Source organism: Eufriesea mexicana, unplaced genomic scaffold, assembly GCF_001483705.2.
Source record: "Eufriesea mexicana isolate 0111107269 unplaced genomic scaffold, ASM148370v2 scaffold798, whole genome shotgun sequence".
NCBI lineage: Eukaryota > Metazoa > Arthropoda > Insecta > Hymenoptera > Apidae > Eufriesea > Eufriesea mexicana.
In genome coordinates, this window is record NW_016908980.1 from 1,146,468 (window position 1) to 1,287,654 (window position 141,187).

General features: G+C 38.6%; 21 protein-coding genes across 22 annotated transcripts in view; 10 read left to right on the top strand and 11 right to left on the bottom strand.

The window, feature by feature from the left end:
- Positions 1–15,964, top strand: part of Ephrin (ephrin) — a 42,907-nt gene extending 26,943 nt beyond the window's left edge. Inside the window, exons 2-5 of the mRNA XM_017899247.1 lie at positions 9,640–9,781; positions 10,681–10,984; positions 13,214–13,513; positions 15,668–15,964. Of these exons, the coding sequence (XP_017754736.1) occupies positions 9,640–9,781; positions 10,681–10,984; positions 13,214–13,513; positions 15,668–15,825 (904 nt within the window). The 3' untranslated portion in view covers positions 15,826–15,964. The remainder of the gene's footprint in view (positions 1–9,639; positions 9,782–10,680; positions 10,985–13,213; positions 13,514–15,667) is intronic.
- Positions 15,965–26,089: 10,125 nt separating this feature from the next.
- Positions 26,090–28,157, bottom strand: LOC108546913 (U3 small nucleolar RNA-interacting protein 2). The gene is made up of 8 exons (XM_017899208.1): positions 28,066–28,157; positions 27,838–27,953; positions 27,685–27,779; positions 27,385–27,612; positions 27,204–27,313; positions 26,902–27,098; positions 26,503–26,840; positions 26,090–26,377 (listed from the first exon to the last, which is right to left on the bottom strand). The coding sequence occupies exons 1-8, from the start codon at positions 28,114–28,116 to the stop codon at positions 26,145–26,147; spliced, it is 1,368 nt and encodes a 455-aa protein (XP_017754697.1). The 5' UTR covers positions 28,117–28,157; the 3' UTR covers positions 26,090–26,144.
- Positions 28,158–28,213: 56 nt separating this feature from the next.
- On the bottom strand, positions 28,214–29,307 carry LOC108546900 (U3 small nucleolar RNA-interacting protein 2-like). The gene is made up of 6 exons (XM_017899196.1): positions 29,216–29,307; positions 28,988–29,103; positions 28,835–28,929; positions 28,535–28,762; positions 28,365–28,463; positions 28,214–28,275 (listed from the first exon to the last, which is right to left on the bottom strand). The coding sequence occupies exons 1-6, from the start codon at positions 29,264–29,266 to the stop codon at positions 28,214–28,216; spliced, it is 651 nt and encodes a 216-aa protein (XP_017754685.1). The 5' UTR covers positions 29,267–29,307.
- A 188-nt stretch (positions 29,308–29,495) lies between these two features.
- On the top strand, positions 29,496–30,360 carry LOC108546959 (low molecular weight phosphotyrosine protein phosphatase). 2 transcript variants are annotated; one of them, XM_017899269.1, is made up of 4 exons: positions 29,496–29,583; positions 29,673–29,863; positions 29,931–30,104; positions 30,208–30,360. In XM_017899269.1, exons 1-4 carry the CDS (start codon positions 29,547–29,549, stop codon positions 30,289–30,291), a joined length of 486 nt encoding a protein of 161 aa, XP_017754758.1. In that variant the 5' UTR covers positions 29,496–29,546; the 3' UTR covers positions 30,292–30,360. The 2 variants fall into 2 exon arrangements, with proteins under 2 accessions (XP_017754758.1, XP_017754759.1); XM_017899270.1 differs by having other exon boundaries at positions 29,931–30,092.
- Positions 30,361–30,611: 251 nt separating this feature from the next.
- Positions 30,612–31,404, top strand: LOC108546961 (low molecular weight phosphotyrosine protein phosphatase). Its single transcript, XM_017899271.1, has 4 exons — positions 30,612–30,692; positions 30,775–30,965; positions 31,021–31,182; positions 31,261–31,404. Exons 1-4 carry the CDS (start codon positions 30,656–30,658, stop codon positions 31,357–31,359), a joined length of 489 nt encoding a protein of 162 aa, XP_017754760.1. The 5' UTR covers positions 30,612–30,655; the 3' UTR covers positions 31,360–31,404.
- DhpD (guanine deaminase) lies at positions 31,260–33,412 on the bottom strand. The gene is made up of 9 exons (XM_017899268.1): positions 33,287–33,412; positions 32,930–33,172; positions 32,619–32,837; positions 32,423–32,530; positions 32,242–32,349; positions 32,017–32,182; positions 31,786–31,932; positions 31,508–31,709; positions 31,260–31,323 (listed from the first exon to the last, which is right to left on the bottom strand). The coding sequence occupies exons 1-8, from the start codon at positions 33,395–33,397 to the stop codon at positions 31,510–31,512; spliced, it is 1,302 nt and encodes a 433-aa protein (XP_017754757.1). The 5' UTR covers positions 33,398–33,412; the 3' UTR covers positions 31,260–31,323; positions 31,508–31,509.
- Positions 33,413–33,855: 443 nt separating this feature from the next.
- On the top strand, positions 33,856–37,230 carry LOC108546901 (dynein heavy chain 2, axonemal). The gene is made up of 10 exons (XM_017899197.1): positions 33,856–33,970; positions 34,211–34,287; positions 34,614–34,953; positions 35,131–35,463; positions 35,795–35,873; positions 35,941–36,106; positions 36,186–36,328; positions 36,410–36,737; positions 36,816–36,988; positions 37,140–37,230. Exons 1-10 carry the CDS (start codon positions 33,856–33,858, stop codon positions 37,228–37,230), a joined length of 1,845 nt encoding a protein of 614 aa, XP_017754686.1.
- A 2,219-nt stretch (positions 37,231–39,449) lies between these two features.
- Positions 39,450–42,944, bottom strand: LOC108546948 (transmembrane protein 8A). Its single transcript, XM_017899251.1, has 13 exons — positions 42,863–42,944; positions 42,480–42,651; positions 42,186–42,399; positions 41,984–42,111; positions 41,630–41,913; positions 41,279–41,556; positions 41,029–41,157; positions 40,764–40,969; positions 40,519–40,676; positions 40,214–40,446; positions 39,940–40,134; positions 39,740–39,880; positions 39,450–39,650 (listed from the first exon to the last, which is right to left on the bottom strand). Exons 1-13 carry the CDS (start codon positions 42,942–42,944, stop codon positions 39,450–39,452), a joined length of 2,421 nt encoding a protein of 806 aa, XP_017754740.1.
- Positions 42,945–43,741: 797 nt separating this feature from the next.
- Positions 43,742–54,671, bottom strand: LOC108546902 (protein dispatched). Its single transcript, XM_017899198.1, has 15 exons — positions 54,534–54,671; positions 54,316–54,453; positions 53,510–54,199; positions 53,038–53,425; positions 52,751–52,952; positions 52,274–52,661; positions 51,621–52,199; positions 51,217–51,517; positions 50,856–51,156; positions 45,719–45,893; positions 45,494–45,625; positions 45,046–45,341; positions 44,708–44,957; positions 44,465–44,644; positions 43,742–44,368 (listed from the first exon to the last, which is right to left on the bottom strand). The coding sequence occupies exons 1-15, from the start codon at positions 54,669–54,671 to the stop codon at positions 43,742–43,744; spliced, it is 4,785 nt and encodes a 1,594-aa protein (XP_017754687.1).
- A 1,143-nt stretch (positions 54,672–55,814) lies between these two features.
- Positions 55,815–56,633, top strand: sel (canopy family protein seele). The gene is made up of 4 exons (XM_017899252.1): positions 55,815–55,905; positions 55,997–56,112; positions 56,184–56,390; positions 56,454–56,633. Exons 1-4 carry the CDS (start codon positions 55,815–55,817, stop codon positions 56,631–56,633), a joined length of 594 nt encoding a protein of 197 aa, XP_017754741.1.
- A 435-nt stretch (positions 56,634–57,068) lies between these two features.
- Positions 57,069–59,112, top strand: Ref1 (RNA and export factor binding protein 1). The gene is made up of 5 exons (XM_017899242.1): positions 57,069–57,376; positions 57,927–58,064; positions 58,335–58,482; positions 58,763–58,903; positions 58,977–59,112. Exons 1-5 carry the CDS (start codon positions 57,167–57,169, stop codon positions 59,087–59,089), a joined length of 750 nt encoding a protein of 249 aa, XP_017754731.1. The 5' UTR covers positions 57,069–57,166; the 3' UTR covers positions 59,090–59,112.
- Positions 59,113–60,272: 1,160 nt separating this feature from the next.
- On the bottom strand, positions 60,273–61,973 carry LOC108546923 (ubiquitin-conjugating enzyme E2 S). The gene is made up of 5 exons (XM_017899222.1): positions 61,815–61,973; positions 61,522–61,669; positions 60,838–61,028; positions 60,609–60,737; positions 60,273–60,531 (listed from the first exon to the last, which is right to left on the bottom strand). The coding sequence occupies exons 1-5, from the start codon at positions 61,830–61,832 to the stop codon at positions 60,379–60,381; spliced, it is 639 nt and encodes a 212-aa protein (XP_017754711.1). The 5' UTR covers positions 61,833–61,973; the 3' UTR covers positions 60,273–60,378.
- An 87-nt stretch (positions 61,974–62,060) lies between these two features.
- Positions 62,061–63,965, top strand: Arl6IP1 (ADP-ribosylation factor-like 6 interacting protein 1). The gene is made up of 6 exons (XM_017899223.1): positions 62,061–62,277; positions 62,452–62,585; positions 62,930–63,167; positions 63,265–63,349; positions 63,437–63,547; positions 63,934–63,965. The coding sequence occupies exons 1-5, from the start codon at positions 62,251–62,253 to the stop codon at positions 63,535–63,537; spliced, it is 585 nt and encodes a 194-aa protein (XP_017754712.1). The 5' UTR covers positions 62,061–62,250; the 3' UTR covers positions 63,538–63,547; positions 63,934–63,965.
- A 347-nt stretch (positions 63,966–64,312) lies between these two features.
- LOC108546950 (peroxin 11) lies at positions 64,313–65,434 on the top strand. Its single transcript, XM_017899253.1, has 3 exons — positions 64,313–64,371; positions 64,720–64,835; positions 64,911–65,434. The coding sequence occupies exons 1-3, from the start codon at positions 64,316–64,318 to the stop codon at positions 65,432–65,434; spliced, it is 696 nt and encodes a 231-aa protein (XP_017754742.1). The 5' UTR covers positions 64,313–64,315.
- Positions 65,435–65,849: 415 nt separating this feature from the next.
- Positions 65,850–66,894, bottom strand: LOC108546947 (heme transporter hrg1-B-like; the record flags this gene model as incomplete). Its single annotated transcript, XM_017899250.1, has 3 exons — positions 65,850–66,043; positions 66,137–66,310; positions 66,798–66,894. Coding segments are annotated over 3 exons (423 nt in total), but the record flags the coding sequence as incomplete, so codon positions are not given.
- Positions 66,895–66,910: 16 nt separating this feature from the next.
- On the top strand, positions 66,911–67,624 carry LOC108546903 (peroxisomal membrane protein 11B; the record flags this gene model as incomplete). Its single annotated transcript, XM_017899199.1, has 2 exons — positions 66,911–67,025; positions 67,101–67,624. Coding segments are annotated over 2 exons (639 nt in total), but the record flags the coding sequence as incomplete, so codon positions are not given.
- Positions 67,625–68,039: 415 nt separating this feature from the next.
- On the bottom strand, positions 68,040–70,721 carry LOC108546905 (uncharacterized). The gene is made up of 5 exons (XM_017899200.1): positions 70,648–70,721; positions 70,402–70,565; positions 70,184–70,327; positions 68,327–68,500; positions 68,040–68,233 (listed from the first exon to the last, which is right to left on the bottom strand). Exons 1-5 carry the CDS (start codon positions 70,719–70,721, stop codon positions 68,082–68,084), a joined length of 708 nt encoding a protein of 235 aa, XP_017754689.1. The 3' UTR covers positions 68,040–68,081.
- A 304-nt stretch (positions 70,722–71,025) lies between these two features.
- On the bottom strand, positions 71,026–72,394 carry LOC108546951 (uncharacterized). The gene is made up of 4 exons (XM_017899254.1): positions 72,210–72,394; positions 71,669–71,826; positions 71,432–71,608; positions 71,026–71,183 (listed from the first exon to the last, which is right to left on the bottom strand). Exons 1-4 carry the CDS (start codon positions 72,392–72,394, stop codon positions 71,026–71,028), a joined length of 678 nt encoding a protein of 225 aa, XP_017754743.1.
- Positions 72,395–73,199: 805 nt separating this feature from the next.
- Positions 73,200–74,954, bottom strand: LOC108546906 (uncharacterized). The gene is given in 4 exon segments (XM_083287389.1): positions 73,200–73,619; positions 73,743–74,063; positions 74,316–74,552; positions 74,949–74,954. Coding segments are annotated over 4 exon segments (984 nt in total).
- A 152-nt stretch (positions 74,955–75,106) lies between these two features.
- Positions 75,107–75,938, bottom strand: LOC108546907 (uncharacterized). Its single transcript, XM_017899201.1, is given in 3 exon segments — positions 75,107–75,402; positions 75,483–75,621; positions 75,624–75,938. Coding segments are annotated over 3 exon segments (750 nt in total).
- Positions 75,939–120,573: 44,635 nt separating this feature from the next.
- Positions 120,574–141,187, top strand: part of RhoGAP102A (Rho GTPase activating protein at 102A) — a 37,703-nt gene continuing 17,089 nt past the window's right edge. The window contains exons 1-4 of the mRNA XM_017899264.1: positions 120,574–122,445; positions 128,813–128,969; positions 130,712–130,828; positions 136,976–137,157. Coding sequence (XP_017754753.1) covers positions 120,574–122,445; positions 128,813–128,969; positions 130,712–130,828; positions 136,976–137,157 — 2,328 coding nt within the window. The remainder of the gene's footprint in view (positions 122,446–128,812; positions 128,970–130,711; positions 130,829–136,975; positions 137,158–141,187) is intronic.

The following is a 141,187-nucleotide window of genomic DNA, read 5'->3' on the forward strand; positions in this document are numbered from 1 at the left end:
CAAACTCCAGTGCTAATATACCGAACGGTACTTCCCCGAAGAGTGGCTCCGTCTAATCGACGTTCGAGATCGCCATAAAGTTGCCGATCGTAAAATTAAATCGTCGTTAAATGTCACCGAGGGTCGCTCGATCTCTCGCGTTGCTTTCACGGCGACAACGAGACGAAACGGGAAACAAAAATTCGCTCGAAACGGTCCGGCTAGAGGTAACACGTTCGCGATCCACCGCCAAATTCTCGATCACGCGTGTACATACCAACTCGATTCGCCCTGCGATGTTCCCCCGTGTCCCGTGTGCTCGATCAACGGTTCGTGGACCATGGAATTCCACGGAAGAAAGAATTCGACTAAACGACGACGTTTACACAGGCTATACCGGAGGATCGTTTCCCGGGGGGAAAAAATATTCGAGAACTAATGGTAGCCAAAGGTGAAGCCGCCACGAACGCTAATTGGTAGTTAAAATTAATTAACGAGTCGACGATACGCACGACTCTATTACCTACGTCTCCACATCGACGTCGTGCGTACGTTCTCCGGCGCATTAACCGAGTTGGCTGCAAACTCGCTGGTTCAAAGGGTGAAAACTGCGGTCGCTTTCGACACATTCGAAACGCCGCGACTGATAAATCTCTGGCCAGCCAGCCAGCCAGCCAGCCAGCCAGCTAGCACGGAACTCCGAAAGCACGCGCGTCGTCGGGACGTCTGAACCACGTGGTTTCAGCCTCGGCTCGCCCGACGACTATTTTCTTTCAACGACGAGCATTTGATCTCCGATCGGGACAGACACTCCCCTACTTACGCCGTTAGTCCAATTACAAAGGAGTGGCATGCTGCTGCACATAAATTACGCGAGCTCTGGGACAATCTGAATTGTATCGAGTCCGGGCATGGTTTAACTCACGATGTTACTCCGTATTTGTACACGGGGCAGACTAATAGGCAAATCATAGCCTGTTTCGGCATTTTTCTACCCGAAGGTTACTTTGTTCGGCTCCTAAACGAGAATGGCGGAAGTGTTTCCACTTTAAAGTCCCTCGTTTTCTGCACTACCATTTAGCGTAATTAACGTTCGAAAAAGTTGCGTTTTATAATATTCTTAGATAAACGCGAGTCTCGTTTCCAAAGAACTCGCCTGTAGATCGGAGACTCTGAAACTTTGAACGTCTCGGCACGTTCCCGACGCTCGTTCCAACAAATTTTACATTCACTCGTAACAACGGTTACACGAGTTGAGCAATCGGAATCGAAAGTGGAACACGAAACTCTTCGAATCGCGGATCGGCACACGCGCGAATAAGACACGGTTACGCGAAATCCACTCCGACGAGCGGAATACCGCGTTACCCTAAGTCTCCTCTAGCAGCCATATTTTCGACTTCCAAGCGAACGACTCGATTATACCCTACCCCAAAACCCCTAACCTCTCTCTCCCGTCTATAAATCCTCGTGCAACACCGTCGTCCGATAAATTCATATTAAAGAAACACGATATAAAAGAAAAGAGCGTCAGGAGGGAGAGAGAGAGAGAAGATCGTGTCGCGGCTTTCGACGCGCTTGATAAATCGACGCTACGAGACGGAACCCCGAAAACACGTGCGCGGACGTGGCTGCGGTATAACGTCCCCGGCGGACTATTTCTTTCAACGGCGGCCCTCTGATCTCCGGCCGGCTCTGACACTCCGTCTAGCCACTTTAGTGCCTCCATTCCACGCCTCGCGAGGGAGGTGGAACGTCGAGAGCGTTTGTACGCTGTGCACGGCTTTTAATAGGACGCACAGTCGCGGTACGCGTGGATCGATGAACTTTCGGTAGAAGCCGCGTCGCGCCTCGGCGAGGATCGCGTTGTCTGTTTCGTCCACGGCCGATCGACTGTCGGCCCGCGAGTTCCGACCTCGAATAAACCTCGAATAGACTCTGCCAATTCCTCCCTTTTTTTCCCGCACCTCTGTCCGACAATACCCGATACCTAACGTGATCCGTGTCGTCCTCGAATCGTCTCGCGATTCCGATCGCACGTGGCAATTCCTCCGCAGCGGACCAAGGGGTCGAAGGATCGCGGTGTGCCCGACGCCATCCTCCTAACCGTGTCCCCGTTTCGTTCTTTCTCGAAGGAACAAGCGATATTCCAGCTATTTCGACAGAACTCTCGCGGAAGAACTCTTAAATATCGTGAGAATCTCTCGGGGGCGGAGAGTGGACGTGTTCGCGCCGGAGAGTGTCGTAAATTTCCTAAATGCTCTCGTCCACGATAATCACTTTGTCCCCTCTCTCGAATTCATACAGCTCGCGGTGTATTTTCTACCGAAGATTTATCTTCGCGAAACAGCGCCGATTTTTTAACGACCACACAGAGCATACGCTGTATTTCAAGCGAGCTTTTTCATTCTCCTACCCTTGCTCCTTTGAACTTCGTGACAAGCGTGATCGAGATATACCGGTCGATCGAATCTGCCGGTTGCAGACTTTTCTCGTATATCAGCTGGACGAAAAAGAAACGCGGAAACGCTCGTAATGCCCGTTGAAAATTCCACTCGATTTTCAGTTTCCAGTCGGACGAAATCGACCGCAAATTCGATCTACGCACGCGGTAGACCGCGCGCGTTTCGACCGCAGACCTCAACGTCCATTCGCGATTTCGAGAAAAGAATGGAGGAAGGAAAGAACGATTCGTCGTTTTCCGTTCGCAGGACATGTCTCGCTTAGCAAGCCTCCACTCGAAAGCGAGGCGATTCTTCGGCAATCGACCGACCGCGCGATTCGCAACTGCGAAACAGCTGGTCGATCGGAGCAGTCGCGATGGAATTACCGTGAAATTATTGGCGCTAGCAGGTTCCCTATCCGCGACTGTGTTCGAGCCCTTCACGGACGAGCCCGCTCTGGGACAAAATTTCGCCCCGAGGGAGGAATTACCAGGCGCCTCGTTAACTTTCGTTTCGTCTTCTTCTCCTGCTATTTCTCCCGTTTTCACGGGAACCGTTTCTTCTCCCGGCCTTTTCCCGCGCTCGTAAATCCGCCGGATTATCGGCACGACGAGTAAAAAGTCGCGGTGGATCAGCGTAATTAGAGTACGAAGCGTTCCGAAAGCGGAAGTCTTTTCGCCGCATCGTCGCTGGAAACGTTCGAATTTCCATCGCTCGTCGATCTTCGCTTTCCAGATAATTTCGTCGGCTTTGAACGTCGTACGCGGACAAGGCGTATACATTCGAAATATCGGATTCTTTTTCTGCTCAAGTTACGGTAACGAGGTAGGTGATTCTCGTTGTCAGAGTGGAATGAAAATTTGCGGGAAAGGGTTTTTCGAAACGGGTGGAAAAGGGTGGGTTTAAAGGGTGCGCGAAATGCAGGAACTGCAGGAAGCGATCTCGGTTATCCGGAATACGAGAATAGATCGAAGAGGATAAAAATTCGTGGGTGGGTGGTGGCGGATGCCGGGTAGGAAGAATACGATAAATATTTGAAGTTAACTAATAATAACGCCGGCACGTCCTAATGGCACGGAGAGACGAAAAGACGCCGCCGCCAGCGACGACGACGACGCAGACGACGAAGACGACCACGACGACCGGGCGCGTACCGTCGTCGACAAGAGAATCACCCGCACGCTTTTACATAACGCATTAATGTCGTGCATTAAATGGACCGACCGCGCCGCGTATACTGGACCATCTTGGCAGGAAGTTATTATAAATACGGCACGAGGCCGTGGAATTCGTTACGGTACGGAAAGCCGCGGCAATGCACACGGCATTCTTTTTATAAATAATTTAAAAGTTCAAGGGGCCCCGTTAAGAACCAACGCCGGACCACGTTTCGGCAAAAATGCTTCTGGCCCCTATGGGTTAGAAATAGATTGACGGAATCGAGTGCACGCGGCAGCAGCCGCTTTTATATTTCCACCGCTGACACGAGTTACGTTGCCGACGACCAAACGCACAAAACTCTTCAGTCCCCTTTGTGAGTTACCCAACAGACGACCCCCACTTTGTCTTCATCTCCGTCGTGTCTCTCAGTTTTTCCGAACCGCGGGTTCAAGGGAACTCCGCTCGTTTGAGACAATGATTAAATTCCAGCTGATTTATGACAACCTCTTGAAATCTTCGTGGAAATAGTTACGCTTTACAACGCACGAAACGATGATTTCGGAGTAGCGACCGGGCGAATTGGGGAAACGATCTCGACGAAGGACCGCTCGTGTCCATTCGGACTCGTTAAATCTACGCGCCGTAAAAAACCACGACGATAAAGTCGCTCTCGCGACTGTTTTACGCCGATTTCGAACGCGACGTCGGAGACTGGCTGCTGCGGTTGCCAGCAGCGAAAGAACAAAGGCCCAGTAGCGTGTGCGCGACGTAAAAATAAAATCACCCGAGGGAAAGCAATTATGGAGGGTATTCGGTGTCGCGGAGACGAGCAGGTGCAAACGGGCGAGTCGATACGCGAGTCGTGTGGCAACTTTGCGAAAAACGCGACCGGCGGTTTCCCTCTGCCACGATTCTTCGCGTGGCAGGAATTCGCGAAGAAATCCAGGTGCATCTCCATAATCTCGGACTATCGCGCGAGTTATCGCCAACGCGGAAACGCGATCAAACAGCTTTTGATATCTTTTCGAGGCCGACAGAGAGGGAAGACGGAGCGAAGAAGGAAGCCGATGAAAAAGATGGGGAATCGTTGAAACGAAGCATCGGCTCTTTTAAATAATTCATACGCGTCCCTTAGTCACGCCGTAAATTTTCAATACTAATTCCCGCGGACATTACAACCGCGAGCCTCGTCAGCGAGGAAATAGAAAGAAGGGGAAAAATATGCATTATACGGGCACAATGGTTGTCTAAGGAATGAACATGATGAATGAAAGAGTCAAACGATGGTCCCGAAGCCGGTAACGTCCAAGGATCCATCCGCGTGGTCGTTTTGCTTTCTCTCCGAGTCTCCTCTCTCTCTCTCTCTCCTTCTCCTTTCTCTCCCTGTCCCCTCTGGTCGCCCTCTTTGACGCAGTCGCAGCTTTGATATTCCTGCCAGAATATCCCACTTACAGTTAGCGTATAAGTCTCCGCTTCTCTAGTCCTCCTCTCTCACTCTGTCCCGCCATTTCTCTCCCCATTTTCTGTCCCGGTGTGTACCCCATCTCGCTCGCACCCTCTTTCGCCGAAGCTCGCGCTGTCCCTGTCACGCGTTTCCAGATTTTCCTTCCTCTTCTCCTCTTTACAGACATTCTACCACACGTGGGTACGGTTTCCTCCGCGTTTCTCACCGACCCTTTGTCCCGTCTTCTCCGCACGACGTTTGAGCGGTTTGAAACGTTTCTTCGTTGGCGTTCGCTTCGCGGGGTGAACGCCGTGCACGCGTGGATCTCCCATAACGCGGCGAAACGCCGGGTCAAGGATCGACGATTAAAGGATTCGTTCGCGAGAACAGCGTGTCGTTTACACGCTGACGCGAATCTACGCGGTTTCCGTTGCCGATCTGCCGCCACCCCGCGTCCCCGTTCCGGGATTCTTTGATGCCGCTTGTACCCCGAGGAACGGCCGGTAATTACGTCGATAAGAATCTCGCATAATTCACGTCGTTGCAATAACTTTTCAACATCGTGGCTAATTTTCTTTTTCTACGCGATCGATCGCGAGAGGCGGAGAGGAGATAGGTGACGACGGTGCTTAGATCCACGATCGGTGAAGGGCCCGAGGGGGTGGGGAAAGAAAAAGGGTTGGACACGCGATGTTCGTCGACCGATGAACCGTGCGTCGATCCGGACGACGATCCGGACACGGAGTAGGCAAAGGAAAGGGTGACGTATAAAATTGGTCTGGGCAAACGATCGACGGGAATTTCCAGGGGTCCCGAAACGATGGAGGTCCTCGATCGGAACACGCCCACTTTTTCGCTGTTCCAATTAGGCGGGACCCTTGTGCACGTTTTATTTGGTAGTTGATTGGTGTCGACCGGACAGTAGTGGGAATTAATGAAGACGGTTAGGGGTAGGATACGCCGAACAGTTATTGGCCCTTGGATAATTTCGCCGACGCTCGCGGATTTTACAGGCATTTAGTCGGCAGTGCAATTAGCACCGCCGACACGATCGACTAGACCGGCAATAACAGATCCGCGATACGCGTATTATACGATCGGCGCGGAAATTACGAGTGAACGGTGCGAATCGATGATCGGAGCAGAGCCTCGGGCTCTGACACAGAAACTTGGGTCGCGAGTAAGAGTGATACGCTACGTATGCACGCACGTGGGATTTTATTATCCATCATCGCGGGTAACGAGAGTATCAGGGTTGACATTCGAGAAAAGGAAAAAGAATTTGCGGGTACGAACATGGATGGCAACTCGATATCGATTAAACGATTAAACGATTAAACAGGCTTATCATCGGTATCGATACCTAGGCGTACAGAGAAGGCACGCGTGTTCGAGCGAGCGAGATATTCGCAGACATACAGGTTTTTAGGTTGGAAGGGGTCACTCCGAAGATGCTAGCCATACATATTCATGACGAATATTTACCTAAGGCCAGAAGAGAACTGTTAAGAACCAAAGCAACGTATCGCATTAATACGAGGGTCCTCGGTGATCCTACGAATACGTAGGTATATGCAAATGACACCATTCCCGCCGGGGAAACCTTTAAATCACACATCGAGGCTACCAATAACACGTCGGCGATCATAATACAAGACGGCCTTTATGCTCCATGTACCAGCAAGAGTAGCAAAACCTTCGTCCTCGAGTTTAAAAGGATCGCGTTCTAAGTACCGTAACATGCAATAACAGCCTTTCATCGGATATAATTCGTGCCGGGATTAAAATAACAAATAGACGAGAGTGCGACGCGTGTTGCGTCGCTCGTGGTAATCGACGTACATTGTCCGCAACGTGGCAACAAGTTTTTACGGGAACAAAGTTCGTTAATCGTTCCCATAGGACTTGGCCTGCTCGTAGGATCACTGAACGCGGACTATCGATATCTCGCAGTTTCGAACGAGCAACCGAATGGCGACCGCGTATGGAGTCGTTCGAATTTGCATCTGATTATCATGCCGAGGATGCAAAAAAGAAAAAAAACAAAATGGAAAAAGAGGAAACGGTGAAAAATTTGAAATCAACGTTGGCGCGGAGAAAAAGAAGAAAGAGGAAAATAATGTTTTACGGAATTACACAATCACCGGCGACGAAGGAGATACGCGAACAAATTACCGTCACGGGATTTCAGAGATCTCGCTTATTCAAATTTCTCTCCGACCGTCTTCCCACCGTGTTCCCCTTATCGCCGCCCGTTCACCGGAACAGAGGAACGCGAAAAAAAGAGGCCAGGTAGGCACAAAGCGAATCTCTTTTTTCCCTTCAAAACGAATGCTCCGGCAAATTTATACATCACAATTCACCGCGCATCGCGGCCATTAACGCGTCGACGACCGGGGAACATGACGGCCATGGTACATCAACCTCCGCGAGGAAACCGAGCTGCCCGGTCCAAAGTACCAAAAGGAGCCACGCCGTGCTTTTATCGCGAGTAATTCGGGCCACGATCGTACGTATACGGTGTCTAATAAATTCGTGAATGGCCAGCCAGCGACTGAAATGTCCTATACACCCACGCGTAACGCACACACCGGACGATCGTGCAACGGTCTCTCTTCTTCTTTCTATGGGCTTCGCCATGGTTGTGTGCGCGTGCCTCGGCCCCGGAGGTTGTTGGCGTTGCTTGCGCGCTTAGGGTGGGTACCGAGCCGACGAACCGACATGGGGGCACCGAGAGAGAGCGGATATTATCGCCAAACGTTAATTTGGTCGAGGCCCGGCCTACCTTCCAATTTTCGAGCCCTTACACGCCCACTTACGAGATTGTCCGTTAATGCTCCGAAACGTCGGGACGCGTTTTCGACGCCCGCGTTTTACCGCCACGGAGAGCTTCACGGGCTTCCCTTCCCTGGCTGACGGGTACATCGTGGACGAGCCTCGTTCCGGAGCCTCCAGCCGCTACGGACGGGACACGTGTGCGTTACGAGTGTACCGTGTGCATACTCGCCAGGGTAAATAGAGTCCATTAGAGAGCTAGGTCTTGCACCCAAAGGGTAGTAGGTCTGCAGGTGTCGCAAACTTCTAGATGTTCCAGACGGGGTAACCTACTACGTGTCTTCGAGTCGGATTCTTCCGATGCTAGAGTACCAAGTGTGTACACCACGATGCTCTAGAGGATAAGTTCGCGCGAAGGAGACTCGAAATCGAAGTTTTACACGTATTTCGAGAGTCGTGGAAAGGAGGGTGCATATATCGCGGACGAGGAAGAGATTGCACGCAAGTTTGGCATCGATAACGATAACGCGTATGCACATGCCTCTCGATAACGCAGCGGCGATCCGATATGAACGGAGCGAGGGCACTCGTATGACGAAGGGCATCGCGATAAAATTAAACGAAACGTTGCGAAAAGGAACGACGTGTCGCGATTGGCCGCTGAGAAAACAGGGAAACCGTATTTCAGCTGTGCCTTAACATTCCCGCGTGAACGCGCGCATCACACACGCCCGCGCCTAATTTATGTAACACAGAACAAATATACTCGTGGCCGCGTACGAGGCGTACGTACAGCGTGGCCGCAGCAAGGAAAATAAATACGGGACGGAACAAGTGGAGCGTCCGCGAGAAGCAAGAAAATAGTTCGCGCGACGATTCGTAGACCCGAAATAGGGCGGTGTGAACAGCGGCAAACTTTACTGTACGTCGTGCAGCGTGGAGTAGGAGAGACGTGTGTATCGGCGTGTGTGAGCGCTGTTGGAAAGAACCGGTTATATAGGAACCGTCCTCCACCTTCTTCGACTTCTACTTCTTCTTCTTCTCCTCCTTCGTCTACTTCTTCTTCTCGTCCTTCTACCTCGTCGTCTTCTTCTTCTTCTTCTTCTTCTTTACCTTCCTTTCTACTCATTCGCAGACCTTTCGTTCCATCCTCGCCAAGTATCCAGCAAGCTCCGCTACATAATACAAGCGAGCCTATATATACAACCCCGTTCGTGTGCGTACACTCGTGTGTACATACGTGTAGAGGCTGTATGTACACTTACGTGGGGTCCCGACACCATGGGCGCCTGCCTATCTGACATTGGGTGCCTACGAGGGCGAGTCCGCGTCGTTTCTTTTTCTCCCTTTCCTGACCTGGCTACCGACGGACCCGGAGGAACCGTGTACTCCTCCCGAGGACCCTCCAGGGGCGTTGGAATTTCGCGAACGCTTCACGGATAGCCCCGTTTCCGATACGCGGAAACTCTGGAACCTATTGTGCCCGGTTCGCAGACGATGGGATATCCCGCAGCGAAAGAAACACCGCTGAGTGAAACGTGACTGTTAATATATTTAATCGCGTTGATGATATCTGACGATTAATTTTTTACTCGATGAGTTTCGAACGCCGCGGAGACGGAGGCGTCGGAAATATAAATGATTCTCTTGACTATTGTTAAAACTTCGTTCAATCTTCCTCACCAGACTCCGCCACGAGTACCCCGTGAATGTCTGGGCCTATTTAGACTCGTATACGTTTTAGCTCTTAATACATGCCGAAGCTCGTGTTTCGTCCACGAGTTCCCAGTCGTACCCCGTATCGGCTGTACTGACGATTAATGTTTTCTGTTGCAGATTCCGAATAGACAACACAGACCACATAATAGACGTGAACAAGAACAACGCGGCGTTCGAGTACGACCAAGTGAACATAATATGTCCTGTGTACCAGCCAGGGACGTATGACGAGGACGCGGAGAAGTATATTATTTACAACGTAAGTGCACGCTTCGTGTCGAATCGTAATGCAAAGAATCCTACGACTCGACGTCGGTAAAAAGATCGTCACGAGCAGCCCGGGCGTATTCCCTGCCTCGCCATAGCGGGATCAACAGATAAATCGAGTTACACGACTGTCGACCCATTATGCGAAATAAAAAATTGTCAAAGGGTGTTCCGTGTTGTTTAGACAGCTGCTGCTACTCGAAACTCGTTCGTTAACTCGTTCGTATCGGACCCCCAAGAACGACTTCCGCTTCGTAGCCAACTTTTGACACCGCGTTGCACCCTCCAGGGGCTGTTCGAACGCTATTTCGCCCGCTCTTAAAAATATTCACCGCGAAGTATCGCCGGCATTCCGAAATTAGAGAAACCGGTACGGTACCGTAACGATATTTGTTCGTGGGACGAAAATCACCGCGTTTCATAAATCAGATTGTTGCTGGCATCGTGAAAACTTCTTTCGTCCCCTCTTCTCTCGCTGTTATCGAGGACTCCCAGCGTCGTTTACCAAAGCAGCCACGCAAGCACCACGAATCATCGCCGAGATCTAATCACCGTCTCGATATCCTTCCCTCCTCGCATTGTCTCGATAGCTTTCGGACCCAACAATAGATACTTTCTCCCTCTCAACCGTGTCTCGGGGGACGAACTAGTCGAGGAGAGGAAAAAAAAAAAAATATCAGCTCTTTTCGCGTCTATACGTCTATACGACGGACGGGAAATATCTCTCGGGGTAGTCAGCCGATCATTAGTATCTGTAAAGAATCGCTGTTTATGTAGACTCGACGAAACTACCGAAGAAATCGTGGAAGGAGAGAGAACTCGTACTTGACAGACAAGTAGCGTCGCCAATCGATTCGCGTCGGAAGCTTACAGCCATCGTACGTTTCACAGGTGTCCAAGGAGGAGTACGAAACATGTCGGATAACGAATCCGAACCCGCGGGTGATAGCGGTCTGCGACAAACCGTATAAGACCATGTACTTCACGATCACCTTCAGGCCGTTCACACCGCAACCTGGAGGGCTAGAGTTCCTGCCAGGTCACGATTACTATTTCATCAGCACCTCGTCCAAGGAGGACCTCCACAAACGCATCGGTGGCCGATGCCACGACAACAACATGAAGGTGGTCTTCAAGGTGTGCTGCGGCAACGAGGCAGACACCTCGTCGTCATCAGCAACATCGCGCAACAACTGTAAGTATTCGTCGTTTCGGTACGAACGCTGATTACGTTGGTTCAAGAGGCAAGAGTCGCGGTAGAGGCCGTGTTAACGTAAAATCTCCGGTTACGATGGCTACTCGATGCGCGTAACGAAGAAAGGAGGAAAGAAAGAACGGAAGAAAGAGAGTAGTCGGAGGGCGTTCGAGTCGCAGGAAGTGCTCTCGTACTCGAGACCCATTTACAACCGTTTTCAAACGTTTCGCGAAGGAGACCCATCCCTAAGTCGTGGCGACTGACAAAAACCTTCGTTCTACCGCGAGGAGTCATTTCGCGTGTACGGCCAGTATTCTAATGGGCCCGATTATCATAATCTGAAATTATAGTCGTTGTCTACGTCGTCTGCGCCGCCTTTTCATTTCGCGTGTAAATCACGTTTAAAATCTTCACGGTATCGCGTCAGTGCACGAGCTCCCTTCGTCCACGCACAATAGGGTGGGGATGAAACGAATCGAAGAAGGGCCGCGTCATAAATTCATTATCCCCTAATCAGTTACGAAAGGGAAAGACTCTCGTAACGACAGACGGTCTACGCCGATTCCTTCGTCTTCCGCTGCGAACACGTTCCCCACCCTCTTGGACCCCTCCGACCCCCAGAAACATCGGCTCTCGCACCGGCGGCGGCGGCCTCGCTCTCTGCTCCTCCCCTCTCGAATAATCCCTATCAATTATAATTCTTACTCGTGCACCATTTGTTGCGGTTAGAGGACCAACGCTGACCCAGAACACAATAAATTCCACTATTTCATTCTAGCCCGGTCTCTTCTCTCCCTAATTCGTTCCGACCGTCCTCCCGACACCTCCTCCACCTTCTTCTCTGCCCGCTGCCACCGGCCCAACACTCGTCGGAGACGATTCATGCGCCGTAATGACTAGCTATTTCGCCGGCCGAGAACTCTGAACTCCCTTTCTCTCTTTCCCACGAAATCCTTCCGCGGCTCCATCGTTGCGCTGCGCGGGATCAGAGCGTGAGCGGCACGCTCGTGTACGATGCTCTACGATTACTATCAACGGCCACGAACCGCGAGAAATGTTAATCTCGCGGAAAATTTCAAACGGGCTCCTTCTTTGCGCCGTGAGCGCTACCGCGGCGAAAGACGTTTTACGTTGGCAATTAGCCGGCGAAAATGCGAAATTAATCTTCGACTTTATTCCACCGTCGGAAAGTTCATTCCCCGCCAGTCGTTTTTCTCCCCGCGAGTTTCCACCGGGAACACGGAATGCTTGTCGTTTCTTATCCCTTTTTCTCCGCGCGGTGTCACGTATCGTCGAGATCGATCGATCGATCGCACCCCGATTCGAGGATACGAACTTCGACCTCCAGTGGCGCAAATTGGGCCGTCGGGGATCGATTTCGGTTGCGAACGTCGCGTCCAAAAACGGGATCCACTTTTTATAAACGCTTTAAATCGACGTCGCTGGCAGAAACAAGAATTCACGTTCCCACCGTTTTTCACGTCGCGAGCACCGCTCGTATGAAATTTTTACGACGCCGCATTTACGGTTATAACTGTAACGGTTTACGCGCGATTCTATTATTACGTACGATCGGCATCGCCGAATGATCGGCCAGGCGATTAAATAAAATTTAACGGACGCAATCATAACCGCGTCTGTATTTCGATTCGGGCCCCCTGCCCCTCCGCCTGCCGTCTCACCACCCTCCGGTCGCTTTAAAATATCGAGCCGAAGCACACGCGCTCGCGCTGTACATAGGTAATTGAAATCGATGGCGATTCACCGGACACACTCGTCCCGTTTACGACCAATCGACGGCGCGGTTGCGTCCTCCGTGATTCTCTCGCCGCTGAAAATTACGCAAAACCGGTGCCGCGATTTGGCCCGCGATGCCGGAGTTAAAATCGAAATGCTCGTCGATGCGACGTTATCCTAAATCAGCCGGCTGGAAACGCCGGTGAACGACGATGTTGCGCGGGCGCGCGTAACAACAGTAATCGAGACTGGCTGGAAATTGCACGCAACTCGTGGACCAGGAGAAAAAAATCGCCGCGAGATTACACGCTAAAATTCAATAGCCGCAACAAAGTATACCTCCGGCCACGATGCAACGAACGCGGCATGAAAAGCCCTCTTCGTCCTCGCCCTCGTTCTCGTCCTCGTCCTCGTCGACGTTCGCCAACATGACATTGTAATAAGAATGTACGATAGAGAGAAAATGCTAATGTCGATCTATGTCGTTTGCAGCCGTAGCCGTGACCAGCAGCACCGTGCCGAGCAGCAGCTCGACCAGCACCGCAGTTTTGAGCGGAGGAGCCCCTGGACTGCCACCCCTGCCACCACCAAGCGTCTTCAAGGGCGGAGATCGATTCTACCCAGGCATTCATCATCATCACGATCATCATCCACCGGGCACGGCGGCGCCGACCCTGCCCAACGCGCCCCCTCCGGCCATCTACCCCGTGCATCCGCATCAGCCTCCGATTCACAATGGACCGCCGTCCTCCTCGCCGCCCAAGACCTCGATCGGCCAGAAGAAGAACAACAGTACGTATAACACAGCTCCCCACCGCCTCTTGCCACCTGCTCTCTTTGCCGCGAAACGAGTTTCTCGATGCTCCTCGCGACCATTATCTCGGCCAATGATTCTTGCATTTTTTTTTCTCATACTCCTTCTCCCTCTTCCTTCACCCCTCCGTTCCTTCGCTTTGCCCTTCCTTTTGCTTTCTTACGCGAAATTTCTCTCGTCGTCGCGTCTTGTCGAAATTAATCGTGGTAGAGGAGGGTCCTTTTATTAATCGACGCGAATTAGATCGTCTATAATATATCTCCGAGCATCGTTGTCGAGTTGGTCGAGTTTAATTATCGAACCGAGCGATGAGAGATTCGGGTCAGTGTCGAGTGACCGATGTAAATAATAGATACCATCCTCGTCGGTATGTCCCGCGGGAATGTTGTGTTCCTCGCCGATCACGACGACGATCACGACCACGGGCTACTATTTCGCGTCACACTGGAAACGTGTCTTTAATCGTTAATTCCTCTCCGTCCAGTCGATAATTATCACTTTGTATCGGAATTACCGTTCAGCAAAATGAAGATGAACCATTCGTCCCCGATCGCTTTATTGCTCGTTTTCATTGCAGAAATCTTTTTTTACAGGATCACGGAATTACCGCGTTATATCGTGGTTCGTTATTAGCACGACGTAATTGATATTTCTCCGTTTCGAGGGAACGAAACGCGGGGCCATAGTCGTGCCGGAATCGCGCTTTCCCATCGTCCGTTCGCGATGGTTAGACGCGAATGCAAAGTCGAGAAGAAGCGTCGTCGACTCTCGGGTCATTAAATTACCGTTATGTAGCTGAACGTGACGGTCCATTGCGTGCCAAACAATCATTTTACGTAATTCATTCGGCTTATCGTTCGGTCGTATTAAGTCGGATAAAGTAAATAACGAGCAAATAAATTTTAATGAGGTTTAAAATTATATTGTCCCTCGTCGTGCCTTGTTCTACTTATTATGCCCGTTCTTTCGTTTAAATTATACAGGAAAGGGCGATCGTCGAACATCGTATTGACTGGCCGCGCGTGAAATTTTTTAAACGACGAACCCCGTGTGCGACCGCTAAAGTGCGTTCCTTTTTTCACGGTTAGGGCATACGCCCCATATTCACGCCCATTTTCGAACAAGGGAAAGGGGTTATTTAACGGATCGATTATCGCGACGAATGGCAGGCATTATTTAAAGAGTTTCAAATAGAAAACGCTTAATGGATCAAGGGACACCTTCGGACCCCGTAACGCGTGCCAGATGGAGAACAATCGAACGCGGTGGAGGATTCTATTCGACCGACTCTCTCGACGACCATCTGTCGTTCACGATGCTCGCTCTTCTTATGTTCTCACCTACGATAATTCGACTTCAAAATGCGTCGCGGGTGTGCACGCATTTGCATTTCATCGATAGCCAAGAACACGGTCATTAACGAGGCGACCTGCTTGCTCCGAAACGCAGCGGGGAATTCGTGTTCCCGACGTGTTCACGCCTTCTTTTGTAGCAACGATTCGAACTCCTCGATTGCATTAAAATGAACGAAATAAAAAAGAGGGAAAAGAAAGACCCCTGTCCAGTGAAATTTATAACGATATTCGTGACCCGCGATGCGCTCTGTTACAACGTGTATCGTTTTAAACAGAAACAAAAGTTCATGGTATAGTACTCACCTATAAGCCGGAACCTAGATGCAAGTTGAAGCTTCCGCTCCGATATCGCCGCTCTCGCTGACTCTCTCCTAATGAAGCAACTTTTTCCACCGATTCCCGGCACTTCCGTTCCGATTCCGAGAAATTTGAAGATGTTCTTGACCTCTTCCCTGGGGATTAAAAATAACTCGATTATTTATGGGAAAAATAACGCGAAACGAAGTTAATCGCTAAATCGAGCCATTCGTGGCAGCCTGAAGCATCGCTGATTGCGAATAGAAAATTAGTAGAATCCTGGAATCGTCGATTATGCGATACCATCTTCGAAATTATGCCAAAAGTACTCGCGCTTACGTTATTCGATGCAACGAAATTTCCATTTACCTGCTCACGCTAGTCAATTAAGGTACCGTTAAATTCTTCCTGCCGTAGCTTAACGTCTAACGAGTTTAATAATCATCGTCCGCAAATAACGATTACTTTTTGTGTCTACAGAGGAATATTCGAACCACCCGAACGAAGTAGTGAAGAACGAAGAATTAACCTACAACGGGGCGAGTTCTAGCCGTGTTCAAGATCGATTCAGCCAGCTGCTGGTGGTGCTGATGGGAAGCTTGTTGATCAGCGCGATCCTGCCGCAGTTATTGCGGTGAAGCGACAACACTACCGACGAGAACGTATATCCCATACGTCGAAACCCCTTTTTCTGTGATTATCCTACGTTTAATTAATTTCTTGAGGCACGCGTGTGCCCGCGCGTCCGCGCGGCCGCCCCTCGATCGTGAAAAATAAAACGCGCACGATTTATGGTCGGACTGCCTCGAGAGAGAAAGAGAACGAGAAAATTTAATCGGGATGGAAGAAAGACAAAAATGAAAAACAACAGTAAAAAAGAAAAAACTAAAAAAAGGAAAATTTAACGAAAATAAAAGAGAATGCGGTTAAGAAGATGGAAGAGTTGGCAGAAGAAAAAAAAGAAAAGAAAAAATAAACATAAATGTCAAGAGAAGAGACACGCACGACACACGAGCAGCAACGCCATATTTGAAACTATTCGAAAACGAAGAGCGAAGACGTAGGTAGTAAGATTAACAAAGACGGAGAAAGACGAAACGAGGAGAAACGCTACTACTAGACACTATTATAGTATGCCCACTATTATCACTACTATAAATGGTAGTCGTATTGGTTGTCCTTCTTATCATTACGCTAATTCTAGGTATTTATTCGAAATACGAAGAAAGAGTACGAAGTCGTGGACAGCGTGCTAACTATCCTCGAGCGAGATATATTGCCAACGTAATACATACCTTCGTCGGACGAGCGGGAAAATTCTTTCCTTGAGACACCATAACCTCGCACGCGAGAGCTTCGATTATATCGCGCGACTGGCGGGAACGTTAATCGGCGAATGGTCCTTTGTCACTCACTACCCGGTCACTTACACGAGATCGTAATCGAAAAGTCGACCAATCGCGTTGGCTTGGAAGCTCGTATGGAGTACCAATTACGTACTGAGTAGTATAATTTAAACGAACTTGCCATTTTAGTATACGTATTACTTATCACTCGTTTTCTTCGTAACATTCTCAGTATCACGTCCGCGCAATACGTTTCTTAGTACACCGAAGTTCAGACCGTACATCGGTCGTGACTGGTTGCGATAATCGAATCAAATGACGTGTTCTGATTGGTCGCGACTCGTTGCGACAATCGAATCAAACGATGCGTTCTGATTGGTCGCGATCGTCGCGCCGATAGTTGAATCGAAATCTGTCGAAGGGCACTGTCATGGCGGAGGACCGTTCGTGTCGTGCTAGGTGTCGCGAGCAGGATAATTAGCACGCGTGTAAATAAATTCCTAATGAATATGTACAAGTGGCTCTTGCCTCGTCTTTGGGGCAGAGGAATTTAAGAGAGTGCCGTATACTAGGTAAAATCTTATATATGACACACGGAAGAGTGCGATACAGTGTGAATGGAAATGCTCGAGTGTGACAGTGTATGACGTGTGTACGTGTGTTGCGAGACGCGTGTGATCATCTATAAACACAAGGATCGCTCATTGGATAATCGAGTGTCACAAAACTGTATAAGGTGCGACAAACTTGTGTAAGTTCCGGCCGCGGTTCTCGCAACCGTGACACTTTCACGAACACGCGAAGTATCGTCGACGAAGAAATCCGAAATTCCTCGCTTCGATCGAGTTCGTTGAATTAAAGAAAAAAAAAAAAAAAAAAAAAAAAAAAAAAAAAAAAAAGAAAAAAGAGAAAGAATAGCGGAAGAACGAACGTAAGTATGATAATGCATGAAAGAGAGAGACTGATCGCGGAGCGAGAGACGAGAAATAAAATTTTTGTATCATAGTTGTACCATACCGAACTTTATCTATAGATCTGTATTATATTTATTATCCGCTATCATTACGCTACGAATAATCACACTCGATATTCTATATTTACTAGTAAAAATATCAAATTTAATAGCGAATAAATTGCGTATTCGGCGGGGTAATGATAAAAAAAAAAAAAAAAAAAAAAAAAAAAAAACTCTATTTATTGTACACCGCCACGCAGACTTCGTTTTCATACGCGTACTGACGAACGTACGCGCATGCAGATCGCATTTATTTGTAAAACGTACGGGATTACATGTATACATGCACAGTGGTCACGATCGTTATACGCGATCCCGCTCTGATCTGTCGCGTACATACCGATATCAACGCTCCCTTCGCAAACGTTCAAGCTCTGTTCACGCTGCGATCGCAGACACAATTCTCGTGACGAACGCTCGCTAACGTATATATTGTACGCGTATCCTCCACGTAACCTTAAGCCGAGGTTTCGCTCGATCGCAATCAGGGATCCACATTTCTATCGAACACACAATACTGCCATAGTCACGCAACAAACGTCAAGCATGCGTCTCGGATTTAATCGCGCGAAATAAATTGCGTCGTCCATATATCACACGATGCGCGCGCATCTCGCGCATCTCGCGCATCGTTGTCGTTCAAGCGTAATTTGCAAGCAAGAAATCGCGTTCCCGCCAAATATAGTTTTGGTTATACGACCACGATGGCGCTGCTTCACTGCGAGTGTGCGCAGACTCGCGTTTACGCGCGTATTTCATCTTCCGAAATGCAAAGTTGTCGTTTCGTGGCACACATGCACCGATAATAATACATTTTTTGACGTCGACGCATCCAGTTCGGCGATCGTAATTGACGATTCGTTGTTAATCGTAATCGACGAATCGTTTCTACTGAACCTGTATCAGCGATACGAAAAAGCACAGCGAATGTAATTATGGACCTGGTCTCAAAAATGGATCCATGAATGCTGGTGTGAACGGAGCTTAAATAGCTGCGCATAATTGTTTCCTCATGCGTGGAAACGCACGTACGATGTCTGAGAAACGTTGGAGAATGCGAAGGGAAGAAACAACAACGAAAGAGAAAGAGAGAGAGAGAGAGAGAGAGAGAGAAAAAGAGACCCCCAATTCCGAATCGTAGATAATAAAGAGAAGAAATGTATTCTGATGGCTGCTCGATTGACCGACTCGTTTTCATCGTTCATTGATGGTTCATCGTCCTTAATTATACGCGACAATTAAATGAAAATCAATGACCACGATCAGCCGGGAATGTTGAGGGAAACGGCGAAAATTAAATGCGTGTATAATGTTATCCATTACAGTATTGTAAGCCTAAGTATTACATGCCTCCGATCCACGTCTGTTTGTCTGTCTGTCCGTTCGTCTGTCTACAGTTTGTACTTTTTACCCATGTGTTAACCGCAATAGCAATTTCGTACACGTACGAGCGATCGAATGACGAGGAAGCAGTTCGCTACGATATCCGTTCCACGATTCTTAGCATATAGATTCACATGATCATATTTCCGTTTCCGTTATTATAGCTACTACGAAGAAGTTTCTTTTAGTTTCTCTCTAGTCGTTTTCGTTCACACAGACACACGCATATGTATACACGTGGAATTGTTTGTGAGCCGCTGATCAACCCGCAAATCGAAACCCAAAGACAATCACCTGCACCATTGTAAAGAAAAGCGTTCGACGCGCCTCAACGTAGATCAGTCGTCTATTATAGTGTCACGATATCCTCTAGATATACGGTTCGTTACCCCTCTCACATGGTAGAAGTAATTAACACACGATTGTACAAAATGTTTCTCGTACAAGTTCGCTTTGCGGGTCTCAGAGGATATTACAATACATACGTACATTCGTAAAGGGACGCAAATGTAGAATGCGTTTATGTTTCGATCTGCACGATCGCGATCAACGATCCATGTAACAGTTGCACATCTCGAATCGTGGATGTATCGATAGAACTGCTCCGGGCGGCGGAATAATCGATCGACTCGTTAGCGAATTAATCAGAGCCAGCGTGAAAGCCCGTAATCGATTAAACATAAATGCAATAGCAATGCAGCAAAGTTACATAGATCCAATGTGAATGGTACTCATTCTTACGGACGATAGGTGAATACAGTATAACAATAATATAGACTCGAACTATCGATAGAAAATAGACAAGGTCACTCACTGCAATTTATTTTTATTTTTCTTTCCTTCATTTATTTTCTTTTTTTCGTTTCGACCAATCCGCTCCGAAAGCACTTCCACCCTCCATAGTCCATCCATAAACCCCCATCACTACCGACCACGTGAAACGCTGCTCCTCGAAAGTTATTTTTGTAACCGCGAACAGGGACAAGCATCGTACCATAAGGTATTTAAATCGTTAGTAGAAAGTATATGTAGATACTCGATATAATAGAAAGTTAACGACACCGATGTAACAGAGACACAGGAATAATCGTAAGGTCGATGGGCCGAGCGATTACGATTAATTAGATCGCGCGTTAAGATTAATTAGTCTTTGCTGTTAATCGTGTATACACACCGATACACAGGTACATACGTACATACGTACACGCATACACGCGTTGCAGGTCGCACGTTTCGAACAGAAATACACCAAGAACAAAACGAGGAACAGGTTTCACGATTTTCTAATCCAAAGACGTTCGAACTCCCTTCACTGCGATTTTTATCGTTCATTTTCGCTATTTCATTGTGTTATCCTCTCGTGTGCGTGTTTAGGAACAATGTCAAGAGATTAGAGGTCTTCGAGGAAGGAGATCACAACACGTGACACTGTCGTTGCGTACGCGAACGACTTGTTCCTCTCTTCTCGTGACAGAGGGTAAAGGGGATGAGATAAAATGAGCAGTAGCGAGAAAGGATGAGGAGGAAGGGAATGGAGAATAAGAGAGAATCGATTAATTAGATTTATCGCGTCGAATTAACAACGCCGCGGATTTATTGAGCGTAAAAATGGGATCGAGATGATTTCGTAGGTACGTCGTTGTAAATAAAGAAATGAAGAAGAAGAAGAAAAAAAAAGAAGATTACGATCAATAACGATAACACGATGAAATTTATATTAAATACATAGCAAGTACGAGGATAGGTTTCTAATAACGATTTATTATAAAAGTGAATGTACGTTGATGTCTAAGATTTTTAACAAGATGGAAAAAAAAAAAAGAAAAACACAAAGTGGTTATTATTAAACTATGATTATTAACTCATAACCGAGAAACACAAGTACTAATTAAACAAGAGAGCGTTTGAATACAGAACCACACTTTTTAGCCAGGTCATGAATTCTCTCACGTTGCATATATTAATTTTGTAACAGGTACATTACATGACACACGATCACGGTCACGGAAGCCATACGGGAGGCGCCACGTTATCACGGAGCGACCGTTAGAACATTCCTTTTCTCTCTCTTCAACACGGTGTATTTACATATAAATTAAACAACAGCCGCGGTATCATGTTTACGAAATGGAGAGAAAAAGAAATTCCAAAGATGATATCGCACGGGTTTATTCGATTAATCGAAGAGATACATCATAACCGGCTTGGAGAAAGAAACTATCAACGATTTAGATAGTCCCGATCGGTTTAGCGTTGTCCGACAATCAAACGGCCTGATTTCCAATTATATGACGCAACGAAAATTTACACAGCAATTATTTTTCTTGCCTCGGATCGATTCTATCGAAATTGAACCGGATAGAGACGTAAAAAGAAACAGAGATTGCAAAAAGAGTAACGCGGTCCACGTGTGGCATTCGTGAACGGGATCAATTATAGATTGCGTGTGCTCACCAAGTATGCACGTTCAGTACAGTACAGTCGTTCATTACAAAGCATTACAGGTACAATACAAAGTAGCGTAGTGTTCATAATGGTAGTCCACTTGTAGCGAAATAGTGTTTAAACAGTCCAAGCAGACAACAAGCAACAAGAAAAGAAAAAAAACCGGAAAAAAGACATAATCGTCAAAAAAATTGCAGGTAACCATAAAAAGTACACAGTAAACGTGAATCGATCTTCATGAAGTACGTGCAAGACACGCACACCCACACACTCTCCACACATACAGACAGACACGTGCACAAGACACATGTATACGCGTATATTGGCACATATTGCGATACGGGCAGTCGTACACTCTCGAGGACGTCGCGAAGAAAGCGATGTTATTCTAAAGATATGAAAACAAAAAAAAAAGTATATATTTAAATGTACACTCACACACGGATACAGAGACACGATATACACATATACAAAAAAAAGCGACGCGATTTCGACGACCACGCGACGGAAAACGCCAAGCGCGTGAGTTCACTGTAAGAAACGGAAGAAGAAGAAGAAGAAAATGAAAGAGTATGGTAGCGAAGAGGGTTGACGACGCGCTAATCGTAGACTCGTCGGCGTCGCGCGATTTATATAGCTATATTGTATTATGCATGTCGATATACGATCACATATATCGATGGAAAACGAAAGTAAAACAAACGAAACAAAATGAAAAAAAAAAAAGAGAAAAAAATAACTGGAAAATGTTAAAATGCCGGACTGGGAGACCGGGCGTCCCCCATTAAAATAATAATAATACACGTACATACTCACTCACATAACACATACAGAGTACGTCGACGCGTACGACGAATACGTCGGCGTCGAAGCGTTTCATTTTGAAAGTACCTTGCGCGAGTCGTCTCGAATCGTTTAAGTACAAAAAGGAGGAATATAAAAGAGAAAGAATGGAAGAAAAGGAAGGAAATGAAAAAGAGGAAGAAGAAGAAGAAGAAGAAGAAGAAGAAGAAGAAGAAGAAATGCTCTCTCGATGGACGAGATGCGTGCGATCCACGTTCCACGCGGTTCAGATACCAGGGTATCGAGTACTAGTTCGCGGATTCGGTGAAGAAATCAGGTTTCCTTTTTTGCGTTTGAGGCCATCAGCGACGAGCACCTTTGCGTGGGTTGTTACGAACCGAGGGATTCACGGTGCCAAATGGTAAATTTGAGGAAATCGCGTGTCACGCCTCTTTCGTTAAACCCTTGACAGGCATTAATGAGTTCCTGGAATGAAATTGGTTGTAAAAAGAATTATATTTAAACGATCGTTGCCTGTCCCATTCGAATGGTTGTAAACGCATCGCGGATCCCCTCGAGTTCGTTTTTGGAAATGCATCTATTTTTTGAACGAATGAAAACGATTTGCGAGTAAAACTACATTCGCGATGATTTCGAGGAATATTTATGAGAACGCTGAACACAAATCACCGATATACGCTTTGTTGCGCTGATTTTTCGGATTTTACCGATATTACGTATACATTTTTTATCGCTCTTTCGAAATACTGCGAGCACGAGATGCAAGAGGAAATCGATAGGTTGAATTACGTTTCTATCGAAGCTCAAACTTTTTGTCCGCGCGATCTCGTGCGAGCTTTCTTTTCATTTTTGCTTTGTTCCTTTGTCGATGTACGCTTTGATCGATTAGAAGAATTCCGGATGCTTCGATCATCGCGGGTAACGGCGTGAAATTCTAACGCACAGACGTAAAACGACGATTCTTCTTGCGTCGCGTGAAACGTCGAGCAAAAAGTGTAACAAAATCGCGGAAAACTGCCATTTTTGAATTACCGTCGTCGATAACCTCGAAAGAGATTGGTAATTATCGTAGCCGTAACTTGTTCGTTGTCCTACCCTGCAAAACGAATGTTAAGAAAAAGTGAAAAAGAAAGAAAAGAGAGGGAGAAGCTATAAGTATGGAGGAATGTGAGTTCGCAGCGAAAGCGGATGTCCGGTTCGATCGCATTCTTGAATTTCGCGAGTCTTTCGATACTGATTACATATATACAAATCGCTCCAATTCGTTCCACGTTCCATCGAAAGTTGAATCACCGTCTGTCGAAGACGAGCGCGCTACATTCACGAGCAGTACATCTTAAAAAGCACATAATATCCACGATATCACTCGACGATTCGCCTGTGTCAATGACAGAATCGAATCGTTTTCATAAATTTCTTTATACCTACACAACGATCCTCGACATTCTTTCGAATATCTCGTCAAATCGTTAAAGTACATTAGTCCGTTGGATGAAAAGGAAGAAAGTAAAACGTGTCGCGTAAATATCTATTTAGGAATTCTTTTCTAAATGAAACGGAGCAACATTCCATAAGCCTGTATTTTAGAATATTCTTAAAAGAATATCGACACCGACTGAATTTAATTAAGACTGAATTCATTAAATCCGCCATTTCATCCCTTCATTTTCCTCATTTCAAGACCGCCCTTTCGTTCGAATTATTCTACTACAGTCTGCCTCTATTGAAACATTTCGATCATTTAAGCTTGCCGATAACATATCAACGACATGCTGTTTCGTGTCGTAAAAACGTCCTATTGTAATTCTTCGAACACGGTCGGAACATCGTGTCGAAGAGCGATATGAATGGAAATAATTTGCGAAAGTGCTCGCATTGATCCGGATGTCATGTGCTTTATGAGATCAAATGTACATAGCGTATATACATAATAGAGAAAACCGCGGTTTACGCGTAGTATACGAAATCTCACGATTCACGATGCCGAAAAGGAAGATGATTATGTTTCGAGCCGCGTTCCCGTCACGGGCACGCGACCATGCCACTTGTTTCAATCGATTCGATCCGATTAATTAAGCCTCCATTCGATTCGCCTAAGGCTTTCAGCCGTGTATGCCTCACAGACAACGAATCTCTCGACTTGCCAAGCGACTCGCGGCTGACGATAGTTTCAGCGAGCCCTGGATACAATTATTTTAAGTGCAAAACTGTCGCCACGTAGGACAGGACTTATAATAAATCGTTGGAAAGAAAATGTGTCTGAAAGAAAGGGAAAAAATGTAATAAGAAATGCGCTCGAACGAATCGTTTCCCCACTCGAAAACTGTAAGGTCTGTTCGTCATGTTGTTTAAAGTTGTTTAACAATTCTAAATCGATGCGAAAAACTCGTACACTGAAACGAAATATTTTTGCGGTGCAAAATTTCGCGAACGCTCTGCGTTTTGCAATGAAAACTCAGTTCCTCTGTGACGTGACGTGCTGATATGAGGCGCGATTTGGAGCCTAAATCGTTGTACGATTGTTTATATAGAACGAGTTTATATTATATAGAACGATGCGAAAAAATGTTAAGTGTGCTTGTAAGCGTGCTGTATGATGATTTCCGGCGTTTACGATATTCGTTTGCGGTCACACATAAGTCTTGTCTTACACGTTCGCACGCATTGTACTTGGACCACTAAAGAAATACACTTGTACGTATTTCTTCTCCAAGCGGCACTTCGAAGGCAAAATGCAACGATAAACTGGTCTATTAACGGAAGTTAGCGTTAAGTTTTTGAAAGTTAGCTTTTAACCGGTGCCATTTTCGTGCCATCGCTTTCCTTCTCCTTGGGCAGAGTTAAACAAGATGAGTGCAAAAATGATTTACCATTGAATTCTATGATAATCCGGAGAAATTTCATTGATTTGTCGACAAATCAGACGAACTCGCGAAGAAAAAGAAAAGAAAGGAACGAAGGTAAAAAAATGATCGAATGAAAGCGATGCCTGATTCGAAACGTGCAAAACTTAAGGATCGCGCAACTCGGGAAAAGAAGCGCGAGACTAACGAGACAAAAGAGAAGTATTTTAGTCAAAACGTGACGAAGCACATAAACTTTTCGGAAAAGTAGAGCCAATGGAGAAGAAACTAATCGGGCGGAAAGCAATGCTGCTTCAGTCATCCGCGTAAAAGCATACTTGCGATTATAAGGTCCTAAATAAGAGTGAAAAGAAGAAAGAAAGAAACGAAAACCACACGAAGCACGTGAAACGATGAAAGAAAGCCATATTGAAAGGCCTAGGTTGTCGCACTCGTTTGAAAAACTTCCCTGCAAGAATGCATACAAGAAGTAGCGTAAGCGCGCTGTACACGTTTGTTGACGCGGACAAATACGCGAATTAAGGAAAAAAAAGTCGATTTGATTTGTATATGTACACGGTGAGCTCGAGGTTCGTGCGAGGACAGCTGCACTTACGTACGAATGAAGAAACGATTTGTCGAAATCGATGCTCATTTCTCTGATTGATTATCAGTAGGCATGAATGAATCAATGATCGAATCGCTTCATTCTCGTAAACGCTAATGTCCTCTGCGGCAATCATTGTTATTATACGAACGAACTCAAGACGGCATGGTATACAAGACTAAGAACAAGACCTAAAATGGGGACATAATATTTTATAACTCAACTTTTGTACAGAATAAATAAATACTTGTACTGTGGACCAATATTTCTTTTATTTCATTCGCATGTCTACGACTCGATTTCATAATAAGCAAGGTTTTTCAACGTATATGGGGTCCTGTGGAAAATATATGCGATGAATAAATAACAATTAATTATGATATAGTAAACAATACTCCTTTTAATAGATAAAAAATTTCTTCATACTGAATATATAAAAAATTATACGATTTATGTTTAACCATATAAATTCCATGTCCAACTGAACAATTCATTTTCTTTTAAATATTTTAGGCTATTTATTTTCCGTTTGAATTAATGGTATTATAACAATAGTATTTTTTGCTTCCGGTATGCGCCACCATCTTCCAAGTCTATGTTCTTGTCCAACTCCAGCAATAAGTTGAGTTCCATCCGGAGTAAAATACAGCGCATTTATAAATCCTGTCAATCGAATTTCAAATAACGGATTCAACGATCTGAATGAATCTCCGCATTGCCACAATCTAATAACGCCATTTCGTGATCCTATAATCGATAATTCGAATAGATGTGCACAGATAATTAAAATTCTTTCACACATAAATAAACTTTTTACACGGAGAAAAAAGTTATTACAAATATATTAAATAATGAGAAAAGATATTTAGTACCTGATGCGACTAGATCTGTATTAAGTAAAGTAGCTATACTCGAAATCCACATTGATTGGTTATTAGTTTCATCTGTTCCGTGTGCGTTTGACACTGAACACAAAGGCTTCTTCTTTAAGCAACCCCAAACACATAATTGTCCATCGTCTCCACAGCTAAGAAAGTGTTCTTCGTTTATAAGTTTAACACTGTCTATACTACCGCCATGTCCATTGAATATAAGTTGCGATTCTTCTACGATTTTCCAAATTCGAATCGTTCCATCAAAACCCCCGCTGGTAATAGCACGTTCTCGTGCAAGTGCATCAATCGACGTAACACCAGTTTGGTGTCCAAATCTAACGAATGAAATGAAATTAAATTAAATGAAAATAATACTTGTAGTAAGGATATACTTACAAGGACTCAACATATGCCATATCATCTAAATTCCATACTTTTACACTTCTATCCTCGGATCCAGAATACAATGTGTGTGTACCTTTACGGAAAACTAAACCAGTAACACTACCTCTATGACCTTGCAAATTTTTAATGTGATTTAAGGTATTTCCACAAAATACTCTGATATATTTACAACCGCTATCTCCTACTACCTTTAATCACACGAATTATTATTATTATTATTATTATTATTATTATTATTATTATATGAAATTATATATACAAATATTCTGTAAATGAAGTTTGAATATGCTTACCAAAAATTTACCATCGGTACTAACTGCTAAGCATTGTACACATTTTATTCCATCCTGTGATTTGCTTTTTCCTTTAATGGCTTTTAATTTAGTTCTTTCTTTCAAAGACCCTAATTTATAATATTGATTAATATAAAACTGTTATTATAATTCAATAATTTTTTAATTAGAAATAACATACATTTGACCAAACTACCATCTTTTGAACCAGAATATAAAACTTTCCCATCACTAGAGAGAGATAAACATGTAATTGAATTTTTGTGTTCTTTACATTTCAGAACAATTGGTTCAGCATAGTTAACATAATTTGAGGCTACAGTTTTTCGTAACCTTCCTTTTTCTTCTAAATATTCCTCGTGTAATCTTCTTGTTACTGCACCTTCTTGAAACTCTATTTTATCTCTTTCTGTATTTGTATAAATTTGATATTAAAATATAAATAGTATGTTACACAAAAAATATTTTATTTAAATTTTACCTTCTTCTTCGATTTGTTCAAGATATTTCTTAGCAAGTCTTACACGTTTTTCCTGAGCTGTCTCCTCTTCTTCTTCACTTTCATATTCTTCATCTCTGTCATATACAATAACTGTTAAAAACAACAAACCCATGTTTAATAATATATACACACCTCTGATTTTCTTCTGCAAGTTCTTCATCTGTACTGGCAATACTTTCATTATCTTCAGGTACAGATTTACTTACATTCTTTCTCTTCCTCTTTGTTGTTTTAACATGACCATTAAACTAAAATATCATAATATACAATTATTTATATTAAATCATAAATTTAATTGCACCATTCTATAGAATAGAATAATATAATGTATATATAAAAATATACGTGCATTTTGTATACCTTTCTTTTATTTCCTCCGCTTCCTTGCTTATTTCTGATAAAGAATGACATTATCAAAATACGCGTTTAAAAGAATTTTAACCTATTCCAACTGAAGCACATGGTATGCCTTTCACATACACTAGCACTTCTAATAGTCAGAAAAGCATTACAGCATCTGAAATTTTGAAATAGCTAGTAACTTTTTCAAATAATACAGAATTGGTATGCCTGGCAAAAACATAGTCACATTGTTTCATTCATTTATATAAGAACGGTTGCTTTTAAGAGATTATATCGTTATCTAACCAAAAATTTACCATCGGTACTAACTGCTAAGCATTGTACACATTTTATTCCATCCTGTGATTTGCTTTTTCCTTTAATGGCTTTTAATTTAGTTCTTTCTTTCAAAGACCCTAATTTATAATATTGATTAATATAAAACTGTTATTATAATTCAATAATTTTTTAATTAGAAATAACATACATTTGACCAAACTACCATCTTTTGAACCAGAATATAAAACTTTCCCATCACTAGAGAGAGATAAACATGTAATTGAATTTTTGTGTTCTTTACATTTCAGAACAATTGGTTCAGCATAGTTAACATAATTTGAGGCTACAGTTTTTCGTAACCTTCCTTTTTCTTCTAAATATTCCTCGTGTAATCTTCTTGTTACTGCACCTTCTTGAAACTCTATTTTATCTCTTTCTGTATTTGTATAAATTTGATATTAAAATATAAATAGTATGTTACACAAAAAATATTTTATTTAAATTTTACCTTCTTCTTCGATTTGTTCAAGATATTTCTTAGCAAGTCTTACACGTTTTTCCTGAGCTGTCTCCTCTTCTTCTTCACTTTCATATTCTTCATCTCTGTCATATACAATAACTGTTAAAAACAACAAACCCATGTTTAATAATATATACACACCTCTGATTTTCTTCTGCAAGTTCTTCATCTGTACTGGCAATACTTTCATTATCTTCAGGTACAGATTTACTTACATTCTTTCTCTTCCTCTTTGTTGTTTTAACATGACCATTAAACTAAAATATCATAATATACAATTATTTATATTAAATCATAAATTTAATTGCACCATTCTATAGAATAGAATAATATAATGTATATATAAAAATATACGTGCATTTTGTATACCTTTCTTTTATTTCCTCCGCTTCCTTGCTTATTTCTGATAAAGAATGACATTATCAAAATACGCGTTTAAAAGAATTTTAACCTATTCCAACTGAAGCACATGGTATGCCTTTCACATACACTAGCACTTCTAATAGTCAGAAAAGCATTACAGCATCTGAAATTTTGAAATAGCTAGTAACTTTTTCAAATAATACAGAATTGGTATGCCTGGCAAAAACATAGTCACATTGTTTCATTCATTTATATAAGAACGGTTGCTTTTAAGAGATTATATCGTTATCTATTATTAACACTATTACGATTTAATTTTTATATAAAATAATTAAATATGAATGAAAAAAAGAGGGTACTTATGATTTGTCTTGGTATGTTTCAAAATACTTCAATAACCAACAAATTCAAAGAACTGTGTACGTGTACACTAACAGTAAAAAGTATGATTTTTATCTGCCAGGAAATATTTGTCGTTCACCCATAGCAGAAGCAGTTTTTCAAGATCAAATAAATAAGTTAAAGTTAGCTGACAGATGGGAAGTAAGAAGTGCTGCTCTTGTACAATATCATTTGCACAAACCTCCAGATTCCAGAACTCTGTCTGTACTAAGAGATAATGGTATTATTAACTACATTCACAAAGTGAAACAAGTAAATAAACTCTTATATTGTGTAAGCAATATTAAATATAAATAATAATATACTTTTTTTATTACAGATTGATCAACAAGATTTTTATAAATATGATTATATATTTGGAATGGATAACGAGAATATTAAAAGCTTAAATCGGTTAAAACCTAATGATTGTAAAGCCAAAATTGAACTTCTTGGAAAATATGATCCACAACAAGAAATTATAATAAGAGATCCATACTATGTAGAGTTCTATGTATAACATTATTTTCATATAAAATGCTTTTCTTCAGATTTAATATAAGATTATACTATCTATTATAGGAAAAAAATTAAATTGTTAAAAATTTCATTTACAGGACATGAACATTGAGGGATTTAAGAAAGTATATGAGCAATGTGTGCGGAGTATAGTAGCCTTTTTGGAACAACATAAAACTTGAATGTACTATTAATAATGTTATTAAACTTGTAATTCGTTAATTAAATGTAAAGAAATATTATCATAAGAAACTGGATAATGAATTGCGATTAAAATTTTTAACTTAATATTTTAATCATTTTTTGTATGTTAAATAAAAAGTTTATTTCATATTACATATTAATGCAATGCATGTAACATATTCTTAACTTTAATTTCTATTTAACATCTACATAGATATTCCTCAAACAATTGTGTACAACGAAATATATATGGATCTATTTTATTTTTCAAGGTTTCTAACATAACCTTACATTTTGACTGTATCAATACTGTCAACAAATGAAAGGTGATCGTATGCTGTTCAAAAATTAGTAAATAGCAGAATGTCATCAAAACAGAAAGTATTAATGGTGTGTTTAGGTGTGTCAAGAAATGCTAATCATTTACTCAGAGTAATGTTACAAAGGTTTTAACTTTTATTGTATCAGTATTAAATTCTCAGGAAACAGCTGTCGTTCTCCAATAGCAGAAGCAGTGTTTCGTGATGAAATAAAAAAATTACACCTTGTTGACTTTTGGGAAGTAGACAGTGCTGCACTTTTACAATACCATGTAGGTAATCATCCAGAGCCTAGAGCTATGAATACACTTAGAGAAAGAGGTATTATAGATTATACTCACATAGCAAGACAGGTAATATATTTTTTTCATTACAAAAAGTAGACAATATATTTTCTTATATCTATAGATAACAAAGGAAGACTTTTACAACTTCAATTGGATATTTGGAATGGATAATGGAATAGTTTATAATTTGTGTCACATGCAACCAGATAATAGTCAAGCAAAAATTGAACTTCTTGGAAAATATGATCCAAATGGAGAACTAAATATACGAGATCCATTATTTGCAAGTATCATTAATATTTATTTATTATTGTCATATCCCTTTTAATACATAGTATATGATTTGAGTTTTTAATTGTAGGATGCTGACAGTGCTGGTTTTGAAAAAGCATTCGAGCAAGCTGCTAGGAGTGTAAAGGAATTTCTAAAACAACATAATAATTTTTACAACAATAAATAATAATAAACAATAATAAATAATTTTTATTATAGGTTTTGTAAATATATGAGCAAAGGGACTACAATTACACTATTGTGTGATTACAGAAATTCTCTATATACATAATAGGATAAACATAAAACATGAAAGTACTAAGAATATAAATTACCATTATTTAATTTTACATCCATTTACATATACTTCAACTATATTACGATCATCTCCAGAATATATGAATTTTTGTAACTTTTCTTCCAATGTACTACTTTGCAAATTATTCAAAATTCCATCACTTACATCTATGTCCACAACAAGTGCATCAAATTCTTTACCTACTTCAAAATTTCCTATCTGATTATCCATCGCAAGGGCTAAAAAAAAATTTTGTTAAATGAAGATTCAATATCTTTGTACAACAAAATCTTGACTCGGTCCTGTAAACTTTACCTGCTGCACCCCCTAAAGTAGCCATATGAAATACATCTTTATAATTAAGTGCTTCATAATTATCTCTAATCAATGATAAATGAACTGATACTTGTAAAGCTGCTTTCATTGTGTCTAAAATACTACAACTTTGTCCACCTGAAACATCTACAAATAAATTTTATTAAAATAATCTACATCATTATTATACAATTATTATAAAATTAATAAATAAAAGGAATATATTTTTACCAGTGCCAAGTCCTATTTTTACCCCTTTACTTTTCAGTCTTTGGATATCACAGAGGCCACTTTTTAAACATGTATTTGATGAAGGACAATGTACAATTGCTGCACCACGTTCATTTATTAATGCAATTTCATTATCCGAAAGATATATTCCATGAGCTAACACTGTCTAAAAGTGGAAAAGAGTTTTTACTCTTCTTATGTTTATTATATATTCATTTAACATACTTTATTTGTAAGAATCCCAGCCGCATCATACACGGCTGCATATGAAGAGTATTCAGGAAATTTATTCCTTACAGCTTCTATTTCATCTAGATTTTCTGAGATATGTGTCTGAAATATATTACTTAATAACATTAATTTATGTGTGAAATCATATAAACAAAAACATTAATTTATGTAATACCTGGATGTGAAGATTTTTATTCTTTGCTAATTTTCCTAATTCTTTCATCAGTGTCATATCACAACTTAAGGCAAATCTTGGTGTTATAATTGGTTTTATGAGGTGGCTCTATAATAATTGTTATATGAATAAATGTTTATTATTTATATATAGCAAAAAAAGTAAAATATAAATTTAAATAATACTGTAGCTTTACATTTAAGTTATTCAATGTTTCTATAAATTTATTTATATTTTTTATAGATTCATCTGTAGTTTCATAGTAATCATCATTACGTTTCATATTCATACTGACTTTCCCAATAAAAGCACGCTGACCTATATTAATTGCTGCCTGTCCAAGTAGTACAGAAGCTTTTGAATATAGAGATGCAAAATAACATGCAGTTGTTGTACCTTTTACTACAGTTTGTTTCTATAGTTAAAAAATATTATTGTTATTCTTTGTATAAAATATAAATACAATTTAAAATGTGTTAATATGAATGTTAAACATATTGAACTTACTACAACTGTATTAAATACTTGTTCAGAAAATTTGTCATCTGCATATTTTTTTTCCAAAGGAAAAGTATAGCGTTCCAACCATTCTAAAAGCTTTTTATCATACCCAACACCTAAATTTGGTAATTGGACAGCATGAATATGACAATCAATAAATCCTGGTATTAAAAATTGACTGTTGCTAAGAACACTCACATTTTCATTTTTGATATCACTTAATTTTGGATTGACTACTATATTACAAATCTAAACATTAACGAATATATTATACTTTAAATCATGTTATATTTCGAATATAAATTATTTATATTGATTTCACAGTGAAGCTACAATGAAAAATAAATAAAAATTGATCAATACCTTGCCATTTTTAACGTGAATCATACCGTGAACAACAATAATCAATTCTCCATATTGATTAGTGTGAATAAACGAACCGACAAATATCTTTTCTTTTGAAGGCAAAGACATTATATTCAATTTTTTTGATATTCTAAATTTACTGAAACTATAATTTATGTTCCAAAATAAAATAAGATAAGCTTATCGATACATTGATTCCTTACTGATTTTGATGTTTTTTAAATATCCAAGCTCATAAAAATCGATAAGTTCACCTAAAATAAATTTCAGGCGTAGTAATTATCACTACTGAATTCGTGTTATTTTTTTTTCTTTTTAATAATATTCAATAAATATTTTAATTTTTTTCCTGCCGCTTATTTATTGATAATCCATTTTTCTTAAATAATTAATTCATATTTTTTATATAATAAAAATGATTACCTACTGGGTAGCAACGGAAAATATATCGATCTAACAAAGAAGAATGCGAAACTAAGACGATAGATAGACTAAGATTTGTATTTATTTCTCATATACTTATATTTGGACCTGATAAGATACATTATATAACATAAAGAGAAAAAATGAACTTAAAAAGGGAACAAAAATCTGAAATTTTAAAAAGGTCGGATAAAATGATAGACAGTCATCGAGAATTTTTAGATATGGATACCGATGAAGAAGAGTTTGGACATGAAGGTAAAATAATTAAATACCAAGGCTTCAAAATTTATTAAAATTTAAAATGTTAAAATTTTTTTAACTAAATGATATAAGATGATTCATTAGGATTCATGCTTCCTAACAAATTACAGATTGTTGTTAAATTATTTAAAAATTTTGTTTAAAATTTTGTTAATGATGCAGTAATTTTCATTCAAATAAAATTTTGTTCTCTATAAATGAAAAAAATTAAAATATGTAATTACATTTTTTTAGAACCACCAGAAATTGAAGAAGAACTTCCTATAGAACCGGAGAAGCCAATATTCAGTAAAGAAGATCTAATTGCCTTAGTAAGAATATACCCGATATTACGTCTTTCATTAAATTGACATTTGAAACATTGGAATTCGTGTTCTGTAAAGTTACCATAATTTATTATTATCAATAATAATATTATTATTATTTATTGACTAATAAGTAACACTAAATCAGATATCTCTAAAATTATGCAAAATTATTATTTCAAACAATTACCTAGTACTGTATATATCAATGCAATAAGAGTAATTTCGTCACAGTGGTACTGTGGCGCGACTTTTAAGATTTTGTTACAAAAATAGTAATACTTTATACACTTCGTTGCGGCAATTAAATGTTTATTTGAATATATTCGTAGGTAAAATATGTAAAAGATTTAACAATATACCCTTGCAATGGCATAAGTTGGAACGAGCATTCTGATAAAACAATTCAAGAATATTTTAAAAATCCAACATACACAGTACTGACCACATTTTACGACAAAAATGAATTAAACGCCATGTTAAATATTCCGATACATGCATCTAAGGGATTTACATATTTCTTAAGATCATCGTGGCAAATTTATACTGCAGAAAATTTTTTAAACACCGTCTCATTTGGCAGTATTAACAATAATATTAAAAATAGCATTTTAAAATTTATGGAAAATATATATGCACCAATTGTGCTTCATAGTGATGATTACGCATCATGTATCCAAATAAATTTTAGAAGTTTTTGTTTTTATAGTATAATTCATTGTCTTTACAAAATTTTATATTTTAACTAAACGTTTCTGTTGATTACCTCTTTCTTAAGCTTTATACCAATTTGTTATCATTACTTTATCATATTTCTATATTAACGTTACAATTTTCCATAACGAACAGTTCTAAGAAATGACGTTGTTTTAAATTTACATAAGTTTATCACACATCTAATGGAAGAAATTTACAAACCGATAGATCTGACTATTTTATACGTACCAAAGGAATGTCTCCTTGAAACATTTTTAAGATCTTCGGATAAAGATAATAATTTTTTAATGGGAACAAATCAAACGATGTCCCTTTCGGAGGAAGATGAAAGAAAACGAAAATTAATCAGCCGATTAGAAAAAGTAGTTCAATTTTGGATTAGACAAATACGTAAAGCAACAACAACATCGATAACAAGAAAAGTTAAAAATATACAAGATGAAGTTAATTATTGGAATACAAAAAGTCAGTTTCTCAAGTTAACTTGATTCTTTTATATTCATTTATTCCTTTGTTTTAATTATTGGAAAAATTTCGAATCATTATACATTATGACTCAAATTTTTCGCTATAAAAAATATATTCTTCATAGGTTCAAATTTGAATCTTCTACATACTCAACTTCTTAATACAGAAGTTCAATTGATCATTAACATATTGAAAAACTTGCATTCCCCAAGTGCAAATAAATTAGAGAAAACAACTATTTATATTGATACAGGATTAAAAGAAGCATCATCAAATTTAATGTATTTAAATATTTTACTTCAATTTTGTAAGGATTTAAAAGTTCCAGAAGGCGTTGAAAATTCTGTGACAGAAGCGTTGCTTCTCATATTATTCATCTGGACAGAATCGCCATTTTATTCTACTAAGTAAAAAAAAATGAGTTTTGTCGAAAAACAATTTAATGAATATATTTAAAAAGAAAAATATTTTTAGGGTTAATATGGAAACATTATGCCAAGCTCTGAGCTCACAGATAATGGAGGAATGTAAAAAATATATTAAACTAGACGTTGCCTTTGGAAATAATCCTGAAGTGGGCATACAGATGTTGGAGAAGTGTATATTCTGTTGTGATGTTTATAAAACTATTTATGATAACGTATGTTCCTTATTGAATATACTTTCCCGTGTTTTAATAATTTATTTATTATGTAGCAATCCATTAATTTTTATTGTAGATCATGATAAATACTACATTTTATACGAATCTTGATAAAATATGGGACGTAAATAAACAGGAAGTTTTCAATAAAATTGATATTTTTAAACAAAGATGCTATGATGTCATTGAAATTTGTAAAACACTGATAGTATTTGGAAGGTATTTAAAAGTATAAGTATATATATATATATATATATACATATATAGTAGGTCAATCGTAATTCTTATATCATTTAACAGAGACAGTCCAATAGGATTAATTGGAGGTCCTAACGGAACCGAATATGAAACGTATTGGCGGGAAATTGAATCTTTGTTTTATGAAAGCTTAGACGAAGTTATATCAGATCGCGTTATTATCTTCAATGTTTCTAAATCGACTTGGCTTAAAAAAATTGAACAATTTAGGTATATGATTCAACAATTAGAAAATATGACAATAAATTTAATTAATGATATATTTGAAAATATAAAGAATATAGAAGAAGGTATTGAAGCAATTTATGCTTTACGAAAATTTAGAAACAGAAAAAGTTTACGAGATATATTGCAAATCAAGTGGACAAAGGTATAACACTAGTATAATAATATACTTGTGTTGATTACTAAACAAAGTTATTTATAGTAGTAATAAACGAATTCTTAGATATGGGAAATATTTAATAACGAAATCGAACATTGTTATATTAACGCCATTGATCAGTCAAAACAAAAAGCTGATATCGACGTAAATTTGTTATGCATCTCACAATACTTAAGAAATCAATATTTTATCATCATAAATGCACTAGATTGGATAGGAGATTGTGAGCTTGGAAAGTAAGTAAAACTATAAATCATTTAGACAGATTTATTGAAGTGATAGGCTTTCCCTTTTTAAATATTTTTTCTCATTTCTGCTAAACATCTTTTTTTGTATGACTTCTCTACATTTGTATCTCTAAAGAGGACGTATTATGCATGATTTCAGGTATGTTTTGCAACAATATGAACATGTATTAGATATAATTGACAAGAGAAGAAAGATGTTTAACATTTACAATTTAAATCTAATACAATAATAAAAGTTTTCAAGTTACTAGGATTGTAAGAAGAGATATGACGAATTTTATTTTAAGAGGAAATAATAAAAAATTGATTACAAAAATTTTATATATCAATAATAACTCTTTGTTACTACATTATAAAGAAAATGATATCGCTGTAATTTTGGACGGGGTATTATACTTGCAATTTTGTTACATATAAAGTTTTATTTTTAATTTAAAATAAATAGTAGAAAATCAAACTCAAATATTAAATAATTTATTTGACATTATATGGAATGTCCATTTACTTTATACTTTATATGATACGAAATATTATATTATTTTTATTCATTCTGTATTCTTGACAGACTTATAATACAATTCACATTGTTAATATACTTTTTAGGATTAATGTTTATATCATTCTACCTTTTTCTTTGTTTAAAATCTTAAATGATGTATCATACATAAATCTTTTAAAGATTTACTTTGTATGAATTCCTCATGTATCAATCACCCTGCCTTTTTTAATAGTGTAAAAATAAGATTTATAATATAATCGGCATAGGATGAAAGAGAAATTTTAAATGGCACTTTACACATTGTGAGGTATTTGAACAATAACTAAAGTAAATATACTTTAGTAATTTATCATATCAAACTGAATTTGTATAGGTTGTAATTAAAAGTTAAACTGTTAATAATAATGATAATAATAAATTATACTTCCTTAAGTGATAATTATAAAAATGTTATGAATAAGATATTATAACTAATATTACATAAAATAAGAGAAATTAAATTACAATGTTGAAAGTACTATATATACACATAAATATAATCTTTTAATTTATATAGAGACTATGGGTGGATCTTCTGCATTAAAACTAATTAACTTTGGGAATTTTTAATATCAAATTAACATTCATCTAATATTTATAGCAGTTTCCAATTTCTTATCTACTATATTATATGTTTTCACTTAGAACTTTTTTAAATACCATCAAATCAGAAAATATTTAATTGAAGCATAAATTAAAATAATTATTGTTATATTGTTTATACAAAAAGTTTTATATTTAAAATAATAAAACTTGTAACTACTGAGTTATTTACCTTTTGAAATTTGAATAACTTCAGAATAATTTACCTGTATTTAGGCACAACATTCATACTTTCATTTCCTAATATGCTATTAGTACCTTTTATTATATTCTGTGGTCCCTTACACAACTCTGAATATGACAAAATGTGGAAGAAAGATGAAATAATATTGGACATATAGTATGTTTCTCTACCTTAATTAAGATATATATATGCTGCATTGCGTTTCCATGTTTCCCAAAGTTATAGTAGTTACACAGAACATACACATGATATATATTATATTTTTTTATACATAACAAAAGATATTTAAAAAGTAAAAAATAAAATGAGTACTTTTGGATGTAGTTTATCAGTGGCAATGTATATAGGGTAATCTATGCAATTAATATTTTCTGTACTACTAGACACATAACATACATAAAGTACATATATAAAATTGCTTATAGAAGAAAAAAAGTATAGCACATAAGCAATATAGTGTACTTAATTCTATCGAAAAATATAGTAATATATATAACTATATTTGTATTTATGTATATTATAAATGCTGTAACAAACTTCTTCTAAAAATTGCGTCACGGTTGTAAAGAAAACTATATAAAAACCACAAATTTTAATATTAACACAATAAACTCAATATATCGTCACAAATTTTTAGATAATATCGTTTAATGATGTAATTTTCTAGAAAAAATAGATATCAATTCTTTTTTGTGACTTATTTAACATGTTACAATATAATTTTCAACAATAAAAGTATATAAAAATAGTTCTATTAGTATTATTGTTTATACCCTAAAAACAACACAGTAAGAATAGAATAGCACCATTTGTAAGTTCATTCAGCTTCTATGGCTGAAAGTAGTTATATGTTACATTGAGCTGTGTTAAGTTGAAAATTTCAACATAGATTACCCTATAATCACTTATGCATTCTTAATTAGGAACTATTATAAAATTTATACATAAATATTTTATGTACACATACATGATACTTGTATATGTACATTCAATTCTCTAATTTTGATTATCATAACACTATAATCTACATTTTACTTAGAGAATTAGAACACTCTTTTGGCACAAGTAACTTAAATAATAGTACGTATTTGGTTTGTTTTCCCTAATTATTTTTATTGCAATATTCAATTTGACCCAATTACCAGATTTTCCTCACCACTGGTCACTGTAAAAATTGGACTGCCTGGTGGGTCCTTATAATCGAGTAATTCACTATCGTCGTTAGATGAGTTAGAACCCGAAGAACCAATGTGCTCTAATCGCGATGGTGGTAAAAGGAATATCAATGAGATGGCTATTATCATATGCCATGCACTATGAACATACTGCAAATAAACAAATAAATAAATATTTTCTACAAAACAATAAATAATTTTTCCTTTTTTTTCGATTTCATAACATATCTTATACATACCTGGTAATTTGCTTCAGTTTCAACTAGTGAAAAGAGCAATAAACCTACAACTGCTAATGTTAAACCTGCTAATAACTTTGAAATTCTATCAGGCTTTTTCCATTTTTTAAAATAGAAACAACGATAAGCATATGTCCCCATCTGAAAATATACAAAAAGGGAAATAACAGTATTATATATGTTTTTTCTAAATTACTTACTGGGATCATAATGCCCATTCCTAAAGGTACTAATATACTAGTTAAGCTTGTTTTATTGGATTCAACACCAAAAGCTATAATAAAAACTCCAAACATATGACACAATGATACAAAACGAATCGGTATTTCAGCCATTGCAACAAGAGTTACCCAAAATGCTAATATGCTTGAAAAAAAGTCACTGTACTGCAACACCTGAAATAAATTTAATAATATTTTATATAGAATTTCAAACCAAATATAAGAAACAATTATTATACAACAATTTACGTACTTCATATTTAGCAACACAATATGTCATAACATGTTGATCACAAGCATGGTATAAAGATGAAAAAAGCATTGTTGCCAAATAAACTAGTCCCTCGGTATATAATCCGCGTTTAATAGCTAAATATATAGCAGGTATGAAAAAACCATTACTTAAAGTAAGCATCATTGTTGTTATAAGGAGAGAAGATTCTGGATTGGCACTAGTGGCATCAGTGCAGCCCCATCCTTTATAGCCTGTATAATAGATCAGTGTATATGAAAGAAATGATATAAACAGTAATTAATTATTGTAAATAATAAGCAAACCTTCAAAGCATTTACACGTTGTATAATAAAGAATATCACGATGAATTTCTTGACAAATTCCATGACGGCCACATGGATAATTTCCGGCAAATACACATTGTCTAGTTCGTATATCCAATGATACTAAAATTTCTTCCATTTCACAATTTACGGGTTTTCTATTTAATTGATAATATTATTTTGTATTTGTAATTTAATCTTAATTTTAATATTTACAATACATACATCTAAAAATATAATCTTACCCATTAAAATAGCAAGTTGCATCTAAGGTAACATACCAAGTATCAGGTTGTGGATAAGGTATTAATAAACTTTTGTCATGTTTATCAAATGAAGATAAGATCATCGACATTTTCGAGTTTTCACATATAATATTGTTCTTAATTCTGTTGGGAATTCGTCCGCGCCGAACACAAAGTGTAACTTTCACTAATTGTTTTGTTGCCACCTGTAAAGTACATAATAGATTAAATTGCTCACATAAGAGCTTCAGTTATTATTGCTTACTTTATCCATCTCCAAATGAGCACTTATATCAAGTGTACCACCAATATCAACTAATGGCAAAACATTAAATTGTGTTATTATTGGATGTACATCATTTAATATTACCCACGAAGTTAACCATTCTCTACTCTGAAAATCAAAGTTTTGCATACATATTTAATAAATAATATAACTTTATTTATATTTCTATTTGTATCTATATTTATATTTATATTATAATTAATATTCATACTTTTTAACAGTATAGTACCTGTAGTAAATAAACTCCTGAAAATGTTTGTGAATGTTTAATTCTAGCTAGTTGATATCTTGGGACACATGGCTCATCAAAATTTTCTTCTAATATACGAAATTGATTTTTTATAAGATCAATTTCATTATAAGATGATTCGTTATTTTTATTTTCATTGTGATGTAAATGATGTTTAGTTATATCTTTCATATGCAACTGAGCCAATGCTTTAGAAAATGAAGGTGCATCTAAATATTGCCTTACAAAAGATTTCTCTGTTATTCTAATTGGACATTCTAAAAAATGAAAATAGATTATATATTTAATATTAATTTAAATCAAAAAAAGAGTCATAGATAACAAATTTACCTGAGATAACTACTTTCACATTTACTTCAATTATACTATCCGAAATAATCATCAAATAATAATAACTATCTTCATAAGGTGATGATTCTGTAAAGGTATATGAATCTAATATAGTTAAATTTCCAATTTCATTTGGTTCAGAATGATTAAAAACAGGTAGAGAGCGTCCTCGTAGTGCCATATTTTTAATGCAAAGTTCATGTATGCTATGAAATTTATGCACAGTAAAATTACAACCCCAAATATCTATATGAAAATTCCATGTTCCAGATGGGATATATATCCTAAAAAAGTTTAATATAGTAATAATTTTTCATTTTCACACTTATCAATATAAGTAATAAAAAAATTTACTTGTAATAAGAAGTAGCTTCTTTCGTTTTTAATGTTTGTTGATAACCAATGGGAATATTTTCAATAGTACTGGTTTGTGTCCATATAGCTACAGAGCCTATACTATAATGACATTTATGTCCAAGACCCTAAAATGTAAAAAAGTTGCACAATTCATATAAAATAATCTATCAATGGAAAGGAGATAAAAATTAGAATATACCTGTTGTTGAACTTTTTCATCCCAATGAGACAAATATGCTCCAACAAACCAATCTCCAGCTTCTGGTCCATAAATCGGTACAATTGCAGTGGTTTTTGGTTCAAATGTTGTAATTGCAGAAACTATAATAGTATGATTACGCTTAGGATACATATCATTAGGAAATGTATCATTATTTACAGATATCACAGGATAACTGCCCCATTGCAGATATCTGAAAATTATAATAATAAAAATAAATATATCGTAAAATCTTATATATTTATAAAAGCAAAAATAAAAGTGAATATTTACATATGTACTTTTCTTTCTGGACAGTTTTGACCATCCATGAATGCAGCAAATTGCCATGTAGCTCTAAGTACTTCTTTCGGGACTGTGTAATGAAACATTGCTATATCTGAATAACTTTTGAATGAATGCAGTAATCCTTCTTGACTTGCTTCTGGCATAGTGCATTCTTTAGCTACAAATATAAGTTATTTACACGTTAAGTAAAATATAAATTTGTTTAAATAAAAATGAAAATTATATTTGTATGTATAACTGAATACTACCTTTAAAAAAAATGTGATATTTTAAAATATTGCTAGAAGATACAAATAGAGGAAAAAAGAATTAAATTATAAATTCATTAAACAAAAGGAAATATTTAAAAATTTTGTATACAAATTTACCTGGAAAAAGTAATAAGATTAAAAGGACTTGAAACTGGAGAATCATGAGATATCGCCTTGGAAAGTAACATATCGGAAGCATGATAATTTTTTTCGACATCACAGAAAGATGGAAATTTCTTTCGATCGGATGTCTCCATCCACTTCTTATTAATTATCGATCATTTTCGGGTTCCTGCGTTGACTGTACATTTTGCACAGACAATAAATAACTGCGACCAGCCCGCAATGTTTGCGTGTTTAGTCTAACAGTTTATATGGGTTTCCTTCGATCAGCTGTAGTGGACGATATATAAATAGCAAAGGGTGGAGTAGATACGAAGAATGGTGATATTACCGGCTGTTTAATGGGGATACCGCGATATTTTAAACATTAGAGAAAATATTACGTTCTTTTACGCAAACAAAATATATAATAATAGCAATAATAATACATAAAATCCAATAGCGAAATGAAATAAAATTAAAATCCTATAAAGAAATATTTTAATATCATTAAATTACATGAACGAAAACGAAAATAAAAATAAATAATATCAAAATAATAATAAAATTATTAATAGAATTTTGCTAATCATATAGTTTTGACTATGATGAAATAAATATATTAAGATATTTAAATATTATACATAAAAAATATGCAATTATATAACATCGTTTAAACGTCGTTTCACTACAAGAAAGTCATTAAGAAGACGAACAACTATTTTGATGTAATGTTTTTATCCTTAATACAATTACAAAACCTCTTCTTTAACATTCTTTAATTAATATTTACACGACCATATATTATAATATCATATAGGTACTTGCGATGCATGAGTATTTTGAAACAAGGTACACAAAAAATATTCTCTCATAGAATTCTACATTTTAAGACTAAACTTCGATATCTTCTTCGGCAGCAGGTAGAATCACCGTTGTCACAGTTATTGGTTTCGTTTTCAATTTCCTACACAGCAAAATCTCCACCTTTCCCGATATCCGACCTTTCAAAATCGCATGAACAATCAAAGGAATCGGAATGCCGCTCGGTAACAGAGGGACATCCATCACACGTGGTTTCACTTCTGTATTTTCGCTTCTACAAACGATGTACAAATCGGTGTTGGATAATTCGTCGGATATATTCGTCAATAAAATACGAATTTGATAATTTGGACCCAATCCTAAAACAGTAGCTTCCATGGTAAGCGGATGCGGACCTGCATCTTGACTGTCATTCAAAGATTCTACTACCTTTTTAGCCACCATCAGTCTCAGTCGTAGGAGACCTTGTTGAAAAGTAGTATGAATCTTTTTCGCTTCGGATCTCTCTCGTATCGTTTGCTCCACGAACAATCGCGTTTTCTTTGGAATTACAAATCTAGAACTGTCATTCAACGTCAAATTTGACATTGCGTTATGAATGCTAAAATCAGCGGTACGTTTTAGTATTTTCACACAGAGGCCACCACCTACGGTGACCATTGCCATTGTTCTTTCTTCTTGACCCATTTTGCCGTACTATCTCAAGAAAAAAGGAAAAAAAGAAGAAATATAAGATATAACAATTTTTATATCACTGGGTATTTAGTTTAAAAACTACTATTTTGCGATTACCTTCATCGCAGACACTGGTTCCGTAACCTTCAATGTATCTACGTGATGTTTCCCATCGTATACGCGAATACCGTATCCAGCAGTACTTACAGCGAGCAAAGAAAGTCCAATCTGGGGAACTGGTAGGCTTATGGAATCCAAAATCGCACCCGGAATATGAACGTGCCAAAGTTTAATTCCCTATACGATTAATCCAGTGTCATTTGCAATTATCTATACCCGAAATAAACGTCTTACACGTACCTTTCTGGAGAAACCAATCAAAGTGCCGTCCATAACAGTTACCGCGGTACCATCGTTATTGAGTGCTGATATGCCTACAGCCGGTGATGGTAACTTTTCCCAAAGTTTTACAGGACTTCCTCTTCTTATCGTACCGATTTTACCGTCCCTTCCGACAGTTACTATCCTCCCATCACCAGTCCACAGACCTATACATGCGAAGGCTACTGGTGGCCATTCCAATAAATGTTTGTCCATAACGGAAAGTGTTCTATGACAAGTGTCACAAGAATCGTCTCAACGAATTTAACAATTAAAATTGTAATTAAATACAGAATCTAATTAAAACAGCGTGTTACCGAGGATCCAAGATAAGTACTTCTCCAAATTCCGTACCCAGTACGAGACAGCCACTCGCCGGATCGTTCCACGAATCTCTACGAATCACGGAAACCGCGGTTAAAGCATTGCTTTTAACAAGTGGAATTCGTCTGTACTCTTCCGCGAAACTAGGTCTTAAATTTGGATCCAAAGACAGGAATCTCAGTGTTCGTGGCGAGATAAATCCCGCACCAAGTTCCTTCAACAGCAGATCCAGCTCGTCGGCTAATGTTAGTATATTCAATTCCTCGTCCAGTCCGGCTTTATGCCAGATCTGTAATCAGATTTATCGTTTGAAACTCGTAGATCTGATAACTGGCAGTCAGTAAGGAAGAAAATTTCCTGCACCTCTCGTTCTTTCGGATGCACATCGATGTACGGCAAACAGTATCTAAAATAAGGTCTCATATTCTTGAAGATGTAGACACTGGAACCAACACCTACTGCCAACACGGATGATCGAGGTTCTCCATTCTCGGTGTAAAAACCAACCACTCCGCATGGCGGGTCTACCATGTTGTGCTCCGTTATCTGATCGCCACCCTTGTAAACTCGTATCTGGGAAAATGAATCCATAATAAAAGACCTTTTTATGAGAAAATACGAGGAATATCACTCGAAGGAGTTTTCGATGTCAAAACATTGCGTTACTTTGGGCGAATTGGCTCCAAGTGTCTCTAAATCGGCACAGATAAGCCTAGCATCTCCATCGCCGCTTACATCGAGCATATCAAGAGTATTTGGTAAAGTGTATAATCTGGCTGCTGGTTCCCAAAGTGCTTCCAGCCATCGACTTGTACTGAGACCGCCAATATTGTGTTCGGCTCTGAAAATTACGCGACATAAAGAAATAAATAAGATGAGGTAATAGAAACTTAAATGTCTAATGACCCGCAGTTTGTATATCTTACGAAATTTAAGTAATCCGACTAGAATCGAATATATGTACATGAAAGACCGAAATAGAAAATAACTTTTCCTTACCGTAAACCGTGCATGTTTAATGTCCTTTTTTACTGTTTATGATGGACAGTTATTTCAATTAAAGGTTTTCCGCGTGCATTCTGTGCACCCTATCGTAATGCAGCACGACAGATTGTCATATTGCCACTGGTACGTTGAACCTTTTTAAAGAATTCTTCCTTTGTATCAGACCAAACGACCACCGTATCAATTGTGATTTTTGAACAGCAGAAATATCAATCATATCGGCACGTTTGTTTGAAAAATTCGGTAAACGATAGGACGATATGAATAACTCATGGTTTGTTGTGCGCGTTTGTATCCATAGAAATGTTCACGTGCACGGAATATCAATGATCGCGCGCAACTCGTCATATTTAATGTAAATATGAAACGCAATATTGAAATAAATTGAAAATAATCATAGCGCATAAAATATTGTAATATTTAAATAAAAATAGACGTAATTTTATTATCACCATTTAATACATTTTTCATGAACATAGGTAACTTTTTCATAATTTCTAGCTCTGTTTTGATGAATAATCTCTGAAATTCAATACTTTGTTTATGACATAAAGTATAACCAATGTCCGTAAATGCTATTTAAATCATTGTTATTCTCACGTGTTTCGTTCCCTACGGAAATCAAGTCTAACTTGACCTGTTCATATATAAACACGCGAGTTACGGTTGCGAAATATCTGTCCGTTTAGAGATAAAGCATCGAATAATTATTAATTTGTCTCGGTGGCATTAAAATTGTTTTCACGTCGAATTTAAAATATTTATTTACTTTAAGTTATTGACAAAATTCTTACAACGAATTGTGTACATTTAAATTTAAGATAATGCTATCACCCGCAAAACTGTTAAACGTACAGCATGGACAAACTGCGCCACCAATGCCATACATAAAGAATAACTATACACCATCTCGAAAACTGTGGCAAAAGGAAAACATCGAAGTGGAAGCTGCAAATAATAATTGGAATAATTACAGAAAACCTATTAAAGACGAAAAATGGGACGTGATTGAATCTCCACAATTTGTTGATTTCTCGAATTTGCCCAACATTGGCGATTCCTTCTTTAGTAAGTGAACCGGTATCCTTGAAGACTAATAAAAATTGAGAGTCTTAAATTTTCGCATTAATCTCAATCAACTTTAAATAATACAATTAACTCTCTCTCTCTCTCTCTCTGATTATCATCTTCAGATAAATTAACTGTAATTGTGAGCACACCAAATCCGAATCTTACAAACATAAAACTTCCAAGTACAGTAACAGAAGCTGATACGTTGGTCGCGTAAGAATTACAATTGTGAATTTCTTTAAAATAGTCTCAAATTATTATCTTTCTATACCATCATCTTTATATCATAATAATGAAAAGAATAATTTAATTATTTCGTAGATCTTTAAATAATATCTCTTTAATCGATGCAAAATATGAAACAGCTGAAAAAGAGAACGATAACTATAATGATGAACAAAAGAAAGAAAAAGAAGAATACGTAGTTCATAATGCTAGCATTAAAGTGGTATGTAGCGTTAATTTATACAATTGATATTAATCGATATTATTTAAACTAATTACGACCGATTCCTAAGAAATTGAGTCAAACATTCTAGAAAAATGAAATAAAAACTGAAGCATGTAAGGAAGTAAAGAAACCCCATAGTACAGCAATATATCCATTCAATTTTGATTTACGAGAAAAATATAAGCAGGAATATAAACAGGAACGCATGAAAAAGGTATGAAAACATCTCTTTTTAATTTTATAAGGTATTAAAAATATGTTTATTTTTTGGAGGGTTGTTCTTAGATGATGAAAGAGGAGAAACAAATAAAAACATTTCGTGCAACTCCTCTTCCTAAGTTTATAAAAGTTCGGGCTACTACTGTTAATAATCATAATAACAATAACAAAAATGAAATGATTAAGACAAATGGCAAAAATACTAATTTTCCCGATAAACGGATGAAAAAAAATGCCGAGGTAATTAAATAAACTTTATTCAAAATAAATTTCAATGTGGCACTTTATATCGTATTAACAAACATTAAATACATTGATGTATTTAAAATTATTCAGATCTGGAAGAAACCGCCATTTATACCTTGTTTGTCAAAAAAGAAATTACAAGTAGCAAAAACACCCTCTTTACGAACAGCAACTCGAGCGCAAGAAAGAAAGGAGTTTGATAATACTTTAAAAGAAATACAGAGGCAAAGAGAAGAAACGAGACAAATGGTAACTAAAGTAATTTGTAATTCACTTTTCTACAGCAATATCCTTTTTCCAAAGTTATAATATGTATCGATAAAATAAAAATAATAGGAAATTGCTGCTCGAAAAAAACAAGAAGAAGAAGAAATTGCAAAACTAAGGAAACAAACTGTTCATAAAGCTCAACCGATTCGCAAATATAAAATGGATTTACCACCAATCGAAAAACGACCATTAACCGATCCTATAAGTCCAATGTTATTAAAACGACGTCGTCGGGTATAGATATTTCAAATATAATTTAGGAACAGTATATTAATAATTAGATTCAAATCGATATTTTTTCCTTCTTACTCCCTATTTTATAGGCAGATGGTAATATTCGATTCAACAATTTAATTTAATTTAGATTTTCATTTTAAATATATTAACATGTACGTTTTAACATATTTACACACACACAGATACATTCATATATATTTTAATTCTATAAACTTTGTCAATAAAGGTAACTTCATCAAATATATACTTCTAAGCTTTGAAAATAACTTTCATGAAACATATTAATTGTCCAAGATACACATATCCATATTCATATTCATAAATGCCAAATAATCATTAATCAAGATATTTGTTAAAAATTTGTATCTAGAATTACAAGGAAAATGAGATGGAATTTTTTATAGTGTATGTTCATATGTTCATCATAACGTACCCTAGATAAATATTAACAAAGATACGTATTACATGAAATATTTAACATACATAACAAGCTCACTATTGTAACATACACATATAGATATATCAAAGATTGCCAATGCATTCTAGATTATATCGAATATTATTTCTAACGATAATTATAAATATTTAAATAATCGACAAACACACATATAGTAGTCACAAAAATGGATTTTCTTTAACAGTATACATTTTTATCTTTTTAAAAGCATAATGTAGTACATAAATTGTCAATTTGTACCTTGTTTTTGAAATAACGAAATGTGTATAAAGAATGAGTTTAAGTTCATATTACGTATGATAATTTGTAATGTTGTAAACTTAATAGAAATGTAATATATATGAATATAAAGCATCTTCACTAAAATATCACAAAATATAATGAATTTTCATTTAAACTTAAATTTAGTTCAATATGTGACAACTGGGAAAATTTTAAATAAATGTTTATGAAAAAATTCTTTCTAATATTTCTTGCATATTTAATATCTACTGACAAAAATTATAAAACTTGTCAGTCTTCTCTTAGTATGTATTTTATATAGTTTATCAATACAGATAATTATGAAATAAAATCATATGTAATACCACATTCCGTTACTTTTACTTAAATTTAATTGCAGACATCCACACATACATCTTTTTATGAGGTTGAAAGCATTGTTCAGTGCAATAGCTGATTCAATACCATTTTACTTTTTAACACATAATAAATTCATTCATTCCACTAAATATATTATAATATTCCACTTGAAAATTAAACAGTCTCTGTATGTAATCACTGAATCATAAATATTACAAATTTACATTTAAAATAACATTTTTATTTTTTCTTCTCAAAAGAACATATAATATATATAAAAATATAATACAGTAATTAACAAAACGTATTAAATCATATGTAAACTTGAAGTCAATTCATTTAAACTACATTTTATAATATATAAGTTCCTTTTTATCAAAAAAAATAAATAATTAAGTATATTAATATTTATATCTAAAAAAAAATTTATATTTATGTTAAATTAAATATAAATGCATACTATAGTACAAAAGTTGAATAAAAAAGAGAAGATAAAATGCACTTATAGATATGTAAATGCAAGTCTAATGGTGCAATACTTTATCGGTACTATTAGTTACATTAAAGCTACATTCATAAACATAGAATATAGTTTCAAAATTTGTTGAAAACTGAAAATCAAAATAGACCATAAAATACAAAATAGTCTGCAATATATTTGGCATTTAAAGCCTGACTCATATCACAATGGATATAACGTGCATATACCTGCATAACTGATATAGGAAGCCCAATGAATATTAATAATAGCTAAATATACAAATAATTATCTTAAAACTATTTTGAACACAGCCAATGACACATTAGTGACACATGATCATAGCTTTATATAGGACATAAGTTACACATGAACAAGTAAATCCATTGATTCAAAATCCGGAAGAATATATACCACATCTTAAACACTTCTTTCCTTTCTTCCCTAAAATATGCCTCCTATATTTGACCTTCATCTTGTTGAAGTAATGCTGATGATGGAGATGGAGGTAATGATGGCGATGGTGGTGGTCTTGTGAAAGTTTCTATTTCGTTACAATGGAATTGACAAACTGTACTAGATGTACTTAAAGTAGATTCTGACCACATTCCTCTGCCTTTAACCTTTCTTCTAGCTTTACTATTATCTGTACTTGCATCAGGCAAATTTCCAGACTTATTTTTGCGAAGATAATTCCATAACAGATTCAATCTGTGATAATTTTAATATTTAATTAACTTCTAAAGCTTATACGTGCAAAATTATAATTATGCATTCAAATATTTACCTAGGATATTCAAACTGAGCAAAATGTGATGATGGACCTATAATTGCTAATACTGGACACAAAAAAAATGTAGCGTATATCCAACTTATACCCATTACTAGTAACAAAAATATACCAATTTGAATATATGCTAATACACATGAAGGTAACATGAGAGCACCAGCTGCACCACTTGTAAGAGAAGCCATTAAAGTTGGACCACCCATTTGTGTAAGCGCTGTTTTTACTTTATTTTCTCTCTCTTTAGAAGTACAAGCTCTATAACTTACAACATAATGCAAACTAAAATCTACAGTCAGACCTAAAAACAATATACGTTTTGTTATATTCTAGAGATTAAAATTCATATATTAGGGTATACCTATTGCTGTAGAAACTGCAACACTTTCTAAAACATTTAGTTTCCAACCAAGAAGAATCAAACCAGCAATTGTTACTGTAATTGCTGCACCAATTGTTATAATTGCATATAGACTAATAAGAGGATTAAATGTTACAAAAGCCAACACTATAAGAGCTAGAATTAATGAAACTCCCATTGCCCAAAGAGTACCTTCATACAATGTTCGCTGTAATTCATAAAATTCTAATCTACTGACAAACCAGCCACCACGCATTCCTAATGGTGCATTTTTTAATTGATTTTGCATCCATGTTTCTACCTGTGAAAAAATAACTTTTTGAGTTGGTATTTTATAAATTAATCGTTATAATTATTTTTAAGAAAAATACTAAAAAATATGAATTTGTACTTCATAAATATACCTGTTGAAAAAATAAATCCATGTTTGTGAAGGACAGACTGTAATTGTATACACTGTCATACTCGACAACTAATGCTTTAATTTTAGGCGTTGGCATTGTTAAAGAATTTGTTTCATTCAGTACTTGTAATTGTGTAAGATTTGGTTCATTTAAAAATTTTAAACCAGCGGAAACATCACTACGAACCCACAAATATGCAGGTGTACGATATAATTCTGCATTTGCTTCAGCTGCACATTGTTGTAAAGTGCTAGCGTTATATGGAAATTTACTTTTTTCACAACACGGCAAGTAGCTAATGCGTGAATCTATAGGATCTTCACAACGTCGTTGCATCCAATTATGCAATGATTCAATAAAACAGTTTGGAAGCAAAGGTCCTAAAGTATCACGATAGAAAGGTTGAGCTCGTAAATTACGGCAAAATTTTTCAAGCCATAATTGTGATTCTGGATGAGATACATCAAAAGATTCATCCCATTCTGGTGTACCAATTAATCCAGGGTCTAAATAATTGCCATTATCAATTGGTTTAATGCCCCATACAAATCTTAGTGGCAATACATCTCCATTATTAATCTGGAATTGTTAATTGTTTAAAAACTTTATTAAAAAAAAGACGAAAAATTATTTTTATAATTTTGTATACATACTGTTTCATGTTTTTCAAACCAGAATTTTCGAGAATATACTAGATCATATTTTTCAAATGGATGAGAACTATCAAATAATTGGAAATCTGCAGTGTCTGGTAATTGTAAACCAGGGTATTGGAAAACAATGATGCAACATATTATTGCTATAATACCCAAGCTTAACAACCAGCACCATCGAAAATTAATAACTATTCTTGTAAGAAAAGTATTAAAAGTTAACGCTACTTTATCTCCAAATAGTCGTAAGGGTCGAATAATTTTTCGCGTTATAAAATTTGCAGGAGACAAAACACCTAGTTTGAATCGTTCCGATACTACGACGCATGCTGGCAACCAAGTAATCATTAAAAAGAAATTTGCAATAACTGTCATTCCTGAAAATAAACTAAAAATTCATGTTATTAGTAGAAATCAAATTTCTGCTTTTTTAAATATTTTAATTTTAGTAAAACAATTATTTAAACAAATTTCTACCTAAAACAATTTATAGCAGTAACATTACTAACAACCGATGCAAAGAATGCTACTGCAGTAGTTAGAGATGTAACAAACATAGATGGAACAGCATGTTTCATTGTTTCTTGCACCAATCTAACCAATCCATTATTTAATACTTTTTGTTCCTTTCCTCTCTCCCAAATTTTGCAATATATGAATGCATCATCTGCACCTATCCCTTAAAGGAAATAAAAATGTATATTAAGTAACTTCTATTATCAAAAATTATAAATTTAATTATCACATATTTTTTTATTCCTTACCTACAGCAACAATAATTGCCAAGAGATTCATAAATGGGAAGAACTTGATATGTAAAACTAAAGTATAAAATGCATATGAAATGCCAAGGCTAAAAATCACTGCAGTAATGGTCGTAACAGTTAATAACAAAGAACCAGTATATGCCCATATACAAACTGTTACAAAAGCAAAACCAATAAGTAATAAAATAGAATCTGACACTAATAATCGGTCAAACAATGTACTTTTTAGACCCAACTGCATTCCCTTTACAGAAAACTTTCCATAAGATAGATCACCATTATTCAATCCTTTATAAAAATCTAAAGTAGCTGAACTTGCAGCAATTGGTAAAAATAACATTGCATATTTCAATGTTGAGTTTAGCTTATTTTGAGAATCTTGCTTCTATAACAAAATATGAAAAATTATATTAAAAATCGTTTTAAATGTTCACAATAATTTTCACAATATAGCAATTAATTTTCTTACATGATCTAAAATAAAATCAATATCTAATAAGTAATGTAATAGATGGTAAGCTGCATTATGCATATAGCATTCAGTTGGCACATGTCTTTGACAATTTAAATCTTCTGCACAGTTTGATGTTAAATGGCGATTTTGATAAAAATAAACACATCTCTTTAAAAGAGTTTCTACACGACTAAGGTCAGTCTCTGTTACACCCAAACAAGAACTTCGATTAGACAAAAGCGCAACATAATTTGCTGGTGACCAACTTCTACAACACTTTTGTTCTGTATTGTTATGTTCCATTTGCATTTGACATAAAGAAGGAAAATGTGAATTTGATCTAAGCTCTCCATCAATATAACATTGAGCTAATACACCTTCCATTGACCATAAATCTGTATCTTCAGAGTTTCTACCAATAACCACACGTGCATAAGCTGAAGATGGTAAATTACAGAAGAAATTTTCATTGTCAATATACTCTTGACTTTTGTAATCCTTTATCATATCTAATCTATTTTTGTTCTTTAACTCTATCAATTGTTCCCATTTATTTTTAGTTTCAACTTTATCTGCTCTTTCTCCTTTATTAATTTGTTTTTGATATTTTTTTCCTCCTTTTTTTTTATTTTTAGGTTTTCTTCTAATAATACATTGATTCTCATCAATGCAACTATAATTTTGTATAAGAGCATTCTGAAAATTCTGAAACATTATATTAGTTTATAGAATCAAGGACTTACATTTTAAGTGAAATATTATAAACAACTTATGATACACATAATTAAGATAATATATCATATAATTTGTGGTAGAAATACCTCTTGATTTAATTTTTGCATATAATGATAATATTCTAAAGGATTATCAATTAACAATCCTTTTGGTTTATTTGATTCCAACAAATTTTGCCAAGCAATAAGTCTTTGTGCTAATACTGTGCCTCTTGCTTCAAAACCCTTAACAAAATGAACAAAATATGAATTAATAAAGAGAAAATAAATAAAAACATAGAAAAATTCCAGTTATGTTTACTCACTAATTGAGGATCAGAGAAATCTGGAAATTTTTTAATAGCTAGGGGAAGAATCAAACATGTTGAAGAAAAAATAAGAATTGCCATTAAAATGGTATAAGGATGATGAGCTATCACTCGAGAAAACCACCACACTTCCATTTTGATGTATTGTAAATGTATTTTCATTTAACTTAACTCATATTTTATTATTATAAATTATTGGAATATACGATATAAGATATTAAAGTAATATTGTTCTAATCCTTGTCTAAGTTACACATTATCATATCTTTATATTTTAAACTATTTTTAAATTGAAAATATTCAGAATAAAATTCAAATCAAGTAACATAACATTAGCAAAAATTTATTTTTGATGTTTATAGCTTAGTCACAAATCACTAAATAGAATATCTAATAAACAACTTAATGTTTCATACATTTTTATGCTTTTTCTTATTGTAATCTCCATTAAATTTGTAATATTTCCACAAAAACATCACATCTATAGCTTCAAAATTTATATTAATAAATATAGATGTCAAAAGATATTAATATTTATAAATCTTCACAAAAATATATTATAAACAAACGTAACTTTATGTAAAACGTTGAAGCATGGTTGTTCAATTTAAAAAGCAACATGGACTTCCCACTTAAAGGGGTGGCACGTGTTTACATCGCACTAACAAATGGTATGATCCATAGCCTCAAAGCTATGATGTGTTATATATATACGCACACGACACAAACAACGTTTTAGAATATGAAATAAACAAAAATAGCTACAATTTCATTCAAAAAATATTATTCTTCATAAAATTCATATTATATTAAAGTATTTCTTATTTTCTGTAATTTAAATCATTTTTAAGTGATATTAAAATTTCGAACAATTTATAAATTTATACATTTATAAATGTAATTTATAAATGAATTTATAAATTTATGCTTCATGTTTATGTATAAAAAATTGTTTACAGATTCAAGTTGCAATCTAGTGTTTTTTTATGCGTGATAGTATCTTTACATTTTTATATTGGTATATTCAAAAATTACACGTTATGACTGCTCATTCGCGGTTTGCTTAGCATTTGACATTGTAAATACATAGCAGTCAATATATGTATATAAGTATCATACACGTGTCCACCTCTAAGAAAAGTTAGACGCTTTACGAATTAGATAAATGTTATTTAATACCTTTATTATGTACAATGTAAGTATAAATTAAATTGTTATAATTTCTTTTCTTTATAAATCATTTTTAATAAAATGCATTAATATGTATTTTCATTATAGATGAAAATTCTAATAGTAATATCTTCCGTTTTACTTACAAACGCTTTTATCAAAGCTACAGAAATTGATAATAAGCTTTTAAAATGTTTAGGTAAGTTAAATGATTATTCAAGTGTAAGTAATGAGTTATTTACCTTGAGTGTAAAAAGCGATTATAATAAATTAATATTAATAATATGTAGTTTGTAGATCAACAATAAAAGAAATTGAAGTAGAACTAGCAAAAATTGATCCTTCAAGAGAAATTGAAGTAGGTAATTACAGATTAGATGCAGAAGGAAATGTTATTCATAAAAAGGTATCAATGAATTTCGATATTTTTTATGTTATAGTCAAAGTATGTCTTTAAACATATGTTTTTACTTAAAGATTCCACTTGCTCAATCTGAGGTATATATATCTGACATTTTGGATAATATTTGTGAAAAAATGTCAGACTATGTAAGAGCAACATATAAGTCAAATGGAAAATTAACAATCTTAAATTTAATGGGTCCATCTGGTGGTATGAATCCTGAAATGAGTGAAGTTGATATTATTCAGGATGGTGATTTAAATAAAAGTTTAAAATATTATGTAAGTACTTGGATTTCTTTAAGCTTTATCATCCAGAAATTATATTTTTGTATTGTATTTCAGTGTGAAGGAATAGTGGAAGAATTTGAAGACATTATGATTTCATTATTTACTAGGAAAGAAAATAATGTTAAAGAACAATTATGTACAAATGTTACAAATTTATGCAATTCTGTAGATTTTTATCAGGAAGATGATGATGTTGAGGAAAATGATGAAAATGAAGAACACGATGAACTGTAATAATATGTAGGGAAAAAAAATGTATTTTTGATATTCAAAAGATAAAAAATTAAATATACTATTTATAATGTACTTAAACAAAAATAACATTTTAAATACATTTAAAGTAAATAAACGTAATAAATTTATAACAAATTTACTTCTATATTTTATAAAAAAATTCTTTTTTACTTAAATTTATTTCGCATTAATTTAAATAATAAATATAAATATTTATATACATAATTTCATTAAATTAAATCAAATGTAATAAAATCTAAATACCAATATAAAAAATCGTTGTCACTATGTGGTAATTTTAAAAAATAACCGTTATTTTATTTGGATAACTTGTTGATAGAGAGCGTTTCGATCGTCACATCAAATACATACAAGTAACCCGTCTAAGAAATATTTCTATGATCTACGGTCTTTATACCCAGGTTTCTGTGCGCGCTTGTTTCGTCTTCGTTCGCCGCCATCATTACGAAGACGAAAGAGGTTGGTTTTATTCATTTTCGCGTAGTAGTGTCATTACTTGAAAGCCAGCACAAATGAAGATGGTTGATAAAATAGACATGAGTCTCGATGATATTATCAAGCAAAATAAAGGGACTAGACCACGCGGCGGGAGTGGCAGACGGGGAAGAGGTGCCGGTAACTCACCTCGTAGAGGAGCACGCAGAACGCAAAGAGTTGGTGGTGGCGTCATGCGGGGACGCAATCGTGGTGGCATTACAAGAAATTCTCTTCCATACACAAGGGTAAAAAACTGTTTTTTGTATTTATTTTTATTATTTACATTATATTCATTTTGTCACGTGCGTCAGAATATCAGAACCTATCGTATTACTTCCGCCTTAAGTGCTTATGTAGGAAATAGTTTAATCTAGTCATAGATTAACGATCGTATTTCAAGGTAAAATAGTCTTACAAAATAGAAACGTGGTTTGTATAATTTTTTTACCGTTTTATTGATAAATACATTGTATACTACAAAAGATTGTTCATTTTAAAAATTCTTTGGAAATTATCGGACTACGCGATTTTATAATATGATATCGTGTCGTTGATTTTAAGGACAATCATTTTTTATACGTTTACATATTCAAATGGTAACAAATGTATGAAATGTTTTAAGTTATAGAATAAAAATAATGTGAAATATTTAAGAAAGTATGCAAATAAAATTTTTAATTGATTGAAATTTAATTTTTTTGATTCATGAAAAGATAGAATATAATAGAGGATATTCATAAATGTTGCTAGATATTAGAAATTGTACATAATAACCAATGTAACATTAATTTCCAGGGTGACGTAAACAGTGCATGGAAACATGACATGTTTGATGGGGTAAAAAAGGTTGGCCGAAGTGCGATAGGTAGTGCTGGAACAACCAAGCTTCTCGTATCAAATCTTGACTTTGGAGTATCGGATTCAGATATTCAGGTATTTTTTATTATATAAAATTTTGATATTGTGTTTATATATATTTTACTTTAATATTTTATTCCAATAATTGAAATCGAAGTATTAAATAAATTTTTAATTCAAACAAACACTTAAAAATTTTGCACTATTGAAAGATTAATATTGATATTTTAAAGATTTAAGGTTTGTAATATTGCAAAAATAAAATTAGAACATGTAATGTTAATTATTCATAATTGTTGACCATAATATAAATTTACAATAGTGTGCATAATTTTGTGTTTCTAGGAATTATTTAGTGAATTTGGCCCCTTAAAGTCAGCAGCGGTACATTACGATAGGTCAGGTCGATCATTAGGCTCTGCAGATGTTATATTTGAAAGAAGAGCAGATGCTATTAAAGCAATGAAACAGTATAATGGCGTACCATTAGATGGTGTGTAGTTAAATTTATGCTTGGATTATAAGTTTTGCTTTGAATGTCTCTTTTTAATTATAAAATTCCACCTATATTTAGGGTTTCAGTATCACTTATTAATCTGGTCTCCAGTTTATACCTAGCAACATACAGTTTGAGCATTTTCTCTTTTATCCTTCCATAAATACTCCAACATGGGATGACATTAAAGAAAAACAAATTTCAAAGAAGTTATTGTGAATTATGATTTGCACAACTATTCACATCTATTATTGCAATATGTGCTATACATCGGCAGGTCGTGAAATGAACATACAAGTTGCTACCTCTGAAATACCAGTCACATCTATCCGTGGAGGCCCGAGACTTAGCGGCAGTAATTATACACAGAGACCTCAGTCCCGCTTTAGGGGTAATCGTGGAGCAGGATCTGTCAGAGGTGTGTAATTAATTTCGTAAAAAATAAATAAATTATCAAAAAATGTATTAATATCGTTTTTTCATTGGTAAAGGTCGCGGAACTGGTCGGCGTGGTGGCAGAGGGGGCAGCCGGCAAGCGACCAAAACTCCTACTGCTGAAGAACTAGATGCAGAATTGGAAGCTTATGTGAAAGAAGTAAAGTAACAACGTCACAAATCTTCACACTTTTAAGATTTTGTTCTGATCTGACTTAACACGATACAATGTGTTTCCCTAATTTTCATGAGAATATATAAAAATAAGTATAACTGTATCATTAGCAAAATGTTATAAGAAATTTCTTTTAAGTGGATATTTTTTATTTTTGACGGTTTCTTTGGAAATTGGCATACAACTTTTACAGACACTTAAGGAGAATAATTTGTAGGAGTTCATAGATTTTTTTATGATACCATAACAAAAAGAAATTTAAGAAGTTATGATGTAAAGACTGTATGGATTTGTATGTACTATCGTGCGTGTGTGGTTATCAGATGAAAAATACAGTAAAATTCATCTTTAAAAGTTGTTGTTTATCAAAGTACAGAAGTGCTTCTAGCCCTCAATCTAACTAGTTTTTACCAATAAGCAAATATCGAAATAATTATAGCAAATATCTTTGAACATAGTTTACACACTGAAACACCTTACTATATATCATGTGTATCACTATGTTTTAATAGTATCAGATCTTTGTAAATTATGTTTAATGAATTGTTTTTTACCATGAATAATAAAAAGTACCACTATATGTAGCTAATAGCTTATAGTGGAATATGGCTGTGACATACTGTTATCTTCTAGTCATCTACTAATGAAATATTTTACTGTGCAGTAATGGGCTTGTAAAACAATGTGCATGGTTTTATTCATGCAGCGTATGAATGGCAATGCAGTGGTACAAGATTGAAGCAAAGAAACTGACGAGTCATTACCTAATAAAGAACGATGTTCTTGAAAACAAAATAATTTTTATTTCCTACCTAATCAAAAATTGATGTTTGGTTTCCTAGTTTCCTCAAAGATAACTTTCATCTAAAGATGTATGTATATACATATATATACAGCATATATATCAGAGAATTGTTAATTATAAATATTAAAAAAAAGACTCAAACTTTTATCTGAAGAACATTTTTTATTTAATTTAAATAGTCACACGAGGTATCATTTTGTACATATGTAAAAATATTCACTAACAGATACCATAGAGTGGGCTATATTATTTTCCACTCCTGATTGTAAAGTAGTTTACTACAAAGTTGTACTTGTTTGTATCTTAGGAAGTCATTTTTAATGCTTCTAGAATTATTAATTTTCTAAATACTTAATAATAAGATCAGTCGAGTTTAGATAATAAATTTTTACTATGCAATAATTGTGTACAATATGAGGCAACATTACCACACCAGTGTTTTAAATTATAAAAGATAGATAAATTATGTTGATTTTTTTTATAATCTTTTGAGTGTCCTCTTCTTATCTTTTAATATTTTTTTCTTTTCTGCTGATAGTTTTTTATCTCCCGCATGCTTTTTTGGGAGAGGTCCTCCGACTTCAGAGGATGTGCAACTTTCCAGACCTGCTTTGCTGCCTTTTCCACCTCCCTAAATTATAAATTGATTTTTCATCATTTATATATATTATATATATATTTAATTTAATATAATTGATAATAATTTACCTGTGCATGTATTTCTGTCATCATTTTTGCTCGCTCCGAATAATCATCATACCTTTCTAAAAGTAATTTACCAGCTTCTTCATTTAAAGCAGATTCTGCATTTGGCACTATTAAAAGACATTTTACAGTCTACAAATATAAGGTAATTAAAAATGTTAATGTTGATCAATTAAGTCATATTAATTATATTAATTAATGAACAGTCGTATTTACAATATAAGATACTTACTAGTAATATATGTTTAATTCCGAGATCTGATTTCCAATCCTTTTTTAAAGTATTGACACAAATTTCTCCATTTTTTGCAACATTTGGATGAAAAATTTTTGTAAGAAAAAATGCTTTTGGTGGTCCTTGAGGAAAGTCTTTGCCAAGAGCTAATTTAACTCTGAAGAAACCGCCAGCATATGGCGTTCCCGCTGGTATTAGAAAAATTTATATTTTTAACTTACAAATACTATAATGTACACAAACATTTATGGTCTTTAATTGTGAAGAAAATAAAGTTAAACAAAAACTTTTAGCAACACTAAATTGTATCTCAATAAGTACAAGTATTAAAAAATAAAATTGTAAAAAAAGGAAAATTTATAAATATTATATTTGTTAATATTATATGTAAATAAATTTAAGACTAATTATGTAAATAATCTTTTTTATAAATGAAATAAACTTACATTTCTCATATATATATATACATATATGTATATATGCATGCATGTATACACGTGCGCGCGTTATGTGTGTACGTATACACATATCAAATGTATTTATATATATATATATATACATATATAGGTGTAACTGACATTTGAATAGGTTATAGTTCAATAATTATACAATCTTTTAAGTAGTATATAATATTTGATTGAAATTTTATAAAGAAAGTAATTACGTGAGCTGTAATCTTACAGGGTCCTTCTATGATAGCTTGAATATCAGTAACATCTTCTTCGTTTAAAATAACACGGATACCATCGGGTGGTTGGGCAGCTAATTCACTCATTTCTTTAGCTACACGCCTAATAATTTGTGGAGATAAATTTTCGACATTTGATATCTGAAAAAACAAACTATGGTAGACAGTTTATTACCCGGGAATGAACATATATTAAGAGAAACCTGTCTCCTTAACCAGACATAAACAAGAAGTACCGCTGTTAAGGTTTGCGGATAGAAATTAATACGTATCACTGATCACTTACAGAACTCACAGCAGCCATATTTAGCAAATTTTGAATAAAATTTCAACTAAACGCGTTTAGGACGCGATTGTTTGAAGTATACTGTTAGAAAATCTTTAACGTCACAACATCAGCACAGTATCGCCTGCAATAACCAACATTTTGAACTGATAGCCAATCGCGTGCGAGTTACAATAATCTCGAAACTAGAAGTCGATTCTTCGTCATTTCGTGTGTTTTCAAGCAAAAAGTATCCGGCGTCTCTGACCTTTTCCGAAGATACTTCACCGTAATCAAATTAAAGAATAAAGAAATGTTTAAATAAAACGAAATATTATGGTGGATAATGTGAATAAATTATAATTTCATTTTACTTCAACTTTGACGTAATTCCAAGTTCTTGTCGTAGTATACTGTTTCCTCAAAGCGAATTTGAATATTTTATTTTGTAATCAGGATGGCTGACAGCGCAGGAATAGAAAAGGTAAGATTTTATACGTTTTTCTAAACACTGAATATTTAAAATATGATTTATGTATTTCATTTAATACTTAATCGAACAAGCCCTTATGTATCAACTCATATAATTCTACTATGGAAGAAAAATCAATGACAGTGACACTCATTTTTGTTCTCAAACAATGTAATCTCCTTGTAGGAAAAGCATATGAAACAATTAAAACGTAGAATGGAATGTTGGCGTGAAGTAATACTTCCATTGAATTCTATTCTATTATGGGAACGATACTGGTATCCTGGCCTTATAGTTGGAATTACAAATATAATATTTTTGTAAGTGAAGACATCATAATATTATATGAAAATATAATTTCTATTGTAAATTGTGTACTTTTTATGTTATTTTTTAATATCATAAATGAAATTTATTTTACTTATATTTATAATTTTTACTTTACTAAATTTTTCACTTCTTCAAGAATTTTTAATATTGTTACTAATAAAATGGCGATTAAAAATTAATTCTTAATATTTATTTTATAGGAAAATTTATTATTTTATTTGTAGAATTATTATATTTTATTGTCTTAGTTAGTAATTATTTTTGTGTAATATATATTTGTAAGTAATATTCAATTTAATTTCATAACATTAACACAAAATTTATTTGTTCATAGCTTCATATGGATGTTGGAACCTGCTATACTTACAATAATATCTGTATCTCTCCTTATATTGGCTTTGATTGATTATCTTGTGCCACCTGTATTATCTTTGTTAAGTCCTGCCAATAAATGGACAGGCCAGAAAGAAAGAAAATTAAATGAGATATGTCAAAATTTATCTGTAATAATTTTACAGTTACAAAATCTGTGGAAATTAATGTTGAAAACACGAAATGATCGTCCTCATGTTGTAAGTTAAGAAGTTACAAATTTAGTATTCAAGTAACAAATATTAAATATAGTATTTACAAAGAATATTGTTCTAAACTATTTTTTATATGCTGCAGTATTATGCAGGAATAATAACTTGTCTCATTGTTTGTATATGGATTGGAAGCACAGTTAATAACTTGCTTCTATTTTATATTGCAGGTAATTATTTTACAATTTATTTGCCCAATATTTTATTTTATAGGATGAGTATGTTAATGTAAATTTTATTTTATTGGAATGTTATAGTGAATACTCTTTTACTTCTGCCAGGATTCAGACATAATGGACGTGCATTGTCATTTATATCATACGTGCGCGTTGCTTTATCTCACGATAAACAATCATAATCGTTGTTTTGTATGTATATTTTTCTCTTTATTGTCTGTAAGACTTTAACTATGATAAATTAATTCGTAATTTATTAATTCATAATTAGGTACAACTAGCTTTTCGGCTTTTTAAAAATACAATTACTATAATACAAATTATGCTTTCATTTTATTTCATCATTTTATGTGATATTTAAGACTGCAATTCGTTTCACATGCACTTTTATACTATGAATGTGCTTACATTGTACTTACATGTCTTATACATTGTTCTTCATTCATTAATAACAATAAAACTATTTCATCTTTCACTAGAGTTTATTTTCATGAAAGAAGTAGTTGCTTAAGCAATAGGATTTAGTTGAAAAAATTAATCTCATTAATATCAAACTGTATTACGTATTACTTTTGCAGACATTACATACTTCGATGTTTGAAAATGGCGGGTTTGCTAAGATAAATGTTTGATGGCGCTGGTGGCATCAAATACGTATATTTCAGTAATTTATTATATTTGTACTTTGACCGCTTAATTTTATTCGAAATATGTTATAAGTAAAATGACAAAAAATTTATACGATGTCATTATAAATATTTACAATTACGAATTTCGAGATAATCATCAGTAGACATTTTTTACGTACCAATTTGTTGGGATTAAATTTTCTTATGACGATATTGATTGTTTACATGTGTTTATAGACAGATAGCACTTTTTAAATTAATTTTAAATAATAATTTATTATAATTATTTTATTCTTGAAATATTTAATCCTTTACGTTGTTTAAAAACGTCATGGACATAGTAATAAAGTTAAATGAACAAACAGTAGGCAGGGATAAAATTATCAGGTATGTCATTTATTTACTGCGTGAATATATTTAAGTGCATTAAGTATACTGTACCTTGTTAGTATTCTTTATTGGTAAAAAGATTTTACATAACCTGTATTCTATTACTTGGCATTATATCTCGTAAATATTAAAGAGTATTCTTTTCATTATATTTGCTATAATGTACTTAAAATATTGAAGAATATTGTAAAGTACTCTTCCTTTTATTATCACATATTTAAAAATATTTTTTAATAAAAATTTTATAAAAATATATACTAACTTTTCAATGGTAAATAAAATAAATTAAATAAATAAATAGATAATATTAATATTATGTAAACACATATTAACAATATTTTACAGGTTGCTGCAATATGGAAGTCGAGCTTATTGGTATTATGCTCAGAATATTCGTAGTACACAACACTCTGCAGAAATCTTAAGAAGTTTAGAATATACATTTAGTTCCTTTAGAAAATGTATTTCATTTATATATTTTCATACTTTTAAAGAAATATTTTTGGTGTTAACATTTTATTCTTTTTTTTTTGTAGTGTTACGTCTTGGAAGATGTTTGGACAGTTTATATTCTACTTTAAAAATTATGAAATATCCAGACGTTGTCGTAAGAGTTACTTTGATTCTATCAAAAATTGCCAATGCATTATTTTTATTAGCAGATCATATAATTTGGATTGGACGTGTGGGATTATTTAGAGTTAATATTGAAAAATGGAGTAAAGTAGCTAATAAATATTGGTTAATGAGTATTATTATGAATCTTACAAGAGATATTTATGAAATTATTAGAATTCTTAAAGATGAAGGAAAGGATATATTAATGAGAACACCAAAATTCTATGATATATGGAGACAATATGAATTATTATATCATTTAAAAAATCATAAAGATATTGTAATAGATGCAATTAAAAATGGATGTGATCTATTTATTCCATTGTCAGCACTAGGTTTTACCAAATTTACCCCTGGAGCAATTGGTATACTTGGTATGATGTCTTCAATTGTAGGTCTTTATACATTAATTTATCCATTGTATAAATTAGCACCATCTTAGAATTAAGTTATATAATATATTAGTTTTTCTATACATAATACTTATAACAACAAAAAGTTTCAATTAAATTAAAAGGAATATGTAATTAAAATTGAGTTAGTATTTTTATGTGGGTTTTGGGATTTTTTATGAATTTTTAATTTATTATCTATTTTAAGGAATTATATATTACAATGCTGTGATACTTAGATAATTCTATTGTAATCTACTTTTTGTAAACTTTTTAAAATAAATATTGACAATCCTTCAAAAATAATATATAATACTACATATAAAGTTAACAAGCTTGGTTTATGAAAGGAAATAGGATTATATTTTAACAAATATATTTGCATATATTTAACTTTATATTATATTATTATGAAAATACATTTATTTATTAATAAAACATCTTTTTATAATGGTATGTAATGAATCTACTTATAGAAGCTAATATATTCTCTTGTATAAAAATATCTTATGCATTACTTTCTGTTAATATGGGTTCAGAGTTTTCTTCGATAATTAACTCATACTTATGAGCATAATACATTAAGAAAATACCCCATTGTCCGCAAACTGTACCCCAAACTGCTGATATTGCTGTACTAGTCTCAAAAGGTGTAATGGCTATAATATGAAAAAGATATTCTTATATTTATGTTTAATTTAATAAATAAATAAAGAAAGCTTTTAGTTTAAGAAATTAAATGATATACATACGAATTTTATAATATAATGTGACAAAGAGGTACCAAATTAGCGCAGTAATTCCTGCCACTGCACTTAAAAAGCCAATAATATTCAATTTTCTTAATATAGTTTTACTGTACCATCTTTCTAATCTTTCTTTTCCTTTCAACCAGTGTAGGTGAAAACAAATTGCAGCTAATATACCTGTGTGATGTGTGAAACATTTTACATATTTAATATTTAATTCTTTTTATATGTTAAATTTATAATAATTAAATCAAAGTATTTTTTATTGTATGATCGTATTTAGTATTAATAATATAAAATTTCTGAGGTAACATTATTTATTATAAGTGATATATGTATATAATCAGGAAATAATACAAATATATTGCTACAAGTATTAATAAAAATATTACAAAACTATTAAATAAAGAAACAGAGTTGCATAGTCAAGATTGATTATCGGAAGACAAATGGTGCGCAACAAACGCAGGTAACGTTTTTTCATAAGGAATAATAGATAAACTTAATATAGATAAATAATATTTACTGTTCATATAATAAAAATTTATTCCTTATGCTATAAAATTTTAAATCGTTTACAATTAAGTTTTAAATACATTTACAGTTATAAAATATTGTCATATAATTCACACAATAGGTATGTCATTTAATGTGTGATGCTAACCTGATAATATCGACCAAAATCCAACATGGTAATTATTATACACGACACAAAATACAATAAACGCTGACATAGCAACAATTATACCAGTAGCACTTATTATTAGATATTACAGGTTGCTGCAATATGGAAGTCGAGCTTATTGGTATTATGCTCAGAATATTCGTAGTACACAACACTCTGCAGAAATCTTAAGAAGTTTAGAATATACATTTAGTTCCTTTAGAAAATGTATTTCATTTATATATTTTCATACTTTTAAAGAAATATTTTTGGTGTTAACATTTTATTCTTTTTTTTTTGTAGTGTTACGTCTTGGAAGATGTTTGGACAGTTTATATTCTACTTTAAAAATTATGAAATATCCAGACGTTGTCGTAAGAGTTACTTTGATTCTATCAAAAATTGCCAATGCATTATTTTTATTAGCAGATCATATAATTTGGATTGGACGTGTGGGATTATTTAGAGTTAATATTGAAAAATGGAGTAAAGTAGCTAATAAATATTGGTTAATGAGTATTATTATGAATCTTACAAGAGATATTTATGAAATTATTAGAATTCTTAAAGATGAAGGAAAGGATATATTAATGAGAACACCAAAATTCTATGATATATGGAGACAATATGAATTATTATATCATTTAAAAAATCATAAAGATATTGTAATAGATGCAATTAAAAATGGATGTGATCTATTTATTCCATTGTCAGCACTAGGTTTTACCAAATTTACCCCTGGAGCAATTGGTATACTTGGTATGATGTCTTCAATTGTAGGTCTTTATACATTAATTTATCCATTGTATAAATTAGCACCATCTTAGAATTAAGTTATATAATATATTAGTTTTTCTATACATAATACTTATAACAACAAAAAGTTTCAATTAAATTAAAAGGAATATGTAATTAAAATTGAGTTAGTATTTTTATGTGGGTTTTGGGATTTTTTATGAATTTTTAATTTATTATCTATTTTAAGGAATTATATATTACAATGCTGTGATACTTAGATAATTCTATTGTAATCTACTTTTTGTAAACTTTTTTAAATAAATATTGACAATCCTTCAAAAATAATATATAATACTACATATAAAGTTAACAAGCTTGGTTTATGAAAGGAAATAGGATTATATTTTAACAAATATATTTGCATATATTTAACTTTATATTATATTATTATGAAAATACATTTATTTATTAATAAAACATCTTTTTATAATGGTATGTAATGAATCTACTTATAGAAGCTAATATATTCTCTTGTATAAAAATATCTTATGCATTACTTTCTGTTAATATGGGTTCAGAGTTTTCTTCGATAATTAACTCATACTTATGAGCATAATACATTAAGAAAATACCCCATTGTCCGCAAACTGTACCCCAAACTGCTGATATTGCTGTACTAGTCTCAAAAGGTGTAATGGCTATAATATGAAAAAGATATTCTTATATTTATGTTTAATTTAATAAATAAATAAAGAAAGCTTTTAGTTTAAGAAATTAAATGATATACATACGAATTTTATAATATAATGTGACAAAGAGGTACCAAATTAGCGCAGTAATTCCTGCCACTGCACTTAAAAAGCCAATAATATTCAATTTTCTTAATATAGTTTTACTGTACCATCTTTCTAATCTTTCTTTTCCTTTCAACCAGTGTAGGTGAAAACAAATTGCAGCTAATATACCTGTGTGATGTGTGAAACATTTTACATATTTAATATTTAATTCTTTTTATATGTTAAATTTATAATAATTAAATCAAAGTATTTTTTATTGTATGATCGTATTTAGTATTAATAATATAAAATTTCTGAGGTAACATTATTTATTATAAGTGATATATGTATATAATCAGGAAATAATACAAATATATTGCTACAAGTATTAATAAAAATATTACAAAACTATTAAATAAAGAAACAGAGTTGCATAGTCAAGATTGATTATCGGAAGACAAATGGTGCGCAACAAACGCAGGTAACGTTTTTTCATAAGGAATAATAGATAAACTTAATATAGATAAATAATATTTACTGTTCATATAATAAAAATTTATTCCTTATGCTATAAAATTTTAAATCGTTTACAATTAAGTTTTAAATACATTTACAGTTATAAAATATTGTCATATAATTCACACAATAGGTATGTCATTTAATGTGTGATGCTAACCTGATAATATCGACCAAAATCCAACATGGTAATTATTATACACGACACAAAATACAATAAACGCTGACATAGCAACAATTATACCAGTAGCACTTATTATTAGATGTATTATAATATTTCGTGACATTTTAGAATTTTTGTAGTCACTGCGTAGTATGCAAGTCAATTATACTGTGTCATAAAGAAAGTTCATCCGCTTGTGAAGGTACCGTACGGGATGAAGCTATGCACTAAGAATTATATCGTATGCAAACAGATAATTAAAATAATTGTTTATGGCAATTCAGTTATCTGAAATCATAAAAATATCTTTTTGATATTTGAAACCATCCAAAACAGACTTGATAATTAACGATGAATTTTTTGAAAGATCAACAAATAAAATCGTTTTATTATTGCATTAATTGTATAGTAAAAATATTTTTTTAAACTATTTTCTTTTAAGTTATATGTTTTAAAGATTTGCGAATATGATAGATATTTAGCAATGTGAAATTTGTGCAACCGAAATTAAAGCCGTCAAGTTAATGCAATTCTTTGCAGTATCAGTACGCCATCTGTTGAGGTTACGTGGAAAATAATGTAATTGTGTTGCAATATTTAGTAAGGAATGTATAATTGTGTTTATTTCATTCAAATATTATTGTAAATAATATTGTCTGCGATCTTTCTATTGCTAATTATATATGTTTAATTTGAATATTTTTATTATATATACATGTCATAGTGTACATATGTTTTACATTTTATTTGTAAAGAAAAATCGAGTTACAAAGATTGAAATATTTGTCATATGTCACTGATATTAAATCACAATTAATTCTCAAAATCTAAGTCCTTACAAGGATTGATTTTATTAATATTTACTTTAGCCTTACTATATTTTGATATTTCTATGCTTTTAGAAGGTGTATTTTTCTTCTCATGTTCTTGTATTATTATTGTTGCCCCTGTTCGACCGACAGTGCCTTGGTATACGGAAAGACTTCCATGTAATAGCTTTGGTCTTATGTAACCAAGCACTACGCATATTTAATTAGTTCTTAATAATAGGTTTATTTTTGGATTTTAATAGAGTAACGGATAATTTGATATTATTGAGTATATTACATTACCTTTAGTAACACTTTTAATTATCAAACATTTGACATCATTCCAAATTATTAAGTTATTACAAAATTATTCTACTTACTTACTTCTTTTTGCCGTTACTGGAGGAGCAAGAACTTTCTCTTCATGAGGATCAAGGTATACATCATGGATATATGTTACTAATTCGTTTTGCAAATCTTTTTCTTTAACTTCTTCTTTCCCAACTCTTTTATCATCACGCGAAATCCCTATATTTCATCATTCATCAGTTTTCAGAAAAATCAAGTTTTCTATTTATCTTTTTTTCTGCATTATAGTTTACAAGGATGTGTGTAGGTGACTTGATAAACAGATTGTAGGTTATCAAGAATATGTTTATAAACCAATTGTTCAGCTGCCTCGTCTAATTGTGTAGGAATTGATGCTGTATGAGGATCGATTTCTCCTTCTTCAATGCGTTCCGAAAAATAATCTCTTTGATATATTCTAAAAAAAGGTATAATTTGCGTTCGAATAAATAAAATTTCATTATTTATTCATAATTTCGATGCTGTCTATTTTTTGTTACATTTCAGCTGGTTTTAACTTCTTCTTTCTATAATTACGATTATATTCCGTAGGAAAAAATTCACAAAAAGTCATTATGACGAAATTTTTTGAATTATTCAAAATTATTTAAAGAAACATAAACAGGTGAAATATCAAGAATAAAAATACGCATATAAAATTTTGTTGATTAAAATTTACTTGGTTATATTAATAATAAATAGATGACAGTAATCATATGTCACTTTTTATGACGTATGTTTCTAAAAGTCGAAACGATCTATATACTTTTCCATTTTAAAAAAAGTTGAAAGCATATAAACGTATGGTATTTGCTGTGTAATTGTTTTCATTACAATTTGATATTTATACACATAGGAATTTTTATGTTGAGTCAAATTTATAATTTACAGTCCCCTAATCTTCTTCTTGACGAAGGTAGCGGTTCTAGATATTGCTGTCGATTTTTCATATTGCTTAGAGCCATTTTACTAATAGTATCCATGTATTCTGAGCGACCAGTAAAAGGTGTCTCCCACAAAGAAAAAGCTTCTGGAACTAAAAATATATTTTCACAATATATTACATCTTTCCTTTTTACGTATAATTTCATGTAGAATAATTTGTTATATTTTAAAATTTAATATTTATCAGCACCATAAACATCTCTAAATATCTAGTAATAAAATTTGTTCTCTTTAAAATAAATCCAATTAATGTACAGCATATTTTCATTAATAACATCCAATTGTTTTTACAGTTGAAAATTTAAAATAAACAAAGGCTTTTGAACAAGTATTGCATACCTTGCAACAAATTGATCGTTTTGGCTGGCTGAATGTGCGGTCTTTCGATGGCAGTGAATCGAAATCTCGTTGGGTCCCTGTAGCCCTCCTTTATTTCGGTAACTTCTGACGGGAATGGTGAACAGTAGGGTGAATCGACCGCAGCCTGCATCTGTCTGTACTCTTTGATAGGCAATCCTGAATTCATTCGAGTAAGTTATTTGGACGAATTCGCGTTACTTCAATGCCGTTTCATACCTCTCTTCGCGTAATCCGTTTTATAAATACTCTTCATCGTCTCGTCCATTGGCTCGCAGTTGCTGTCTAGCATAGCTGTCGTGAGATTCCTCATTTCACGATTCACTCTCATCAATTGATCTACTATGTGTCGTTCCTTCTCAGCTAGGTATTTGTATCTGAAGATATTTTTTTAACAACTATTTTAAGTTCGACGAGTTATAATTATCTTCCTTTGTTCGGACGATGTAGACATTGAAAGTTGTAATACAAGTTTGGTTTTTAATTTAGATGGGCATTTTAAACAGTAAAATTTGTTATATTGCATTAATTTTCTTCAAACTTCAAGTGTTAAAATATAATTAATAATTGTAATTAAAATAATGTAAGAAAAATTAGTACATATAATTACATCTCAATCTTAATGAAGATCAATAACAATTTTATCAAAAGTAACTGCATGTTTTAAGTAACTGGAAAGGTAAAACATCTGCACGTAGTTATTTTGATTAATTTGGTAGGTTTAATGTTAAATATGATTTATGCCGTGTTACATTTTTACCTATTTTTACTACTCTCCTGGCCATGGGCGTCGCATGGGCAATCCTCAGGGTCGATTCTGGGGGTGTACAATCGAATTCCCGTGTTCATCGGTGGTTGTGCCGGTTTCGCAATGAGTGGTACCGGGTATGGCCAATTAAAATCATGATGAGTGATTGTGACGAAATTTTCCAACGCGGTGCTCATCGTGTACCGTTAATTTAATCGCGACTTAGAGCAAACAACCAGAATTTACATGAGTCTCTGTGGAATGAATATTTAATTAAATATATATCTACACGCTTTTTATTTGCAATGTGAAAATACATTGCATACGATTCGTTAGGAATTAAAAACAATAAAGTAAAAGGTATTTATTTGACAAAGTTAACATTCATTCTAGAAGAGAACTTCTACGATTAAGGTTAACTTTTTGCAAAAGATGTTAAAGTTGTATTTCACTGATTTTTATTTGTATCGCATATATATTTGATTTTCTTACTAGGAATTTTCCGCCGAAAAACCGGGATTAAACGTTACATGACAAAGGGGACTGAGTCGATTGGTCGTTTCTGGTCACACTGCGAAATTTTAGCACCTTCCGGAACAACCAAAGTATCGTTTCTTTGATCAGCATGATCGTGGCAACGATAGCTCTATAAAGCGCATAATGTAGTATGGCGTTTAAAAACGTGAATCCAACGTGTGCAATTACGGAATCGGTTGTCAATCTTAAATCGTTCATCCTGCGATTTGGAAAATTCCACCCACTAATTGTTTCAAATTTTGATAGACATGACGAGCTTTGCGTAATTCACTGCTGATTTATTCAAGTTCATCCGTGTTCCATTGTCTGACATTTGACGCAAGTGATATAGTTCAAAGTTCACGTTTATTAATTCTTTTAGACAATTTCATGATACTTAGAGAGACACTTTAATGTAAAATCATTCGCGCAACGAAAACACGTACCAAGACGATATGTCATCGATTACACATTAAGTTCGGTGTGTTAAATGGAAAATAAGTTTACATTTTCATAAGAGATCGCCGAAGTATTGCTAAATTTTCGTTGGGGGGACGTTGTTCTCGAAATGTGCTCGATAATTTCCTGTTCTGGCTCTTCGTCTTTCTTCTCGTTTTCCGTCTCGAATTCTTGATCGCCAACAGGAGGGATTTTCGAGCCTGTTCGCGAATCGAGTCGTTTCTTCGTTTTTGCGCGATACCTATCCTTCGATTGCTCCAACGACAAAAACAGGTGTTCCTGGGGATTCGACGAAGTTACCTTTAAAAGCCTCTCGTCCTGAGATAGATTGCAACTCCTGCTTTGAATTCGGCCTTCCGTCGTCGTAAAAATTGGCCTCGTCGTCTTTTGAGAACACCCACAATCCAGCCGCATGATTGTCGTCATTGTACCGCATGGTTCAAGGGCCTGATCAAATTAGAATACAGTCGTGTTAATGATTTGATATATTCATTTCGATGAACACCGTGAAAAACATTTTTATCGCTACTGCGGATGTACAATATATATTAATAATAATGCATTAGCTACATTTTTCAATCGATTCTCCGTAGATTGTGGAAAACTGGCACTTCGAAGTCTCGTAGTAGGCCTCCACGACGGTGAAGCAATTTTCGGACCGAAATAGTACTCGCCGATCAATCGTTTGATTTCCTGCGAATAATATCTCTCACTGATGTCCCTTTTCATCTGCAGCTCCTTCAGTCTTTGCAACCTTTGTATCGCGGTTATCGTATCTGGCGCATTGTAGTCTCCGTAATTGTCGGAACGTTGGTACCCCTCTCGTAGCGCGGAGAGGTTATGTTTCGGTAAGATCTTCACGTAAACAGATTCATCTGGATAATCGCGTAACTGCACAACGAATATTCATTTAATGATCGAGGAGATTGTTTGCGTTTCAAAATTTTACTACGATTCGTTATATTTCTGAACTCAAGCGAACAATGAAATCGTAGAAATCCAATTGTGTATATCGTTTCTGCTAAACAGAAGGGGAAAACCACTTGCCTGAGCTCTTCCAAAAATTTCAATTTTGGCACTTACGATGTATCGCGCTCTACGTCACAATATCACGTATACATAAGTAACTAAGCTAAAATAAACGCTGTTTAATCATACGTTATTCTTATTAACGCCCGTATCCTCAGCTTCGGCGACAGATTCCACGGAAGATTTTTCTTCTGGAAATCGTCCATCGTGCTCGTTGGCGTGGTTGTGTTGATAAGCGTTCGAATTGACGTATCGTGGCGAATCGGGATACATTTCTCTGTTCCAGTTATCTCTTGTGACAGTGGTGGCACGCGGTGATGTTTCTCGTCGATTGTCCGTCTTTATGGCCACCTTTAATCATAGATATCATCAGGTATTGCAGTTTTCGGTTCGGGTAATTGGAAAGTTACAGCTTCTTTAGGTTAAGAGAGATTACTCGCTGGATACTTTGCCACGAACACGATTCGGAGGCAAAGTTGTCACTCTAACTTATTCTGCGAAATATGTCGATAAATGCATAGCGCCTTGTGCATTATTACACCGAATTTGATGCACTACGTATCTCTCTAGTTCTACCTAATTTCTCTATCTTCCATGCTGCGAGTAGGATGACTGCGTTTCTCGAGTAACTTCACTCGGTACTTTTGGACACCTTTGAATTTGTACACTATACTTTTGTTCAACGAAGAACAAATTTTTACAAGTCTAATTTATAGATTTTGAAACTAATGTTTGAAATACAAATACTTTCATTGGTATTAATAGCAAGTAACAAATGTTACCTTTCCAGGATCATTGAAATGGATTGAAAAATTAATGCGAATAAAATTATCAAGGAACGAATACGATGTAATACGATGGTTTGGTAGGATATAGTTTATTGAAGACAGTGAGAGAATGAATTTTTACAAGGCAGCCATAGCCCAATCTGGCGATTGCTTCTTTTTGTGATGAATTTGGTGTTTCATAATCGCCTGGCCTAGTTTGTGGATAGTATCTTGGTATTCCGATCGCCAGGGCGGTAATCGCGTTTCCTGTGATTCGTCTTCGCTCGTTTTCCTCGAGGTTTTCTCCTTGCCTGATTTATCCTTGTCACGTAGAGTGCTTTTCGATAGCGCAGATGGTCGACAATCTATATCTTTTACTTGTTGCTGCTTAACAGCGCAAGGACCCATAGATATTTCCTCCATTTGTGCAGCAGCTGTAACGTCAATCGATATCTCGAGAAGTATATTTTCCAATAACATAATATAAAATGTGATATATATTTTTTGAAATTACCAGGGTCAGAGTAATCCAATTGATACGTCGTCCTCAGCCGATCTTCGTCAACCCGTCTAATTATTTCGTCCATGGGTGTGCTCTGTAGAATTCCATAGAGATTAGGGTATTTCTCTTCCAACTGAAATCATCGTTTCAACGTAGCAATTGCAATAAGTTTGTACACCGTAATTGTCTCACCTTCCTCATGTACGTGCCCGGTTGATCGAATCTCGTGGCCTCTGTTTCCGGATATGGGCCTGTCTTCGCAGGATACAGCTTTGGGTCCAGCAGTCGTCCCATGGGACTAATACGATTCCAATCGAAATCATCTCCGCAACGTTTAAGAGGCTTTATTTCTCGTGGACGATCATGGCAACGACAAGAATCATGCTCGCTTAACAGAGATGCCGTGCGCTTGATCCTCGTCAAAGGCCACGTGTAATCTTTTTGATACGTTGTGAGATATTGGTCCATGCTGCGTTCTCTTATTTTTCAAGCGGTGACTTTATTCTCTATTTTACGATGGACTGCTTTTATCCTACCATTTTTCTCGTTCTGACATTTCCCATCTTTCTATTTCATTCGAACAAAGTGACATTTCAAGTTAACGAAGTTACAGCTCTGTGTTTCGTGATTCGTACGTATCGCATGATTAAATTTTGGGTCGAATTTTTTCCTAATTCGTTGAGATATTTGGCGGTCCAATCGCGACACCTTTTATTGATCTATCTTTTGCATCTTGTCGTATTAAAATTTCGATGAAGATTTGGATTTGAATGGATTGGTCAAACGTTATCCATCGTTTATGTCCTGTGTATCTTCCGGCGAGTTACCATTTCGTGTCACTTATTTCTTTGCATTCATCATTTTAGGGTACACATTTTGGTCGATGTTACTCGAACGAGGGTTTGCGGGTTAACCTGACAGAATGTCGTCGGCTAAACGGCGGAGTTGCGACAGTCAAGCGGGACGTTGGCGACATTCAAGCGTTTTCACGTTTCCACGGCATTGTAACAGCCCGAAAATTCAGTAATTTTGCCAGTTGAAACAAACGATCACGGTGGTCGCGCGACTGCACGTTTGGAGAACAGTGTCGGCGTGTATGATTTTAAGTTGCAACGTCCGCTGGGCAAATAAACTTTGCCCAATAAATAGTCGTAGACCGATACCATTCGCGCGTTTACGTGCAATCGCAAACAAAGATGCCACACAAGATGGCACCGTCCGATTAAGATTATTATCTTTGGCCTAGTGCCACTTTCAATAGAAGTTATCCATTTTCCAGGTCAATATTTCAGCCTGACATAGCTAATCGCGCGAAAGAAAAGAGACGAACAAGAAAAATAAGAAAATGTACGAACAACTAACAAGCCAATATCCCTTTATCTCTTTTGATCCATAAATCGATTCTATTCTTTTCCTACCGTTCTTTCACGTTCCTTCAACTCGAGCCTCGCGAAGTTACATTTTTCGAACGGAGTTCACGCTTAGTTTCGGTTATTTTGCACATTAGAGACGATTCGTTTCCGTTGGTTGCACGGCATCAATCTTATTCTCACCCCTACTTTTTTCCACGCCGATTGGCGCGGTTCCAAGACCAACAGATAGTTCAATGTGGAGACTAGCCATAGGCTACCAACTGCAATCGACAGTACAACCGAAGTCGTGCTCGCTTTATTTAGGGATACATCAATTCGAAAGTTCGGTCATTACGCTTCCGGAATCCGCGCCGTCTTCTTCGTCCTGGAGACGGACGAACGGATGGATTCCACTCGAATCTCTTGTTCGTTTCGTCGAGACAGTGACATACAACTTTCCTCAGCGGGATACCTTAAGCTCTCCTTTGATCGTAGTCTTCGTATAAATTACTCTCGCGCGGGATCGGGTTCGAAGAATCGCTGCGAAACCATTCGCTTGTATCTCTCTTGCCATTACTTTAGATTTTCCACCAGCGAGCAATTATACCACGCGTATTCCAATTATCCTCGTCTCGATGAACACATAGAGGAATATCGAGTGGGAAGATTCGCGTACGCGATAATCGCGCTACGACGTTAATCTATCGAATCGATACTCGAATGGGGTGCATCGGACGCCATCTCTATGTCGACATAACGAAACGGCGACACGAGGGGTTGCGGTGCGCCACGACGACGGAATAATGGGTCGAAACGAATCATCTTTGTCGTCTCCGTTCATCCTCTGGCAAAGCGTTCTGTCCCGTAGGAAGGAAAGCTCGGAAACGGACTGTACCGATGGTTGCTCTAAAGATATCGCTGCGTCCACGCAGCCGGGAATAGAACCGTGACGTCGTTGTCCGTCCACGAGCAAACACCAACTCTTCGGTTCGTCGTACACCGACAGTTAGCCAATGGGATACGCTTCGAGGTCGCCGATGAGCACGATCCTACGAATGCCACCCCGTGATTCTGCTTTTGTCGTACCGGCTTCCTCCTTTTCCCGTCATCCTATCGTCACGAGGATTCTTATCCGAGTCGTTAATTACTTTAACGCTTGGCTCCTACGATCTTAGAACGCGAGCTCCATGGAAGGACGTTATTACCGTATTTACGATAAAACGAGCTTTCGTTTCATTCTCCTTTCCATCAAAATCGTTCCCTTCTCGTTATATTTATCGATACAAAGCAGAGGTTCTGGATCGTTTGGGTAATTCCGTTGGCGAATAGAGCAATCGATCTGGAAATATATTTATCGAACTAATTCGAGTCTCGCAACGCGACGAAGCGTAAACCTCGAAGCTCGAGAGCTTTTACCTTTAAGCCTCCTGCGGCAATTTCTCTTTTAATACCGTAATCGCGTATAATCGAGTCCTTTTATTAATAGTCGTAGACGCAAAATATAGCGTGGCAGCTAACAAAGAGTTTTCTCACCGGGGTGGAAGGGGTAGCGTTTTTCTAAAACGGAAGGGTGATCAAGTCCGCGAGGCAGTGCTGCAACGGTGACGATAATTTACCGCCGAACTGTATTTCTTACTTTCCTCCCCGGTTGCGGCCTCAAAAAGACGAATTCGAGCGATGGAGGGGGGAAAAAATAATAGGGGGATGACACCGGCGCGTACAGAGCCGATAAAAATCGTTGACAAGAGCTGCACCGTAAATTTCTTAGGGGAAAGAATTATTGCTGCCGGATAAAGACAGGGCAACAACGACGATCTGACCAAAAGCGCACGTGGAGAACACGAAGTTGCGGAGAAACGTGGCGTTACTGACATTAAGTTGCTCCCTCTTGCTCTTCGTTTTACGAAGTTCTGCGTTCCCGGCTGCGTGTGACTCAACCCCGGGTTGCAGGGAAAAAAGAGCCGATGGACCGACATGGAGAACGTCGTTCGACGAAAGAACTCGCTGACAAAGGAACCGTTGCAGCACGTTGTGTTGCAAATTAATCCGAGTATTATTTTCCACTTGCTCGGGCAGCGCTCGAATCGTTCTCTTTACTCCTCGAGAAATTGGAGGATCTCTGTCCAGATCTAGAGATAGATCGACGGGCATTTTATCGTTCCATCTTGTCGCTTCGTCTTATTTTTATACTCGATGTATGATAATCGAGAGGCTCGCGAGAACTGGCTCGGAAAGTTATCGAGAAGACTCTGGTTCGGATAAAGGGTTAATTTACTTACATAACACTGGCCTCGTATTTATATCGAGAGCGAAAGGGGTGATTCACGGCGGATCGACGGGAAATCGTGGTAGGCTAGGAGGGCCGTATTCCGAGTATGAGGGCGTCGTTAATCAGACGTGACGCATCTTCCAGAAATCCGCGCAATTGGAAAACTAAAATCGTATAGGAACAAGACGGATAGTGGTCTGGCCGACTGTCGCCTACTCATCTCTCGAGCAGGAAGCAGATGAACTCCGTCGAAATAGCTGCGAACCCATTAGCATTCGTTAGCAGAAAACTCTCTTCCTTCGCGTCGTCTCTCTTCGAAACCCTCTAATCTTCCATTTAATCCCGCGATATCACCTAATATCGCCAACTAAGAGAGAGAGAGAGAGGGAGAAGGAAAAAGATAAAAGAAAAACGAAGAATTCTGAAAAGAACCCTAAAGACACAGCCATCGTAACGAAACTTACGATCTTCGATGATTTATATAGTCACCTTTTCGTATTTTTTCGCCGAATCGTTTCATCATCTCCGCCCAGCTCGTTCGGATCGAAGATTTCTCGGCTCGTATACGTGCTCCACGGAGACAAATTGCGCGGGTGTGGCGTTAAATTAAAAATCATTCGCGTTTTACGGCGAGACAACGGGAACGGGAGGAACCGGCGTGTCTCATTAAATTTATACCGGCGTTCACATTCCTACCAGGCGACGTAGCACCCAATTAAACGTTTGATATAGGGTGGCCCCCCGTGTTTTGACTTTCGACCGGCACACGTCCGCGCGACACACCCGCCACCGGCAAAAATAATCCGACGTTCGAAGGGGATTCACCGGAGAAGGGAATTCGCGACGGAGCTTCGCGGAACCAGACGCGATTCCCGGCTCGTACAAAAGCGCGAGAGTTACGGGCAGAGAGGTAAGCCTGCTTGCCAAGGCCGCCCTTTTTTCCCCGGCCATTTTAACGACGTCGTTACGTGTCCTTCTTTCCTGATAGTTTTATCACTCGCGAGAGTTAGGCGTCTTGTTTCAGCCTCTTACTTACTCTTCTAATTTGTTCTCGCGACGTATCGTGGCTAAATTTTCGCGATCAGTCCAGCTGGAGGATCGTGCTTTCGGCTGTGATTGGTGATTTGGAAGCCTCGTTGCTTTACGGGGTGGCTTGATTCTATTGTGATCTCGCGTGTCGCGATGTTTCTTTGTCTCTTTCATTTCGTCCATGGCTCCAGCTTTTCCTTCGTCGGACTTCTGTGGATACGTTACGGTTCGTTATTAACTCCTCCCAATTAACCCTATCTTTCTCAATTTTTCTTTATGGAATTTCCTATTATTTTAGGTGATCCAGTTTACTTCGAAGGATAGTAGATCGATGAAAAGTCTTTAAACTTGATCGATTCGCAGAGAAATTAAATTATATTTTTTCATATCACCGAAAAAATTCGCAGAAATTTCGATATCGTGAAATCGTAATACTAACAAATAGTACACACACATGGATCATCGATGAACAAGAATAATTCTTGAGATCTTGCATTACCGACTTCCTGCGTTCCCCAGTTTCTCTCTCTTCCTCATCGTACGTACAAATCGCCAAGACGAATCGTCGCTATTATTGTTATTTAGGATGAGAATTACGCCTGTTTGTCCCAGTAAAACGTTTGCGCCACATTCGCGAATTTGTTGCGGGATTTAAAGGCGACATCCGCTTAATACGGTTGATTTAGAGGAACGCGGGGTCTAGAGAGGATCGAGGATGCCGTGATTCGATGCGGAAAATTTTGGCATAAAGTAAGGAGGATCAACGAGGGACTTTCCATGTGGACGTAAAGTGACTGTTTCGTATCGTTACCGGCGATCGTACCGTCAAATTAATTCGCCGTCATTCCCGCCTTTCGGCCCCGTTTCTTTCGTGTTTTTAGCACCAGCTGAGATCATCGAGATTCACGCGCATAAATGTCAACCTCTTCAAACGCGCTCCTCTTCTTCGATTCAATTTTTCTTGCCAATTATAATTCTCCAAGCGCATTTTTCTTCCCATTTGACGACGAACCATCGCCAAATAATCGACAAATAATCGTCAAATAATATTTCTTCGCACGAGTACTCGATGCACTTTCCATCGTAATTTTCTTCGCAGTTATTCCCCCGGATAATTACGAAATAGGTACGTAAGAGTGGTAAAAGAACGGAGATTAAAGAGGCTAGTTTTCCATTTACAACTAGCTTCAGGCTACGTTAACTCGTCTTTGTTGCAAGCGCCGTGAAATATTCTTGGCACGTACTGCCCTTATTGAGGCAACGAACTGAAATGATTCTTAGAACATTATGAAAGTGTTGACGAACGATCATCTAGATCGCACTCGAGACACGACCATACAGGTCGATCGCGTTGGAATACTCGTAGGAATAGTAGGTTTCAGAGTGAATGCAAAGGAGCATATGGGAAATGCGTGATTGAGAAAGAAAGCTCGAGTACGAAATAAGATAGAGCGCAAGGTTTAAATGAGAGAGCAAGGGTTGTCCTAAGACAGTCCTGTCGATGAAATTCGATGACAGCGCTATACGGAGTCTGAAAAGTTGACGTGCTAGTGTGAGTTGCGTGATGATAGTTCAGTTATTAGTCTAATCTTATAGTTTGTACTTTACTCCTAAGTCTCTTTAGCTCGTAATAAAAATATATTGGAATTAAACAACATCTTTTATTCCTTATATTCGTTAATCAAAGTATATCCCTACATATTTTCGTTTGCGAATGCTTCGATCCACCTTCCAATCTCGCCAGTCACGCCTACATCTTATTTCCTATTCTCATTTTATCGAAATACTTCTCGGAAGCTGTTTAGCCGCGTCCAAAGTGTCCCCAAGGATCCCTTCTAGGTATTACCAAAAGTTTACATTACCGTGGAACTTGGTTTTCGAGAACGGCTCTCGCTCTTCGCGTAGCCGTTTAGAACGTTCACCGTTTCGCGAGATATCCTCGAGTTTTGTCGCGTTTCCCGCGACTAGCGAACTGATTCAGATTCTTTCTTCGGAGAAGCGATCCGGTAGGTGCGAAGACGCCGTGTAAGCCGGTTCAAAATCCCTGGAACACGGGTTCGATGTCAATGTAACATTTTTGGATTTCGAGGAAGCCTCGAGCTCCGGCATAGGCGCGACGTATATCAGCTTTGTTTCAAAATGTCTTCCTTTCGGATTGCCTACCTCCGGCGAGCGAATACGTTCGACGAATCGCGGGGTTATCGTACCACGCGAGCAACGATCAAAGTAGCGTGCAACAAGAGTCAGGTTGAAGAAAACCGAGGATCAATCTTCGAACGCGACTCGTGGAAACCAGTCCGACTGTTAGCGATCTTAATTTTAGACCGAGATTCCGTGAATTTGACGTTCGTCGAGAGATAACAGAGGTTAATTCGCGAGCTCTATTCATTTTCTTCTCTCTCTCTCCGGATCTTTATTAGCCGGGTTGTTGCATTATTTATGTTCCTGGTTTACAGGGGTAAAATTAATCAGCCATTCGCATCACGAGGATTTTTTGATTCCATCGAGCAACAATGTACTGTTTCTTGGAATTAAGAGTTTTATTTTAAAAGGAAAAGAATTACGAATCATTTTAGATTTTTAGCAGCGAGAAGGGAAGCAAATAGTTCAGAATTTGCGAATTACTAGTGTCTTAACGTTGTTTCGTATATTTTTGACGATCTAACGATCTTAACGTTGTTTCGTATATTCTTGAAATTTACAATCAAATCATTTGCACAAATTTAAACATCGTTCCTCCAAGACCACGGATCAAAAGCGACCAAGTCCAACGCCCAATAGGATATTCGAAACAGTTCAGAATTCGCGAATTACCAGTGTTTCGATTTCAACGTTGTTTCGTATATTTCTTAAATTTACAATGATCGAATCATTTGCACAAATTTAAATATCGTTCCTCCAAGACCACGGATCAAGAACGACCAAGTCGAACCCCCAATATAATATTCGAAGTAGTTTAGAATTTGGGAATTACTAGTGTTTCGATTTCAACGTTGTTTCGTATATTTCTTAAATTTACAACGATCGAATCATTTCCACAAATTGAAAAATCGTTTCTCCAAGACCACGGGTCAAAAGCGACCAAGTCGAACGCCCAATAGGATATTCGACTTCCGCAATTAAACTCGCCGCGTGTTCCCCGCGAAGCGTCGCGATTTTTCAATTTAATTAGGCATGCGTCTGTCGACAAATCGGCGGAGATCGCGTTACAACGAACGGACCTGCCAAAACCCTCGTTAACAGCCTGCCAGTTAGCTAGACGATGTTCCACGACGCCTCGTTGTTCCATGGCCGTGCGCGGATCCGCCTCGCGAGCATTTTTCGCGCGCGTTGGACTCGCTCGCACGTTCCTGATTAAAGCGTATAGACGCGCGGGGTTTCGTTATTTATACAGTCGTGACATTTCCCGATTCGATCCCTCTCGCATTCGCCGACAGGTTGACGCTTCGCGCGTGTTATGTCGCGCGTAACGTCTGCCAAGAAGCCCGCCTAACCGCGGTGCCAGTTTACACGAGATAACGCGTAGCGAGCGTACCAGCGGGTCGCCTCGATTATAGAACGCTATTTCTATATTCTCATTATAATTAGACTGTCCCTAAATATGGACGTTTAAATGCGAGCACGCCGCGTAGCGCAGGTATTTGCACGACGAGTGAAATTTGCTTGCCAACGTCCGGTGGTTAAGGCTTCGTGATTGAAAGCCACGGATATCGCTGCTTCCGCGCCATCGAGATCGCTGATAGGCGAACATTTGTTATCCGAGGTGCCTTCTCAACGTGGAAAACTTCGCTGTGAGATAGGTGTACAGCAGTGATAATAGAGAATTCGCGATCTCGGAAGATTAAAGCGTTCATCGAGAGTGTATATGCTTGATCGACGTGAGTGTTAAATCGGTTAGATGGAAAACACGAAAGTTTGTTTTCGTATTTGCATACTGGGGACGTTAGGTGTGCCACGCGATTTCTGTTCTCGGAACTTTTCGTCGTTGTCGATTAGGTTAACGTCTTTTGGGAAAACAGATTTGGATCTATTCTTCGGATTAGGTTCGTGAATAGCGAGCAAGACAGAGGATCGATCACGATTCGATTATTAATAAAGGAATTAATTTTCTTGGTATGCAAGATCGAAGATCGTGGATCTAATATCGCGACGAAATGAAGACGAGGTTTGGAAATCGGTTCGTTGCCTTTTTGTCATATCGAAGCAAACAGTGGGGAAAAGCTCGCAATTTGTAGAATCACGCGGCCATCGTCAACTTGACACTCGTCACGTTTCGTCGCGTGAATCCGTGGCCTGCCAAGAAACCCGATGACACAGTATCGGCAAAGGGTTTGACCAGTGACTCGTTGCAACGCAACATGTAGGTCGTTAATTTTATTTCCAAGCCGCTGTCGAGTTGATCAAAACAATTGATACAGAGCAATCGATAAACAATTGCGCATAGCTCGGCAATTAACACGTTGCATACGTCTCGGATTCGAGGCGTAGTTTTACGATAGGCATGTGACATGACTTGGATGCGAGACGCAGATCGAAAATTATGAAATTTTGAAGGAAGCTTCTCCAATAACACTGTTCAACGCGAATTTTAATCTGTAATATCTATTGGGTGTTAGAGTTTAGATTGTCTACACTTCTTTTTACTTTCGTTTTTGTACAGTTTACTTTCCTTAGTACGAATTCGTAACCAAAATTGGTCTATCATCCTCAGTCTTCGAAAACCGTGAGTTTCTCTAAAAACGCACGATTTCATGCTAAAATGAAGTATTATTTAAGAGGTATGAAGATTAGGAGGTTCATTCTTGGCGTGCAAGTTAGCTGAGAGTATTACGAGTTTATCGATGTTTATAATTATAATTATTTGTGCTTTTGAATGACTATAATTGGTCCTCAAAATTTTAAAATAAGCCGCCGAGCGTACTTTCTACGTATATATTTGCATTTTCATAAGAAGTTCTTTATCGGAGAAGAATTTATTGCACAGTAACGTATTCTGTAGGCTTTTCTGAAGAAGAAATCATGCAATAGAATTGACGAAGCACTTTTCAATTCGATTAGATCGAGAAAATATTCGTATGTTACGCGTATACGGGGTTTTATCGCTTTTCTAGAATCGACAGTGCCGTAGCGACGTGTAATCCGAGTACCAAGTGCAATGGAGCTAGGATATAGCAGTCTGCGAAAATTAATTAATAATAAAGAGATTATTAGTGAAGGTAAACTGTTAAAATTAATACTAAATATTGTTTACGTATAATTAAATATTGTTTACGTATATGTTAGTGTAAAAATAGCAAAGGGTTTAAGAAAAATATTGTTTACAATATGCAGTAGAATATGATACGTAGTACGAGTATTAATAAATAGACTCAATACATTAAATGCAAATATTTAATACAACTCATTTATACCGCTTATACCTTCAATAAGATAGACAAGGATAGAATTCAAGCGACAATTCGATCATTTTGGACTCGATGATTTTGGATTCGAAACTCTGAAGAATAACAGGGACACAGAATGTATGCGGAGGTCGTATAAACCTGATCAGGTGATAGACAAGGACAGCAAGCGGTTAGAAAAGGACAGAGACGACGCGGCAGTGAACAATCACAAATTACGTAATTTCTGTGAATAATTTATAAACTTTTATAATTGCATCGCAAAGCTGGAACTACAGACTACATTCCTATATAATTTTTTTACATAATTTTTGCCTAATTAGATTGTTATTAATAATTATTTGGAGGCGACCATGATTTAGTAATAACAAGCGCCATGACTTTTCGACAGAATATTTAATTATGAGCAAAACTAGAAATAAAATATGAACAAAAATGTTATGTAAATATTCGCAAGAATATTGTTTTTATAATGAGTCCATAAATATCACAAATTAATTGCATAGCAGGTAGTAATTAATGAATAATTGTAAGTATGATCAGCATCAGTTCAAACACTCCGCGCAATAATTACTAATAATTAATTAATTAGGAAGTAATTCATATAAAAAATAACATGAGAAAGTTCTTTTAGGTTGTCCCTTTACGATGCAATTATAAAAGTTCGTAAATTAATCACGGAAATTGCATAATCTCATGATTTCCAAGAATTTGGATAAAATTATCTTTGGATAAAAGTTTTGCAGCCTTGGCGAGAATTTTTCGACCAATTTCGCGATTTTGTATCAGGAGAACATAACATGACAGGAGATCGTTCGCCGAGCCAGTTCCAAGAAATGACGTCACTTCCAAGAATTCTCGGACAATTCTTTTGCCGCCTCGAAGAAAACTTTCTGGCCGATTTCGCGATTTTGTATCAGGAGAACATAACATGACAGGAGATCGTTCGCCGAGCCAGTTCCAAGAAATGACGTCACTTCCAAGAATTCTCGGACAATATTTTTGCCGCTTTGGCGGTCAATACTTTTGCCGCTTCGGTGGTCAATTCTTTTGCCGCCACCTTGGACAATACTTTTGCCGGTTCGGTGGTCAATACTTTTGCCGCCACTTTGGACAATACTTTTGCCGGTTCGACACTTTGGACAATATTTTTGCCGCTTTGGCGGTCAATACTTCTGCCGCTTCGGTGGTCAATTCTTTTGCCGCCACTTTGGACAATACTTTTGCCGGTTCGGTGGTCAATACTTTTGCCGCCACTTTGGACAATACTTTTGCCGGTTCGGTGGTCAATACTTTTGCCGTTCGGTGGTCAATACTTTTGCCGCCACTTTGGACAATACTTTTGCCGCTTCGAAGAAAAATTTCTGGCTGATTTCGCGATTTTGTATCAGGAGAACATGACATGAAAAGAGGTCGCTCGCCGAGCTAGTTCCGAGAAATGACGTCACTTCCAAGAATTCTCGATCAATACTTCTGCCACCTCGTATAAAGGTTACTAGCCGATTTCGCGATTTTGTACCAGGAGAACATGATATGACAGGAGGTCGTTCGCCGAGACAGTTCCAAGAAATGACGTCATTTCTAAGAATTTTCGGTCGATACTTTGCCGTCTCGCCACCAAATTTTCGGTCAATTTCGCGACTTTGTACTAGGATAACATGACATGATAGGAGGTCGCTCGCCGAGTCAGTTCCAAGAAATGACGTCATTTCCAAGAATTCTCGAACAATACTTTTGCTGCCTTGCCGTAAAATTTTCGGCCGATTTCGCGACTTTGTACTAGGATAACATGACATGATAAGAGGTCGCTCGCCGATTCAGTTCCAGGAATTGACGTCATTTCCGGGAATTCTCGGACAATACTTTTGCTGCCTTGCCGTAAAATTTTAGGCCGATTTCGCGACTTTGTACTAGGATAACATGACATGATAGGAGGTTGCTCGTTGACAGATTCTTGGAAGTGACGTCACTTTCCAAGAATTCTGATTGCGTGCATATACATACTGCACATAGACTATTCATTGAGGGAGATTTTAATTACTTTACTTACCTTACTTACCTTATTTTCCTTACCTACCTTACTCCACTTAGTTTATTCTTCTTTCTTCTTTCTTCACATATTACTTTAGCAGATATTGCTCACTCTTAATTTTCGAAGTTCGAAGAGAACATTGAAAATTTACAAGAGATAGGAAATATCTTTAACTTTGTGCGTAGCTCTTAGCTTGGAATTATTTTCCAGAGAAAAATCTTTTCTTTAGAAGATTTTTCTTTGGAAATTAATTCCAATTACCAGGTCTCACCACGTGGAGGTGGCTACGCATCGAGACCCGACATGCGCCCTAGTGGCGCATCCTACTGGCGCTATCTGTATCAAAGGTAGCCTAGTCTAACTTGGAGCGAATTAAGTTAAAATGACTCTACTGACACTTTATTTTATTTCGTGTCTTACAAAGGGGATTTCGATTCGATATACTAAAACTCTACTGTCGCAACGCTAAGATATTTTCAAGTTCCCATAAAAATAGGGAATGAAATATCAAACACGCGAGCAAATAGAAAATCGCGACGCGCCCGAACGAGTTCGCGATTATTCGAAAGACCGACTAGCCTAGGCGATGTACTCCCGTGTACAGAGATAACTTCATACCTCGGCACCCTCCCGATCGGGCCTAGCTCAATTCCAGTCACTGTCGCACTCGCCAAGACTTACACGTGGACCAAGGATAGTCCCTGAACCAATGAAACTTCTAGTGTCAACGCGAGGGCCCTGCTGGGCGGTTGCCGGCCAAGACAGACACTTCGCATCCCAGCCACACGGGGTAGAACTTAATCATCCCTGTGGTCTAACCGTAGATGGTACTAGTCCGTCAGCCAGCATGTGCCCGAGCCCCAGTCGCGTACGACTTAGGCAGCGGACCGCCCCGTCGAGGTCAGAAGACGCACTGATCCGAGGGGGTCACCCTGGAACCCGATGCATGACGAGATTGACAGTGACTGGAAATGAGTGTCGGAGACGAGTCGTGAGGATGACTTACGAAGCATGTACTTATCGAGTACACGAGAGCACGTCGCGTAGGCTAGTCGGTACTTACGAACGATCGCGATTATCGCGAGAACAATTATGTTCTATTTGCTAAACGAGGGGGATAAGAAAATGATAGAGAATTTATAAATTTCGCTCCAAGTTAGGTAGCTTACCTTTGTACAGATAGCGCGCACATGATACTTAGTCTATGGATCTATCTTATGATTACTTAAAAGTAAACGCACGCATCGTTCATTGATGTGTCGCAAACAGAATCTTGAGAAACCTAAAAGCTAAAACAGAATATATTATTGTTAATATGTAGCTGAAAGGAAAGGGATTAGTACGAGGAAACCATCAAGGTTAATAACCAAATGGAACGAGCAAGCCAACGACGAGACCTGAGCAACATAACTACGAGACAGAAACATTCCAACGATGAGATATAAACATACCAACGAGGAAGCGCTCGAGTATTATACGAAATACTCGAACGCTCTAACGAAAACAAACCGAACGGAAGTCGTAAAATTTGTGAAAGGAAAGAGTTAGCCAACGATGAGACATAAGTAAACCAACGACGAAGCATTCGAATATTATACGAAATACCCGAATGCTGAAACAAAGAGACAAATAGAATGAAAGAAATAAAATCTGGAAGAAAAATAATAATTAGAACCTGAAAGAAGAAATTATGGTTAAATTATTTAAGAGAATGGACAATGGCCACTGAATAGCCATTGATGTAGCCAACGATGATATAGAAATAAACCAACGTTGAAGCATTCGCATATTGTACAAAACACTTGAATGCTCAAACAATGAAATCTAGAATAAAAGAAATAGAATCTGAAAGAAGAAAGATAATTAAAACCTGAAACAGAAAGAAAAAATATTAACGCGGACCTTCCGAAGTCGAACCGACAACTGGCTCGAGCCTTCACGCGGGCCCCTTATATAGCCGCGGTCGGCCGGCCGAAAATCGGCGAAAATTTCCGAACTATACCGATTCCTTTAAAAGTTACTTTTCCGCTATAATAACTAATATTTTATTATTTTTTTTTACTTTTATCGTTAATTTACGTTGTAAACTATTTGTTATCAATGATTTTAATTTGCTATTAACGATAAATTTATTAATTTATTAGCTTTCTGTAACTTACGAATACATTTTAACACAAATACGTTGTTTGTTTAAATAGTAGCTAATAATTTATTAACTTTTTTACTTTTATCGTTAATATACGTTGCAAAATATTTGTTATTAACAAGACATGTAGTCATTTATTAACCTTTTGCTAATTATAGATCCATTTTCACGCAAATACGTTATTTATGCTAGTAATAGCCTATAATTTAGTAATTTTTCCACTTGTATTATAAATTTAAGTTGTGACCAATTTGTTATTAGAAATAAGTGTTATAACTTTTACACTTTTGCAAATTATTGGTACATTTCAGCACAAATACGCTTAAGTTCTGGTAATAGGCAATAATTTATTAATTTTTTCACTGTTCTTGTAAATTTTGTTCTGAACAAATTGTTATTGACAATCAATGTAAAAATTTATAAACTTTTTGTAAATTATAGAAATATTTTAACAAAAATATGTTACAAGTTCGAGTAATAGTCAATGACTTATTAATTTTTTCAATTTTATAATAAATTTACGTTGTAAATTACCAGATATAGTTCCTCCCAGATGTCATAGGCAGTCTTGCAAGAGGTCACAGATATTAGTGAATTCTTCTCAATGGACACCATAATGAATTTCTTTATCTTGGCATCTCTTATTATCCACTGAACTTCACCGTTTTCATTACTTCAGCTTCATCTTTCTGAAACTTAAACCATTAGTGCTAATCATTGACGTTGACCACTGATATCAATATTTATGCAGATCAGAAACACAATATACCGTCCAATCCTGTTATATTCTGCGTATCTTGTCATAAGAAAATATCACCGAACGTAATTTTATTCTCCTTTTATCTGTCAAACCCGTCCACATTACTCAGTTTTCATATCACCAACAAATACATCTGTCCCGAATGTCATTGGGCTAGCTGACCTAGAAAACAATACACATATTATACTTTACATATACGTACTACTGATTAAATCAATCCTCACCATATAGTATAATCGTTGACATGCAATACTCCTACACTGGTAATACCAAACGAGTACTATATTCTTCAGCTACAGCTCTTGCTCGCTAAAAAAAATCATCAAACTAATTAAACAAGAGATCACTCTACGGGAATAGATGAAAAAAATCCGGTCCCGACGAAAAATTTCGAAGATCGAAATAAAAAAAGTGAATTACGCAGCACGAGCTGTCACGCGCCCGCACTTTCTGCACTATTACACGGCACTGAACACGCGAAACGCGAAAAAAATTAGCAAACTCGATAGAGCACATTTCACTCTACGGGGATAGATGGAAAAAATCCGGGTCAGACACGAAGTTTCGAAGATCGAAATCAAAAAAGTCTATTACGCAGCACGAGCTGTCACGCGCCCGCACTTTCGGCACTATTATACGGCACTGAACACGCGAAACGCGAAAAAAATTAGCAAACTCGATAGAGGACATTTCACTCTACGGGGATAGATGGAAAAAATCCGGGTCAGACACGAAGTTTCGAAGATCGAAATCAAAAAAGTCTATTACGCAGCACGAGCTGTCACGCGCCCGCACTTTCGGCACTATTATACGGCACTGAACACGCGAAACGCGAAAAAAATTAGCAACCTCGATAGAGGACATTTCACTCTACGGGGATAGATGGAAAAAATCCTTCTCAACCACGAAGTTTCGAAGATCGAAATCAAAAAAGTCTATTACGCAGCACGAGCTGTCACGCGCCCGCACTTTCTGCACTATTACACGGCACTGAACACGCGAAACGCGAAAAAAATCGGTAAACTCGATAGAGGATATTTCGCTCTACGGGGATAGATGGAAAAAATCCGGGTCAGACACGAAGTTTCGAAGATCGAAATCATAAAAGTCTATTACGCAGTTCGAGCTGTCACGCGCCCGCACTTTCGGCACTATTATACGGCACTGAACACGCGAAGCGCGAAAAAAATTAGCAAACTCGATAGAGCACATTTCACTCTACGGGGTAGATGGAAAAAATCCGGGTCAGACACGAAGTTTCGAAGATCGAAATCATAAAAGTCTATTACGCAGTTCGAGCTGTCACGCGCCCGCACTTTCGGCACTATTATACGGCACTGAACACGCGAAGCGCGAAAAAAATTAGCAAACTCGATAGAGCACATTTCACTCTACGGGGTAGATGGAAAAAATCCGGGTCAGACACGAAGTTTCGAAGATCGAAATCATAAAAGTCTATTACGCAGTTCGAGCTGTCACGCGCCCGCACTTTCGGCACTATTATACGGCACTGAACACGCGAAGCGCGAAAAAAATTAGCAAACTCGATAGAGCACATTTCACTCTACGGGGTAGATGGAAAAAATCCGGGTCAGACACGAAGTTTCGAAGATCGAAATCATAAAAGTCTATTACGCAGTTCGAGCTGTCACGCGCCCGCACTTTCGGCACTATTATACGGCACTGAACACGCGAAGCGCGAAAAAAATTAGCAAACTCGATAGAGCACATTTCACTCTACGGGGTAGATGGAAAAAATCCGGGTCAGACACGAAGTTTCGAAGATCGAAATCATAAAAGTCTATTACGCAGTTCGAGCTGTCACGCGCCCGCACTTTCGGCACTATTATACGGCACTGAACACGCGAAGCGCGAAAAAAATTAGCAAACTCGATAGAGCACATTTCACTCTACGGGGTAGATGGAAAAAATCCGGGTCAGACACGAAGTTTCGAAGATCGAAATCATAAAAGTCTATTACGCAGTTCGAGCTGTCACGCGCCCGCACTTTCGGCACTATTATACGGCACTGAACACGCGAAGCGCGAAAAAAATTAGCAAACTCGATAGAGCACATTTCACTCTACGGGGTAGATGGAAAAAATCCGGGTCAGACACGAAGTTTCGAAGATCGAAATCATAAAAGTCTATTACGCAGTTCGAGCTGTCACGCGCCCGCACTTTCGGCACTATTATACGGCACTGAACACGCGAAGCGCGAAAAAAATTAGCAAACTCGATAGAGCACATTTCACTCTACGGGGTAGATGGAAAAAATCCGGGTCAGACACGAAGTTTCGAAGATCGAAATCATAAAAGTCTATTACGCAGTTCGAGCTGTCACGCGCCCGCACTTTCGGCACTATTATACGGCACTGAACACGCGAAGCGCGAAAAAAATTAGCAAACTCGATAGAGCACATTTCACTCTACGGGGTAGATGGAAAAAATCCGGGTCAGACACGAAGTTTCGAAGATCGAAATCATAAAAGTCTATTACGCAGTTCGAGCTGTCACGCGCCCGCACTTTCGGCACTATTATACGGCACTGAACACGCGAAGCGCGAAAAAAATTAGCAAACTCGATAGAGCACATTTCACTCTACGGGGTAGATGGAAAAAATCCGGGTCAGACACGAAGTTTCGAAGATCGAAATCATAAAAGTCTATTACGCAGTTCGAGCTGTCACGCGCCCGCACTTTCGGCACTATTATACGGCACTGAACACGCGAAGCGCGAAAAAAATTAGCAAACTCGATAGAGCACATTTCACTCTACGGGGTAGATGGAAAAAATCCGGGTCAGACACGAAGTTTCGAAGATCGAAATCATAAAAGTCTATTACGCAGTTCGAGCTGTCACGCGCCCGCACTTTCGGCACTATTATACGGCACTGAACACGCGAAGCGCGAAAAAAATTAGCAAACTCGATAGAGCACATTTCACTCTACGGGGTAGATGGAAAAAATCCGGGTCAGACACGAAGTTTCGAAGATCGAAATCATAAAAGTCTATTACGCAGTTCGAGCTGTCACGCGCCCGCACTTTCGGCACTATTATACGGCACTGAACACGCGAAGCGCGAAAAAAATTAGCAAACTCGATAGAGCACATTTCACTCTACGGGGTAGATGGAAAAAATCCGGGTCAGACACGAAGTTTCGAAGATCGAAATCATAAAAGTCTATTACGCAGTTCGAGCTGTCACGCGCCCGCACTTTCGGCACTATTATACGGCACTGAACACGCGAAGCGCGAAAAAAATTAGCAAACTCGATAGAGCACATTTCACTCTACGGGGTAGATGGAAAAAATCCGGGTCAGACACGAAGTTTCGAAGATCGAAATCATAAAAGTCTATTACGCAGTTCGAGCTGTCACGCGCCCGCACTTTCGGCACTATTATACGGCACTGAACACGCGAAGCGCGAAAAAAATTAGCAAACTCGATAGAGCACATTTCACTCTACGGGGTAGATGGAAAAAATCCGGGTCAGACACGAAGTTTCGAAGATCGAAATCATAAAAGTCTATTACGCAGTTCGAGCTGTCACGCGCCCGCACTTTCGGCACTATTATACGGCACTGAACACGCGAAGCGCGAAAAAAATTAGCAAACTCGATAGAGCACATTTCACTCTACGGGGTAGATGGAAAAAATCCGGGTCAGACACGAAGTTTCGAAGATCGAAATCATAAAAGTCTATTACGCAGTTCGAGCTGTCACGCGCCCGCACTTTCGGCACTATTATACGGCACTGAACACGCGAAGCGCGAAAAAAATTAGCAAACTCGATAGAGCACATTTCACTCTACGGGGTAGATGGAAAAAATCCGGGTCAGACACGAAGTTTCGAAGATCGAAATCATAAAAGTCTATTACGCAGTTCGAGCTGTCACGCGCCCGCACTTTCGGCACTATTATACGGCACTGAACACGCGAAGCGCGAAAAAAATTAGCAAACTCGATAGAGCACATTTCACTCTACGGGGTAGATGGAAAAAATCCGGGTCAGACACGAAGTTTCGAAGATCGAAATCATAAAAGTCTATTACGCAGTTCGAGCTGTCACGCGCCCGCACTTTCGGCACTATTGTACGGCACTGAACACGCGAAACGCGAAAAAAATCGGTAAACTCGATAGAGGATATTTCGCTCTACGGGGATAGATGGAAAAAATCCGGGTCAGACACGAAGTTTCGTAGATCGAAATCAAAAAAGTCTATTACGCTGCACGATCTTTCACCCACTTGCATTTTCGGCATTATATTTCGCTACTGAACTGCCAAAATCAGAAAGAGGTTCGATACACTAGTTAGAGAAAAGCCTATTCTATCCTGTTATGCCGAGAAAGAGTAATCGGAAATTCTAATCACGGAAATATAGGCGAAGAAAGTAAACTGTGTTGCATGATTTTCAGGCACAGATTATTGTCAGTTTATTTCATATATGCATCATACCACCGCAGAGATGTTCACAATTATTAATCTTGATCTTCGTAAGCTTCTTAGAATTTCTTAAACTTGTGTCCTATTCGTAAATGTTAGGATAATGTTGGATAGGTTATCGACAACTGAAATGGTTACGAACTTATATCCGACACGTCGCGTTATTTTTCTCAAATATATATTTCTTCAGGTGTAGTAATTATAACGTCAATCAGCGATATCACTGCTTCCCGAAATGTTTTGAAAAAGTCTGTAATGTTTTACTTTAACGCTCAAGAATATTCCACTATTTGTTACCAGTATGCTCGCTTTGCCGCCAACTGGAAGTTGGCTCCGGCCGGATATGCTACGTATTTGTGGCGGGAAAATGCTGCGTCTTTGAAACAGCTATGTACTAAAATATCAAACGATGTCTCTTATATTTATTAATATCAATGAAGCAAAAATAAATATATTTCTGTTATAAAAATGACAAATTTCTACTACAAAGGCGTTATAAATTAATAATATTAATTATAACATTAGTATCAAAAGTATAACATATGATAATATGTATTATACATTACTTACATAATTTGATACATGAGCATTGTGACCACCTTTATTGAATATATTTCTTGAAAACATTAGTTTTTAATGTCTAAGTGGCTAAAACCATTTTTTCAACAAAACCATTTAGTCGGACTTATCCAAAGAAAGTATGTATCACTCAGTTATAATAAAGCTACAAATATTTTTCCTATTGCTAACAGGATGGATTAATGTTCAGTTTTAAGTATACTTATGACAAACTTATAATGTTATTGTTAAAATTAAGAGTGATTAAATAGTACTTTTAGTAAAACAGTTTACCTAACTCATGCTGTGATGGGTGGGAATAATAAAACAATAAAACGATATAAATAACTATCATACAATCTCTTCCCTTCTTTTTATTCTCTTAACACCCCCATAAAGCTTTTCATATTCTTTAACAAATTTGGGCCACTCAGTGGTTTAGTTAGACAATTAGCATTCGTTTCTTTATCTGGTGCATAACATATTTGTAAGTTCTCAGTTTTTACTACATCCCTTATATAACAACATTTTTCTGTGTAAAAGCTTAGATTTAATTTTGTACATTTTTCAATTCAAGTCAATATACTCCCTCAAATATCTTATTAACCCTGCCATCCATTCATGTCTATCATTTTAGGATTATGATTAAACTATGACAAACATCCTACTGCAAATGAGATGTCTGGCCAGACTTAAGTATTCAAATATATGAGTTTCTCTAATAATTCTTGATATTTGATTATCTTGGATTAAGCTATAGTGGATTTGTCCTTCCTCTCAGCAACTCCAATGTACTGCAGTATCTTGTCTGAAATCAAATCATGTTTTATTTTCTTTTGATTTAACCAAATCTGGAGGTCTTGTCCCACAAACTCACCTTCATTGTCTGAACATATATGTACTTTTCAACTTCTTGATAGATTAATTTTCTTTCAATTTTTTCAATTATTTCCTTAGTTGTCTGACCCTTTTCCTATAAGAGAAAGAAAAAAATAATTACTCTCCAATAGTCATCAGTAGATAAGATGTACCTTTTACCTCTTTTGGACATTGGCTTTATTGGTCCAATCAAGTCCATGTGTTACAGCCCCATTCAATTTCACATAACACTTATTCCTCGTCTAATCCTTTTCTGGTCAGCAAGTTCAATATGTATTATTTAGTACATATCCTAAAAATATTTCTTTGTAAGTTTTTGCTTCAAGTTTGTGTACTAAACCCCCTTTATTCAACCCACAGACAATAGTAACAAATCTTTTCATATACCTTATGTTTGGCTTTTTCTTTTGCTAAACGTCATAAGGAGTTTTGGATGGTCAGCTAATTTTGCTCAGATTTTATATGGACAGCTGTACTCACTGCTTTTGCCCCAAAAATACATTGTCAAATTTGAATGTATCATAAGCGCTTTTATTGTTTCTTTGATGGATCTTCTTCCTCACAGCAACCCTATTGCATTACGGTGTCCTTGCTGGACTAAAATTATGTTTTATTTCTTTTTGATTTAAATATACCTAGAAGTCTTGTCTCACAAACTCACCTTCATTGTCTAAGCATGTAAGTACTTCTCAATTTCTTGACAGATTGATTTTCTTTAAATGTTACCAGTATTTTTATCTCCTCAGCTGTCTGACCCTTTTTCTATAAGAGAAAGAAAAAAATAATCACTCTCGAATAATCATCAACAGATAAGATGTACTTATTACCTCCTTTGGACATTGGCTTTACCGGTTCGATCAGGTTCATGTGTCACAGCCCCATTATTTTTGCTGTTTTTATAGTTTCCAAGTTCCTATGGATATTTCTACAGATTTTTGGCTTAAAACAACATTCACACTCAAGATTTATATTTACTTTTCATAACTATTACCAATTATGCATTCTCCATCTCTTCAATGATCCTCATATTTGCATATCGATACCACACATCTTTCTTTGTTGGTATATATGCTGCCTTTTTTTTGTTTCTTCATTCCACATAATAGGCATTTCCTCTTCTCATAGCTTTCATTTGAACTTCTTCCTTTTCTTTATATACCTTAGCTCCAATATTCTGAAACTTCACACATTAGCGATGACCAGTGACTTTGATCAATGATATTAATATTTATTCCAATCAGAAATACAACATACCTTTTAGTCTCACTGTATTCTCTACATCTTGTTGTTACAGGAGGTTCTCACTTGAATTAATTTTATTTCCTATTGTCTGCCTAAACCATCTCCCTTGTTTGAACATTTATTTGATCACCAAATATTTCTATTCTGTATGTCATATAGTTAGCCGATCTAGAATCCAATAGACATATCATACCTTACATATTTGTATTACTGTTTCAATTTTTTCTCACTAGAAAAAATAATTTTTGGCACCTAATCGTTCTATGCTGGTGATATTCCTCAACTCCAATATTTTTCTCTTATTGCATATGCCTGTTCATTTCAACAAAGTATTATCTTCTCAAAACCAGGCTGTGCGATCACTAATAAAAGATAGAAAAACAATGTCTTATATCTTACAATATTTATTTACAGCTTAAGGTTATGTTAATACAAAGACTTACATTCTTTTGCGTGACGCAGGCACATCTCCATGGACACAACAATGCTTCCTGTGTCTTGTGGCCATTCTTTTCTCGTTTCCCATGCACTCTCCTGTACACTTAGAGAGAAATTAATAAATTACAGTTTTTATGATTAATTTATGAACTTTTATAATTGCGTTGTAAAGGCGTATCCTTGCAGACTTACCATGTGCCAAGTAAAGAAACGAATGCTGATTGTCCAGTTAAAATCACTGTTTGGGCTAAACTTATTAAGAATGTAGAAAACTTTATGGGCTTCTTAAGTGAATAAGAAGGGAAGAGAATGTGTATTAGTTATTTATTATCGTTCCATTGTTTTATTTATTTCGTCTATCACGTCACGACTTCTCCGTTTATTCTGTGCTCCTGTTGCTTTCTCGAGCTTCGAGTTCTAAATCATAGATGGCGTTGATCGCAAGTCTTTCTGATTGGCGGTACTTCAGCGGTGTTTCCGCCAATCATAAAGACTTGCAATTAGCGCCATTTATGATTTTAGACCTGAGGGTTTTAAAAGTAATAGGAATATAGAAAAATCACAAATTACCAAGTTTCCACGATTAATATGTGAACTTTTATAATTGCATCGTATTGGTGCGTCCTTAAAGAAGTTTTCAATGCTATTTTAGATACAAATTTCTCCCTAATTAATTAATTATTAATAATTATTACGCAGAGTGTTTGAACTAATGCCGAACATACTGACAATTTTTCGTTAATTACTATCTTCTATGCAATTAATTTGTGATATTCATGGACTCAATACGGGAACAATATTCTAGCGTATATTCTCATACCACTTTTATTCATATTTTGCTTCTAGCTGTGTTCATTATTAAATATTTTAACGAACAATCATGGCGTCCGTTGTTACCAAACCACGCCCGCCTTCAAATAAAAATTAATAACAATCTAATTGGCATCAATTTATTTTCGAAAATTATATAAGAATGGTGCTCAAGGATCTAGCTTTCCGATGCAGATATAAAAGTTCGTAAATTAATCGTAGAAACTTGGCAATTTGTGATTCTTCACTGTGGAGTCGCTTCTGTCCTTTTCTAACCACTTGCTATCCTTGTCTATCGTGTGACGAGGTTTAGACGATCTCCTCGCGCATTCTATATTCCTGTTACATTACAGAGCTTCGGATCCAAAATCATAGATGGCGTTGATCGCAGGTCTTTCTTATTGGCTACCTTAGCGCCAATCAACGATTTGCACTACCCTTAGAAAAGGATAGCGAATGACGATTCACCAATACGATTGACTTGAAAGGAAAATTATTAAAGTATTCAATTTCTGTGAATAATTTATGAACTTTTATAATTGTATCGTGAAAAGGCACCTTTTAAGAACTTTCTAATATTATTTTAGATATAAATTTCTCGTTAATTAATTAATTATTAGTAATTATTGTACGGAGTGTTCGTATTGTTGTCGAAGATCTCAATAGTTTGTCATTAATAACTATCTTTTATGCAACTAATTTATGAATTACATTCACGCATTATAAAAACAATATCCTTAGTAATATTCCCATATAGTTTGTGTTCATATTTTACTTCTTGTTTTGTTTATAATTGAATATTTTGACTAACAATCGTGCCGGTTATTATTATCAAATCGCATTCGCCTTCAAATAGTTATTAATAACAAGCTAATTAGCCGCAAATTACCTCTAAAAATTGCATGAGAATGTTGCCCAAAAGTACAGCTGTGCGATGCAGCTATAACAGTTCATAAATTAATCGTAGAAACTTGGAAATTTGTGATTTTTTCTGCAGCGTCGTCTCTATCCTTTTCTAACCGTTTGCATTAGGGGCATATTGAATTTATATTATGAAGAACAGGATGTCGTCACGTTTCCTCAGTTCTTTATATAGCGTTATGTTAAGGATTATATACAATGAATTTTTCAGTAAAACACTAAAGAGGGATATGTCGTTTGTGCAGGACTAACTATAATTATTGTTATCGTTAACAATAGGGTGTAGAAAACATAGAAACTATTTTTTTTAAATTTTTTATTTGTTTTCCTTATAGTGAAATTTTTATAATGGGTATACAAACGTTTTTAGGCTACGATGCAGATAATTTCAATACAATTTGATAAATACATTATGGAAATATAATTATAAATAAATAAATAGAAATAAGCGATTTTCGATTAGACGAATATAACGTTGACAGAAGATCACATTGATAGAATTCCGAAAAAGTGACATCAATATCCATGGATGCTATCCATCAAAATTTTGGCTATATTTTATTTCCAAAGTTCAAAGGAAACTTTGAAAATATATAAGAGATAGGAAATATCTTAAACTTTGTGCGTAGCTCTTAGCTTGGTATCGTTTCCCAAAGATTTCTCTTTAGAAAACGATACCAATTACCAGGCCTCACCACGTGGAGGTGGCTACGCATCGAGACCCGGACATGCGCCCTAATGGCGCAACCTACTGGTGCCATCCGTATCAAAGATATCCTAATCTAACTTGGAGCGAAAGAAGTTAAAGTGAAAATCTACTGACACTTTATTAAATTTCGTGTCTTACAAAGGGTTCGCGATTATTCGAAAGACCGACTAGCCTAGGCGATGTACTCCCGTGTACAGAGATAACTTCATACCTCGGCACCCTCCCGATCGCGCCTAGCTCAATTCCAGTCACTGTCGCACTCGCCAAGACTTACACGCGGACCAAGGATAGTCCCTGAACCAATGAAACTTCTAGTGTCAACAGGAGGGCCCATCTGGGCGGTTGCCGGCCAAGACAGACACTTCGCATCCCAGCCACACGGGGTAGAACTTAATCATCCCTGTGGTCTAACCGTAGATGGTACTAGTCCGTCAGCCAGCATGTGCCCGAGCCCAAGTCGCGTACGACTTGGGCAGCGGACCGCCCGGTCGAGGTCAGAAGACGCACCGATTCGAGGGGGTCACCCTGGAACCCGATGCATGACGAGATTGACAGTGACTGGAAATGAGTGTCGGAGACGAGTCGCGAGGATGACTTACGAAGCATGTACTTATCCAGTACACGAGAGCACGTCGCGTAGGCTAGTCGGTACTAACGAACGATCGCGATTATCGCGAGAACAATTATGTTCTATTTGCTAAACGAGAGGGATAAGGGAAAATATGTATATTTTCTCCAAGTTAGGTGGCTTACCTTTGAACGGATAGCGCGCACATGAGACTTAGGCTAGCGATCTATCTTATATCTGCTTATAACTACTTAGGTCTAAACTTGAAAACCTAAAAAGAAAATATATAAACCTGAAAAGAAACAGATTAGTAAATGATTAGTAAAACATAAATAAATATAATAAACAAAGTAAAACATGACAAAAGCGAAATGAATATAAACCACAATGATCAACCAAATGGAAGGAACAACCCAACGATGAGATATAAACAACCCAAAGATGAGACATAAACAATCCAACGAAGAGACATTCGAATATTATACGAAATATTCGAATTGTCAAATAAAATTCGATAAAAGCGAAAAAATATTCTCTGAAAGAAAAAAAAGTAGTTAAAACCTGAAAAAAGAAAAAATAATTAATGACTGAAAAAAAGAAAAATTAATACCTGTAAACAAAAAAGGAATGATTAGTAATGGGGTGGGGTGAGGGTGGGGGGGCCAGCCCCAACCTCACTTCGAATCCCACCCCTCGCGCACAACGAAAATTTAGATGTTACACTCGCGAAGTCGAACCGACAAATGACTTAACCCACCTCGCGTTGCTCCTTATATAGCCGCTGATCGGCCGAGCCCCCCACCCCGATCGCAAATTTTCGGACTTTACCGATTCCATTATTTATTATTTTCTCTCCCTAATAGCCAATAATTTAATTATTTTTTCACTGATATGATAAATTTACATTGCAAACAATTTGTTAATAACAGTAATAATTTGTTATCAACAGTAGGTGTAATAATTTATAAACTTTTATAAATTATAGGTATATTTTAACACAAGTATACGTTATAAGTTCGTGTAATTCCTGTTAATTTATTAATTTTTTCACGTTCATTATAAATTTACGTTGCGAACAATTTGCTATTAACAGTATTAATTTGTTATTAACTATCAGTGCAATAATTAATATACTTATTGCAAATTATAGGTGCATTTTAGCATAAATACGTTATAGGTTCAAGTAATAACCAGCAATTTATTAATTTTTTCTGTTTTATTGCAAATTTACATTGCGAATAATTTCTTATTAACAATAAATTCGATAATTTATATATTTTTTATAAACTATAATTGCATTCGCACTTTTATAAGATACATTTTCATTCGTACGTTAAAATATTTTTATTCCTCCCGTATTTTTGGCCAAAATGAAGTATTACACGAGAAGTAGAGACAGAAGATTCATTCTCATCTTAAAATTTACATCAGGATTTATTTTTTAACAATTTCATAGTAAAAAGTCGCCCGTATTTATGTATCGGTAACGAGAGATTACAGATGAAAATAAGAGACACAAATTGGCAATATTTCATAAATTTTAATATCTCGGCAAATTGCATAAATTTCGAACAACGTCCGCGAAGAAAAGCGTGAATCATAGCATCGGTTTACCTCGGTATCGAACGATTAGTATTACACACCGAAATTTGAACTACTCGAAACCGCTTAATCATCCGGTTTAATTATAACCACTGTATAACAGTATAACAGCGTTATGCGCGAAGCCAACGTAGTCGCAGGTGAGAAATTCGCAACTTTTCCAACGAAACGTCTTCATATCCATTCTCTCTAATCCATAAAATCATTGGCATCAATTATACAATTCAAATTGCGAGCATCCACACATTCGTTCGCCTGTCATTTAAATTCAAAATTTTCCTTGGAGTACCTCTCTTGTTACTTCTCGCGCGACGACCGTAGTTTGCTGACTTTGAGCTTGGAAAACTCAATTTCGGCTTTTATGTTCGCTTCACCGATCTGAAACACGAATGGCAAGCATCGTGTCGAACGTCCACCTTATCGACTGTCATTGTATTCGAGGAAAAACAATCGTTCCCTCGCTGTATCTCAAACAAAACGATATGATTAACCGTGGACGGTCGAAACGCGCTAAAAAAAGACGTCAAGGTATCTCACAGTCGACTACCGCCTCGACTCGTAAAACTAAAAGTAGACAATCTTCTTGCGCGTGTAAGAGAAGAAGCAAAAGGGAAAACCGATGTACCGAGCCCGTCTTTGAGACCAAAGCCGCCTCCTGGTTGCATCGACATCGATCGACATTGTCGAATCGGTACGACGAAGAGTTCAGCGTCGACGAGCTGATGATCGCGGCAGCTGCGTTCATACTCTTCGCAGAAAGAAAAGAGAAACGAAGATTTTAGGCTCATCCCAGCGTATACAAGCGTACATAGGCGTATACGATTTGACGAAACACGCGACTCGTTTGCGAAACTCGATCGCCCCCCAGGGACGAAACCCCTCGGGTCCCCGAGAGCTCGCTCGTCACCCTATTCTCCCCTCTGAGTATTCCGAGGAGACGTTCCAGCTAGTCGGGAAGCTCCTTCCATGGAAACGGTGGACAGTTCTCGGTTGACACTTGCCTCGGGTCTGCCAAGAAGCCCGATTACACGATACCGGCGCGGCGCGGCGTTTACAACGAGCGTTGCCGCAGGACGGTCGTTCGAGTTGGAAGGACAGCGGTTTTAAAATAAGCTCACGAGAGTCCCAGCGCTCTGGCAATGCCTATCGGTCCAACCAGTCGTCGGTGCGCGCTCTCCCTTTCAGCAGTCGTTGATCGTGCACCGTCCTCGCAACAACCGTCGTCGTCCACTTCGTCGTGCTCGTGCCACTTGTCGTCATCGTACGCCAGTCGTCTTCGTACGTAGTCGTCGTGCGACTGCCGTGTGTGCCGGCTGAGAGAAAAACGCTCGCACGAAGCGTGCTTGTTAGTCGCGGTTGCGGTACGAGTCGCGTTGCCACTGCTGTGCTACGATCCACGATCTACCGCCACCATCTACCGCCGCGATCCACCGCCACGATCCATCGTCACGATCCACCGCCACTCCCGCGTCCCACCGTGTCTCCGTGATTTTTCAGTCAGCGCTATACGCCGAGCGTAAAAGCGAGCACTTGGCTGGTACTACGGTGAACTGGCGCGTCCGCGTTGGAGAACCGGGAACGGTACCACGGCTGAATTCGAGCGTGTGTTTGTGTGCCAGGTGACACGTGGTGCCGGCCGTGTGGCGTAGCGGCGATCTACACGGCTCTGCACGGGTTCCGCGCGGATGATTTATTACAGAGTTCACGGGTACGCGGGTGTATCGCGTAGTCGCGTTTGACAGCGCGTCGCGTTACGCGGCAGCCTGTGCTCGCCGTGCGTGCGATATACGGTTACGGAGAAGGTGATTTCCTTGAAAGGATACTCCCGTGTCAGCTGCGGAGGCACGCGTACGAGAGCCGTAAAAATAGGAGGTAATCAGCGACCTCGGATAGACGCGAGATCGCCGTGGATCGCGAGTGTGCGCTCGTGGCTTGGAAAAATACGCGCGCGAAAGTGTCGTCGAGTCGAGTTGTCGCGATAACAGCGGGATAGAGATCTTTGGTAATCCTGTTCGATATCTCGTTGGCGATCGAAGAGGTCTCGAGAATCGTTCGCGCGAGCCAGACCGTCGGTGTTATCGATGATGTTTCCGTTATTTCGAGACAATGCCGTATTGCGAAACGGCGATGCACGCGTGCATAATGCGAAGCGAGGTGGACAGGAGGTAGAGACGAGGGGAAAACAGGGGGGAGCCGGGGTGAATTCGCGAAAGGTTTGGGCTGGTTTCCGCGAGAGCGACGTTTATAGTCCGACGCGTGGCGTATTAATACTAGGCGATATCGGGGAGACGCGAGTTTGTACACAAAGGCACGGCCGGTGCAAATGGGCGATCAAAGGGGGCAATGTTTCCAGTAGCACTTCATTAAACGACGCGCAAGCGTGTTTTCAGCGAAATGTCGTTCCCTCCGCGTGTTCTTTGTCCGCGATGCGGTGAACGCGTGGTTCGGTATCAGCTCGTGCCGGGTCAACGAAATTCCCACGTATTTTTGCGTTAATGGAGTCTCGAAACGCGAGCATCGGCGATTTTCGCGCCGTTTAAAAGGATCCTGCTGCTGATCGGTAGCGGGATGTTAGCCTTGGTCAATTTCACGGAACACGTCGCAGCGTGTGTCCGCCCGTTTGTATATTGTTCTATTCTCGCTGTGCCCCGGTCTGCGCGTGCTCTTTTACGACTCTCCTACACTTGGGCTTTTATAAATCCCACCGTTTCGCCTTCTTCCGTTTCTTTTCTACATCTGGACCGCCTTTAAGCGCGGCATGGCCCGCGCGATATCCGCTGTCTGGCCGATCGTGGCCGAATTCGTTGGCGATAGATCGCGGTAGACCCTGGTCGCGGGTCGGGATCGTTGGACGATCGAAAGTCGTATAAATCGCACGCACGTAGAGTAGTATCGCGTTGCAGCGTGTCTGACCACAAATATTTGAATTACAGGAAACGGTGGTGAACGACAGTCGTTGTCGAGAGGAGAGAAAAGAAAAGAGACGTGGATTCTCTCGATCGTGAAAGCAACGACGATCGCGAGGCTGAACGACGTTGAAGCGTGTTCCACGCGGTTCCGTTCCCATTCGTTCGCGATCCCGAGACAAGTGCGTCTATTTGGAACGATCGAGGTGATCGCGGGCGCCGGATCGAAAGTGCTGTTCGAGAGGTGATCTTTCGCGGTGTGAATCCCCCATTCCCCGCTGCAGCAGATATAGTGGAGAAAGTGGTTGAAGCCGGTGCATGGTCAGACAGCGAGCCGCCGATCGTTCGAGCGGTCTCGGATTTGCCCGCTTGGCGGAAAAGTGTCGAGTGGTAAAAAGCCGAACAGGGAATTATGTGACGATCGAGGAACAGATGTCAGGCGTTGGTTGCGTCGAGTCGGAGCCACGATATTCCGCACCCTGGTATTCCAACATCGACGTGGCACTCATGGGAATTCAAAGCACCGCTCAGTTCGTCGAGAAGTACCACCATATTATCGGTGAGATCTGCCGTCTCTGTTCCTTACTTTTCCACGCGTATACGAGTGATTCGTATTCGGGTTGACCGGAGAAACGGAGAAAGAGACCGTGAAAGTAACTTTCCGACGGAAAGAGACGTCGTGATTCTTTTTTTAGCTCCGCGAACCCGTCCGAGTCGGGTTATAGTTAAAAATAAGAAGGGAAAGGAGAGGCTGTTTTTCTTTTCCCGTTTCCCACGTGTTGCTATTACCGATAAAGATTTATTATACATTTCTGGCGCGCGGAGACGCGGAGCGTTCGATAATACGTTGCAGAGGTTGTGTAGGATCCCGGTATAATTTCCGCGGCCGTCATAAATCTGCCAACTTAAATGTAGTTCCGCGCTGAAAACTTCGGTCACCGCGGCACACGTACAAGTGAAATAAAACCGATCGTCTTGCATGCGCGAGGCCCGTTTACACGGCGCCAGGGGTTTATTTATGAAAATGTAATAAGATTATATGCGGACTACGAGCAACGCAGCAATCCTACCTTTCTTAATTATTCTTACCACCGCGGCCATGCTCTTTCATCCGTTTAATTTCACCCGTATCCACGCTATCGCCGTCTCTTTCTCTGTTTCTCCGTGTAAACAAATTTATCGTCGCGTCTACACGTGACGATATCCCTATGTTAAGCATCGTATCAAGGTTTAATTTAGAACCGAATATTCACCGGTTGCAACGTGCTCGGTCACTGACCGATGATTGGAACCGTGTTAACACGAATCCCCGATCATCCCCCTTTCCTTCGAACAAAGTCACTCGGAAATGACGCGGAGGATACGTACAAAGAGGATGCCAACGCGTGACGCCTTCCACCCCGCCTCACCCTTCTCCGCACCCTCCAATTTCTCGATCTCCGCGACACTTTGACAGTGGCAAATCGTTCCTTCAACGACGACACTCGCTCGCGAATCGCGGATCGAGCGATCCACCGATACCAGTCGATCTCCCGCGGGGGGCATTAAAAATAAACGGTCCCCGGTGTCGTTTCGACGAATCGGATGCTCGCGAGATCCACTCGAGCGCCATTATCCCTGGAAATTAAAACTGGGATCATCGAGACACCGCGCGTTCTCGTGGATCTTAGAGGATTTATTTCGATACGGTCTCGCGGTGCTTCGACCGTGGCGAATTTGTCCGACGGGGTCTTTGGATTACAAAATTTCGGACTCGTTGCAAAATTCGTCGCGGCCGATGCGTCTTCGTCCCTCGCGGTTCGCGATGTCGCGCGTGTATCATCGAGAAGTATCTATAAATACGAGGCGAGGCGAAACGAGGAAGAAAAAGAGGATGAGACGAAGGTGGAAACTCTAAACCGCGAGCCTATCCGCGAGGATGGCGAACGTATTTTACGCCCGTTTCTGTAACCGTTGATGAAACGTGATCGACAGCTGGACAGCGATCGGGGTGGGGTCCACGTATATATTTAAAACCGTTTCGTCAGGGATTTTCCCGGGGCCGTCTTGAGTACGTCAGGAAGACTGACGCGTCCGATAAATCATCGACCGTCGAAATCGTCGTCCCGATAGGTACTCTGCAACCGATCCATCGACTTCTTCGTGGCTTTCTTCCTACCATTTTCTTCGCAAAGTTTTCCATACCGATCGGATTTTCCATTCCGTATCTCGCGACGACCTTCATGAAGTTTCTCGCGTCGTACTTCGTGGCTTTCTTCGCATTCTCTCTCTCTTGGTGTTCTTTGTGACGTTCTCCATGCCGATTTTCGCGACGTATCTCGCGACGACCTTCGTGAAGTTCCTCAGAAGAAGCGTCATTCTCCGTGGTTTCTTTCTTCCTATCGTCTCTCTCTGCGTTCTTTGTGACGTTTTTCGTCTTTTTCGTCGAACTTCGTAAAATTCACCATATTGTTCCTCGCGAACTTCTTCGTCTATCGAGAAATTTCTCGTATTAGTCTTCGTGGGGTTGATCGTGGCCCTTCCTGGCACGCGATCGTATCCCTGCCTTTCACGGGGATGCACCGTGGCTAATGGGAAAATCGATTCGCTCGTAACTCGCCGTTTCTTGATAGCGTGGTGTCGGCACGTTCCAAATGAGCCGCAACGTTAACTTTGGGCCGTCCTTTGCAAATATACCTTTCACTTAATTTCACGTGTTACGAGAAACACGCCCAGAGACTTTAATTCTGTTCCAACAGCGTGCACGAGGCGAGCAGAAAGAGCGTGCAAACATGTGACGATCACGTTCGAACATTGACTGACTCGTGTCTCTTCGAGGTTAATTAAAAACATTCCAAATAGCGCACGGGAAAAATTAAAGACGTACCAAAATATAGATTGCATGGTAAAGTAAATCGAAAGAGGTAGAAGTTTGAAATTGGATCCGATAGGGATGGGTGGGTACGACGCTACACCCCCAGACGTTGGTCGGTGTGTTCTCGGGCGCGCATTATGCGTGAAGACTCTTATTTTAGGTTAATAGATAGTACATCGATTTCGTGCATAGACCTAGAGAGATCGTTTTCATGGATACCTGCCAGCTACCGTGAGTTGTACTCGTACGTGTTCGCGCGTATACGGACGCGCGTACGTACTGGCTCGCGTGAAAAGCACGCGTATGTATTGGCAAGCTACTCGTACGATACGTCAAGGAAAATTTCGTAGTTGACAGATGCTCGCCGACGTCACGACTTTGAAATAATACGCTAGAAAGCGAAGGGAGCAAACGCGAATAACTCGCGGTTCCGTGAATTTTCTTCGTTAAACGGATCGAACGTTTCTCGGATCAGGTTTGGATCCACCGTGATTTCGTATTGTTAGGCACGTAACAGACATTTGAACGACGGAGTATTATTAAATTCCGAGCAGCCATCGTTGAAATAAATCGTGTAACACCGCTGAAATAAAGCTGACGTTATTTATTCACGAGGCATAGGTCTTTTAGCGAGCATCCATCCGATTTCTTTTTCGCCTTACCTCGGGGCTAGAGTTCAAAAAGATCTTTTTTATCGTCGTCGTTTCCTGAAAGGTTTCCTCGTTGGACGATCATATCGTTTCCCTTTGTACACCAGATCCCGGCAATAAAAATCGTTCCGAGAAAATAAAAAAAAAAAAGGGAAAAGAGAAAGATACCCATTTGCGTTACGCAACGGGTGCCATCGACTTTTGTCACGCGTTTTCCTCGGATAAAATCGGATTTTTAACGAACTCCGATCTTGTTCGTTCGTTTTAAAATCGCGGAGGAAAGAGAAATAAAACGCGGAGAAAGAAACGGCCGAGGCAGCACGTGCAGCCTAAATTCAAAGGCTCGAAACGCGTTCGATTTGTGGACGAAAAGCAGATTTATCATCGCGGGAGCCTTCGAACAGCTTTAGATTCGATCTTCGGTACACGCAAGAACGAGGATGCTCAATAAAACCGGCCACGGCTATTTTCGAACGATCTAAATATTTTTCTTTCGTTATCCATCATTCCCTTAACGTACACGGCCACACAACATTCGTGATCCATCATTCCCTTTACGCACGCACGCGCGTGCACGTGTGCGTATGTACGCGCGTTCATGGCTGGTAATTAGATACGCTGTCGCGAAGCTTTCGGTAACTCGCGGGAATATACGAGGCTTTCGCAAGGTTCTGCCAAATGATCGTAAACGTAACGATGCACGTGTCGCAAGAATGCACGTTGCATATACAGAGACGTCGCCTTCGAGCTCTTTCCCGAAAGTCTTTCTCGGAAATTTCCCCGAATTTCCATCCTTGGTCGATACATTGTCCTATAAACCGTAATATTACGAGCGAAATATTTAGATAATAAATTGGATCAGAGGGATAATTCGGAAGTGCTTCCTAACCTCTTAAAGAAACCTTACGCGGAAAACACGATAGATCGCTTTGTTCCGCGGTCACGTTTCTTACAAATAGGCAATTTTAAACTTCGAAACTCTCTATTAACGTACATACAATTACAATTAATACTTATAATAGTTATTTTTTAAATACGTTAACAGATAATTATATTTTTACGAATAAAATATATATATATATAATATATTTCGTATTTGATTCAAGGCATTAAGCTTCGTTTCAAATAAATATATCGCATTGTTTTGAAATCGTCCATCTTTCTTTCCGTTCCGACCAAGTGTTCTAACGTATCACCTAATTTCTCCAACAGCAAACACGCTTGAAACCACTTTGTTGATGGTAGCGCCCTCTGTATAAATTATTGCCGTCGCAAACTGTGTCGAACATCGTAGCTATACACCTTCGCGATCATCTCGATCCCCGCTAATCCTCGCGACAGTGTACAAGATCGAATACGAGATCGATATACGTGTACACGCCGCGTAGTATTTGGCAAAGATCCCCGTTCCGGCTGCGTGTAGAATCCGGCCGGCTGGCATACGCTGGACCGCATAATCCATAAATAAGCTCTATCCACTTCGGAATCGTCTGTGCGTTCCACGTCGCGCGTAAACGCGACCACAGGTACACGGGATTATAGGTTTCGCATGCCTGCTACTCATACGGTACGAACATAACCTCACTCCGGACACGCGCGCGCTACGTGAAACGGTGTATTACTCGACGAAAGGCCAAAGGCCTAACGCCGGTCGGGCTCCTACGCTCTAAGATCTATTCCGCGTATTAGAAGGTCTTGGAACGGGATGAACATCGGTTACCACGCACACGTGTCGTGACATAAAACGTATCTTGCACGGCTTCCCGGCTAGACCGAGTACACGAACGAACGCGCGAACGAGCGAACGAACGGATGGACGCAAGCACGAACGAACGAACGAACGAACGAACGAGCGAGCAAGCTAGCGAGCCAGAGTTCGCGACGACGATTATTAAACTCGTACGAGACACCATGCGTTTAATGGGACAGAACCTTGAGGCTTAATTAGCCCGCTCTCTCGTGGCGTGTCTCGGTATTAATCATCCGTCCGGTAAATCTCTCGTGTCAATGTTGGAAATAGCCGGTGTTTCGGCTATTTTCGACGGCCAGTCTGCCGCTTTTATTCGTCGTTCTCGGAAGAAATTTTCAGCGAAATTCCGTCCTCTTCGGCAGCGCCAAGTCGCCGAAGAGACTATTCTACCTTAGCTATGTAGCCCCGATTGAGAAATTTCGCGCGGTTCGTAGAACGGGCTTTATATCGACGCTGCTTTTGTTAGGTTAGACGTTGTTCCGCGAATACTCGTGACTCGTTGGAACATTTACGTGAGATTTTTGTGGATCTGTCGATGGCGGCGGGATAGGGGGCGCGAGAGAGAGCGGGAGGAGTCGGTAACGATAAGTGAAATGAGCCACCGTTGGTCAGACAGCGCGGCTTTGTAAGACGTAGTACAATGCAGTTAAACAGCGATCCTTTCTGTGGCACTGATTTTATTTCTGTTCGGAATGAAACTCCGGCTGTGGAAAGGAATATATATCTTGACAATGGGGCTTGCGTTTCAAGATTTATCGCCGGGTTGTTTGAATAAAAGTGTCACTGCAATCTGAAACGCTTACGCACTCTAAATTCGTATATGACATAGCGCTGACGTTACTGCATGACATAATACCGAAGCTAATGACACGAAACGTTTCTCTCGCTTGAGGAGTTCTGTAAGAAACAGTGCCATTTCCAGTATATTACTTGCTTTCTGAAACAGTCAGCCGTTTGACCAACTTCTTTTATAATTCGATTAGGCTAACTAAATTAATTTCGTCGCTCTTCTTATCGATTAATTTTGATGAAGAATATTTTTTAAACACCTGGTCGATAAATTGCAAGATAAACTCGGATTAAAAATCCTTCTACATAATGCAATAGACGTTTCTATCGAAATAATACGAAAGACTACTTCCCGCATTTTCGTGCTCATTACCGAGAAGTTTGTTTATTACACCACGTGGTGTTTCGAGTTATCAACGCTCGAAAATTCTCCTGCATAAAATATCCACAGATGGTAACAGGCTTTTGTAAGCCACAGAAGTGTGCATACGACATCGCGTTGTTCGATTAACCATTACGCTAACCATTAACCAGTAAACGTCGAATCTCGTGGATTAGCGCGAGTACCGATATCGGAAAAGCTAGTGATTCCCCTTAGCTTGCAAACATGGCCGCCACCTGACGAGCTTTCGGGCAAATAGCAGACGGCGTCTGCACGGTGGCGACTCCGACGGTTCGACGACGAAAAGCCGCGAGCTTTTCGGACAGCAAGCTCTCGAAGAAGGCGCACGCGACGCACGGGCAAAAGTACCGGCGCGTGCGGCGACCTTGCGATATTTTTGCGTCCCGCTAAAAATAATTCGCACATTTTATAATACGACCGGCGAGGACTGACCGAGCCTTGCCGATCGTCGATCGTTTCGTTGCGCCTTCTCTGCACGCATTTCGAGAATTTCGAAAGCTCAAAGGACGAACGATACCTCGAGCGATCGAGCAGCTCGTTCGATCTCGAGAGCCTTCGGGATCGATTGCCTTTCGCGTGTAGATAAATGAATAAACGGTCGAATAAATAAACTAGAATTAACCGTCGTGTCTACTCCGTTCATCTTTGATATCAACGGAAGGTTAGGTCTGCATAGAGTGGTCGAGTTAAGTCGTTAAGCTGTTAAGTCTCCGGGCTGCAACATTGATTTCGTTGCGTAAGGCTTCGCGAGATTGAAACGTTTCAGGGAAGATCCTAGGTAATTGATTTAATTGACGTTTGATCGCGGTTCTCGGCGATAATTATCGGTGTTGTCGCGAGTGTCGGGTCGCGGTGACTTTTAAGCGTACGATTGAATTTCCTTCGGAGCTTTTCGAGTCCCGTCTAATTGTATTGCCATTAATCTAAGAGACGTTTATTTTTAGGCGATGCTCTCATCCAGACGATTCGATATACGATACCCACTCGGATGCAAAGCATTAATTTAATTATTTTATTTTCGAGTCCCGGTTATTTTCGACGTGGATCTTCTCCGTCTAGATCTCCTAGACTCCTTCGCAGACTTGCTGTCATCCTAAATTACAGTGCAACTTCTTCCATACCTGTCTCTTTACCTTCTACAGCGTCTCCAGTCCCTCTCAGTTCCGATACCGAGATATAAGATAATTTCGGCAAATAAATCTCTCGGATCTTCGTCACGATTAATTTTAGAAGCTACTTCGAATTCGTCTCGTCGTTGGATTACAAAGCGAAACTATGTCGAGTGCGAGACTATCGTGACATCGACTCGGTTAGTCGTTCAGGATTTCCGTTTGTTGTCGAAAAATGCGGAGAAAAATCGGTCATCGTGGGTCTAATTAGTCGGATTGAGGCAATCTATCCGTTTCTTGTGAAAGAAGCGGTAGAATGCCGGGATTCGCGCGATGTATACGCGGCGCAGACCAAGTGGTGAGCACCAGAACAGAATTAACACGAAGGGGGGCCGTCCGGTATTTCTGGCGCGATTGTCCGGCGAAAAATAGATTCGTATGGCGGTTCGGATTAAAAGACGCCACTGGGACGATTATTCTGGCGCTGTTACGCTACCCGTGTCCTTCCGTAATTCTTTCTCTCTCGCACCTTCGTCTTTCTTCCCTCTGCTTGCTCCAGCAGCGGAAATAGCGTTCACATCCTGTCTATTCTACTCTCGCTGTCAGTATCGACTCTTTCGGTAAACGTATTCCCCTTGTCGATATCGTTCTTCTTAATATGACTGTACGTCGAGTACTTTTTACGATCTTCGAATCTACTCAAGTGCCGCCTAACATGGCTACCAAACATGGCGGATCGTAGCGGTCTAGATTTAGGTTAGGTTGCTTAATTTTCGCACCTTTTGATTTAAATTTAAATACCACTGAACAGGTATCCAAAATATCATACTAAATCTTCGACTGATGTCGCTGTTTTATAAATACGGTACAGTGGTTTAGGTTAGGTTCAGGGTGAGTTGCTTAATTACCTTAAAATTGACTGGACCCTATCAACGATATCTACCAACGATATCGCGAGCGAGCAATTTTTGACAGTAAAATACTTCGTTTCATCGAATATAAATAAATTTAGGGAACCGTATCGTGGTGTTTGTGATCACTGACATACTCTAAACGAGCGAAAACCTTCGGGATGTCGTTAAGTCGTTGTGTAATACCTGCTCGTCGTGCAACAAGGTTCCATAGATGCCCGAATCTTTGGATACCCAAGGCACTCGGTATTCAAACCTTGCTCGAAGTGTATATTTATTCTTGCCGCTTACTTTTTACGCACGATGCTATAAATATTATCACGTTGGGATTTGCGTATATACACTTTTTCAGTGATTTGACGTTAGGAACACACCCCTTCGATCTCGGATTCTTCAAACGTAGCCGATCAGCACCGTAACGTCACTCTGTAACGAATCCAGGCTCTTCTTCAACGATTTCTCTACTCTTCGAGGAGAAACGATAAATTCCTAGATATTCGTATCGTCGCTCTGAGTTTTGCAAATCGAGAACTAGGATGACCGATGGATCTATCGTTTGATCTAGCGAGCGATAGCGTTCAAGTGCACCGATAGCATAGGCGTAGTATTAATTTACGTGTCACGAGGTTTGCGATCGCGCGACATTCCGCTGTTTGTTATGCCGGCCCGAAGCTCTCACGTGGCGATGCAAATGATTTTAAATAGGCTTGGCCGAGAGTTCGCTCGAAATAGCGACAATCAGTCGATGACACTGCGCGTTGCTCTCTCGTGACGGCCGGTTCGACATCGGTCATCAGCCAACTCATCCCTGTGGATCGTCATCGATCGATGACGTGAGACCGCGTGTCTTACGATCGACGGGCAGCTTTCATTCACGAGTGCCTGTCTGTCGTTAATCGTCTCAAATGAAATTTCAACTGATCGAAATTGTGCGATGGAATCGTTGACTTATAACCGGGGTCTGTTCGATCCTTACAATTAAATTCGAGTAAAATTGTCGGGGTCCTTTTCTTTTTCGAGGGCAAGAAATTTAATTTATTTTTCGCGAATCTCGTGACAATAACAGCGAGAATGTTTGGATGCCGAGGGTTAAATAATTGTCAGAGATATAAAATGGAGGGAAAATTTAGTTCTCGTCGGTAAACGAATTATCTTCAGATTTTTGTCAACGAGGAGGCAATTAGGAGAAGATATTAGATTTCTGACAAAGTAGGTAAAATTACGTGGGCACTTAACGTCGGTGTTTGATCGTGGTGATGGTAAATCTCGCGTGGGGGTGCCGCGACACGTTTTTATCAGATCCACCCCTGAAGATCGCGAAGATTGACAGGGTGGCGTCGTACTTGAGCTTGCGATTAAACATGGAGGCGTAGTGAAAACAATATCTATTGACTGAGGGATTAAGACAGCTTTGAGTGTCATTAGAAAGACTGGAAAATTCTTGCGTCACAAATCGCAAAATCGTAATTATAAATCAATTACCTATTACAAATTTAGCAGAATCTTCGATGAAGAAGAAAAGATTGGAAGGGTGATCAATTACAAATTATAAGGATCTACAGATCATCGTTTAGAGATAAATTCTCTAAATGAGAAATCGTACAGTAAATTTTGTACGATATTGAGCACAACGTTTACGAAAGTGTATTGAGCAGATTCGCGAAGTTATTACAACGAAGCTGTAAGTTATTATAGTAACGAAACAGTCCGTTTACGATGATTTCGCGTTTTCTTACGTTCGTTAAAAAGCTTTTAAGCGATAGATTCTCGTTGTTTTCAGTACTCTCGGGCATTTAAGCATTCTATACAATTACCGTTTAATGGCAGCTTTACCACATCCGTCAAGCCCCTTCCGTTTTCTGCGATCGATAATGACGTGTCTATCAACATCCATACGAGCCATCCTATCGTAATCGTAAACCACCTATGGTTGTCTCAATTGCACACAACGTGACAGTTCAATTTTGTGCGAACATAATCTCGCGTTCCATCCACTCGCAATCAGTCGATTCCATCGATTAGTGACGCCATTTGACACTTGCATTTCTTATCCTTATATATATATTACGAAAGAAGCAAAATAAATAGGAAGAAAAATCGATCGATCTATCGACTCTATGATTATTTCCATCACGATTGACAGCTGTTAGGACACCCGACTTCATTATGCTTAGTGAATCACGCGGAATTTACATTTTCCTACAACCCAAACCTATTCCGACACGTAATGTAAATCTAAATCGTCAGACTGTACATTTTCCGAAATTTTAGCGGATCATAATCCGTAGTGAGAGAAAACAAATTCCTCGGGAAATGATAAAACCGTCATCTCGGTTACTCCGAAGCATCGTATCGCCCAAAAATAGGGAATGTTCTCAAAGTCAGTATCGACGAACGTAGCACGCCACGTTCCGACTAAATTGCACCTACGTAAACCAAACAAATCCAATCTTTCATCGATCCTCCAGCCAGAACACCCACGAGTTCGCGGAACAATTAGAACAGTCGTGAACGAGCAATTGTCCCTCGGCCTCTGTCCTTTCGTCTTCAAAATCGACTCGTCGGTGTCGTTCGCGTCGCGACATTTGCCTCGCGTTTATCTATCGTCGGTCTCTAGGAACGTGGACAACGTTTCGGACACAAAGCTGATCGGAAGTGACCGGTTAGACCCGCGAAAGTCCGCCTGTCACGTTAGATAAGAAAGTTTCGAGGCGCGCGGACGAGTACAGATAAGGCTGGCTGGCAGACACTTCGGCGTCGAGAAAACGTAAACGCTAAAGATAGCGCAATACGCGTTGTCCCTCTCGCGATCCGCGCCTTGGCCGATCTTTTATCAGATTCCGCCACGCTGCCACCCCACTTTTAACCCGCGCGCCGCTGCAGCCGTTCGAGGATGCGCGATTTCAATAATCCGAGCGGATTCGCTCGCGCTTACGTCCGCGCTGCGATCGCGTCGGATGAGTAGCTCGAACTGTTCTTGGCGTAAGAGTATGATAATGTTGTAGTGTTTCTCGAGTGGATTTCAAATGAAACGGGGAGTCAGGGTGGGGTGTCTTATCTGTGCAATGCTCGTCTATGGCTAGGATTCGTGCGAGGTCTAGGAAGAAGTATTTTTGTTGTTTTCACTAGAAGCTGGGAAATTTGGTAAATAATTTTGGAAGACTCGGAAATTTAATTGAAATTTGTTTCACGTTTGTCGTTTCGAAGGGTAATTGGGGATAGGTTGTTAATTTGGCGGAATGGATTAGTGTAGCGAATTAATAGAGAAGCCAAGACACGTTGTCTATTCATAGAGGTTTGGAAATTTGTAAGAAGATTGCCTAGATAGGTACCGCTTTAGCACTCAGCTCCTCGATTAGATCTACCTACACCTCTATTCTCGATGCCACTTTGCTCGTCGTAACTCCATCAGCTCGGATGTTTCCTTTTTCACGTAGGCCAGAGATCAATCGCAACGAAACGGATACGGGCCGTCGACGAATTCGCGAGGCTCGCCCCGTCGGCTTCCATATTTTTCGGCCGGACTGCTTGCAGCCTAGAAATTCCGGGCGCATTCGTCGATAAATCAGTCGGCGATTTTCCGCTCGAAAAAATAAAGAGTCCCGGCGAGCTAGGCCAGCGCTGATTTACGATCACCATATAGGCGAGCCGAGGTGTGGTCTGACTTGCATTAGAGAATGAGTCTCGAAATAGTCCCGGACGCGGAATACATCCCTAGGAATATTAGGCAATGCCCTCATGGCGATTTTTATCGTGCTACGTCAGTGGCGCGCGAGCGTATAAAGAAATGTCCCACATTTTCGTCCCGAAACGTTAGGTAATCCTCGGACCTCTTCACTTCCCTTTTTCGACTTCCGACCGTGAGCTTCGTTCACGGACTTTGAGCCATCGTGCACGTGGATATCGACGCTCCATCATCTCCTCGCTACGTTGCCTCCGTTTCTTTTCTCGTTTCTTTCCTTTATATTCTGCATAGACCCGCGTGCAACCTTCGAGTCGGCGAAAAAGTGAAGTTATTTCTGGACATACGATTCTAAATCGGTGAGATCGTTTCGGTCTATGTTTGCGATTTAGCGCAAACGCGCTATTCGCCAATCGATCCGGGCTTGTTTTTCGATTCGTCGAAAACGCGTATCGAGTAAGGTATTTTTCTCCTTCCACGCCCCTTTTTTCTCCCCGTCGAAGCATAGACATACACTTGTAACTCGTAGCAAGACAAAAGTTCGCGGCAGAGTTGCTTGAACCGACGAATTTAGAAATTGCACGTTCGCCAGGAATTTCTTATAGCGTTTGGCAAACAGAATCGATATTCTCGACAGAATCTCACGCGATTTGCCGGACTTTACTACTTCGCGTCGCTCCTCTTGCCCTCGCTGGTCCTCTTCGTTCGCGATATCGCGTATTCTTCCACCGGCGTCGATAACGCGGATAATTCTTATCCGATCGTTCTACTCACGACTCGATTCAGCCCCCGTCATCCGCTCGGGACACGCTATACGGCAAAAGAGAAAGATGGAGAGATAGTGAGAGGGCGAAAGGGAGAAAAGAAAAGAGAAAAGAAAAATATTTTCTACGAGCGACGGACCCTGAAAGACGATCGTGGAACTGGGACGTCGGAGGTGTTACGAAAACAGGCGTCGCGTCGCGAGCGTCCCCTGGAACGCTGGCTAAAAAACGTCTGCGCGCCGTCCGCGAAGCGGCGCGATCGTTATAAACAAATCGTCAAGGCGGGGACTATCGTACTACGAGGTACGCGAGAGCTGTGCACGTAGACGCGGCTGGCCAGAAAGCGGCGTCGGTATTTGGCAAACGATGACAACGTCGTGGACACCACCTCCGGTTCGTCTGCGGTCCCAGGTACCCTAGACCGCAGCACCTCTTCCTCGGTCCGCTCCATCCTCGTCTCCGTCCTCTTCCAACCGAGCCTTCCTCCCCGTCCTTCCCGCTTCATCTTTCTCCTCATCATCGTCATCGTCCTCTTCTTCCTCTTCTTCCACCGACGCCGTTCCTCTGTCTCTCTCGCTCCACCTCTCGCCGTCCGTCAGTCTCCCCTTTTCCGTCTCTCGCACTCGCTTCGCTTCTCTTCTCGCGTAAGAGAGGCACGAGGAAAGAAGGGGCAAAGACGCTTTTAGACACGGAGCGTCCACGAGCGTCGCGACGCCTTGAGAAGCAGTAGTCGCGTACCTTAGGCAGCTTCCACCTTGCCGGCTCGCGGCCGTACGTAACGTGATTCTCCTCGACGTCTGCTCGACGCGACTCTCCACTGTCGCACCACGTCGTTCGCGTTCGTTTCGTCTCGCCTCTCGCGTTGCGTGTCCTCGACCCCCTGTGCAACCGAGCTCTACACACGGGGCACGCCGAAGAGGGACGCCGAAGAAGGACGCCGGAGGAACGGGATCGGAGGATCAGTGGTTCTCAGTTGGAGAACGCGCGTGCTACACCCGCCGATTCCGCTCTCGATCGCTTCGATCCATTTCTGCGAGGACGAGTTAAATTTGGGTCGAGGCTTGGTCGGCGAGTCTCTGGAAACCTGTAGCTGCTCGCTTGGAAACTCGAGTTGGCAAGGTTAAGTGGAGAATTGGTCTGGGCGATTCGTCTCTTCCGCTACCACGAGTCGTCGATGGTGCTCGCGAGGATCGATTACGAGGAGAGGGACAGCGTGTCGTTCGCGGTGGATCCGAGAGTCGGATACGAAGGAGGAGGTGCAGAGGAGAAGCAGTGGTTAGCTGAATTTCGGTGGGATCTGCGAAGTCTAAATTAATCTGGAGCCCGTTGTTGTTGAAGTTCCGAACGCGGGCCTGCTGCTGCTAGCCGGCGTAAAAAGAGCGTAAAGTTTCGTACGCGGAATAAAAATAAGCGTGATACGGGGAACCGAGAGAGTTGGATCAGTTTCTGCTCTCGCAGGGTTACGTGTTCCGCGCTGGGAACAACCGGTAATTTCCCACTCGACCAACAAGTGGCCATTCGATTTTTATACTTGCCGGAAGAAAGCACGGACGCGTTTCCCGTACGCTTTACACCTCCGAGAGAGAAGAGCTCGAACCTTCGTACCCTGGAGTACGTCACGCTCGTCATTCCGTTTCACGTGTCCTCGAGCCTGCGACCCTCGAACGGCGTGCACAGGAGGAAACCTCGCTGGGGAAAATTCAACGAATTCCCGGCCATTATTTCTCTCGACGATACCGTCTTCCACGAAACTGCGTCATTCATCGATCAGCCAGAAACTTCGACGCAATTTTTCACCCGTGCCGGCTCAGTTCCTCCGCTGTGACAGATCAGAGAGTGTGCAAAGTGCGGTGTCCCGTCCATTCCATTCGTGCTCCCTTGGACGAGAGGAGATATCTGCGAGTGTTGGTTCGACGGAACGATCGAACGTCGTATGTGCGCTGGTATCGAGCGTCGATGACGTAGCCGCGAGTGAATGCCACGCGGGTGTTCGGTAATGGTATAGTGGCACGGAGCAAATGGTCGGCTGGTCGGGTCGTCGGTCGGTGATCGTGTTCAAAGAGTAAAAATAATTCCGCGAAAGTGGTTCGCGTGGCGAAGAAGGAAAAGGACGCGACGATGGCGGAGCGTCCTGGGGGTAGGCGACGTTCGCGTCGGGACAGTATGGAGACAGGGGGTTCGTTCCGGGGTACGCCGCCAACCTCGAGGGATCGGAGGACCAAACGGTCGAGCAAACCTTCGAAAGAGCGATGGTTGCTGACGAGGAAGACGTGGCGGTACATGGCCGACGCCGGCAGACGCCTGATCCCCGATGGCACGCACAACAGGCCCGAGGATATTCCAAAGATAGAGCAATACTTTCAGGAAGTGTGTCAGAGGGAGCCGAGGTTTCTACTCTGGAGGAAGGCTTCCTATCCGGGCACGTTGGGTTTTCGATCGCAGAGGCGTCGAAGGCAAGTGAAGGGTGGCAGTTGTCGAACCAAGGCTAGCTCTGCGGACGAGGCGGACGAAGTGAGGAATCCGCCTCGAGGGTTCATCCTTCAGACCACCACGGCGGGCAAGTTTGACCTGGCGAAAGCTAAGAGAGATTGGTTACTGGCGTCGGAAGGAGGAAGCACGCCGTCGAGTCCTTCGGAGAGCAGGAAATTCCCGCAAGAGGACTCCGAGACGAAAGCGTTGGCTGACATGTTGCAAAAGTATCTGAACATGCAGAGCGACGCGGCTGATACGACGAAGTCGTTCGAGAGATCGGGTGGTGCGTTTGGCCAGGCGGAGGGAAAGGAGCCGTTCGATTATCAGAGTCTGATAAGCAAGCTTCAGCAACATTTGGATCTGATAGTGGCTCAGGCGAAACTCGAGGAGGTTTCGCTGCACAGAGACTCGCGTGAAACGTCGAACAAAGTTCAGATGCCGGTGCAGCCGTATCAAGGCGACTTTGTGCACAAATCGTTGATGCAAACGATCAGTCGATACTACAGGAAATCCGCGACTCGAGAACACGTGATCTCGGCTATTCTGACCGATCGAAAGCTCTTGGAGAAGCTGTACTTTGACCTGAGGTGCACCAGAGGGTTCAGAGGACCACGTGCTACCGGCGCTTACACGTCGCCGTCTTCCCGCTGGTGGACCCACCAGCGGACGAGAATACCATCGAAAGACACGGAGGATTGGTCGGCCAGGAGAGACCTTATCTCTCCGCCGCCTCTGATAGCCGTGCAAGAACCCAGCATCGATCGAGGGCCCGTAAACGACGGCGTGCAAACGGACCCTGTTCCTCGCGAGGTTCTCGACGCTGTGCTCTTGGAGAGGGAGAAGGAAGAGTCGAAGGAGGTATCGATGCACAAAACGAGCGGTCGCAGGCGAAGCAGCGTGGATAACGACGATGTTTCGCCGTCTGTCAGCGATACCATCAAAAGGTACCTTCGAATGGCTAGAAAGAAGTCCATGGACGCTGACAAGGTGGATAGGTTCAAGCGGGTGAACTATGACAGAAATCTGAGGAATATTAAGGCCAAAGGGGAGACGTCGAAGCTAAGCGACGACGACGGCAATAACAAGGGTTGTCAAACGGAAGACAACTGGGCCGTTAATTACAGAGAGATGTCCTCGACGGAGAATCCATCGGAGAATCTGTCGGACGCTGACACGACCACCTCGCCACCGAGTAGAAACGCGAGCTCGAGGAGCAGCATCGACGCTGGCCTTGGCTCCGAAGAACCACTGACCCCTAAGCATCATCACCATCAGTCCTTCCTTTCCCATCTCCTACACGGTTCCAACGCGCACAAGGATAAGCCGCATTCGGCACCCGGTTCACCGGCACTCACGTCATCGTCCACCAATTCCGCAGGTGGCACAGCGATGCAGAAGAGCAAGTCCTCGAGCAGCGTGGTGCATCACGGCAGCAGATTGGTGGCCAAGAAGATATGGAGGTCCAGGAGCAAGAGCACCTCGCGGGCGTCCAATCAACCCTCCGTGTGGACGCCACAGGTGAGTCTTCCTCTCTATTTTTCCCCCTTGCATGATCATTTTTTTCCTTCTCTATCTTTATTTCTTTTTTCGTAATTTTATTGGGGTTAAAAAGAAAGGATGCAAAATGTCACTTAGCGATCAATTTTCCAGATCTACGAATTTCGCGTTGAATTAAAATTTGGTCATCTTCGTTCGTTTATCGCGAATTTTCTAACGTTTGTCTTTTACGATATTCGGAATTTTTAGGTGACGGGAATCTCGAGTTTCTCCAGGACGAAAAATTGTTGTCAGACACTCGGATGCACGCTGTTTGTGCGTTGTAAACGAAGCATAAACGAATCTCGCACGCTATACATAGAGTTTTGTCTTGCCAAAACATGTCTACGAATAATTTGCTTAAACCACCTGTCGCCGCATAGCGCAGCGTGTCCACCTCGTTATAAGAAAGAAAACGAATTAACGATGTCGCTATTAACATCTGCTACGAAAATAGAGCGTTACTATTAATAACAATACTCGTCTGCCTAGCTTTCTTAATAGCATTTGTAAATTAATTTTACTTGCCACCTCGTCGAACACGATCTCGACAAGTTCATCCGGTGGATGTTTCGAATTTCTCCAATTTCTCTGTTCTCGTTTCATCGACATTCTTCCGAGCGAGTAATCAAAACGATTACGCACCACGGGGTGAAACGATTATCACACGGTTATCAGACTTAGTTTCTCTCATCCCATCCTTCTCTTTCCAATTTTCAATTGAAATTTCTTAATTGAAATTTCTATGAAGTTCCTTTCGTGAAATTTTCGATCATCCAATCTGTCCATTTCGTTTTGCACCAATTGCTACCAAAGTACAGGAATCATTAAGATTCTACGTCACCACCTACCCCTTGCACGTATTCTAAATCTTCCACTTTCCTATTTTCAATTGGATTTTCTTAATAATTTCTATGAAGTTTCCTTCGTGAAATTTTCGATCGTCCAATCTATCCATTTCGTTTTGCACTAATTGCTACCAAAGTACAGGAATGATTAAGATTCTACATCACCACTTACCCCTTGCAGGTATTCTAAATCTTTCTCTTTCCAATTTTCAATTGGAATTTCTTCATAATTTCTATGAAGCTTCTTCCATGCAGATTTTGATCATCGGATCTATCCATTTCGTTTTCCTCCAATTTCTATCAAAGTAGAGAAATCATTAAGATTCTACATCACCACTTACCCCTTGCAGGTATTCTAAAGCTTTCTCTTTCCAATTTCCAATTGGAATTTCTTCATAATTTTTATGGAGCTTCTTCCATGCAGATTTTGATCATCGGATCTATCTATTTCGTTTTCCACCAATTGCTACCAAAGTAGAAGAATCTCTAAGCTTCTCCATCACCGCGTACCCCTTCCACGGATCGTAACCTCCTTTCTCCCCATTTCTTCGCATGTTAATTTCTTCATCCCGACCCTCCGCGCTCCGACGATGCTGAGCTTCGACGTCTCGTCTATTTTTCTCTACCGGCCGACCCCGCCGCCGTTTAATATCCCCGCGGTGTGACCGAGTATTCGGAGGATGTGAAAGAGGAAAAAGAGGAGGCGCAAGAAGAAGAAGAAGAAGGTCGACCTTGCGGCAGGCGATCTCGTTAAGCGGTAAGCGCGATAACCAATTTAGGGCCTCGGAATTTCGCCGGCGCCGCCAGAAATAGTCAGCCAACGGTGGTGTGTATAAACTATACTTAACCCCTGCTACTACTACTACGTGTCTGCTAACCACACCGGCCCGTGAGCCGCCTCTACTACCGCCTCTGCTTCTCGCTTGCAGTTACACACGCGGTCCACGTTATCCCACGATGCGTTTATTCCGGCCTACGAGCTTTCCCAGTTGCGAAACAAGCGTCTTCCAAAGCGTTCCACGTTTCTCTCTTCTTTCTCTCCCCTTTCTCTCCTCTTTCACTTCTCTTCCTCGTCTCTTTCTCTCAGCCGTGGCGGTGGTGGCTTCTCGTGGCGGGATGGAGGAGCGTCGGCTCTATCGCAGCGCCATTCCGTCACGTGGGTTTGTTACAGTCTGACAGGACGATGGAAGGTTTAAAAATAATGTATTCCGAGGAGAACACGCGAGAACGACAACGCCTTTCGATTAGAAATAAACGGATTCGACGTTCGCGATTCATTAACGTTGAACGGTGAAGAACGACGGAATTCGGTGGCGAATTTATCAGCCGTGTTACACTGACAGCACGCTTAGTGGCAGATTCCTTTTTACAAGTCTCTTTTCTTCTTTCTTTTGCTTCTGTTATACTCGCAGTTCTCGACGAGGATTTATCAATATTTTAAATGTTGTTTGGCTTCGGAATTTTCTTTTCATACGTGCACGTGTCCAGGGAAATTCTCAGTGCTTTATGCTCCAGCCATCTATCTATTTATTCATCGGAATAGCGGATTTTGCCATAGAATTTTTGATCCCTTTTGTAGCCAAGGATTTGAAGGATTATCGGTTGATATGGCGCAGGCAGGAATTCTCTCGCGGCCATTTTGTTTGAACTTTTACTCGCGGCCGTGTCGTCATTCCAAAGAATTTCACTCGGATACGTTTGACGGAAAGCTGAAGCGAATTTCTCCGCTTGCATTCTGCTCTCTGGTCTTCTTAAAATACATCGAACAACGTCTCGAGTATTTCGGAAAGTCGCAATGAATCCATCAGCCACGACGTTTGACAGGGTATCATACGCTTCCGATGCAGCCGTTCTTTTCTCGTGCTCTTCCACGAAATAGCAACACGCGAAAGTACGAATTTCGCAAACTCGTTTCGCGAAAAGAGAATCCAGGCTCCATGGAATCGCACTTTGATGTACTTGAGCTTCGTCTTCATTCAAGCGGTAGCTTCTTCTCGTTAAACTTTTACTCCTGCAGTTGCCCGCTTTGGGATTTCTTCCCTGGTACTCTCCTAGGTAATTTCTCGATCACGATCAATTGGAAGAATACGAGTCCAAGTAAGAAGAGAATGTACAGGATTTTTGACAATTCGTGGAATTGCTTCGAGGATTAACACTAGGACTACCGATCTTTAATGGGTACCAAACTATAACGTGCACAGATTATAGTAATTTCAGCGGTACCATAAATATGAGTGGATATATTGATTACAGTTCTTTCTTAATACGAGTTGATACCAATTTTATTCTTAAAGCAGGTGTATGTGTTCGGTGATTGCAAAAAGGAAAATTCTGGGACCAGTCATTTTGATTAGATTGGTAGTTCTAGTGTTAACCCTTTGCACTTGAGGATTTTTTGACTAGAGAAGAATAGAAATTCAAAAATTCTCTACTAAAATACTAACGATACCTTTTTCAGCAGTAAATAAAGAATTGTAGAATTATTTGATTTCGATACCTCGCACACTGTGACATTACATTAAATTTGAAATATTAATTAATATCGATCTTCCGAATTTTATGAAATGGTGACTGAAGCTCACCTCTCGAGTGCAAAGGGTTAATCCACTGTACTACGATCTAATTGTGGTTACTTTAATTTTTGGGTAGCTGTGTATCTACTCCAACCACGATAAAATTGGATACAAGTTTTAGAAATTCTTCGAATTTTATGCATGTCATAAGCGTGATAACAGTAGCATATAATCGCGAGATTTGACACGAAGAATTCGCAACTTAGTAGAAGATTAATTAATACTCGAGATTCGTAGAAATAATTCCTCAGATTTGACACTACGTGTAATCTTCATTATAGAATGATCGTTTTAGTGGAATAATTTCTTAATAATTATTACTCTAGACCATTACATAATTTAGGAGAGAATTATACGCCATTTCCGTTCCTCGATGACAGATTTATTTTATTAATAAATTTATGAAGCTCCGTTTTATTATTTTAAATTTGTTACTTTGGTTTAATGGCGTGGAACAATAGATACCTCGTTGTTCCATGGTCGATGACAAGAAAGTAATGACAGACCGTCTACCAAATAGTCCCGTGGGATCACGATTTGGCAGTGATCCTTTACAAATGTCGTGTCTTACCTTTGTCTTCTTTAGCAACCACCCACCCACCCATTCTGTCAACAAATTCCACTGTTCTTCATTTTTAAATTATTTTTTGAAAACACGAGCAACTAATAAATAGAGAATATTGAGAAATATAGCAAACACCAAATCCACAAATTTTCCCAATGAAATTATCCATTCCTTTCACGATCTTACGATACCAAATCTACCCCAAGATGGAACCATACTGATTATATATATGTAGCTCGCGTGTAAAGCTTTGTACGAGATTATCATCGCGTTTCGTAAATTTATTTCGAAATTATCCGCGACAGAATGGAAGAGGTTTCGATTTTATCGTCTAGTCATAATCGACGTCGTTAAGAGGCATAAAGTTCTTCGAGCATCGGAGGCCAGGAAGCGAGCAACGATAAATTATTCGCCTTCTGTGCGTTCTTCTTGAAATCGTTAAACCAGAGGACCGTGTGATCGTAAATTATTGGACATCGTTGTTCGATGATGTTCGAACTCGGAATTGACGAGGAGCCAATTCATTTTCGTCGCGTTTCCGGACGCACCCTCTGCGTGCAAAATCGTCGAAAGCGTATCGTTCGCCGAAAGAATGCGAACTGCTCGTTTCAACGTCCACTGATTTGTTTATAATCAATTTTATGTGTTTGCTTTAGAATATCGGGTACAAAGTCCACGCGATTTCGCACACGGTTCATCCCGTTTTCGTCTTCGACAACGGAATACGGCCATTTTTAAACGGAGAACCCGACGGAGATTAAAATTAAAATTAAGATTCCATAAGATGGAAAACTGCGCGATTATTTTCTCATGGTCGTTCGAAGATCGCGAGCTTGCATGGAGAACTTTGTCGAAACTTATTAATCGCGGCTCTAATTAAAATTTTAATTTTCCACTCACTTTCATCAATTTTAATTTCCGTCTAATTTCCTTGCTCGTGAGAATCGACTTTGCGAGAATTTCACGCGATTTATATATTTTTTCCACTTCGAATTCTAAAGCAGGAACTCCTCAGGTTCTCTGAGAGATGAAATCCATCGATAAGTCGCGAAGCGTGTTTCACAAGTTTCGTTTGAATTCAGCTTTTCCCTCGTGTTTCTCGGTAAATAGAATTCTACTGGGTGTACGTGAAGACAGAATGCTCCCCTGATAATTGTAACGAGCAAAAATAATCAGAAATCTCGACGTTGTTTGTTGCTTGTTCGTTTGGTTAGAAATTGTTCGACCAGAATAAAATTTATCTATATTTACCTAAATTTATCTATACCACAAGAAACGAGATTGCAGAAGGATTCTGCACGAGAATGAATTAAAAAATATATAAACTAAATAAAATTGAATAATTTTCAATTTTAACGAGACTCGTTAAGCACTCGAAATAGTATTCAATTTGCGGATAAGTATAGTTTCTCTGTACTAGCTATAATTGAAGATATCTTCTTGTTTTTCCCATTCATTGAAACAATAATATCTTTATATAAATCGTGACGTCCTTCTTTTCTTTATTCGCTATACGCGTCATAGGAAGTAATTACGTTACTTGATCCAAAGAGAGGGAAAAATTCGAAGAAATTTCATTACGAAGGTCTCACAATTACCCTGACAATTAGTCGTCATTACGATAATTCGTGTGACGAAATGCGGAAAGAATGCGAAAAGATTCAGGAAAGCGTATTTAATCGGGCATTTAATACAAGTCGCATAAAAATTTCGTTCCGTCGATGTTGACACGCGATGAGATATCATTTTTATAGCTTCACGTTGCGTAATTCCGCCATTCTTACTTTTCAACGCGAGCTCCAGTTCTTATTTAATTTCACCTAGTCCCCCGTAGCAGTTCAGAGCACACTTTCAACCTCGCTTTGCGTTCATTATTGCCAGCAGGAAAGTATCACCGTTTCGCAAGTTCTCGTCGTTTCTCTTTGCCGTAATTATTCTCATGGATACATGACACGTCTCTTCGTCCCTGTTGTTTGAAAAATATCCACTGAATACGCTACGTTGGTCGTGCTATTTGATACTCTACTTGGTAGCTTCGTTCTCCAAAAATAAACGCGGTCTGATCGCGACAGGGTTTATTACGAGGGTTTATCAAATGGGATTAAACATTGGAATATTAAGAGGTTTGGTGGGTTATTAAGTGGGATGTTAAGTCGGTGTCGTTAATTTCTGCAGTGGCACACACGCGTGTGTGACGAGTACACGGAATTTGACGACAGCTGCAGATCGTCGTGCAGATTAGCGCGACCGAGTTATCTCGCGGCGATTCATTTTCCGCGCACAACGCGACGTGACCTACAGCAACGTTACGCGAATCGACGATCAAGTGGAAAAGCGTTCAGAGCGTGAAATTTTGATTACAGGGAAAGTGTACATGGGCGGGTACAGGTGGTCGACGAGTCACCCTCCAGGACACCCCGCTGAGATCGCTGTCAGAGATCGAGAGGAAGGTCCTCTGCAAGGTGGCTGTCGCCAAACTTCAGGCACTCAATCTGGGTGTTCACATTAGGCCACCGAGTGGTAAGTCCTTGCTGATAATTCAAGCTTTAGAATTTGCAATGTTAGAAGCTTGAAAATTAAAATATTTGGAAATTTGGAAATCCTAAAATTCGAGAAGTCGGAAATCCCAAAATTCGAGAAGTCGGAAATTAGAAAATTGGAAAGTTCGGAAATCCTAAAATTCGAGAAGTCGGAAATTAGAAAATTGGGAAATTCGGAAATCCTAAAATTCGAGAAGTCGGAAATTAGAAAATTGGAAAGTTCGGAAATCCTAAAATTCGAGAAGTGGGAAATTAGAAAATTGGAAAGTTCGGAAATTCTAAAATTCGAGAAGTCGGAAATTAGAAAATTGGAAAGTTCGGAAATTCTAAAATTCGAGAAGTCGGAAATTAGAAAATTCGGAAATCCTAAAATTCGAGAATTCGGAAATTAGAAAATTGGAAAATTCGGAAATCCTAAAATTCGAGAAGTCGGAAATTAAAAAATTGGAAAGTTCGGAAATCCTAAAATTCGAGAAGTCAGAAATTAGAAAATTGGAAAATTCGGAGATTCGGAAATTCGAAAATCCATTTCCAATTCAGACTTAAGAAATTTGGTAACTCGAAAATTTTAATATTTGGAAATTAAAAGATCCCTAAATTCGAAAATTCCTTAATTAAGAATTGAGCAATTGGGTACCCTGAAAATTGCAATATCTGTAAATAAAAAAATTCGAAAGCTCGTAAATATAAATTCTCTCTATTTAAAGTTTGAAAATGCAAGATTGATCCGTGCTTAAAGCTCGAAGCGAGAGGGAGATTGTTTTTCCCGTGTCCCTTGCCGTGATGGCGCGACAAAAGGAAAGCAAAGAAACCGCGTGGAAGTTTGAGCGATTAGCGATTCTTCTTTTTTATTTTTCTCGAGAAAATCGGTGTCTTAACTCGGTGTCGGGAACGAAATCTCGGTTGCCTCGTGCATGATTGACGTGTTTACGAACATGGGGTGTAACTTCGGCGTCGAAGTATCCTCTTTCTCGGGGAATCACGTGCACACTCTCTTTAAGATTACTGCATATCGTTTACGACGCTCACAAGAAACCTTTAAGAACATTTTATTCCCACTTTCGCGTGAACTGCTCATACATAGTCATAGACTCGTAAAGATACGCACTTTGCTAAGTAGACACGGAATATTCATTACCCCCGTAAATCTATTAAATAGTCACTTCACCTGCACCGAAATTTTATTCCCGACTAGACGACCATTTATTCTCCTTAATTTAACTCCCAACTTCGCAAAATCTCCCTCAATCAAAATTTCATTTCATTCTCCCAAGAATCTCACATCTCCCCTTCTCGTAAATTACATTTAACTATCAAAAAATTCAATTTTTGTTTCTGTATAAAATTCTCATATTAAAGCGATTAAACGCACCAGTCGCGTCATTTAATAACTACCCTGCACGTTTCGCAATACGGTTGGCGAATTTTTTGCGGTACACACCGGTGTGGTCATTGACGTTACTCAACGATCAAGAAGAGATCGCGTTTCATCGAGCTCCATTTCCTCGTGTTCGTTCTGCGTTTCTTTGTTCCACTTCCGTATGCAGGCGGAAGCGAACGAGCGTAACCGCAACAGGGAAACTGCAAGAATTTCTCCTTCGAGCTTGCACTCGTAAACCTCGAAACCCATCGACTCCGCGAGCCTAATTTCGTCCAAAGAAAATTATAATTCACAGAATAATTTTCATTAGTCTTTCATTTTGCTTTTCCCTCTTCTCGCAGAGTCGCTCGGTAGCAGTTCCGTTGTCACGAAGCCCAAGAGACGAGCACCTTTGCTCAAGAGGAAAGCTCTCACCACGGGTTTCTTCGACAATAAGGGAAAGGACGACAAGGAGAAGGGTAAGTGGCAGAAGCTTCTTCATCGCGCGATTTCTCTCGAGCTCGCTTGTCCAGAAGCTGAGAGAAAAATGGCCGTATCTTCTCGAGGGTCCTTCGTTTGTAACCCGGATATTATTCCGATTTTTCCTTCGTCCGTATTTTTCATGTCCTTCGATGCCAATTTTCGTATCTCGTGTTTTGCGAGCTTTCTATTCCTGTACTCAGGACAACGTACGTTTTGTCTCCACTATTTATTTATTTCGCGACATTATATTCGACACTATGCGACAGCCTGTGTACCCCGTTAAATTCGAAGGTCCAGAAACCGTATCTGTCAGAGACAATGTGCAATTTGTTACAGAGTTTCGTGTAAAAGAAGAGATACAATGTCTCGCTATGAAGACTCGTGTTCGAGCTTCTGTTTCGAGCCATAATGTTCCATTGTGACGAGAAACAGATTTTCTTTATTGCTCTGGTACACAGTCTCTGACGTGATACGTTATGTACACCTTCAGTAATCGAATTCGAGAAACGTTTTTCTCGAATTAGCCTCGATTAAGGATTACAGAATTATTATCGGTCGAGAAAATCGGTAATTCATCGGAAGACTTTGCTCACGTTGCAGAAGAATCGAGAATTTCGCGACGAAATATTCTTAACCCTCGTGTGGATGACTAAGATGATTATACGTGTACATATTGTTAGATAATTGGATACCTGGGTACTCCATTTTAATTTTACTATATACCTTCGATACCTCCAATTTTTTCTTTCCATCGATATTTGAATTTCGTGAAATTTATGAGGTGACAGTTCTCGAAAAAATATTTCACAAGTATTTTGTTGCGTGTGTCATGGTATATATTAAAGGGGTGAGAACAGTCCTCAAAGGTAGAGGTAGCGAGCATATTTTTTTAAATATCTGGAGAAAAAGAGTCTTTCGTTTCACGATAAATTTTTACATGGGAAATGCAGTCACGTAGAAATTTCTATGAAAAATTAATTTGTTTATATAATATATTAGACTTCGTTACGAGGGCTGATTCTCTAACAGTAAAGTACCCAAACAATTGCCCCCCTGTAGTAAGATATATTACAATTAATAATAATCTTCCGTTTAAAAAAATTGATACACATTTTTCACAAAATACGAATTAATTTTTCGCAAAATAAAATCGATACCTACGATATCGAATGAGCGAATATACAAATAGGCAGCGAGGTAGCAAGACATCCACGTAAGGACTACCGACTGCGACTTTCCCGATTAAAAATTCGCGAGGCTCGAAATAAGGTTGGAAATATAATTTCGCGATGAAGATTCGCCTGTAGGTAGAGTCAATAATTAAACGCGGTAAATTAAGTGCGCAGTTTAATGTGCGAAAAGCGGCACAGTTAACGATCGGAGATTTATGGAGCGTTTATTTGTTTGGAGAATAACTAGTTCAGCTATTTTCAGGTGTGATTCTGTTTGCGAGAGTTCGCTAGGTAGTGCTTCTATCATTTTATGCGTTTACGACATCCCTACATATACGTATTCCTATCTAGCCAAGCTGTAGCGAAGACAAATATTATCCTTGGGACAAATTCCGACTGTTCTGCCCCTGTCTCCCCATTTCCCATTCCGTCGCTGATAATTACGCGAATCGGCCATGAAGACTTCCTTCCCTTGCGAGTCTAACGAAATTTCGCGGTTAGAAATTACACTACAGAAATTCCACGTTCACTCCATCGCGTACATTTTCACCCCCTTCGATTTTTCGAAAATTCTCCTCGCGAGGCTACGCTAAGAGAGAGAGAGAGAGAGAGAGAGAGCTAGAAATTAAATTCCGGCGATGTCGAATTTCCTCTCCTTCGTTTATTTTCATTTATTTTCTACTCTCTTAGTTAGGTTTTATTTAGGGTAACGCGTTCCAGGGTGATAACTTTGCATTCTCGCTGTTGCTTCCTTTTCCCCCCTGCTTCACATAGCCAGGCTTGTGTTCGTCAAACTGGTGTTTCATTCCCACTCGCGTGGTCCTGTTTGTCAAGCACTCGCCGGCTGACGGTTTCGGGTAAAAATTGCACGCGGAATTCGCGCGGACGACGAAAAAGAGTGGGTGTTTGCATAAACGCGAAATAGTCCAGTGGCGAAATAGACTGACAGAGACGTGTTTTAACAGTCGGTCGTTGTTGCGGCTAATTTGTACCTAGCCTTTCTCCTATATTTACGTCGCGGACCAAGTTAACCTTCCGAATATTCGTTTGTTCACTGGTTCTCTATTCGTTTTTCACACCCACTTGCGAAATATCCGCTTCGAAAAGCGAAAGAAAGAGGAGGAGAAAAGGAGGAGGAGAAACAAATTTGTGCCATTTGTCCATCGAGTGCGTACAATTATTACCGGCTGTGACGAGTGCCTGGAGAACCGGCTGGAAGGGAAAAAGCAGCCGTTTACCCATGTGCGAGCACCAGGCCGCGGCAACAGCGTCGGCCAGCCTGGTATGAGACACAATTTCGCCGGTTAAAATTAGCCACGGGGTGCTTGGTGGCGGTGCATATTTCCGCATATACCAGGTTTATTTGCGGTGCGCGCCGGGTACGAGTGCCGTGGGGACACCGGACGTCAAACGGGAACCGGAATGGCCCTTCCACGGGGTCGCGTGTTCGGAACTTACCCCCATCCGCGGTCCTCCGGGTCCTTTTCCAACACGTGTCTCGTCCAACGGTGCGTCGTTGCTTTCTCGTTTTCTTCGTCGTTGCTTCGTTGTATTTTCGTTGATGCTTCTTCGCTTTCCCGTCGTTGCTCCGTCGCCTCTTCGTCGTTGCTTCGTTGTATTTTCATTGTTGCCTTGTCGCTTCTGTAGCTTCGTCATAGCTCTGTCGTTTCTTTGTCGTTGCCATGTCGTTGCTTCGTTGTATTTTCGCTGATACTTCGTTGCTTCGTTGTATTTTCGCTGATACTTCGTTGCTTCGTTGTATTTTCGTTGATACTTCGTTGCTTCGTTGTATTTTCGTTGATGCGTCGTCGCTTCCCCGTCGTTGCTCCGTCACCTCTTCGTCGTTGCTTCATTGTATTTTCATTGTTGCTTCGTCGCTTCTGTAGCTTCGTGATAGCTCTGTCGTTTCTTTGTCGTTGCCATGTCGTTGCTTCGTTGTGTTTGAGTCTCATGGACGAATTTTCGTTTATTATTTAGGACGCAGGGGGATGAAGAAAAGTAGTATTTTTGGAACTCTATAGTCATAAGTTGTTTGCTGCCTTGTTAGTTATTTCCACCTTATTATTATTATTATTATTCTGTAGTATTAATCGCTAGGAAATGCTCGGAAACGCGTTTTCAGTTTTCCTGCGAATTTAGATATTTGATAAATTTGAAGTCACCCTCCTTTCTCCATAAAGTTTGTTTCCCCTACCGGTGTTTAATCATCGAAGGAGGCTCTCGAAAATTCGAGGATACAATTTCCTGGACGATCCACGTGTTTACCAGGTCTGCCTCTGCCAATAGGACCTAATAAGAATATTAAATCGCCAAACAAACGAAGATTATTCCTCAATTAGAAGCAAACGAAAATTAAATAAAATCTGAACGAAGAGCAATTTAAAGGGTCGCGAACGTCTTTTATGGCGAAGACCATAAAGGACTTAAATAAACAGAGCGAACGAAAGAGAAAGAGAAAGCGAAACCGAAAACGAAGAGGAAGAGGAAGAGGAAGAGAAAGATAAACGAAAGCGAAAGGGAAAGCGTGAACAGGGAGAAGGAGAAAGCAGGAAGAAAGAGGGGAAAGGTATCGCGGATGATTTTGAGACTTCCAGGAAAAGGCTGCTTCTCTGGGTCCATTGTCGCCTCCTGAGAGTGGTCGACGTTCCACGACGAGTGAAAGAGAGAAAGAGAGAAAGAAAGAAAAAGAGAAAGAGAGCGAGAGAGCTCGTTTGGAGAGGCTGGGATGGCCCAGATTGTGGTCTATAATCGGACCGGTATAGAGACACGGTTTGTTGCCTTTCGGCTTTTAGCTGGCTTCGGGACTACGTCGTGTGAGAAAGAAAGAGGAGAGCCCCGCGAAACTCTGACATATTCGATCATATGAGGGGACGTTACTTAAATGACGTCCTCTTTTAGAGCGCTGCCACATTCGGAACACGTGAGCAACGCACACGTGCCTTCCACGGGGATGAACGCATTTTATCATCTTCCTCGCTTTCCAATGCGAAATAATATTTTGTCCTAGGGATTTTACTCGAAATTAAGCTGTCGATTTTTAATTTTCCTTCTATTTCCTTTTCCTTCACACCTAAGGTATATTAACATTTTTACTCTACACTCAATTCACGAAGATCACCAATTTATTTGCAATTTTCAAACAGGAGGAATATGAAAATTTAACCTGGGAAAAAATTCTGAGAGAAACGGTATCGACGTTTAAATAGCAGGAATATCAAAGTCATTATCGAAATTGAAAATTGAATATTAATCGCGTAAAAAGAATCGTAATTTTTATGCTTCATTAAATATTGCATATTTCTATCACTCTCCTCCATATTTCAAGAATATCTTCCGTGATAATATTAATTATATCACCGACGTTTTAAAAACTTTCAGAGATTTAATTCCCCAATACCTATCAGGTCAGTTTCTTCTTTGAAAACGCGGTGTTAAATAATATTACAATGTTACGTTACACTTCACCTACTTCATAGCTTCGGTTATATTTAGCCGACCGTATAACGTTTTCTATTTCCCCTGAGCTGAATCGAAGATAAATTTAAAAGAAGTTCGACTTGGAGCGACATTTTCCACTCGACTCGGGCCGCCAATGGCGGTTTCCATCTTGGAGGAGTAATCGCGGGAGTAGGAATGCTCGAGGACGTCACAGAAGGCGATTGTTACTCGCGCGTGTGCATTTGGCAAGCGGCGAGAAGCAATTAAGAAGTAATAAGATGAAATTCGAAAGGTGGCACGACGCGTTTCCGCGAACTTAGCCGAACAGCGGGCGGTTTAGTACCGAAAATAAAGTGGCCGAAGCATTCATGGCCAGCCGGAATATTATCAAACGTCCACGTCGCCAGAGACGACTCTAAAGTGGCCTACGACGACGCGAATTTCCAAGTTTCGCAGCTTTCCGATAGACCCCAACGGCGTTAAAGCTATTTTAACGCGCGCGAAAAATTCCTCGCCAACTATTGCACACTTCCAAGCGTACCAAACAGAGGAAAGCACTCTGTCGGAATCAACGATGCGGCACGGGCTTCAACCCTGCGAGCCTCTGTTCACGGGACATTTAGTCTCACAGGACCTTAGAGTCGGTCAGTCTATGCCTGGAACAGAGGCCCAACAGTTAACCCATTCGCTGTCAACTACGAGACTGCCAATTATGAGATATCTCATAGTTTGGACTTCGAGTTTAAATCGATTGCAATTGGTCACCGAATATTAATTTCTAAAAATTAATCGTTTATAAATAAATCCACGAGAACGTACATATATAGACATATTTGTGTTCGAACAATCGATAATCTTATTTAAATAATTAATCCTTTGCACTCGACGACTTTTTCGTTACAGGAAAATAGTAATTCGAAGATTATCTGTCATAGAGTCGACGATATTTTTAAAACGGTAAATGAGAAATCATATGCAAATCAAGACGTAGAATTATTTTTCTTCCACATTCCACACATTGTTAGGTAATTCTAAATTTGATATATTGATTATCGTCGATCTTTCGAATCCGATTAAGTGGTGACTGAGAGTCACATCTCGAGTGCAAAGGGTTAAACATAATTAAATAATATGGGAGATAGTTGACCACTCGTAGATCAGATGAAATCTCCTGTTTGGCTGGCTGATCGAAGTGATCCGAGATTAAATGAATTAGCTGAAACCTGGACGATAACGAACCTAAATTTTCACTTGATAACGAGATAACAACGAAATTATCTCGTTCTTGGAGATTAACTCTCCCTGACAGGAATTGATCGCGATTCGATGACGAGTTAGGTAGACTCGAGCTTCTATTTCCCTTGTATTTCGTTTATTCTTCGAAATTATTTCTTAAATTATTTCTTAAATTATTTCCTAAAGTATCTCCATAAATTATTCCCACGGTAATGTCCGGTTCTTTCGCGATCTCAGAGCAGCGAATTACTCGGCGATCGAAACGATCCATGGTATCCTCGCGTTCTTTTGTTTCAGATTCGTCAGGCGGCCTGGTATTCGGCATACCGCTGTCACAGTGTTTGGAGAACGATAGGATCGCTAGAATCGCCGCTGGTGAGGTCTCGGACGTCGGGTGTCTGTCGAGGAGCAGCAGACACGGTAGCAGAACGAGCTTCACCAGCCTGATAGAGCCCACGGTAGCTGCTAAGACCGACGAGGTAAGTAGATCGATCCTACGCTACTTGTACACGAGTCAACGAACGAAACCATCGCGTGCTAATATGGAAAAAAATTCGAAGACTTCGCGTAGATAAGTTGGAGAGGAGCTTCGTTTAAGACGATGAAGACGCGTTTTAAATCTCGAATTAAGCATCACGTCTTTTACTAAGTCTTCCTATTTTTTTCCCAATTTTATAGACAGTAATATTATAATTAATACCCTATCAACCCTTTAGATAGAGTATGAGCTTAAATACTCTAGAATTTCGGGGGGAAATTTTATCTTTTTAAACGCTATTGCGTTAAACACAATAAGCACGCGATACTTTTTCCACGAATATTTTTGACACAAATTAACCCGTTCATTGTCACGGTGCATATTCGTCTTATTTCAACCAATTTTTGAAAATTTGAAGAATGGAAATAGATAGAGAATATTAATAATTCGCGCCATTTTTTCTTTCCTGCTATACTAGAAATAATGGAAATTTTATCGTGGCTTTATAAAAGTACGCGATGTCAACATAAAAATCGCCTAAATAATTTAATCTATAAACCATCTTTCTACTTCTAAAATCCTCTTCGCTTTCAATGAACACACTACGGTTCTCGTTCCTCGAGTAGTACAACTCCGCAGCTAGTCAGCCAAGCGTGTCCACCTTTAATCGATCAATATCACGGCGAGTCTTCTTTCCCATATACTCCCAGAGGAATTGAAACGTTAAAGAGAATCTCGTGTGGGAAATCGTGGATACAGATCCCTTGGAATTTTTCCAAAGGAAAGCAACCCATGCGATACTATACTTTGTCACTAGCACTATGCAACCCGTTGTTCGTTTTCACGAAAATCGTCGATCGTCTTTCTAAATTAAACGCGAGCAATGGGCTCTGGGACAGATCGACAGGAGCTCGCGATCGGCTGTTTCGCTAGTTTTCGAAGTGGTTTTCGATGATCGCTCGCGAAGACGCGAGAGGAGGACGAAGAAGTGCGCCCACGCGGAGTTGGGAATCCGAGTCACCTGTTTAAGATTGACGTGAACTAATCTGCACGCGCTCCCGACGTATCCGATAGAAATTTTAGCGTCTCTCTATATGAAAACACGGTTACCGTAAAAATAGACGCGTCGCGGGAACGGTCCTGCCATTTTCTATTCGTTTTCTCCTTTCTTCCACCTTCTTTTTTTAAATCGAGGTGAGCAGGATAGGTTAGCCGGCCGCGTGACGTAATTCGCAGAGGAGTCTATAAAAGGATCCATTGATATCTATGAATATGCAAATCGCTCGGCCACGATAAGCCGTGACGTCGTTGCGAAAGTTACGAATGGAAATTCAAGGGGAGCTGAGAGAGGGTGGGTCGAGGGAAAAATGAAGAACAGGGAAAAGGAATTCTCTGAATTTACGAATATTTGCAACATGATTTTCTGATTGATAAAAATTGCTATTTCTCTTATTTTCTCGTCTTCGTTGCCAAATTTAATTATTCATATCGTATATATGATTCGAATGGCAAATAGTGATCTAAGATACCTTCGGTACGAAGAAAAATTTCGAAAAATTCAGGTAAGACGACAAATATCCTAATATCCCTTGTGCTATAATAACTTCACGTTGAATCTCACGATTACGAGCTACTAATCACGCGACCATAATTACATTTCGCACATAATAACATGCATGAAGTTCGAAGGATTTCTAAAATTTTTACCTAATTTTATCGCGGATGAAATAAATATATTTGGCCGAAATTAAATACTACCTCGATGTATGATCTTCCCTAATTAAATCGTAATGCAAATAAAATCCTCGCGTCTACTCACTTTCGTTGCCAAAGTAAATCGTTCGAATCGCGCAACTTGAAATAATAACCCACGATATCTTTGGTACGAAAGAGGAGCTCAAAAAATGAAAACCATAAATAAATATCTTGAAACAAATTTTAAAGCTACTATCTAATAACATTTGATACAATGGAACATAGTGATACAAAACGATTCTCACTTCTAATTCCAATCTTTGTTTAATCAAATCCTAACCCAAACCTACCCCAATTCGCTGGATCCAAAACACGCGAAGAACCCTTACCGATTTGTGCAATTTTCCCTACCGACTCCGATCTAAGATTCCTTCGATCCTCTTCTAAGATTTCAACAGTTAATTCGCCATAAACTCGTTTATGAAATTTATTGGGAGCGGTCTCGGAGCGAGACGCGCGAGGACGCCTGGCGTCGCATCGATAGCGAGACACGGTATCAGAAACGCACGGCGGATGTAAACAGGCGCATGACGGGTTGCGCGAGGACGGTGGGACAAGAACGCTTTATCAAAACGCGGAGCGGAAGAGGCGCGGGTCGAAAAGGGGCGTCGCGTGACGGGTCATGAGCGCGATCATGAACGGCGTCATGGATTGCGTCAGAGTGTCCGTGGATCGCGACGAGGGCGTTTATCGATGGCCACTTTGCGAGTCAGGGGGCGCGAGAGGATCGAGCGTCGGGCCGCAAGTGGTTATTTTTTGACGGATACGTCAGAACGACGCCGGCGTACAGCCGTTTATATTCTATATTCCGTCGCGTGTACGACGCCCGGAGACTCGGGACGCCGAGGAACACGCCCGTTGCCAAATTCTCTTACCGAATTTAAACTAACGTTTCGTGCAATTAAATGCCATTCGGCCAACGCGTGACGTCACTCCCCGACGTTTCCCGATCGAGATTCTTCTCCTTGTTGCGCGAAATTTGGAAAGTGCAGAGGGATAGCGAGGTTGCTCCAAGTAGGAGCTGTTTGTGAAAATAATATATCCGGAGATGAATTTGTTTAACACGTTATGAGATGAATTTCTCGAGGTTGGAGAATCTTAACCCTTTGCACTCGAGTGGTGACTCTCAGTCACCATTTAATCAGATTCTAAAGATCGACGTTAATTAATATATCAAATTTAAAATTACCTAACGATGTGTGCAATGTTGAAGAAAAATAATTCTATGTCTTAATTTCCATATGATTTCTCATTTACCATTTTAAAAATATCGTCGACTCTATGACAGAAATTCTTCGAATTGCTATTTTCCTGTAACGAAGAAGTCGTCTAGTGCGAAGGGTTAATATATTATTTAACCCTTTGCGCTCGAGAGGCACCCTTCAGTCACCATTTGATCAAATTTCGAAGCTCGATATTCATAAACGTGTCAAATATCAGATAATGTAACAGTGTGCAAGGTACCGAAATCAAATAATTCTACGTGTTAAGTATCATCCGATTTCTTATTCACTGCTCAGAAAAATATCGTCAGCTGTGTAACAGAACATCTTCGAATTCCTATCCTTCTTTGGCCAAAGAATCGTCGAGTGTAAAGGGTTAATATACTATTCGTTGAAATTTGTAAAGTGTAGAGGAAGGGAGATTGAAAGTAAGATTGGCTCAAGTAAGTGGTAATTGCAGGAACATATCGAAAGTCGTACGTTTAACCTTTTACAGGGAGAATTTCTTAAGGGTGGAAATGGAAAATTATTCCTTTTATATTATAAATTATCCAAAATAATTTTCATCGAAATTTAAACGATGAAGAGGAAGAGAGATCGAAAAAGAGATTCAAGTAGCTGGTAATTACAGAAATATGATGAAAAACGTGTGTTTAGCCTGTTGAGGGGTGAATTTCCTAAAGCTAGAGAAACATAATTATTTCTTTATTCTAAATTATCTAATTTAGAATAAATTATCATCGAAATTTGGAAAGTATAGAGGAGCAGAGGTTGAAAAAGAGATTGGTCCAAGTAGATAGCAATTACAGGACTACGTCGAGGAACGCGTTGTTCAACCCGTTGAAGGGTGAATTTCTAAATGCAGAAGAGAGATTATTCTTTTATTTCTCCGAGTGTGAATATTCATTCGATACGACGTTCATAGAAATTTAGAAAACGAAGAAGAGGGATTTCAAACATCGGTTTAAATCAACGATGAAGCCAGAGATGAAGTCTTTTAAAAATACGCGTATAATTAGAGGATTCTATAAGGGTTGTAAATTCCTCCTTGCT

Bases quoted from the DNA above. Each gene is read 5' to 3' on its own strand.
- LOC108546948 (XM_017899251.1), bottom strand. From the start codon at position 42,944: ATGCTTCCGATATGTTACTTTCCAAGGCGATATCTCATGATTCTCCAG. The intron at 42,652-42,862 runs GTAAATTTGTAT...TTATATTTGTAG, and splicing joins AATCTTATTACTTTTTCCAG to CTAAAGAATGCACTATGCCA. The intron at 42,400-42,479 runs GTAAATATTCAC...TATAATTTTCAG, and splicing joins CCAGAAAGAAAAGTACATAT to ATATCTGCAATGGGGCAGTT.
- DhpD (XM_017899268.1), bottom strand. From the start codon at position 33,397: ATGTCTTTGCCTTCAAAAGAAAAGATATTTGTCGGTTCGTTTATTCAC. The intron at 32,531-32,618 runs GTAAAGCTACAG...CAATTATTATAG, and splicing joins AAACATTGAATAACTTAAAT to AGCCACCTCATAAAACCAAT. The intron at 31,933-32,016 runs GTAAAAATATAT...ATTTATTTGTAG, and splicing joins AAAAATAGGACTTGGCACTG to ATGTTTCAGGTGGACAAAGT.
- LOC108546901 (XM_017899197.1), top strand. From the start codon at position 33,856: ATGAACTTAAAAAGGGAACAAAAATCTGAAATTTTAAAAAGGTCGGAT. The intron at 33,971-34,210 runs GTAAAATAATTA...ACATTTTTTTAG, and splicing joins AGAAGAGTTTGGACATGAAG to AACCACCAGAAATTGAAGAA. The intron at 35,464-35,794 runs GTCAGTTTCTCA...TAAAAGTTCCAG, and splicing joins TAATTATTGGAATACAAAAA to AAGGCGTTGAAAATTCTGTG.
- LOC108546900 (XM_017899196.1), bottom strand. From the start codon at position 29,266: ATGTCATTCTTTATCAGAAATAAGCAAGGAAGCGGAGGAAATAAAAGA. The intron at 29,104-29,215 runs GTATACAAAATG...ATGATATTTTAG, and splicing joins GCGGAGGAAATAAAAGAAAG to TTTAATGGTCATGTTAAAAC. The intron at 28,464-28,534 runs GTATGTTATTTC...ATTATAAATTAG, and splicing joins AGATGGTAGTTTGGTCAAAT to GGTCTTTGAAAGAAAGAACT.
- sel (XM_017899252.1), top strand. From the start codon at position 55,815: ATGAAAATTCTAATAGTAATATCTTCCGTTTTACTTACAAACGCTTTT. The intron at 55,906-55,996 runs GTAAGTTAAATG...AATAATATGTAG, and splicing joins TAAGCTTTTAAAATGTTTAG to TTTGTAGATCAACAATAAAA. The intron at 56,391-56,453 runs GTAAGTACTTGG...ATTGTATTTCAG, and splicing joins ATAAAAGTTTAAAATATTAT to TGTGAAGGAATAGTGGAAGA.
- LOC108546959 (XM_017899269.1), top strand. From the start codon at position 29,547: ATGAATGAAAAAAAGAGGGTACTTATGATTTGTCTTG. The intron at 29,584-29,672 runs GTATGTTTCAAA...TTTATCTGCCAG, and splicing joins GGTACTTATGATTTGTCTTG to GAAATATTTGTCGTTCACCC. The intron at 29,864-29,930 runs GTAAATAAACTC...TTTTTATTACAG, and splicing joins ACATTCACAAAGTGAAACAA to ATTGATCAACAAGATTTTTA.
- LOC108546902 (XM_017899198.1), bottom strand. From the start codon at position 54,671: ATGGAAGTGTGGTGGTTTTCTCGAGTGATAGCTCATCATCCTTATACC. The intron at 45,342-45,493 runs GTCTACATCTTC...ATCTGATTACAG, and splicing joins CAGTAGGTGTTGGTTCCAGT to ATCTGGCATAAAGCCGGACT. The intron at 44,369-44,464 runs GTAATCGCAAAA...TTCTTGAGATAG, and splicing joins AACCAGTGTCTGCGATGAAG to TACGGCAAAATGGGTCAAGA.
- Arl6IP1 (XM_017899223.1), top strand. From the start codon at position 62,251: ATGGCTGACAGCGCAGGAATAGAAAAG. The intron at 62,586-62,929 runs GTAAGTGAAGAC...ATTTGTTCATAG, and splicing joins ATTACAAATATAATATTTTT to CTTCATATGGATGTTGGAAC. The intron at 63,168-63,264 runs GTAAGTTAAGAA...TATATGCTGCAG, and splicing joins GAAATGATCGTCCTCATGTT to TATTATGCAGGAATAATAAC.
- LOC108546923 (XM_017899222.1), bottom strand. The intron at 60,738-60,837 runs GTAAGTATCTTA...TTATATTTGTAG, and splicing joins GAATTAAACATATATTACTA to ACTGTAAAATGTCTTTTAAT. The intron at 60,532-60,608 runs GTAAATTATTAT...TTTATAATTTAG, and splicing joins TGACAGAAATACATGCACAG to GGAGGTGGAAAAGGCAGCAA.
- LOC108546905 (XM_017899200.1), bottom strand. From the start codon at position 70,721: ATGACTTTTTGTGAATTTTTTCCTACGGAATATAATCGTAATTATAGA. The intron at 68,501-70,183 runs GTAAGTAAGTAG...CACATCACACAG, and splicing joins TCCAGTAACGGCAAAAAGAA to GTATATTAGCTGCAATTTGT. The intron at 68,234-68,326 runs GTATGTATATCA...TTCATATTATAG, and splicing joins CACATTATATTATAAAATTC to CCATTACACCTTTTGAGACT.
- LOC108546913 (XM_017899208.1), bottom strand. From the start codon at position 28,116: ATGTCATTCTTTATCAGAAATAAGCAAGGAAGCGGAGGAAATAAAAGA. The intron at 27,780-27,837 runs GTGTGTATATAT...TGTATATGACAG, and splicing joins CTTGCAGAAGAAAATCAGAG to AGATGAAGAATATGAAAGTG. The intron at 26,841-26,901 runs GTAAGTATATCC...TTCATTCGTTAG, and splicing joins ATGGCATATGTTGAGTCCTT to ATTTGGACACCAAACTGGTG.
- LOC108546950 (XM_017899253.1), top strand. From the start codon at position 64,316: ATGGACATAGTAATAAAGTTAAATGAACAAACAGTAGGCAGGGATAAA. The intron at 64,372-64,719 runs GTATGTCATTTA...AATATTTTACAG, and splicing joins GGCAGGGATAAAATTATCAG to GTTGCTGCAATATGGAAGTC. The intron at 64,836-64,910 runs GTATTTCATTTA...TTTTTTTTGTAG, and splicing joins ATTTAGTTCCTTTAGAAAAT to TGTTACGTCTTGGAAGATGT.
- LOC108546961 (XM_017899271.1), top strand. From the start codon at position 30,656: ATGTCATCAAAACAGAAAGTATTAATGGTGTGTTTAG. The intron at 30,693-30,774 runs GTGTGTCAAGAA...TTAAATTCTCAG, and splicing joins AGTATTAATGGTGTGTTTAG to GAAACAGCTGTCGTTCTCCA. The intron at 31,183-31,260 runs GCAAGTATCATT...TTTTAATTGTAG, and splicing joins ATATACGAGATCCATTATTT to GATGCTGACAGTGCTGGTTT.
- Ref1 (XM_017899242.1), top strand. From the start codon at position 57,167: ATGAAGATGGTTGATAAAATAGACATGAGTCTCGATGATATTATCAAG. The intron at 57,377-57,926 runs GTAAAAAACTGT...ATTAATTTCCAG, and splicing joins ATTCTCTTCCATACACAAGG to GGTGACGTAAACAGTGCATG. The intron at 58,483-58,762 runs GTGTGTAGTTAA...ATACATCGGCAG, and splicing joins TAATGGCGTACCATTAGATG to GTCGTGAAATGAACATACAA.
- LOC108546951 (XM_017899254.1), bottom strand. From the start codon at position 72,394: ATGAGCACCGCGTTGGAAAATTTCGTCACAATCACTCATCATGATTTT. The intron at 71,827-72,209 runs GTAAAAATGTAA...AAATATCTTCAG, and splicing joins CAGGAGAGTAGTAAAAATAG to ATACAAATACCTAGCTGAGA. The intron at 71,609-71,668 runs GTATGAAACGGC...GAATGAATTCAG, and splicing joins AACGGATTACGCGAAGAGAG to GATTGCCTATCAAAGAGTAC.